The sequence below is a fragment of the Haliotis rubra genome, unplaced genomic scaffold (genome assembly GCF_003918875.1).
Source record: "Haliotis rubra isolate DU_JTF1 unplaced genomic scaffold, ASM391887v1 Scf1279, whole genome shotgun sequence".
Classification (NCBI taxonomy): domain Eukaryota; kingdom Metazoa; phylum Mollusca; class Gastropoda; order Lepetellida; family Haliotidae; genus Haliotis; species Haliotis rubra.
Genome location: NW_025765202.1, coordinates 5,885 through 150,063, shown reverse-complemented (window position 1 = coordinate 150,063; position 144,179 = coordinate 5,885). Strand labels below are relative to the sequence as shown.

The following is a 144,179-nucleotide window of genomic DNA, read 5'->3' as shown; positions in this document are numbered from 1 at the left end:
GCGGGGACACCAGAAATGGGCTGCACACATTGTAACCATGTGGGGAGATATTCGTTCTTTACATTTATGTATTGAATCGTTGGCTTGGAACCATACACCACTACAATATTGCATTCAGCTTGCTAAATCAAAACATCTCTGAATGAATGTTAGACATATGATTTCAGTTTAATGAAACCAAGTACAGCAAGACAGCAACATCATTAAAATTATCTCTCCTATCATGTTGTGGGTGATGCAGAATTTCTCTAAAAAAAATTCAAAATGATCACTTTCACTTGCACATAGTACCGTATATTACCGTAGATAAGCAGACCCCATAGATAAGCCGACCCCCAAACTTGCCCCTTAAAATCAGTGTCAAAATGGTATGTTTCGTACACATGCCGATTTCCCGCGATAGTGTCCTAAAAGCGGGACACACAGACAACTGGCAGTTACCGATATTACTGTATCAGATTTTGGCATGTTCTTCAGGACCTGTGAGCTCATGGCTCAGAATCAGCTGCAACAACATTAGGATATCGTCATACTTGTGTACAGATTGTTCAGCTTGACCTGATCAGGTGAATACTAATGCATTGCGTGACCGTGTCACAAGTGGTTGGGTCTATTATTGTGAAGGGGTGCACCTTTGTCAGTTGATTGTCAACATGTCGCCATTGGACATCTCAGTGTCGAGAAATCGTCAGCAATGTCCTAACTTTTAATGTTTCCGATTCAGGCTTTTAGGCAGCGAGCAGCAGCAGCAACTGGGTGTAGAGAGTGACAGCAAGGTGGATCAGATTGTGAAAGTAACTGACGTCTGTACGTTGTAAAGTTAGTAAACCAAACTAGATAAAATATGACTAAACAATTCAATTAAAACATGAAATGATTGTTTTTTTCAGAAGTGTGGTTTTCCGCGATAAGTTCTGTAATGAATCCATGTATGCATGTTTCGCACGAACGCAACATTAATTACATTCTCTGCTCCCCTATTTAATGAAGTTAACTCGACCTGCCGTTTGTGCCATTTGACCTCCCGGGTCTTGCATATGTAGAGTAGCTCAGGTCAAGCTGAACAAACTGTAATAACAGACACTATATACTGATATACGTTCTCAGATAAAACATGATTATTGTGATTATACAGATGATGAGTTCTTGCCAAGTATTGTTTTAGTCAGATTGTATGACTTAGAAATTACATATGATATTAGGAAGCTTGTAAAACACAGTACAGTGTACAGTTTGGCATGTTTAATGTGTTGGTCATTATTACCAGCGCAGTGTATCCACTAACCACATGCTTTCTCAACTCCTCTGGAGTGTATCTGAGCAACCAAAGTTTTCGGATAATTTCATCAACAATTATGAATCATATTCGAGCACATGCATGTCCTTAAATTTGATGTTTGGGGGAATATTAATTGTAAGTAGTAGAAGTACAAGACCGATGTGATATGAATTATGTATCCAATATCATAACATATGAGATGTCTCCTTTTAAAAATGCTGCGGCCAGCACAAAATTTCTAACACATTTTACCTCAGAAATTGCATCAATTCAGTACGGAGCCCCATTCTAGAACCCTATGTTAAAGTTTATGTTTGAGCTAAGTATCAGAAGTGTTCAGATCATTGTAAGGTTTCATTTTTTAAGTCAGATGGAATACACTCACGCATCTCTTAAGTTATGGCTAGGGGGGTGATGATTTTTATGGGGAGAAACTTGTACAATGTGAATGACAGCCCCTTCCCAAAATTGATATACAGAGAAAGTGACCTCCCAGAACAAAATGGGCGACACACACCCTTACAATCAATCTTCTTTGGTTATTTCAGTGGTAAGGGATATAGTTCTCACAACAAGCAAATTATTTCATCAAAATGCCGTCCATTTGCTATTGGAATGTGAGAAGATACTTTCAGTTTGTGAATAAATTATGGCATGTTTTATAATCATTGTTGGACTGTGTGAACTTGATCAGAAATAAATTAATACTGATCAGACTACAAATATTTTCATGATTGGGAAATATACTCAGCAGCAAAAAAACCCTGTCAGTACGAATTCAAAATTAGGCACTGTAATCAAATCATTACAGAAATTGACATAATAAACGGATCAAAAACATTTTTGGGTACAATATCTTGACACATCAATGAATAACTCAACAGAATTTCAAGACATTACGTGAACGTTTGCAGTCCATTCAGACCCTTGACTTCAGTATCTAGTGTGACAACCACGAGCGGCAATAACTACAGCATAGCGTCTATGCATGGAATGCACCAATCGATTGATAAAGGCCATTGGCACCTGGAACCACACTCTGAGAAAGGCCTGGCGCAATAAATCGGCTGTGTTTGGCCTTGGTATGATATTATTCAGTCTCCTCTGAATTTCATGCCAAAGATGTTAAATTGGGTTTAAATCAGGACTAAGGGCTGGCCACTGCATAATGTTGACACCGTTGTGCTGTAGGAAGTCTCGTGTAGCTCTGGCAGTATGGGCCCGGGCGTCATGTGGCATGACGTGGGGTCTGAGAGCTTGGTCGATGTAGCGCACCGCTGTGATGTCGCCTCCTCTCCATGGACCAAGGAACACCACATGACCCACTCTCTGGTTCAGGCCTATTCCACCCCATACCATGATGCTTGCACCTCCCCAGGAGTTTCTTTCAATAACACATTGGTCTGAGTAACACTGGCCACGTCATCGCCATATTCTTGTTCTGCCATCTGCAGTTGATATGCAGTACCGTCTCTCATCTGTGAACAGAACAGTTCTCCATTGCCTGTATCGCCAGCTTTGATGTTGTAGGGCAAACTGTAGGCGTTCACCCCGATGACAAGGGGTGAGGATAGGTCCACGGTAAGGTCTACGACAATGGAGGTTCCCGCTGTTAAGACGTCGGCGTACTGTATCAGTACTGATTGGTCTTCTGTGTGTTCCCACTGTCTGGCGTGCTGTGTCGGATGCCTGCATGAAGGGATTCTGTACATGCTGTCGCACAATATGGCGGTCTTGTGGTCACCCTTGGTCTGCCCGTAACGGGGACGATCATTTGTGATGTTGGTGGCCCAGAAAAGTTGCTGCAGCCTGTAGATGGTCCGAACGTTGACCTGGAGTGATTGGCAACGGCTTGTGCAGTGTGGCCAGCTTCAAGTCTTCCTAGTGCCTGGTTCCTCTGAGCTGTCGTGAGTCGCGGCATCCTGCTGAAGTTGTAATGTGAATGGGGAACATTTTATAGGGCTGGTCGTTGTGAACAGCACATGCAGCATGAGTTGCATGAAAAACATGGAGAACACCGTACCATCTCCGAGATCAGGTTGCGTTTCTAAGACCATTTCCTGGGTTCCATTCTGAGTTTGGGAAGGAATGTCTTTGCTTTTGTAAAGTTGGAGATGTTGTCAAAAATATACAATCAAAACATTAAATGAGTTTACAGTTATCTGTTTCTGCACAGGAAAATTCAGAACTGACGTTTCTTTTGCTGCTTAGTATACATCAGCAGAGTACATAAACACATATCAGGGTGCATGATGTCGCCCATTTGGTTGCCCCCTTGCGACTAGACTAGGTTGATGGGGGGACAATCCAAATCTGGAATCCTTTCAGGCAGACATTGACCATGAGATGTCAATAATCAAGTTTTCGAAGGCGATGACAATGCACAGTCCAGCACATGTAATGAGTGAGTGAGGGAGTTTAGTTTTACACCTCACTCAGCAATATTCCAGCTATATGGCGGCGATCTGTAAATAATCGAGTCTGGACCAGACAATCCAGTGATCAACAGTATGAGCAGCAATGTGAGAAATTGGGAACCGATGACATGTGTCAACCAAGTCAGCGAGCCTGACCACCCGATCCCGTTAGTCGCCTCTTACGACAAGCATAGTCGCCTTTTGTGGCAAGCATGGGTTGCTGAAGACCTATTCTACCCCGGATCTCCAGCACATGTAAAAAAATGATGGATGTTGACCCTTGGGGTACATAACTCATGTTGGGGGCCACACAGACATGGGGACAAACAAGACACTGAAGATTTTAACAAAAGACATGTATATGTAAGTAAAATAGGTGAATAAAGTCTGAAGTGGTGCACATCTCAGGCATTTGCCACATTGGTAAAACCCACGAGATGGTGCCGACAAACCCAAAACATATTCATTGACAAACCAGGATTCGAACTTATAATCACAGGTTTCTGTTGTTCCCAAGGGACACAACTCAGTACCACCAAGGGACACAACTCAGTAACACCTTTGACACCTGGGCCATTCATACCTCTATATGAATCAGAACCAGAACACGAGTCTCGTACAGAACCAGAACACGAGTCTCGTACAGAACCAGAACACAAGTCTCGTACAGAACCAGAACACAAGTCTCGTACAGAACAAGAACACAAGTCTCGTACAGAACCAGAACACAAGTCTCGTACAGAACCAGAACACAAGTCTCGTACAGAACCAGAACACAAGTCTCGTACAGAACAAGAACACAAGTCTCGTTGACAGAACCAGAACACACAAAGTCTCAGACAGAACCAGAACACAAGTCTCGTACAGAACCAGAACACAAGTCTCGTACAGAACCAGAACACAAGTCTCGTACAGAACCAGAACACAAGTCTCGTACAGAACAAGAACACAAGTCTCGTACAGAACCAGAACACAAGTCTCGTACAGAACAAGAACACAAGTCTCGTACAGAACCAGAACACAAGTCTCGTACGAGTGTATTTATTGTCACACTGAGCAATATTCAAGCTGAATGATGTCAGCATGTAACTAAACGAGGCTGGGCCAGACAAACCAGTGATTCATATCGTGAGAAAAACGCATCAGGTTCAACGAAAAGCCGTCAACCAATCACTGAGCCTGATGACTTTTCCATTCAATAGACTAATAAATACTTACCAAAATCCCATTTCTATCTCCGTTAAACCACTATGAATTGGGTGGCGTTGACCCATTCTAACTCAGGTCTCATAGCAGGTAGGTGCCTACTAATGTAATATTCACAGCTTCAAATCTGGTTTGGAAGATCAGTCATACTCCCTTTTTTCATGAACACCTGGCAATGATTAAAATCCCACAAAACAAATGAAATTTGTGAAAAGTTTATTTTCCATTCTATTTACACATTCTCACAAGAGTTTTCTGTCAAATGAATCTTCCACAACATTAACATAAATACACACTAATTCCATGTGTGCCATGTTGCCAAGGCAACACTACCACTCAACCACAATTGGTTACCATAACAATACAACTACCAAATTAAGGTAAACACTGCCTGGCATCCAAATTTAGTTTCAATGACAGCATCGCTTAGCAACTAGCTCTTATCACCATGACAACATGTGCAGGCATGAAGGCACTGCACAGCAGCTGTGGGTAACGAAATGCTCTAAAGTCAATATTTCTCTAATAATCAAAGTATGGTGTATTGTCTTCTTCCTGCGCATCAGCTACAACTGATTCTTTAACAACCTGCTGCGCTTCCTTAACTTCTCCCAAGCCAAGAACATCCAAATCAGGATCTGCAACAGAAAATAACTTGTATGAACAGCACATCCGTACATAGTGAGTAATTTCAGTATTACGTCGCTTTTTGTGTTATGTTTGTTAAATGAAGACAAACAATTGATGTGGTTTTAGCTCACTAAAACTGCAATGTAAACATACTCGTCTTAACAGACAGTTATATTAATTGATGTTAAGAGGTACCTGTTTCTGTTCACAATGTTATGATTGTGTCTCAATATTGCTAGAGTTTTGAGGTGAGGTTTACAATTACAGTCGATTATTGATCGATTACTGAGCTTCAATTATCGATCTACATATTGTGAGTAATAACCAGCACTAGTTCCTAGTAACATGACAAGTAAGTGGTTATTGTCCCTGCTGTAACACTAACTCTCAAGGAGTATTGAAGTGCCTTGATTTGCATGTTATAAAGCCTTAAATATTCCAAATTTTAAGACTAATCCCAAGGACAAGAGAACCTTACTTCATTCATCCTCAGAGTTTGTTGCCAGTACTGTTTGAAGGAGACAAATGTTATTTATTTTCTTTCTATCCGATTTTTTCAGTTTCATTTCTAGCAGAACTGAAGAAATGAGAACTAATCAACAATTTCAGCCCAAATGCTACAAGTCAGCAGTGAATTTTGACTTGTTCACATACAAGTTGGTAGCCATGGTATCCACAGTTGTGTTAGTTCCAATATGTAGCCAAACAAAGTATTGACAAATGGTTCAGAATTTGAGCCCAAATGCCACAAGTCTGTGAGGAACTGCATCACTACATAATTTGCTGTCATCACAAGTTAGAAGCCATGCTATCTTCTCCTACACTATGTGCACCAGCTCTTACAAACCTGCGAAGCTGAAGGTTGGGAACTGGGTCATATCTTTGCCAGTTGCTCCAAATATTCTGTCAATCTTCTCCAGCTCCTCCTTGAGACTCTGTTCCACATTGGGTGTGGCATCTACCAGCTTGCCTCCAGCAGACCTGCAGAACAGAAGTGTCAACAAGTGGTCAAGCCGTCAACATTGAGCATTGCTTGTTTTTGACTGGCATTTTAGAGGTTTGGAAATACAGTATTGACAAACTTTATGGATAACAACTTCTATTATTCCATGAGTGCGACATTTCGATACAGATTCTTGTACCATGTTTAATATAGCTTTGCTGCTGCCCACAGCAATATTCTTACACATGAAGCTGGTCTGTAAATAATCATAAATTATCTCTACATCTTAAAGAGTGTACGGCCCTAAATCTTAACTAATGTACACTGTTCCTTCAACATCCAAGGCCAAACTTAAGCAGTTTCTCGTCTTACTAAAGCAGGACATCAAGGAAACAAATAATTTCATGAACAAGAACATGTTTGAAAAACATACACAGATGTTTTACAGCATTTGTGTAATCATACACAAAGCAAATAGACAATCATCTTGTCAAACAACACATTTAATTTTAGCACCCAGGTTCCATCCCATCATATTTCTTGTATTGGTCCGTATTTCTAAGGGTTCTGCCTTAAAATTATAACGGGAGGCCAATCTGACAAAGTTGAAAAAAGAACTACCCAGAGTGAATAGATGTACCAACTGTGACACATATGTCAAGATACAGGCATATGTATTGTGTTTGTCTAAAGTATTTGACAGAGAGTAGGGGGTGAAACGGTATACCGTGGTATTAGTAGAACTGCGGCGTTTTGCCTTCGGTTCGGTATACCATAATGCAATCCAAAAATCGTTTTTTCAGTTTTCGTACCATTTTATTAAGCTTTTAACACCTTTTCCAAAATGTCTAGATATTGTCAAAATTTATGTTTTTCTTTTCTTATGATCACATCTCATATACCGAACCGAAACGGACCAACCGAAGGTCTTGTACCGCAATACGTACCGTACCATAGTAAGAGCGTACCGTTTCACCCCTAACAGTGAGTGACACTGATTTTACATGCAGACCCAGCTTCGTCGTTTATACAAGGTGAGGTGAGGTGAAATTGGGTTAACGTTGTGCTTGAGAATATTTCGCTCATATGACGACGTGCATGCGTGTGTGTGTATGTGCGACGGCTTGTACTAGCCCAGACTTAAGCTGGTTTTATAGTGCTAGCCCACTGAGATACCATGCCGCAGTGAAGCATGAATACCCCACTCAGACACATTATACTGACTCCGAGCCGACCAGTCCTTGTTGTACCCATTAATGCCGAGCGCCAGGCAGGGACCAACAAGTACCATATTTTAACGTCTTTTGGTATGACGCGGTCGGGGGATCGAACCCCGCTCTAACCACTACACAACGGAGGCGGTTTCGTTTATACTAACCCCACAAAGAGATATTATGGTTCTGATCACAGTAATCTCAAAAATAGGTTGTATAGTTATGGATTCTTCTTTCTTTTTAATACAACCTATAGTATGTAAAGTATATAGTTATGTTAACTAAGGACAAAGGCTAACATCTGTATTGAATCAAAGTCTGTGCAGATTTAAACTTATACTATTTAGAGAATCACAAAACTTGTTATATTTTTTACCCAATATACCAAGTTCTCAGAACAAATATTGCAATATGTATCATTTGAAAAGTGTATTGATGTATACTGGTAACACCGTGTAGTCCTAGGCATTGTCACATTAGCCATTTGTCCAGTGCTCAAGTCTATTGAAATTTATTTCAGTCTAGTGAAAATGAGACAGCTATGATCTAGCGAAAAATGATGGCAAGTGACAAGTTCAGGGTGGACAGAAAGTTTCTGTACAGACTGGTTCTATAATGCCTAGTCAGCAATCTTCGAGCTATATCAATTGTCTGCAGGCAATATCATGATCAGGCAAGTTGGCCTGAAAACTGACACAATAGGTGAATGAGTGAGTTTAGTTTTACACCAAAGTCAGCAGTATTTCAGCTATTTGGCATTCTCTTCCCACAGAGGTTACTTGTCATATCTTCCTACGAACCTCTGTTCTAATACGGCCATATTTCCCAGTTCTCGTAAAATTCCCTATCGGCCAAAAACTGCAAAACGAATTATCTCCCTTCTTTCTGTCCAATCAGAACACGTGTTACATCGACTTAGATCCAACCTGACTAATACAAGCAAATGTGGGGCCACAAATATGATCCCAACTCTGCCGGGGACTTGTGTTGATGTGACACACAAGACATTTAATGGCTAGCTTGTCCGTTGTCAACGAGGGCGATAAGACGCCATTGATCCGCCATTACATGACTGAGTTCTGTCTAGAAGAAATGTTTGCGCATCGCGCAGGTATGAAGAGGTTCTAGTTTTCCCAAAGCATACGAAAATTACCGAGGCCTTGCAAATGATCACTTTTGAAACAACATCGCTGATTGCACAACTAAATCTGATTGCAACCAATCACGAATCCTGAACACTCGCACCATGAATGGGCCGTATTAAAACAGAGGTTCGTAGGAAGATATGACAAGTAACCTCTGCGGGAAGAGAATGGCTTATGACAGCGGTCTGTAAATAATCGAGTCTGGACCAGACAATCAAGTGATCAGCAGCATGAGCATCGATCTGCGAAAGTTGGAACCAATGACATGCGTCAACCAAGCCAGCGAGCCTGACCACCCGATCCCGTTCGTCGCCTCTTACGACAAGCATGGGTTACTGAAGGTTCATTCTAACCCGGACCTTCACAGGTCTGCAACAATAGGGAAGCGATGACACACAGCCAAATCTCAGATCAACATCCAGTTAGATAGAAACCTCACACAAAACATCAACAGATCAACAGGTTGAGTGAGTGAGTGAGTGAGTTTAGTTTTACGCCGCAATCAGCAATATCCCAGCTATATGGCGGCGGTCTGTAAATAATCGAGTCTGGACCAGACAATCCAGTGATCAACAACATGAGCATCGATCTGCGCAATTGGGAACCGATGACATGTGTCAACCAACTCAGCGAAACTGACCACCCGATCCCGTTAGTCGCCTTTTACGACAAGCATAGTCGCCTTTTATGGCAAGCACATGGGTTGCTGAAGACCTATTCTACCCCGGATCTTCACGGGTTCAACAGGTTGAGGAATCACAACATATAGATATCCTTGAGCTACAAAGTGTTCTGTAAATTGACTTACTTGCTCTTTTGTGAATATTCCCTGATTTTATCTACGAAAAGCTGCTGGATGGGGTCAGTCTTCTTCGCCGCTACAGCTGTCACTCCGATGTTTCTCTGAGCCTGATGGATGATCGTCTGACGAACGGCACCAAGCCGGGAAACTATCCGTGTCAACATCCTGGCAACAAACAAATTAATTATATCCCGTTCCAACAGTCAAAGACGTATATTGTACGTAAAAAGGCCACTACATTATACTTAATGATACTCGTTCAAAAAACAGGTTTCTCGATCACACATTGCACAGTTTTGTCCATTATTTCATTCACACGCTCTGCAGTTTCCATCAATATCTGCAAACAGTAGACTTCACAGAATTCAGAATTGTGTTTGGCTTTTTGAAGATTGATTTAATATGTACACACAAAATATTGACAATAATAATCCATATACATACTTCAGTTTATTTCTGTGACGGGAAGTGAAACATGATTTAATGTCATAAATACTAATATGTTTACCCTTATGTATGCATGCAAAGGCCCAGATAAGCTGCGTATCCAGGTAAAATACGCACAGAAAATTTCAAATTGTGCATTGAAAAATAATTGTTGCGTACCAATTACGCATTTAAAATGTTAGATACGCAAAAAGTTTAAAACAAATGCGTACGGAATATATTTATAAAAATCGCTTGCGTAATGAAAAAGACATCGATTGCTATCAAGTTGTACTGTTAGTATAGGACAAGTGTTGTACTGTCAGTATAAGATGAGTGATTTTTTATGAAATCATTTCCATTATGTTTAAGTTGGTTTTGATTAGGTATGACATAAGGCAGAACATACCTGCTTACTCAATGACATAATACTTAGGTGAGTAAAATGACTGAAATATGCACATCTTTGAAGGCAGTGGGTAACGGAAAATGAAATACCCACTCAACATTCATACTACCCACCCCAAAGAAATACAGTGGGTACAGTACCCACATGAGCTAAATCTTATCTGGAGCTCTGTGCATGTTTGCTTGTACTGGTGCACATTAGTGTCATTTTTACAGCGCTATCCCATTGAATATAGCATGAATACCCCATTTAGGCACAAGATTACACAGATGGTAATCAAACCTAGAAACCTCTGTTCTGCAAGCAGTGTTCTATCCACTGGACCATGGAGGCATCCACAGTATATTTCTGCCAATGTCAATTGAGAAAGTAAAAGCTTATCACAGCAGTCATCAATCTTCCAGACATATCACCAAATAGTGTCTATAACCATTATGGGCTCGACAAGCCAGGGGTTCATATCATGTGCAATTGTCAACACAACCAGAGTATGATGACAATCCATCAACACTGTGTTGCCCCCATATGCTGCATGGGACCATTTCTTGTCTAGAATCCACACAGGGGTTGAATGTCTTAATCATGTATAGACAGTGAGCAAGGTCAGATAATCCTGTACATGTGTGAGAATTTTGTTTATAGACACTTCAAGCAAATGGACACAGAGAATTCTGGCATGCCCAAGGGATGCAACTCTGCACAGCAAATCACAGCACCATCAGCAACTGGGTCACCTGTATGCCAAGCCTACACATGAGAATAATAGCAAGTGTCAGTTTTCGCCACTTTTAGCAATATTCCAGCAATATCACTGCGGGGGACACCAGAAATGGGCTTCACACATTGTACCCATGTGGGGAATCGAACCTGAGTCTTCGGGCAGACGGGCAAACACTTTAACCACTAGGCTACCCCACTGCCCATATGGCCATAATTAAGAAGGCCCAGTGAGTTTTGCTCGTTGACTGACTGACTGAGTTTGGTTTTACGCCGCTTTTAGCAATATTCAGCAACATCACGGCAGGGTTTGCTCGTTGAACTTCATCACAAAATGTCATGGGTCTCAATAAACATTTAGAAACTAGACAGTTCATAATAATGATTTACTGCAGCGTCGATTTTCGATTGAGATAGAAATTAAACGAACGTTATTATGTCAGTGGGCTTGACACTGTGCCATATTCACGAGATATGATTTTCTAACATCACCATAGACAAACACTGCTTTGGAACATTGAGTCGATGCTTGCTATGATCGTTGAGAAACTGTCAAACGCAACCCATTCAAACAAGATTACGACAAAATTGTGTTATAACCTCTAATGCGACATATCTAGAATATAAATGAGAACACCACATACTCTTCGAGCCGGTAACCTGCAATTTGGTTTAGAGGGCAACTCAACGAGGACGATATTACAACGCGAAAGAACGAGACCGGTGCCCGTGAGTGCGAGTGAAGAACTATTTTCCTAACAACCTATCACATATTGAGGTATACATTCTGTACATATGCTGTTTTATGTTCATGGAAACTAATGTTTGTTGGGTTTTGGGGGTTTTTTTTGTTTGTTTGTTTTGTTTTGGATTTTGTTTTTGTTGTTTAATTCTAGACATATGACAGGGGATCAGACATACCAGTGACTGTTATCATGAGCACTGATCTATGCAACTGCAAGACGATGACTTGCGTCATGTAAGTCCTCGATCCAGACAATCAACGTCCTATGTGTATATGGGGCAAAGACCCCCGTTTGGCTTTTCTGATGAGAATGTATGCGCTGATATGCTTAGACCAAGTGCAAGATCACATTGAAGATTATTTTTGCCTTGGCGGAGCCAATTGGAGGAGATCCGCCCATGCATATGAAGGGATGAGGAAAGAAACGCGATACCGAACATGTGTACCAGGACGTCCGGGATAACTTACAGCTAGAATACATCCTCATGGGTTAGTTTCTGTCACCTGATATATATCTGCCATCAGTTATTTTTTGTCATCAGTAATTGTCTCCTGTGATGCTTCTGACAAATGTAGACCGCCTCCATGGTGTAGTGGTTAGAGCGTCCGCCCGGAGAGCGGAAGGTCGCGGGTTCGATCCCCGACCGCGTCATACCAAAAGACGTTGAAATGTGGTACTTGTTGGTCCCTGCCTGGCGCTCGGCATTAATGGGTACAAGGACTGGTCGTCTCGGAGTCAGTATAATGTGTCTGAGTGGGGTATTCATGCTTCACTGCGGCATGGTATCTCAGTGGGCTAGCACTATAAAACCAGCTTCAGTCTGGGCTAGTACAAGCCGCCGCACATACACATACACACGCATGCACGTCGTCATATGAGCGAAATATTCTCAAGCACGACGTTAAACCCAATTTCACCTCACCTCTGACAATAGTAACATATCTGTCATTCTATGATATTTCTGTAACCTGTGCTATTTCTGTCAACTGTAATGTTTCTGTAACCTGTGATATTTCATCATCTTTGATATTTGTGTCACCTGTGACATTTTGTCACCTGTGCTATTTCTGTCACCTGTGATGTTTCTGTCACCTGCGATATTTCATCATCTTTGATATTTGTGTCACCTGTGACATTTTGTCACCGGTGCAGTTTCTGTCACCTGTGATGTTTCTGTCACCTGTGATGTTTCTGTCACCTGTGATATTTCTGTTACCTGTGATGTTGCTGTCACCTGTGATATTTTATCATCTGTGATATTTCTGTCACCAGTGATATTTTGTCACCTGTGATATTTCTGTCACCTGTGATATTTGTCATTGTATTGTGATTGTCTGTGAAATATTTGCTATCTATAATATATATGTCACCTGTGATATTTCTGTTACCTGTGATGTTTCTGTCACCTGTGATATTTTATCATCTGTGATATTTCTGTCACCAGTGATATTTCTGTCACCTGTGATATTTCTGTCACCTGTGATATTTGTCATTGTATTGTGATTGTCTGTGAAATGTTTGCTATCTATAATATATATGTCACCTGTGATATTTCTGTCACCTGTGATGTTTCTGTCACCTGTGATGTTTCTGTCACCTGTGATATTTGTCATTGTATTGTGATTGTCTGTGAAATATTTGCTATCTATAATATATATGTCACCTGTGATATTTCTGTCACCTGTCATATGTAAAATACAATGAGTTTTGTTTTTTGTTTATTCTTAACACACACGCACACCATTTTCAGACAGTGAACCTGTTAATTGCTCCCACGGCAAATCTCTTATTGGATGTTGCGCTGCCCCAATGTTATATTTATATTGTAAAGAAAATACAAACTTGTTCCGTGACAAAAAGAACCCCCAAAAAACAAAAACAATTTTTAATGAATTTGTATACCCTGCAGAGTAATTAGGGTATATATAGTGTCGGCCAATAAATACACTTGAGAAATCACGCCAAAAGGAGAAAGTTTACGTGAGAATATTATTTGCCATTACGCAGCTTTATAAATTACTCATATACTTATTATGAATTACCATAATAAAGAGGTGAATGTCCAAGGCACATAAAAATAACGACTGGTTACGTAGACTAATTTCTTCCCTAACAACCATTGAAGCTAGTCGTGTGGGATGTGCATTTGTGCGGATGTCACGTGATCTTAGGTGGTGAATTTTGCGCTTTTGTGTTCAATTTCCGTTTATCGCAAGTTTCCGGTTCGATATACTACAAAAACAACGAATATTTAAGTTGCCAGCCCGATTTTAGTAAACGTAAGTATCTTATATATTAGAATAAGTTAATATCAGTTCATACTGACATTATTCTAATCTGTAAATTGAGTTTTCTGGGCATGCCACAGGCCGATGCACAGCCTATCGCAAACAGGATGTTGAGCGTGTTTGGCTTGGCCGGAAGTTTTCGATATAAACAGTAAGCAGACATCTATTTCCTCTCTTGCTTTGGATATTTAATGAAGCAATGTGGTGGTGATAATTATTACTTCGGAACAAATTGTATTTACTGCTCAGAATTTTAGCAAAGATGTCGTTTATCTGTCCGCCATTTTTTCCGGTTCGACGAAAGTGGGGCAAACTACAACAGTGTCGCTGTATCAGGTTGTGTTGTTTTCAACCCGGACACAGATTGGCATTTTCACTTCTTTCGGGAAGTTTAACAGGGTGTAAATTGTCGCCAGTTAGTGTCAGGTTTGTAAATATCATCGCGAAATTGTGAAAGGTTGATTGTCCTGTACATAACTGGTATCAATCATTCAATGATTATAGGTTTTGACGTCATGTGTGGACATTTTTTTATGAAAGGGCAAAGTAGAAGGGCCTATGATTTTGGGTTCCTCTGAAATTGTCAAATTTTCCGGGTCCAAATTCAGAATGTTTGTAGAGTTTTCCTTTTCAGTTTGAAATGTTGATACTGTGTTTCTTTGACCATTTTTTTTGGATATACAATATAAAACTACCATTAATACTACTACTAATATAAAACAGTTTTCGCCATAATTTAGCAGTATTTACGAAATTACTCCGCCGTTCGTTAAAATAATGAAACAGAATTAATTAAGATACTTAATTAGCTATTCACCGATGCGTCCAGCCCTTTTACTGCCGCCGATCTTGTTTTTATATAACTCAGCAGAAGTGAATCATGGAAGTATAAATAGATGTTTTTTCACAGCTAACTGTAATAGTTATCGCCATTCTGAATTTCTCATGCCATTCGTGAAATAATATATAATTATATCATACAGTAACCTCGAATAATTGATTGTCTGACTGTTTGAGCATTTCTTTTACAGTAGATTGATACGGAATGAAACAATTAATGACTTGTGAACTTGAATTTGCTATTACATAAGTCGTGGGACATCCCCCGGCTAAGTTAAAAATTTGTTATAGGGTTCATAACTTTATCTTTAATTTTTCTCTTATGTTACTTGCTGTGAAGTATTTTCTTTTGCTGTCCTGTATTGTTGTCAAATAACGTAGGAAAAAATACCGGAATTGTAATTGACTGGAACTGCGCACACATGATACTGATGTATTGGTGATAACTGTTACGCGGCGATAACTGTTCGCTAGCCAGTAACCTTATAGAAGTGGTATTCTGGTAAACAACTGATCATTTTATGGAAGTTGTATCACTTCAGCTATCAGGGTTCACACATGTGTCATTGAGTGTTGTATGTATGTGTTAATATATATGCAGGGATAGAAATACAGTTTTTTTCTGAGTGTGCCATTGACAGATAATTTAGGTGTGACTTTGTGAATATTGTGAGTAAGTGTGTCAATACTTTTGGTGATCCAATTAAAACTGAAATCAGTAAACATGATGTCAGCCATAAACTGGATTTAGCCTAGTGCATAGGCGGATCCAGAAATTTTCAAAGGGGGTGGAGGGGGGATGGTGTTCAGGGGTTTTGAACCCCACCTTGGCGCCACCATTGCAAAACATTAACTTCATTGTGGTCTGTAGTCATTTTCGGGGGGTGGGGGGGGGTTTTTCAAATTTCCCACATGGGTACAATGTTTGGATCCCATTTCTGGTGTCCCCGCCATGATGTTGTTGGAATATTGCTAAAAGCGGTGTAAAACGTACTCACTCACTTACTCACTCATATTCCGTCACAATTGTGCCATGCAAATTATGCACTATTTTGTACCCTGATATGCAGTAATTATCCCTATGTTGCATATGTTTCAGGAGCATTTGTTTCACGAAGCTTATAAACAGTTTCCGTCATTTGCACTCTTTGATGTGACTTCATATAAAGTTCAAAAAGTTTATTAGCTATTTGTAAATTTTTAAAAGTGCACAACAAAAAGCCATGTTTATTTCATTACTTTCAAAAATGTGGGACCCAAGTGAATACAAAATATGGAATACAAAAGAAAATTTAGTTATTTGCAATTATAATGACTGTGTGAGCATTGCTCACAATATTAGGACTGAACTGTTCTTGCTGCAGGTAGACGATGAAGCGGGCTGCATCCCCCCCAGTGGTCGTCAGTGAAGATGGCACTGTGGAGATTCAAGTGCTGGAGGAGAAGCGGGCTCGTACAGAGGAAGAAGTCTGTATTGACGAGGGGTGAGTTTCATGTGCTGATTGTACTAGTGCCCTGGTGCTCTGTGTTTGACACTGAAAAATGCCCAGTGCCCAGAACTTCTAAATAGATTTGCCCATGAAGATCTTCTTCAGCTACCTATGCTTGTCACAAGCTTTGACTGATGGGAGTGGGTGATCAGACTTACTTTTTGCATATCATGTTAACCAAGTTGCAGGGGCAGTGGGGTAGCCCAGTGGTTAAAGCGTTCACTCATCACGCTGAAGACCCGGGTTCAATTCCCTACATGGGTACAATGTATGAAGCCCATTTCTGGTGTCCCTCACCATGATTTTGCTGGAATATTGCTAAAAGCTGTGTGAAACCAAATTCACTCACTTACTGTCCCAGTTGCATACATTGACACTCATGCTTTCAATTTCTGGATTGTCCAATCCAGACTCGATTATTAACAGACTGCCATCATATAGCTGGAGTGTGGCTTAGCACAGCATAAGACAAGCAAACAAAACCAATTAGATTGCCTTGTTGTATCTGTTGATGCCTAATCCTGGTTGTGTTTCAGCGTTATATATGAAGAGGAGATCATACAGCCCCAGCAGCCTCCGCCTCAGTATCAGAATCTCATCATCCAACACATGGACATTGCAGAACCTCTGCTTACCCTCAAACGTCTCCTGGAAGTGCGACTACAGTGCTCTCTGTCAGAGCACCAGTTCTATTTGCAAGACAGTATACAGGTAAGCTCAGGGTGTTACCTGTCGTCAGTACTTCACAGTTTTGTGTAAACTACAGGGTTCAAAATTCCTTATGTGTATGTGGCAACCGCACAGATTAAATATGTTTCTGGTGACAAGAGAAAGGTACTATGTGACTGTTTGTATTATTTTGAGATATGGGAAAAGTAGAGCAGAGCCTGAGTTGGATGAAAAATGTGTTTGTCTCATAAGCTCAAGTAATGGTCCATATAATAGCACAAAAAACTACCAGTGATGCTGAGATTCTGATATTTGACCAAAATCTGCAGCATATGACTGTTAACTTTGTCAAGGGCACTTAGTTTGTAATCCTTTATTATTCCCTGAATATTGTGCTTTCAATCTGACTTATTGAAAAGAGTCATAGCTTTCATATACCTAGAATACTGCTAGTGCAAAATCAAATTACAATCAAGCAAATATTAGATGATATTCAGCCCCAAGTCTGCAGTCAATGCAAATGATAATTTCTACCCATGAAGATCCTGGTTAGAATTGGTCTTCAGCAATCCTTGCCTGTCCTAAGAGATGACAAACTGGATCATGTGGTCAAACTCACTGACTTGGTTCATACATGTCATCATAATTCAATCGCAGATTGGACCGCCTCCATGGTGTAGTGGTTAGAGCGTCCGCCCGGAGATCGGAAGGTTGCGGGTTCGATCCCCGACCGCGTCATACCAAAATACTTTAAAATATGGTACTTGTTGGTCCCTGCCTGGCTCTCGGCATTAATGGGTACAACAGGGACTGGTCGGCTCGGAGTCAGCATAATGTGTCTGAGTGGGGTATTCATGCTTCACTGCGGCATGGTATATCAGTGGGCTGGCACTATAAAACCAGCTTCAGTCTGGGCTAGTACAAGCAGCCGCACATACACACGCATGCACATCGTCATATGAGCGAAATATTCTCAAGTACGACATTAAACCCAATTTCACCTCACCTCACCTCAATCGCAGATTGATGCTCATGATCACTGGATTGTCTGTTCAAGACTCGATTATTTTCTGACCCCCGTTATCTAGCTGGAACATTGCTGTGTGTGACGTTAAACAACAAATAAGACAACAACAAAAAAGTAAATATTCCTTGTATTCAACGTTGTGGTGTTTTGTTGCCAGCTGGATGCCAACAAGAGCCTGGTAGATCAGTGTGTGCAGGGAGACGGCATGGTGCAGATCAACCTTGAAGTCAAGTCACAGCCAGGTGCGCTCACGGTCACTGTTAGCTCATACAACCAAACACTTCTCCATTCATTCATGTATATCCGTTTTGTGGGTGTTCCTGGTTTGAACACGTGACCAGCCACCCTTGTTGTACAAATCAGCCAAATGAAACGGATGGCCATGCAAAGTGAAAAGGTTCATCTTGTGTCAGTTTCTAAGGGCCAAGTTTCTCATAGATTCGATTCCCCACATGGGTACAATATGTGCAGCTCATTTCTGGTGTCCCCTGCTGTGATATTGCTGGAATATTGCTAAAAGCGGTGTTAAACACTCACTCACTCACTCACTCACTCACTCACTCACTCACTCACTCACTCACTCACTCACGGGGTAACTATTGAGGGGGGAAACAACTACTGCAATAGCGAGTCTATTGCAACATACTATTGCAATACTATTTTTCTCCTTGAATTGTCTCATTTGAAGTCATTTCCCAAATGAATGTATAGTTTATATGAAATAAAAACAAGTTGAAGTACATAGGCGGATGACTGTTAATCAAAGGGAGCTAATCTGGTGCGTCCTGTATTTTCAGCTGCACATTTATCAACGAAAATCATTACTAAACTGTCGATAGTCGCACAAACTATTGATGCATTGATAGTTTTTCGTTTCTACCATCGATTAATTGCTATCAGAGACACAACAATTGCAACCCATCGGTAGTTTGATGCATCGTTACAGCACTAACTCACTCACTCATAATATTGATCACTGGACTTGATTATTTAGAGGCTGCCGTGATAATGCTAGAATATTTCTGAGTGAAGCAGTAAGCGAAAAACATTCACTCTGTACATTTCAGCACAGCTAAGCAGATAAAATTTACCAAACAAATTCATTGCTCTTGACATATTTTTAAGTTTATCTCAAATTATGTAAGAGAGGTCATAGTGTAAAAATCCTGTTGGTTGGGACAGGCATTTCAACAGGAAGGCAGGAAAACTGATGTGATAGAAGTATGTAAACCCTTCATCTGATGGAGTGTCGAGACTACGTCATGTAGCCAGACCGTGTTAATGTTGTGTGTAACTATCTCCCTCAGCAGGTGTCAAGCCTAAAATTAACATCCTGGACATACTGAAGACAGCTGATGAAGTGGAGACTCAGCCAGTGGAGCCAGGTAGGTGCTTGTCCATCTGTGTCAGAGAGTTGCAGGGTGTTGTAACAGTTTGTAGTCTGTCCCGTTTGCACCCTTATAATAGTAAATACATATCAGATATATACTGTCAATAGGATGACTCACAGTTTTGCTTTCAGATTCCTTATGTTAAGTTGTCTTGTTTCAGTCCCAGCGGTTACTCAGCAGATTCAGCAGGCCAACACAAAGGTAGTTATCCCACTACCAGAAGAGTCGGAGAACGTCACACGGTGGATCGTGGACCAGAACTTCCGCAGGGAACAGGAGAGACTGAAAATACCCTTTGGTGAGTAGACCAAGGAAAGAAATCTTTCAAAATGTCCCACTAGACCACAGAACCAGTGAGTGGACAATAACTAGTGGTTCTGTCTGTACTTCACTGGTCCAAAATAACATTCGTAGATATACTTTAAAAAGTCACTGGCCACCAAGACCACTGCAAACTTATCATTTATCATTTATCATGGGTACAATGTGTGAAGCCTGTTGCCGGTGTCCCTGTCGCGATATTGCTGGAACATTGCTAAAAGCAGTATAAAACCATACTTATTCACTCACTCACTCACTCAATAAAGGTGTTAGGATCTACCCCAAAATTCTCACATATTGGAATAAGGAAGTCGTATATCATAGAACAGTCCCCTTATGAATAAGCATTTCTTTGCACATTTGTTGGAGATGTAACATTTCACTTTTCACTTGACTCATTTACAAAACCATGTGACATGGGAGTAAAAAAATATATGGTAGAATCATTCTGATGATAACTGGATTGCTGAAAGTGAACCCTGCTCCTAAAGGTCAGTCGCATCTCTTGCAGTGACAGAGTTCAGTTTGCAGAGTTACCTCCCTTAAGTCACACTTCAAAATGAAAAGTTGGTTTACCAACCTGGAAACACCCCAAAATTTAATGAAAACGTTTGGTGCCTATTTCTGTTTGTTATGCCAGTGGCTAGAAATTATTAAAATGGAAATTAAATTCTTAAAGTCTTGTCTACTGCTATCAATTTAAACATGTGACATAAATTATCTAAAATCCAGTGACTAAGCCCTGTTGAAATATATCCTAAAATTTTCAAAATACATCAATTCATGATAAATGGTGAAAGGAGGTTAGGAAATATGGTGACATTTGAAAATTTATCGATCTACTGACTGACCCTTAGTGTAGAAATATTGTAAGCACAAAAAATTAAGATTTCTCCGAGCATGTTTACGGTTACCATGCCCAGACTCTTAAGGCCTAAACAAAATCTTGAATTCTGGTGCCGACCCTAGTTTTTTAACGAGGTATGAATAAAATAACTTTCAGATACCATTGTTTTTCCCCGACACCAACGGACATTGGTCATACTGATAGAGAAAGTCGACATGATTGCTGCAAGCTTGATTGGATAAACAATTACACATTGATAAATGTTTTATTATAGTTCGTTCTTTACTTCTAAAAAAATGTAAATAAAAAATTCCTTCGTACCTAGCTACCCTAAATATTAGAGGTGTAATCGGAACCACAACATTTTTTTATTTGGCCTAATTGTTGCATCATGCCCCTAGTCATGAGGTCCAGTAAAGTGGTATGATCCTATTGTTTCTTGCTTTCTCATGCTGTTAGAATACTGGTGCTTCATTCAGTAATAATCACACCCTCACTTCAGTCATGTGATAAAACTGATATACTCTGCAGTATGTCTAAGTTCAGAAGACTGTTTTTGTTAGTAAGCCATACATAACACTAATTAACAGGGGAGGAAATAACTTTAAAATTGCTAGTGTACTCCGGTACAGTTGCACATGTAAAATCACTTGCCCTGATAATTTTTCCACTATACCGGCCACTTTTCTTGTTGGGTTTTTAAATAAACTACATAATTAACATTGGAAAGTCAACTGGACCCCAGTATAGCGTGATATACAAATTTACTTGCCCGACAGAAAAAACACTGGACTGGGGCGTCGGGCAATGGGTTATTTCCACCCCTGCATAAATGTGTCACCAGTGAAAGGAAATCTGTCGATTCTTTTGAGCTTTTCTACTAAAATTTACACCTAAAATTTGTATCAATGATTGATTGATATATAGTTAACGATTATCGACCTCCATAATCCATATCAATGGTCAAGCCTACTTTTTGGCGCAATTTAAATCTCAACTCACTCTTGTACAGACCCAGTTCAATGGAGTGAGGTGCATGTCCGGCACTGGATCCAGTGGGCAGTGAAGGAGTTTGCCCTTCAGGGCGTGGACATCGACAGCTTCCGCTTGGACGGCAAACAGCTGACTGAACTCACACACCCAGAGTTCATCAACTTTATCCCACACGATCCGGGCGACATATTCTGGACCCATCTTGAGCTGCTTCGCAAGTGTAAATTTGTTGGTAAGTAAGACCAACTTGGCTCTTGTCTACTTGATTTAGCAGAACAATTGATTATTACCACCACCACACAGACGCTGATATTTGGCTAATGTTATTTAAAATTTGATTGTCAGAGGCACTTGTTTGTAATCCAAGATAAATCTCTGTGTCATGAATGTATTGGTGGTGTGTTTCAGCCGTGATGCAGCAGCCGACACCTCATGCCATCACAACCATCACAGTTTCCACATCAGACACAGAAAGTGAGTTGTGGCACATGCTTGCAACATATATCTAACATGTTGACCGCAGTTTTAGGACTTACATGAAGATACCATTTAGACTTGGGTTTCAGCAACCAGTGTTACCAAGCGAACATGCAGCTACTGGGATCAGATGGTCAGGCTCACTGATATGGTTGACACATGTCATCGTATCCCAATTGCGTAGAAAGATGCTCATGATGTTCATCACTGGATTGTCTGATCCAGACTGGATTGACAGACCACTGCTATATAGCTGGAATATTGATGAGTGCGGCTTTAAACAACAAATGAACCAACTAATTGACGAGTGTGGTGTTAACGAAAACAAACCTAATGCTATTGGACAAGTCAACTGTGGATGATTCTCACTGATATGCTGTTGGTAATTTGGTGGATGTTAGTTTATGGATCCTTTGATTGCTATTCCAGCTATATTACACTTGGTTATTTATGATATCAGTGGCATTAACCCTCATGGCAGAGGTACAGGGATCCATTCTAAGCCAGGTCAACAGGTCCTGCTTGTAGTTGACTCTCACACCTGTGAGGTAGAAAATGTCTTCTGCAACCTTAATGCTAGTCATATAAAGCTACTTGGTGGATTGGACCACCTCCGTGGTGTAGTGGTTAAAGCGTCCGCCCGGAGTGCAGAAGGTCGCGGATTCGATCCCAAACCGCGTCATACCAAAAGACGTTAAAATATGGTACTTGTTGGTCCCTGCCTGGCGCTCGGCATGAATGGGTACAACAAGGACTGGTCGGCTCGGAGTCAGTATAATGTGTCTGAGTGGGCTATTCATGCTTCACTGCGGCGTGGTATCTCAGTGGGCTAGCACTATAAAACCAGCTTAAGTCTGGGCTAGTACAAGCAGTCGCACATACACATACACACGCATGCACGTCATCATATGAGCGAAATATTCTTAAGCACGACGTTAAACCCACTTTCACCTCACCTCACCTCACTTGGTGGATTGGTTGGTGAGGCGTGGTTGATTGTGTCTTTGTACCCAGTCTTGCTTAAATAGGCAGTGGGGTAGGTTGGTGGTGAAAGCATACGCTTGTTTTAGGTCTGGGTTCAAATCTCCACATTGACACAATGTGTGTTTCCCATCAGTGGTGTCCCCCACCATGATGTTGCTGGAATATTGCTTAAAGCTGTTTAAAACTCATTCAGTATTGCTTCAATATAGCGGAGTGTCGTGTGACATACAAACAAACAAAACAATGCTTTGTTCTTTCAACATTTGATCTTGATCTGAATCCCTGTGCAGACTCTATTCATTGAGACTGAGGTGTGATTCTTTTCTTTTGATGCTGCTGAGTTCAGGTTGACATGAATGTTGTATTTCCAGATCGTGTGAGATCATTATCCAAATCATCCCGTCCAAGGTCTCCCAGAATCACAGGAGAAGAACGTTTATCTCCAGGAAACAGAACAGGTGGGTACCTTGGTGTCAGGGCTGCCCATTGCCACATATAGGGGCGATGGGGTAGCCTCGTGGGTAAAGCGTTCGCTCATCACGCGGATGACCCGGGGTTCGATTCCCCACATGGGTACAATGTGTGAAGCCCATTTCTGTGTCCCCGGCTGTGATAGTGCCGGAATATTGCTAAAAGCGGCGTAAAACTAAAACTCACTCACTTACTCACTCATTGCCACATATATTTTCAATACTGATGCAAGAATAATGGAATTGTTACGGAAAAATCCTCATGCACATACGTCAACACGAGGAGAATAAATATGTCATAGACTGACATGATGTCTGTTGCAGGTAACAACGGTCAGATCCAGCTGTGGCAGTTCCTCCTGGAGCTACTGACAGACAAGGACTGCCGGGAGATCATCCAGTGGGTCGGGGACGAGGGAGAGTTCAAGCTCAACAACCCCGAGATGGTGGCCCAGTTGTGGGGGCAGAGGAAGAACAAACCTACCATGAACTACGAGAAGCTCAGCCGTGCCTTACGTTACTACTATGATGGGGATATGATCGCAAAGGTTAGTGTTAAGCACAGGGGCAACAAAGGATACAATCTATGATATTGCTTGAATATTGATAATAGCAGTGTTAAGCCATACTCACTCACTCACTCACTCAGTTTTATACTTGGTGACACCTGCGAACTTCCTGGGCCTTGTTACAGAATAAGCGGTATGAATGCTACGAGAAAAGTTACGAGATCTTAGGCTTATGAGAGCTTTGTGAAACAGGGTCCTGGTTAGAATTGATCTTAGGTAACCCATGCTTGTCGTAGGAGGCGACTAACGGGATCGGAGGGTCAGGCTCACAGTCTCGGTTGAATCACGTCATTGTATCCCATTTGCATAGATTGGTGCCCATTATGTCAATCACTTGATTGTCTGTTCCAGACTTGATTATTTACAAACCTCCATCATCTAACCAAAATATTGCTGAGTGTGCTGTTAAACAGCAAGCCAACAACAAACAGGACATGGTGACTGCAAAGGAGAAGAGAGCAGTGACATGTGTTTTTGTATATTTGTAGGTTCATGGGAAGAGGTTTGTCTACAAGTTTGTGTGTGACCTGAAGATGTTGCTAGGATACAACGCAGGAGAGCTGAACAGACTGGTTGGGGAGTCAGCAGAGAAAAAGCTACAACGAGTACGGGAGAACCTACGTCCCCTGGGTGTGAAACGGGTGGATCAGAAGACCCAGACCATGTGCTAGACTGTTCCAAGCCTTATAACTAGCTGTATTAAGCAGTAGGACTGGGTGCTGTCTTGTAGCACTAGAACTACTCTCGTTCACAGATGACGTGTGGAAACCAGAACAATGACCAACCGGTGCCATGACTGGACGCCCTGATTTATTCGATGACCAGTGGGCAGCTACAGTGCTTTGTACAGATAAACTGAATTCCATTGTGAGATCTCAGCTGGGAGGTCAGCCATGTGCTGCCCATCTGTCCTGGGCTCTGTGTGTGTTTGTGTGAGAGTGTGAGTGAAGAATTCGTCTACTCCTGGGTGAAAAGCTACTGACATTCACTTAACTAATTTCTCCTGATGTAGGGACGCTGTTATGGGAGTATGGTGCAAGATATTATAAACCCAGGGTTTGAATAGTAAGATGATGATTTCCTTCTCTAAACTGACTGAAATAGTTCCTTAGCAAACTATGTTTTCTTTTTAATTGACTAACAGGATCGGGTGGGGATTTGGTTTACACATGTCATTGTATCCCAATTGCATAGATCGATGCTCATGCTGTTGATCACTGGATTGTCTGGTCCAGACTCGATTATTTACAGACCGCCCCCATATAGCTGGAATATTGCTGAGTGGCGGCGTAAAACTAAACTCACTCTTTTTAATTGACTCCATAATGCACTCAACCCACAATGTATAGAATCAGTGGAAGGCCAATGCAGCGTTAAGGTCCAACAAGAGATTTAAGATGGCTAATACAGCTTGTGCATGATTGCATTCCTTAAAACGGAATGATAACAAGTAGATAGACTGCTGTCATCACACTTTGTGTGTGTGGATCCTATTGTGTATGTATTTTTATATATTTCCTTGACACTATGTGGGAACATATAGTTTAAGCAGTCAATTAAAATGCATGTTTGAAATTGGTTGACTTATGCCAATAAAATCTGCCCCAGTCCAATATTACTTAACAAGGCCAGTATGATAGGCAGGTATCAATAAAATATAATAGAGTATTTATGGAGTTTTAGGGTTCAATCTGTGAACTAAGTTTAAATCATTGCAGATTAAAACACTACATTAAAAATTAGTTATTTAATTCCTTTTGTCAGCTGATCGCCAAGACTTGCTTCAGAACTCCCAGACAAAGTGTCGGTATATCCATGACAAGGTTGATGTGATGAAATGAAGCCCTGAGTGATGCTTGCCTGGCATGACGAATGTTGACTGTTTATATGTGAATGTACGGTACAATGCATCCTACATTACATGCCCTGTTGGAAAAGTGGCTGAAGGCTTCATCTGTTGCTGCTGTTTGTGGTCTTAAGAAGTGTTTTTAATTTTTAATGAATAGGTGTGTAAAATCAATTGACAAAAGAGAATAGCTTCAGTTGCTCAAACAACATTAACATTTAACAGATTTAGTCAGTTTTGAAATGAAGGTGCAAACAGGTACAAAAACGTTTTAGCATCACTGGTATGACCAATATCCAATGGACAATGTTGTTACTTCTGTCATGGGTTTAATCATGCTTTAGGAAATGGTTTCTGATTGGTCGATCAGATTACCGGGGGCCAATTGCAAAAGGTATTTTAGGAAGTCATGGCAAGTGACGTAGACTGTTGAAGCATATGGTTTCCATTGGATTGCTCAGAGTATTTCACAAGTTCATTATTCAGGATAAGTTCCCTTTGTCTCCGAATGAGTGAATAATTAGTGTTTGCCTGTCCTGGGATGAGTTCATTATTTATATATGTCCACAAGCCTGAAGGGCCCCTTTAACTGTCATCCAGCTGCAAGGCAACATTATTCTTCAGTATGTCACCGACGTAGCTGAGATCCCAGCCACAAGATATGCATTTTCTTCATCATATATATTCTGTTTCTGCTTCCATTATCATTACCCCCATGTTATGAATATTTGTAAATATTATTTAACAATTTCCCCGACTCAGTTCCTTATCAGTGCTAAGACACCTGTTTACATTAGAAACGCCTACTTAATTCTGATAAGGAACATTGTTTCTACACTGTTTGCATGTGATGAATGTTCTTATGTTGGGTGCAGTGTACCATTGTATGGCATGCATTTAGAGGGGGCAGGGGCTCTTACTATATTAGATTAACATATTGCGCTGAAGGGAAACCAAGTTCTACGGATAGTCAACTTCATTATTGCAGTGAATGCGACGTTTTGGTGTAGATAACCTTCTTGCGCCAAACAGATAGCTTGGGTTATCCGGAGTAATAATGTGCTATGCTTTGATTGTTAGCGCTATCAGCATACCTAGTATGGAGTTTGGCGCGCTATATACATGGACACATTATTATTTATTATTCGATACTAACACCGTTATCAAGCAAGTGACTTGTTTGATAACGGTGTTATATTTGCACCAAAACATACTCGACACACTGAAACGTTCTCTAAACAAGTCACAAAGCTGAAGTTTAGTGTTAAAACATGGACTTGGTTTTCAATACCATCATCACTGTCATGTCATCAAAGCCCATTTCAGCATTCCAATGTTTTGTTCTATGACAACAAATTTGGACACAAGGATGCATTAGTGTTACTCTACATACATGACACATGTAAGGTTACTGCAGAACCAGCTTTCCTCATGTCATTGTTTGAGTACAAATATTGTATATATCGTACACTGTCATAAAGATATGTACTGGATTGAACTTTACAGGCATCCTGTATGTGCTTTGTCAATGGTTCCTAAAAAGTAATCTTGTGTTAAAATATTGAAAAAGCAAGATTTTGATAGAAACTGTAGCATTCTTTTCACGAGACTAGTTTGTGAATTTCACCTAAATGATAACCTCACCCTCACCCCTGCATTAAGCCAACCTATTATTGAAATTATGTTCAAAGTAGTGTTTTGACATAGGCACACTTGCATTCATTCATCTACTGATAGTGAACTTACTTTTTCACTTTGTTGTACTGATGTGTACTTGCAAATACTCATTTCTTGAGAAAATAACACTAATCTCATTTGAGGTGTAAATTTGAGCCTTGACATTTCTGTGATTGCAAAAAAATATTCCATAGTTCTGTGAACATTGACTAGACCTTTCCATGAACTAGCAAAATCCACTGATTTAGTTATGTAGAGTTTCAATTTTTGTTAGACATGTCATTACAATTATTTTCACCCTTGTATATACAATGCCTTTTAAAAAGTCGTCAGGCGTTATATTTTGGATTACACTTTCTCAGTAAAGTCCCTATTTCAGTACTCTTTTTAGTTCAGTCCAGTCCAGAGTCTAATTCCTGGGATTCTCTTTGGAAAGAGGATAAGATAATCTTAAGATAATCTACTATGACAAGCATATAGCATTGATGTATTCTCTGGCAATGTCTGGCAAGGTTTAAGATGGGTCTTTAAGTTAACAGGAATAACTAATTTTTATTTAACTGCATGCTGTATTTTTATTTTTTTGTTTATTTTTCCTTCAAAATTGTGTTTATCAAAGCACGAAAGAGCAACTGTTCAGAATTATATTGATTGTCATCTAAGCATGTGTATCAATGTTGGGTAAAAACTGCATTATAGTGAAGGGAACGTTTTACCTTGCTTACATTACGATCTTGTTTGTACATATTAACCATATCAAGTATGACTTGTAACAAGTTCCAGCATGAAGACCATAGTCACTGTTATCTCTATGCACATTATTGGGTTTTTTGTATATAGTGACCGTAGATGTCCCTGTACATAGCGATCATGTATGGTGTAATTTCTTCATATGCGTCAGTTGTGAAGTAGAGCACAACTGGTTCTCAAACTGTGAACTGAAGTGTTTAAACACCATTGTTATTTCGACTGTAACACCAAAATCTTACATCAGAACTGCTTTTGAAACTGTGGTATTTTGTCATTTCCATTGATATTTCCAGTGTTGATTGGAGAACTGATTGTGTTTTATTTCTCAAGCATTACCTTATCGTCATATATGAAAGCATTTGTATATTAGGCACCATCAAATATTCCTAATAAATCATCATTCATTCAAATAAATGTGACCATTTTGTTTTTTGTATTAGTAAGTTACCTGGAGTTTCTCCTGACAACTTGAGATTATACCACGCAGTAGCCTCTGTGGTGAAGTGGATGGAGAGTCTGCCTGGAAGATCCTAAAATCTGTGGTTCGATTTCCAGCAGGTTCAGAGTCCAAAGACTTCAATAGATGAAGTTTTTGTTACCTTAAATGGCACACCAATGGAATGAAAAGGACTGGGCCTAGATTTTCGAAGTTTTCTTAGCGCTAAGGTAGTCGTAAGTGCCATACATTAACATTAACTTACGACTATCTTAGCGCTAAGAGAGCTTCGAAAATCTTGGCCCAGGTTCTTAGGCGTATACTGTGTGCGAGTGGGTATCGTTGTTAAACAGCATATAAAAGCGGCATTTGATGCTATGTTCACATTATCACGATTTGCGCCACGCTTGAAATTGTGGTCTTAATTGTGGACTAATGGTGGTGATCCTGTCAGATCTTATTAGGTCTTGAGGTCAGTCGTGGCAATCGTAGAAAAATTTTGGACGGTTCAAAAAATGTCTACGATCAACACGATTAATTGTGATCATCGCATCAGATCGTATTGCATCGTGACAAAGTGCAACATATCGCATCTAATCGTGGTTCCCAATCGTGATCGGAATCAATCGTGGACAAGACAAACACCACGCTCTGTTGAGGTGTGTTGCAATCTCTCACGATCTGTGACGCTCTGTCGGTCACATTGACCACGACCTGACACGAATGACTCACGAGCAGATACGAATAAATGCGAGTAGATACGAGTAAATGCGAGTATTGATGCTTTTTCACGGACGCTCATGATCTATTACGAGTTACTGCAGCCTCCATTATATCCTTCACTGTGTTGGGCTTCTGCTCTTGAGTCCTGGGGAGACGCCTGAATCTATTGGTCAGGATCCCAAAACCATTTTCCACCACTCTCCTCCTCTAGAGAGTCTGCAGTTGAAAATCCTCTCCTTTTGGACATCCTTCTTCTGCTGTATGGCTTCATGAGGTAGTTCCTGAGTGCGAAGGAGTCATCCCTCAGGATGGAGAAGGGCATGTCTTGGTGGTGATCAGTGTTTGCAGTCAGCGGGCAGGGTGGGGTGGAGTCCTTGGTCTTCCTCTTCCAGGCTGTTGAACTGCTCCGAGTTTGACATGTGTCCTTTTCCACCAAGCTCGATCCACACAATCTTGTTATCTGTACCCACCAGAGCTAGGAGTGGTATCGAAAAGAAGCCATTGTAACTCAAGTACAGGCTGCCAGTTTGGGGTCATTTCTTGATGGTAATGTGTTTGCCATCGAAGAGCTGTGGTGTTAACCTTGTGTAGATTTGGAACGCTACTGGATCATCCAGCCTCAAATGGGTGTGTAGGAGGCTGGAAAACTGACCAAACTGTTGTCTCCTCCCCTCTGTGAGCCATGGTCGCACCCAGAAGTGCCAGACTGCAACTCTCCTGGCTCTTTGTGATTGGAGTTGTAGCTGGTCTGGCTCCTTCTCGTCTTCTTCCTCTCTGGCGATAACGTAAGCAGACAGCAATACTGCAAATGTCACGTTGTCATCTTCCTCAACTCCTGCCATCATCAGTGGTTGTGGGTTGTAGTGTTCACTCTGTAGAAGTTCAAGAAACAATGATGTCCATGGTCAGTCGGGATGTATATGCCAATCGGGGTCCAATCGTAGCTCAAATCGTGATCATCCTCGATCATAATGGTGAAAGACATCGCGACCACAATCGTATCCTATCACAACAGAGTGCATCGCTTCGTGATGAACGTATTGGTACGTACCTGCGCGTACCAGATCGTCCCTAATCAGTGACACCGATCGTGATAATCGTGTCAGATCGCAACCCAATCGTGGACTCGATCGGGACAGAACGTATCCTATCAGAACGTATGTGATCGTATCTGAACGGGAGACCAGATCGTCATCTTAAATTAACCAATCGTGACAATATTGCATCCAAGCGCAACAAATCGTCTAAGAACGTATCGACTCGCATCACCTCGTATCCAAACCTGAAATTTCAGAGAAATTCCACGATCAGCTACGAATGGCCAATCGTGGCGTTGGTAACGGATCGCACGACAGTGTGAACCTAGCATTAGTGTGTGACAGTACAAACGGCCACTGAATGTACGTCCCTATTTAAGAGACCGCCTCCGTGGTGTAGTGGTTAGAGCGTCCGCCCGGAGAGCGGAAGGTCGCGCGTTCGATCCCCGGCCGCGTCATACCAAGGTCGGCTCTGAGTCAGTATAATGTGTCTCAGTGGGGTATTCATGCTAAACTGCGGCATGGTATTTCAGTGAGCTAGCACTATAAAACCCGCTTAAGTCTGGGCTAGAACAAGCAGCCACACATACACACGCATGTACGTCGTCATATGAGAGAAATATTCTTAAGTACGACGTTATTAACCCCTATTTCACCTCACCTCACCTATTTAAGTGCGACGCTAAACCAAGTTTAAACTGAATCCCAGTAACTTGGAGCTGGAATACGGTTATATACTGAACACACAAAAAAACTTCACATTTTTAGAAATGAATTATGTTGAAAATGGGTAGTAAAAGGTAGTTAATATGTGCGATTATTACCTATACGGTGAAACATAACCAGTGTCATATATATATATCATGTGCACTTTTGCCAAGCAACCATTGTTTCTGTATTTCGTCGTCTGTGACGTCATTAAACAATTGAACGTGATGTAAATGAAGAGAGCCGTCACACTTGTTAAGGTGTTTTACTGCTCGGCCAATACTAACTTTCACACTCGTTTCGTATAAGTCGCATGACACACTTGCTCTTTATACCTCAATGACCAGGTGTAACCTGACGCATCCGACATTTGCAACTGGTGAACCAAGCAGGGTGCACGCATCATGCTCTTTTGTGAAAATGCGACGCTGCAAGTGAGCCTTACCAACAACACGCGTGCAGAGTTTTTTAGCGATTTGGGACCGTTCATAATTTATGGCTAGGGGGGTGATAATGATTTTAAGGGGGTTACCCATTTTGTTCCGAGGAGCTTTTGGGGGGCAGCAATTTTGTACATACGTAGGGGCTGGTTTCAGCAATTTTGTACATAAAAACATGTTTAAAACTATGCTTAAAATTTATGGATGGGGGGGTCATTGATTTTGTACATGACATGCAGGGGTCATATTTTGTAGATAAATTTTTTTGGGGGTGTCATTCACATTGTACATGCTTCTCCATAAAATCATCATCATCCCTCCCCCAGCCATAAATTATGAACGGTCCCTTAGAGAGATAAGCAATTCTTATGCCACGCCTTCCAAATGTTGAACGTGAAGGTGCAGTGGACATGCTCTAGTCTGGTCAGTCCACTGTGGCTGTTTACGTGCCATGAGATGCAGTAGACGGACAATTCACATCCCGAGGACACATCGCCACAGGTCACATGCCGAAGACTACGTCATTTGCGTACTCGTTTTACGACTGCAACGTTAACCAGTACTTAGGGGCCGCGTAACTGCCAAGACCATACAAAACCGCTTTCTGTGCCCATCTTCGTGCCCGACGTCCGTAATGAACGTCTTCCCTGGGCACAATTGTACTGGCACTTTAACAAGAGACAACGGGATAGGGTGTGTTTAGCGACGAATCACGGATGCGGTTTGCCGGAAGAGTTCGAGCGTTGTATAAGAGCGGTGAACGTCACGCCCAGTGCTGCGTACAGGATGGGAAGTTGATCGATTTCGTTGGGTTAGCGTAATGATTTGGGGGTCTTTCTGCAGAAACGTCCACTCACGTCTTCTCGTAATTCGATGGAATCTCTCGGAACTGGTGTCGTCCATCGCTGCTCATGGTCCCAGGCCTCCATTTCCAATATGACAATGCGACACCACACACATATCATATGACACGAAATTTCCTGCAAAATGCTGGTATTGACGTCATCCAATGACCATCGAGATTACATGACCTCAATCCTATGAACCTATGTCTAACTCTGTACGCTAATTACGTCGATAGACCAGACATATCAACAAGCAACAAACTTGTTCCATATGGGTATGTTTGGAACATACAGTAAAACATGTCAAGTTTCCTTTTCTTCAGTAGATTGCCAGAGTCTGATATTTTCAGTTTTGATATTCACCATTTTCACATCTCCCACCAGCCTTTGATTTTCATTCCGACTTCAGATAACAGAATCATTTACTTGTCTCAGTTTCCTAGTTTTCTATTATTTCACGCAAGAATGAAAATAGGACGGTGTGGTAGCCTAGTGGTTAAAGCGTTGGCTCGTCATGCTGAAAACCCAGGTTCGATTCCCCACATGGGTACAATGTGTGATGCCCATATCTGGTTCCCCCCACTGCGATATTGCTGGAATATTGCGTAAAATTGAACTCACTCTCTCACTCAGAATGAAAATTCAGTCAGGCGGGAGATGGGAGATACAGTTTTCCCAGAAATTATTGAGAAAATCTTTGTTTCCTAATTCTGATAATAGAATTATAAAATAGGTGTTACATTATGTAGTATGCTACTCAATATGGGAGGCAACTCTTGTAGGCTTAAAGTGAACCGTACTACATCAAGAGTTATCTCCCCTGATGTAGCAGACGGCTTCCTTTGTTGACATGGTAGATTAGACAGCAGAAGAGAAAGGAAGCTGGTTGTAGATGATTTTGATACAGGTGTGACTAACGCGTTAGCGGGTTGACGTGACAGTCGTCTGTCTAAAGTATACAGAACTTTGAAGAATATTCAGTCATGAGTTGGGACTGAGCAGAAGACAGGGGCAGGAAGGCCAAGGAAGTTCAGTAGGGCCTAGTACGGATCGTCGGCGACTTGGTCAGAATGTGAGTACGGGGAAATTGAAAAGCGTTGGGAATATCAGAAATCAGATGATTGAAAGAGGAAGTCTGCAGGTATGTAATGAAGCCCTTAAGAAGAATTAGAAAGACTTAACTGGGTGAAAAAGCGCGGAATTCCCTCACCAATGATGAGATATGGACAAAAAGAAAGACACTTGCAATGATGTAAGGCCCATGGAAATCAAGATTGGGATAATGCTTTCTTTTCTGATGAAAGTTCTGTCTGGCTCTACCAACGCCCAAAATATAGCCCGAAACGTCACATGTGGGGTGGGATCACAGGGGCTTGTAACGCTAAAAACTGCCATCAAGGTATGTACTGTCACTTAGCACTATATCAAAGCTAAGACCCCGTTAGTGACCGTACATACCTTGATGGCAGTTTTTAGTGTTACAAGCCCCTGTGATGATAACGAGTGAGTGAGTTTAGTTTTACGCCACACTCAGCAATATTCCAGCTATATAATCGAGTCTGGACCAGACAATCCAGTGATCAACAGCAGGAGCATCGATCTGCGCAATTGGGAACCGATGACATGTGTCAATCAAGTCAGTGAGCCTGACCACCCGATCCCGTTAGTCGCCTCTTACGACAAATATGGGTTGCTGAAGACCTATTCTAACCCGGATCTTCACGGGTCTCTTCTGATTAGGAGAAGTATAGGCTGCTTAGAACCAGTCCTAACCTGATTCACTAGAGGTATACCAATGTCAGGGGCGGATCCAGGAGTTTGGAGAACGGGGGGTGCACATAAATCATGAAGTCCAAAGGTTCATGAAGTTATTGAAGGTTCATTCTAACCCGGACCTTCACGGGTAGTGATGATAACGACCACAACCTCAATGCGGCTACACAAAACACTGGTTGTCGGACGAAAATGTCCAAGTTTTAGACTTGCCAGCTACGGCCCAGATCTTAACCCTATTGAGAATGTGTGGGGACTAATGAAGGACAGAACAAACCAAAAAGGACTTAGAAATACTGAGGATATGAAGAAAGAACTGGTCGAATATTGTGATACGCTGTCACACGATTTCCAACAAACTTTGATCTGTCGTGTACCTAGGCGCATTCGGTCGTGTAGTGCAGGGCAAGGATGTCTCACAAAGCACTGAAAAGACACTTAGACTGTAAGAGAATCATATCTCAACGTATTCATTTAAGTAAAACTTCTATAGTTTATATACACGTACTAGATATTTTCCGGACCAAGTCTCTCAATAATTTCTGGGAATACTACTGTAGAAAAACTACTTGCATCCTAATGTGGAACAGCGTATACCTTGAGTTGATGTACTAAGTGTTGTAGGACATTAGCCTGTATGACATGCTCCAGTGCCTTTCTGTGGATCAATACCTATTTCTGTCAACCCGGTGAAAAGAGGAACTGTTGTCGTCAATAACTACAAGCCATGAACCGGAATATACAAGGTCATAGACACTCCTAGTCTGCCATCTAGACCCTGAACACAAATGCAGCCCCTGCAAGTCTAGAATGTATGGCAAGTGTATAGATTACCTGAATTTCTGGAAATGAAGAAAGTCTCCGAGCTCCTTTCTATTTTAGATAACTACATAAATTAGAAACCGTTTTTTTCTGTAAATTATTTCCATTTCACAGACTAGGTGTTAGTCTAAGCTGCTCCCAACGTTCCAACAAAACAGAATCGATTTCCCGTAAAAGGCAAACTAAGTGTAAAACCTGTATGATTGGACCTCCAGCAATCAATGAGGATACAAGGCGTGTCCTGGTTTTCAGATGGCACTCGCATTTACACGATTTGCTGACAAAGAGCCAGAACTTAATGCTTGACGCCCCACATCCTGGCTTAGTTTCGGCTCGATGGTTGTAGTGGCTTCATCTCCCAATGACGTCCTAATTCTTGGTCACCGCCGAAATGAACGGCATCGTTGTTGTAGCTGTTGCACTAGACATAGCCTTAACACTGTGTGAAACCACTTGTGTTGATTACAACACCATTGTCACACAGAATGTATCAATGGATCACCACGCTAATCAAAGAATAAGAGGCAGCTCTGTGTATGATTGTGTTGCGCACTGCCTCACTGCTTCAGGGTGTCTGTCCTTTACGCTGGACACCAAAACACGCACCTGTTACCTCTGTCCTTACAGCAGTCACCAGTCCGACGTCATCCCGCGACCAGGATTTATCTTCAGTGACATCAATCTCTGGCCTAAGGTAAGAAATTTCCAAACTGAATCCTTGACCCCAAAACGACACTATTAAATCTGAACCGCACGTTTGCTTACGTAATCGGCACTCTCAAATTTGAATCAAACCCTTGCTTACATAGACGGCACTATCAAATCTGAACCAAACCTTTAAGTCTTTAAGCCTTTATTCAGTATTGGAGGCCTCGTGGCCTAGATTACAAACTGTGCTGAAATACATATTTCTGTGTGGAATACTTACTATGGTAGGTTTTTTCTGATAAGTACAATGATAACACATGTAGAAATAGTTACATTGTACAAGAAATGATAATTCAGTATTTATAACACATGAAATAATGTTAATGCAAAACCCTTGCTTACATAAACGACACTAACTATCAAATCTGAACAGTGCCCTTGCTTAGTCCAACGACACTATCAAATCTGAACCAAACCCCTGCTTACATAAACGACACTATCAAATCTGAACCAAACCATTGCTTATATAAACGACACTATCAAATCTGAACCAAACCTTGCCAACGTAATCGTCACTAATTATCAAATCTTAACCACATCTTGCCTAACGTAAACGGCACTAACTATTAAGTCTGAACCAAGCCCGTACTTACATTAACGGTACTATCAAATCTGAACCAAACCCTGCCTTAGGTACACGGCACTAACTATTAAATCTAAATCACATCCTGAATATCTTAAATGGCACTAGCAAATCTAAATCACATCCTGAATATCTTAAATGGCACTAGCAAATCTAAATCACATCCTGAATATCTTAAATGGCACTAGCAAATCTAAACAACACCCTACCTATCGTAAACGGCACTAGCAAATCTGAACCACATCCTTAATATCTAAACAAAACCTGCCTAACAAAACCAGCATATGCATCAAATCCGAACCGCGTCCCGCCTAACATAACCGGTACTCACTAGCACATTTGTAGCTGTAGTGAAATAGGCGTGGTAACGGGTGTTTGCGGAATGAGCACTTTCTGCCCTGCCATTGGTACCCGTTACAAAGACGGCAAGTTATCAGAAAAAAACGTAACTTATGGTACAAGTAAAAATACAATGTAGGTAACTTTCTTGCAACCTCGGCGGTGATGACAAAACAATCGATTTAAAGCTTAAATAGCCTTGATCTTCAATTCGCCCACCCATACAAATGCAACAAGAATAAACACACGCCCGCACGCACGCACACACACACAAAAGAAAAAAACCTATTTCTCAGCTTTCATTATTCAACTCTCGTGTGTGACATTACAGGCCAGGGTTTGGTGTCAGCGGAGTTTCTGAATCCCACAGTTCTGCTGTGTATCTACATAACCGTGCAGCGTTTCAGAAAACGTAGCTGTGCCTGACGTCGAACAAAACAATTTAGTTTCTAATCAACATTGGAACACAAGGTGCGTGCCGTTTATATCACGTCTGTGGAGATGACAAACCTTTCTGGATGATCAACTTCTTCAGTCTCACAATAACGACGTTTCAGTGTAACTTCTTATACTGTTTTCATGAATATGCAAGCTATACCGAAACGTCGCCATTGTGAATATAAAGAAATTGGTCATCCATAAAGGTTTGTCATCTCTATACCACATTCTTCTAGAATGCCACTCAAATAAAAGACTGACCGAAAGGGAATATATGTAATTCCCACAACAAGAAATACGTATAGGAAACTACCGCACAGACATAAACAACACGATGAATCCAGGAGAATGACATTAATAGCTGATGCATGTTGTCTTTGTAAATATAACACACAGGATTTACGCTTAGATTGGTGCAGTCCTGAATCTTTGAGTTCCCACAAGACCCCTTTCTTCATTCCTTCAATTGTCATGAATACCCAGATCGTGAATATGTTATCAGTATCATGGGACCGTTACTTGTCACGGCTGTTAAAAACTGTTCTGGATGAACAGACGTTGTCCAATCTTCTATATTCAATCAATATAGATATTGTAAAACGATTTCTCAGATGAATTGTCCGAATGTGGCGATCCTCACCGGGCGTTGTCACACGTGGTCGACCACTCCAACGCCTGTCTGACGTATTGCCTGTTCGTCTTAGTCGTTGCATCAGTTGCTCCGGACAGTTGCTCCGGTGCAGCCGAAGGTTGTGGCAATGACGGTGTGGTTAGCTCCTTGTTGGGTCTTCCGACAGCTCTCACTCTTTCGATTTGCACCAAACGTGGCATATTTTTTGTGTTCTTTTTATTACTATGTCGTTCACATGTCACGTTGGCTGTTTTATATCGTCGGTATGCACGTGCATTCCTTGTTACACCAGAAAAAGCCTTTTTGTGAATTTTTTGTGACGTTCAGGCGATTCGTTAACTTGTCACGACGTTTGTTCCCGGAAAGGATAGGCCTGTAGGTGTGTGACATGGTTCAGTATGGCTTTATCACTTCAGTTTTAGTTTTATGAATGTTTATGCAATATTTTGCTATGTATAGTTTCTTTTGAGCACTAGTTTAGATGCAACAGTAGTTGTACTTGAGGCCAACACGACTGAATAAAATCTATACAACCACCGACATTTACACTACACTGTTAATAGGAATCATTCATATATATTAAGTTGGATATTGCCCTGATTCTCATATTGCGCTATATAATTTAAGAGATATTGCAATAAAGATTGTGATATATTGATTGGAAGGTTTCTGCCCAAGTTCATACATAATAAATTCATAATAGCTCTCTGTGTGCGACATCATCTTCTTAGTTGCTCGTAGTTACTTTCAGGCTCCCCCGTCCTCATTGTGTATGGCTGTATGCCAGTGGTTTAAAGATGCATAAAATGATATAGAGCCTTAATGTGGAATGTTTAATTGAAGTATTGCAATGTTTTGCGAACATAATGATGAAGGTAATAGTATAACATGATTTTCATGGTCAGTGTTGTTTGCTTCAACAGAATGCACTTCAATGCAGTATGTAATTATTGTTACTGTATGTCAGTGATTCATTCAGATTCAACTCCAAAATAAACGCGTTAACATGAACTATTACAAAATGAAACAAAATCATGATTTATTTGAGCTTAAAATCGCACGTGACCTCCAGTAATTAAGATCCTTGACTATAATGCCGTTATACAGTCCTACAAATATGTAGGACTTAGGCCTTTATGATAAATTGATAACAGATGTCCTATTATGAAATAAACGAAAATAACAAAATAAAAAAAATTGGTCCATTTGAGGCCAGTCCCAGTCAATTCCTCCAAAATGTCACATATTAAACCATTCAAATCCACAAAACTTAAAGCATTTAGTGAAATATTTGGTACTTTTGGAGCCACTTATAAAAATACTTGTAAAATGTTACATGAAACCAACAGAAATAAAAGTATATTTGGCACTTTGACACTCTGTTACAAGGAATTATTTCGTTGAAAATTTTTCGGATCCTAGGTCTCAACAATAAATTATCTCTAATTATCACAGGCTGGTCGAGATAATATGTGTGAAGCAGCTGATTTATGTCCCGAATTACAAGTGAATTACTTTCCCAGGCGTATCAAGTGACCGATTGCAAATATACTCAACACACAAAGAAACTTCACATTTGGAGTGATGAATTATATTGAAAATGGGTGGTATCAGGTAGTTGTTATGGCCCAATAGTATAGGCTTAACCTTACGCATCTGCCTACTCCATTTGTGATATATATACTAAGCTAAAAAGAAACTTCACATGTGTCACGTCATGTCTCAAACATACCATGTAGATTGTGGAGGTTGCACCAAGGGCACCTTAGTGCATAATTCATTTCTTGAGTACGCTAATTACGACCATAAACCCGATTTATCCACTAGTAACACACTTTGTTCTGTATGGGTATGTTTGGAACATATGACACATGTGAAGTTTCTTTTTGTTCAGTATATATGCAGATGGGCCTGTTTCTTTGTTGGGATCGCAATTGAACCCTTCAGAAAGAGGCCTATCAGCATTGTGAACTATCATTCAAGTTTAATGGGTACGTAATTGCATGCTCTGCAAATCAATATGTCCCTTAGTTGTTTGTCATCCCAGGTAGAATGTTTTATGCTGAATGGGAAATCGTTTGAAAGGTTTTAAATATTGAATATGACTGATTTTCTTTCAAGTGGGTTTGAAGTCTTTTTTCAGTTGCAACCGAATAAAAATCACACTGACAGGAATACTGTCTAATGGATGGAACCACGATGGACGATAATGGATGGACGGAAATGAATGGACGACGGTGATGGATGACGATGGTGATGACGACGGATGGATGGATGGATGGACGACAAGGATGGATGGAACATGGATGGATGGATGGTGGATGGATGGATGGATGGATGGATGGATGGATGGATGGATGGACGGATGGTGGATGGATGGATGGATGGATGGATGGACAAGATGATGGACAGGATGGAATGGACGGTGGATGGATGGATGGATGGATGGATGGATTGGATGGACGGATGGATGGATGGAAGGATGGATGGATGATGGATGGATGGATGGACAGATGATGGATGGGATGGATGGATGATGGATGGAATGGACAGTGGATGGATGGATGGATGGATGGAATGGATGGATGGATGGATGGATGGATGGATGGATGGATGATGGAATGGATGGATGGATGGATGGATGGATGGATGGGATGGATGGATGGATGGGATGGATGGACAGGATGGATGGATGGATGGATGGATGGATGGACATGGACAGGATGGATGGATGGATGGATGGATGGATGGATGGATGGATGGATGGATGGAGATGGATGGATGGATGGATGGATGGATGGACATGGATGGATGGATGGATGGATGGATGGATGGATGGATGGACCCAGGACATGGATGGATATGGATGGATGGACATGGATGGAGGATGGATGGATGGATGGATGGATGGATGGATGGATGGATGGATGGATGGAGTGGATGGATGGATGGATGGATGGATGGACAGGATGGATGGATGGATGGAATGGATGGATGGATGGATGGATGGATGGAATGGATGGATGGATGGATGGATGGAGGAAATGGATGGATGGATGGATGGATGGATGGGATGGATGGATGGATGGATGAGGAAGGATGGATGGGATGGATGGATGGATGGATGGATGGATGGATGGATGGATGGGATGGATGGATGGATGGATGGATGGATGGATGGATGGATGGATGGATGGATGGATGGATGGAATGGATGGAATGGATGGATGGATGGATGGATGGGGATGGATGGATGGAAGGATGGATGGATGACAGTCATGTTGAATTAGACCAACCAATCCACATTATGGTTATGATTTCAGTTTCACTTTCTAAAAGAAAGATAATCTCCCAGTGTTACACATTATGCAGTAAGACCTGTCATGATAAAACTAAAATAGTTATTCTCCACTCACAAAATCGGAGTGTTGCATAAACCTGACAAATTCGGTTGTACACATGTTCAAATTCTGGTGTGGTATTTTAAAAATGCTGCATTCTGATTCTTGGTTAGTCAGTGGAATGGAATAATTATGTAAGACCAGTTTACAACACATAGAAAGAAAATTCTTTCAAAAATGCATGTTTTCCCGAAATATATATCGAACGACAAAAAGCACACAGAACGTCTGAAGTCAGAACCTCTCAAATCCTACTCTATCATATGCACGTGTTCATCAAACAAAGATAATACCAGGTGTCCGCGAAAAGGTATGCGTAAAGAACCGACGGCACCATCACAAGCACATGCAGAGACACGTCAATTTAACACCTGAAGAAAACAAAAACACCAGAACGCCTGCGTAACCAACCGACGGCACCATCACAAGCACATGCAGAGACACGTCAATTTAACACCTGAAGAAAACAAAAACACCAGAACGCCTAGGGAACCGCATCCGACTTCATCTTTTGTTACTGATACAATAATATCTGAATGTCTCAACAAACCATAAAATACCATTATTGTTGAAACCTTAATCAAATATGCTTGTCGTAAGAAGCGACTAACGGGATCGGGTGGTCAGGCTCCCTGGTTTGGTTGACACATGTCATCGGTTGACAATTGCGCAGATCGATGCTCGTGCTGTTGATCACTGGGTTATCTGGTCCAGACTCGATTATTTACAGACCGCCGCCGCCGTGAACAAACAATAAGTATTTAAATTGATCCTAACTTATCTTGATCTCTGATGTCAAACTGTAATAATTGCCTTTGGAACTTCCTCAAATTTGTTTATAACCAGCTTACAGACTTGACAGATAACACGAGGAATTCCTTAACTTTGTTTCATCATGAAAACTGACCATATATGTCTGACTGACTGACTGAGTTTGGCTTTACGCCGCTTTTAGCAATTTTCCAGCAACATCACGGCGGGGGACACCAGAAATGGGCTTCACACATTGTACCCATGTGGGGATTCGAACCCGGGTCCTCGATGTGACGGGCCAACGCTTTACCCACTAGGCTACCCCACCGCCCCCTGACCATATGTGTGACTGATGATAGTGCATAATGTTTACATTCAAGTTCCCAGTTTATCTAAAAAATGAGTGTTAGCGTTTTAGACGAGGTTCAAGTGAGTTCTATTTTACGCCCCTTTATCAACCTCCCGCAACATGCTCGTCACACGTCGTCAGATGTAGGTAATTGACCACGGTCTATTGGCGAGACGAGCGAACGGTTTAACCACTGAATAACAACATGTGTTCAATGGGTATTATTATTGTTATTATCAATATTTAGGTTTCATAAAGGCAGAGCACAGAACCTGAGATGAACGTGACAGTATAAGTATTGTGTTATTCTGTTTTCAGTCTCCAGCCGGCCCCTGTGCTAGTGTCGCTTGTCCAAGCGGGGCTTCGTGCAAGGTGGACAGACTCGGAAGGACATCATGCCAGAAAGGTTGTTTGTTTGTTTTTGTTTAACGCCAGCTATATTGAGGCGGTATGTAAATAATCGAGTCTGGACCAAACAATACAGTGATCAACAGCATGAGCATCGATCTACACAACAAACCGAAACATGAGTCTCATTAACCTATTCAGACAATGGCCTACTTTTCAACCGATCCGAATTTTCTCGTGTGAAAGTAAAAAGAGACACCACAAACAAGTATGGTTACACTGAATTCCAATGCCTTGTTTCATAAGTTACAAGTTAATTTTAATTTTAAACTTTAATAACATCGTATTTCTATATTTTATTGCGAGGTGTAGGCAGCATGACCTTAACTAAGACGTCACAGACTGCCCCTGTTTGACGAGTTCGTAAAATTATTCACAATTCATTTGGCTCACTGGTTACACCTGTTAAGTGTTCTATGCGCTTATTCCGTGTAGTCTTGTAACACACAATGTGATTGATATAATATCAAGTCCGTACCAGACCGCCAAACTTTTCTAGCGGCAGAGCCTCGTTTTGAGATTTCCACGATTTCCAGATTTCCGTTTGTCAGAACACGCTGCACGATAGAGGACGCTGCACGACGTGTTTGCAAGGATTAGAAGGAGCGTAGTGTTTCAATGTACAAGTGGTTAGATGTATCAAATAATCCTGATTAATATTTATGTATCCAGTTGAATGAATTGGTCTAAAAATTCTGGACTGGTTGCTGTACTAAGTTGCACAATAGGACGGAACCCTGTGAGCAGGAAACGAGACTGTTGTGTAATCAATATTTTTTGACTTGTGGGATACGATGACATGTCAACCAAGTCAGTGAACCTGACCACCCGATCCCGTAAGTCGCCTTCTTCATGACCAATTCCAACTCGGGGATACCAGGAAGTTGATGTAGGGTTAATATGGTTTGTGGGATAACTGCACGAGCGAGGGATAACTGGACGAGCGTGCGTGCGTGCGTGCGTTATTTCTTGTACTAGAACGCACGTGTGCCATTTTTGGAAATGCTAGTCCGCGGGATACCGGTATTTCCCCTTCTCCAAGTACGTGTTCAATTCATGGAGGGCGGAGGCAGGGCAACAGCACGTGACCCCTCTGAATGTCTTTTGGTGTGAGTGAGTGAGTTTAGGAAATTCTATTTAGGAAAACAAATTTGATTGGAGACAAGGCATTTTCCGATTACTTAGGCTCACGATGTGGATAACTGGGTCTTTAGCCAAAAAAAGCCTACTTTATACAGAGGCTCTGTGATGGTTGCATATATATTACGAAATGCGCTAACCGATGCCTTGATAACCGACAAACAGTTACTGCTGGGCCGCTTCAGAGAGTAACTCACACGGAGTTACGGGTGCTACTAGCAGAGCAGGACGCGTTTACTTTTATCGTTAACTGACTGACTGAGTTTGGTTTTACGCCGCTTTTAGCAATATTCTAGCAACATCCCGGCGGGGGACACCAGAAATGGGCTTCACACATTCTGCCCATGTGGGGATTCAAACCCGGGTCTTCGGCGTGGCGAGCCAACGCTTTAACCATTAGGCTACCCATCGCCCCTTTTATCGTTAACACCGGGTGTCATCACGGATATTTAGTGATCTATTTCTGTAATGTTCTCCCACGTGTATCCATTTGTGCCTACACGTGTTGCCTCAGATAGTCCAGACGGATGTTTCTCTTGCGTTGAAGGTTTATACATGCCTGTACACGTGAATTCGACTAACAGTCCTTAGGGTATTTCTTTCTTTTTTTGATTCAAATCGGTCTCTTTTAAATCACTGGTGATTAATAAAAGAAGTGACGTCAATATCATCAGCATGTTGTCGTGTTGTTGTTGTTGTTGTTGTTGTTGTTGTTGTTATATGGAGGTATCAATGGACAATCCGCGTGTTAGGTAACGGGGCGGTGGGGCAGCCTGGTGGTTAAAGACCTGGGTTCGATTCCCCACATGGGTACAATGAGTGAAGCCCATTTCTGGTGTTCCCCGCCATGATGCTGTTGGGAATTTCCAAACGTGGTGTGAAACTTAAACTCACTCACTCCTTGTTTTAAATGACAACTTGCCCCAGTTTTACTACTTAGGACCTTCAGTTGGAAACCCTGAAGATTCTATTCTGACGTTTACTTGGCAGATTGTGACGCGCCCTTGTCGGTCAGTGGAGCTGGAGTGTCCAGTAACGGTAACTTCCCCACCGCTGTTGCTACCTACACCTGCAACGACGGCTACCAACAGTGTCACGCCAACAACACCAGCGTCTGTCGGCCAACGGGGGAGTGGACGGCTGTGACTGGACTTTGCCAACAGTCACGATGGACTGATCCAGTGAGTAAAATATTTCCGGAGATGTTCGCATGGTTCACTTGTTTGTTTGTTGGTTGGTTGGTTGGCAGGTGGGTTGGTTTGTTGGTTGGATGGTTGACTGGTTGCTTGATGGATCGGTTGATTGGGTTGGTTGGTGGTTGATGGGTTTGTGGGTGGGTTGGCTGGATGGTTGGCTGGTTGGCTGATGGATTGGTTGGTTTGTGGGTGGGTTGTTGGTTGATTGGTTTGTGGGTGGGTTGGCTGGATGGTTGGTTGTTGGTTGGTTGGATGATTGGCTGGCTGCTTGGCGGGTTGGTGGTTGGTTGGGTGGGTAGGTAGGTTCATTGGTTGGTTGGTTTGGTTGTGGTAGTTGGGTCCAGCTATATGACGTAAGTCTGTCTAATCGCTCCAAGACCAGACAAACGAGTGATTGATATCATGAGCGTCTCTCACAGCGTCTGAGCACGGGTACACACAAAGACTGATCATCTTAGTAATGACTGACCATGTATTCCACCTCGGGGCCCAGTCTTATATAAAGTCAGTGACATTGTTATTTCAGACGGTGCCCTTTGATAAGCCCGTTCCATGTGGCCAACCTGAAACAAGATGACGCTGTTGGTGAAAGGACACCCCACGGGTACACAAGAGGGTATGATAAATTGTGACACCTTATAGAGGTGAGGGGACACCTTACAGAGGTGTCAGTGACAGTGTTATTTTAGACGGTGCCCAAAGCCCATTCCATGTGCTTGCAATATTCTTGGACAAATGGATCCGAACAGTAAAAATATTTCACCGAACAACATTTCTTCATCCTGCATGTTTGACGAACAAATTGTGTCCTGGAGTAAACTTAATAGACAGGAGCCTAATATTTCTCAGCAATATTCCAGCTATATGGCGACGGTATGTAAATAATCGAGTCTGGACCAGACAGTCCAGTGATCAACAGAATGAGCATCGATCTACGTAATTGGCATACGATGATTTGACTGTGTACCTTCTGTAGGATTTCAACGAAACGAAATAGGTTGGGGTGATAATGTGGGAGCTGCAGATTCAGTCGGTTGTGGAAACCTTCCACATGGTTATTTGTCCGCGGTCCGTGTGTGTGGTGATGGTTCCATGGGGGAATGGGGAACCTGGCAACCTGGCAACCTGGCAACAGGGACTCTTTATTATCGCGGCACGCGAAAACATCAGGAAAGCAGACACACCACACCCCGCATCGGCTGTTTACATATGCAAATTACATAAAATATATTCATCGCTCTTGAAAAAGTCATTTATTTTATTGGAATGTCATGTCTAGTCGTAGAAATATTAAAGCATTCATCTTTTCAGTAAGTTCTGGAACATTTTGAAACTAGTATGACCCCTACTGCCATTACATCTAGCATGAATCAAAACTTACTTCGTCAAGAGTAATCCTGCGACAACTATAAGGTCATTTGCATATTTTCCGTGCTAAAAATATAACAGGAAGTGACGTATTATGCAACTTCACTCTACACCCGGCAGCAACTTGTATGGCATGTCATGTATATTGGGAATGTGTTGTAACCCAAACCTTCTGGAAGGAACTTGAAAACTGGATAATCCAAAATATACAGAAATTTGAAATAACAAAGACCTTGGTTTGGTTTGGAATTTTGGGTAATAGGCCATTACTAAATCATATAATCTTATCTGCTAAAAATATATATATACTTGCACTTTGAAGAAAATAATTCCAAAAGTTAATAAAAAAAATAACATTTTGAAAGACATTTATACGGTTGAAAATTTCATATCCAGAAGGAACAATAAATCTGATAAATTTTCAGACAAATGGTTTCCTTTATTCTCAATATTTAATTTCTGACGTAATCTTTAATCAAAGGGGAAAAATTTTACTGGAGTATAGTCTCTCTATTCTATCAGTTGATCTAACATTTTTGTTGAACCCAATGAACTTTGATCATGTATTTATGCATTTATTGCTTTACTTTATATGCTTGTACTCAATTATGGGAACAAATAAAAAGATTAAAAAAACAAAAAACAAAAAACAAACTTGTATGGTACGTTTTAAGGCGGAAAAACAATAGTGTGTTACGTTATTGTTACCTTGTATCCAGATAAATGGAAGTTTCAGATGTTTGGGTTAAAAACATGATGATATTACTAATGTGAATGAAATTCCTAAATATTTTTTAATGATCAAACTATTTAGATTCGTTACTTGTCTTAGTAAATGTTTCACAGTGTCATCTGCTTGTACCGCGTGCCACAGTAAGAAAATAGCAATACCGCGATAATAGAGAGTTGCTTCAATTTCCGGGTCAAACGAAACAATCGGAATTGCCGCAATGGTATTTAACGAGTTGCGACTATGTGTCACATTATTTGTGAAAAAAAACGAAGATTATACATCAATCAACTGAATATATATAAAAAATGCTAAATGTCAGTAGCCGTTCATAATCCCGATGGCGACAACATTAACTACCCCGATAATAGAGGGTCCCATGATATATAGCCATTAAACTCCCCTGCTCGTGGAACATCTGGGGTAGCATCCATTATCTCTAGCCAAGTATCTTGGACAGCATCAGGATGAAGCAAGGCCAAACCACAAGCTCTTCTCACCCAGACTCCAGGGACACCAACTGTTCTTCTGTAGAAAATGCAATAATCCTATCCTGGTCCCCATCACTGAACAGCAAAAAGGGGTTTACCATCTAAAGTCTGTGAAAACTTTCCTTCAAAATGTGATTCACTTCTGGTCTGTGGAAGAACTGGCAGAGTCCTTCTCCTGTCTCTACTACTCTTCTGTTCCCTGTATAGGGCATCAAAAGAAAGTGCACTTCCTCCAAAGTTCCTGGACTCTTCAATTACACCTATAAAGTACATTACAAGAAAAACAGTCACGTGATCAGGATCATTATCTGTTGTTTCAGTTCAGTGCGCATCCTGGAATATCCTATTACCTAAAAAGGGGTGATGAGGAGTTGTTTTTTAACAATGTGTGGTAGTATTTGGATGTGGAAGTTTTGGGATGTGGAAGTTTTGGCATAGAACCGTGTCAACCAAGTCAGTGAGTCTGACCACCCGATCCCGTTAGTCACCCCTTACAACAAGCATGGGTTGATGAAGGTCAATTCTAACCAGCATCTTCACGGGTATATATTTGTTTGGAATAGCCCACATCGTTAATATCAAATTGTCAGCTACCATTAACATAACATCATCATGTGAGTTCAATATTGTATTTTTGAACTGCCGTTATGATTTTAATCCTTCTTTGTTCCAGGTTCGTTATCAATCTGAAAAGTGGAACAGATATTCTGCTTCATACTGCGGCATACCCTCCCACGACGAAATTTGTGGTGAATACAAAAATCGGAACATGGGGAGACCAAGTGGACTACTTGGTGTTTCCGCTGACTGTAGGTGGAACTTCTGAGATGCGGATGTTTTTGCAAGACGGTGTCTACACGGTGCGTACATACATACATTTGTGGGGCGGTGGGGTAGCCTAGTGGTTAAAGCGTTGGCTCGTCACGCCGAAGACCCGGGTTCGATTCCCCACATGGGCACAATGTGTTAAGCCCATTTCTGGTGTCCCCCGCCGTGATATTGCTGGAATATTGCTAAAAGCGGCGTAAAACTAAACTCAGTCAGTCAGTCAGACATACATTTGTCAACGCTATAAGCGTCGACTGAGGAACTAGCTCAGAATTATATATACCTTCACGAAGACGAAGGAATACGTTGAGTTCAAACTTCTTTAGGTGACTATACAGTACATCATAAACACGTGTACATGAATGAGGTGAGCGGAGTTCCAGCTCAACCCCAAGGTCCTTATTCTAGAAGGTGAGATGAAATTGGGTTTAACGTCGTGCTTGAGAATATTTTGCTCATAGACGACGTGCATGCATGTGTATGTGTATGTGCGGCTGCTTGTACTAGCCCATTCTCTTCCCACAGAGGTTACTTGTCATATCTTCCTACGAACCTCTGTTCTAATACGGCCATATTTCCCGGTTCTCGTAAAATCCCCTTGCGGCAAAAGATCGCAACACGAATTATCTCCCTTCTTTCTATCCAATCAGAACACGTGTTACATCGACTTAGATTCAACTTTACTAACACAAGCAAATGTGGGGCCAAAAATATGCCGGGGACTTGTGTTGATGTTACACACAAGACGTTTAATGGCTAGCTTGTCCGTTGTCAACGAGGGCGATGGAGACGCCACTGATCCGCCATAACATGACTGAGTTCTGTCTAGAAGAAACGTTTGCGCATCGCGCAGGGGAAGAAGTTTAGTTTTCTCGAAGCATACGGAAATTACCGAGGCCTTGCGAATGATCACTTTTGAAACAACGTCGCTGATTGCACAACTAAATCTGATTGCTTCCAATCACGAGTCTTGAACGCTCACACCATGAAAGAGCCGTATTAGAACAGAGGTTACGTAGGAAGCTATGACAGGAGTAAACTCTGTGGGAAGAGAATGGTACTAGTCCAGACTTTGGCTGGTTTTATAGTGCTAGCCCACTGAGATACCCTGCCGCAGTTAAGCATGAAGAATCCAGGACAAAATCCACCCCAAAATTGCAACCTAGGACAATAGCAATTTGAGAAGGGTGGATTTTGTCCATTTTTTTATTAAGAAGAGGTGGGTTTTGTCCGGGGTGGCAATTTTGGGGTGGATTTTGTCCGGTCACCAGCATGAATACCCCACTCAGACACATTATACTGACTCCGAGCCGACCATTCCTTGTTGTACCCATTAATGCCGAGCGTCAGGCAGGGACCAACAAGTACCATATTTTAACGTCTTTTGGTATAACGCTGTCGGGGATCGAACCCGCGACCATCCGCTCTCCGGGCGGACCCTCTAACCACTACACCACGGAGGCGGTCCTTATGCTCGAAACGTTCGTAGCCCTAAGAATTCTTAACTTTGATCGTAGCCAATGTCTTAAGAATGGGCTTAAGAAGTATTAAGAAATACATATTCCAAAGTAAGTATTAACAGTTATTTGCCATTTCTTTTCAAATGGATTTTTCTATCTAAGAATCGCATATTGAATTTCTTTCTTGAATAGGCATTTAATCATTTCTTCTTTAACGTCCTATAAAGTCCTGTCACGGTACCGCCTCCGTGGTGTAGTGGTTAGAGCGTCCGCCCGTAAAGTAAAATATGGTACTTGTTGGTCCTTGCCTGGCGCTCGGCATTAATGGGTACAACAAGGACTGGTCGGCTCGGAGTCAGTATAATGTGTCTAAGTGGTGTATTCATGCTTCACTGCGGCATGGTATCTCAGTGGGCTAGCACTATACAACCAGCTTCAGTCTGGTCTAGTACAAGCAGCCACACATACACATACACACGCATGCACGTCGTCATATGAGCGAAATATTCTCAAGCACGACGTTAAACCCAATTTCACCTCACATCACCTCCTACGAGCGGCATTATCGTAGTCGTCCTTACGCAGACAGTCGGAATACCGGACTGGTTGACAGTATAGATGTGAGCATATATACAGTTTTTAAGAAGGAGGAATTCTTTTAAGGATATACTACTCCTTTATTCTGCATAGGCGATGTTTCGACATAGTTTATAAAGTCGTTGTGAAGGAAGTGGCTTTTGATTGTGTCCCCAGTTTTTGACAATGGACAGGCGAAGACTCAACAATTTACAGATAGAGAAACAATGGCTACAGACCGGGAGAGCCATTTTCCGAAACAGATAGCCTGAATTAATTGGTGTGGCTCTCCCGGCAATAGTTATGGTTGCGTGAACATGGAATGTGGCTCTCCCGGCTAGGCTGTCAAAACATGCTTAGTGATTCAAACGCATTACCGTATTTAACAAAACAAGACATGTTTCCTCATAGTTTCCAGATCACAACAGGTTTTGTTTCTATAATTAGCACAATGTTTAGTTTGTTGCCATGTGTACAAACAGATAAATGGCGTAAGATCACAAAAACATTATTTTTTACACAAAGTCTCAGGACAGCAACCTCTGAGAGAGACTACTCACGCTGAAATATTTTACTATCTCGTAAATGTTAGAGTGACACTTCTGGACAAGTCTCTTTGCCTTATTGTGCCATTCGTTTAGGTTATTGTTGCAAAGATTATTAGTTTCTTGTGAAAACAATACTATACAATGAGGTTTAGAATCATATATATGTTGCTAAACACCACGCTTGTGAGTAAGAAAGGCGATTAGTTTCTTGTGAAAACAATATTATATATGGGGACACTCTTTTACTGGTTACGGTAATCCATTAATTAATCCATCTATTGGAAATGTGGCTTTACCGGCTACAGCCATGTAGTTGAAATGTGGCCTTCCCGGCAATAGTCATTTTTGAAATGTGGTATTCCCGGCCTGTCACCGAAACAATAGCACTTCCTTGGACCAGTTGATGTGATGGCAGACACGGCCAAGGGGAAGACCAATTAAGGCTAAATGTCAACGTCACATACAGTAATTAATGAAAGTGACAGCGTGGTGCAGGGTGGCTTACAAGACAATGTACACTGCGGTAGTGATAAGGATTAAGTATGCAGATTAGTGTCATATATATAATTACAATTAAGTCTCACATTGCTTGGCTACATAGTTTGTGGTCTATAGAAATATTTGGACGATGGCTGTCCAGAATAGACGCCATGACACATTGAAGTGAGGCACCTTGAAGATCCGGGACAGAACTGATCTTCAGCAACCCATGCTTGTCGTAAGAGGCGACTAACGGGATCGGATGCGTGTGTATGTGTATGTGTGGTCCTTCTCGCTGACTTGGTTGACACATGTCATCATATCCAACCTCCGTAGATTGATGCTCATGTTGTTGATCACTGGATTGCCTGGGCCAGACTCGATTATTTACAAACTGACGTGATATAGCTGGAATATTGCTGAGTGTGGCGTTTAACAACAAACAAACACAAATAAGCTATACTTCTTTATGTCGTGTTGGAAGTAATCAGGTGACAAGTGACAAGTTTATATACATTTAAGGCCACATGGCCCATAGTGCGGCATACACAATATGTGCACAAAGTGCGCTGTCTCTACAGATGTATAAAATTCATGAAAGTGTATCTTGAAAGATTTCTTTTCATATACAAAAATACCTTGACATAGTAGTATGAAAGAATATTTTAACAAGCCTTTCCAATACTTCTCTCCAAAAGTTTAAACTCACTTAAAGCACTCACTATATGTTATGTACATGTATATATATATATGGTTACATCGAGGATTGATTTCTCCACTTACTTGGGGGAACCAACTGCAAACTTTATGCAGATGAATTGCACGAGGATCATGCATCAAATTGCTGAACAGCATGTGCATGTGAACAGCTGCGTTTTGGTGTAATTTTTTTTTGAGAATTCGCCAATTTTTACCTATTTTCATCTTTTACTGAACTCATGACAATAATCTTTTCAACGTTTCGAATTTGTTTTGCAATACATCTGTTCATGTGTAAACAGTACCTTTTAACAGTATGGCATATTTTGCAAAATTTAGTTTACAACAGTTGACTGAAGTAAATGAGTCTAAACGTTTGATGAGAATATAGGTTAACTAATATCGCCATCTGCTTTCGCCAGTTCGTTGTAGACAACATCACCATCTTCAACTTTCCCGAGAGACGAGATGGAGCGGAGGTGGACCAGGTCAGCATTGAACAGGCTGTTCAGTTGCAGTTGGTTGAGGTTCAATGATAACACAACTCGTCGCCCATAGATCAGACTACAAAGAAAGCGACTCTTGAAAATCTCCCGAAAGAAGCCACCGAGTTTTGATAGATTTGAAGAATGACAGACCACCAGGTTCGTCTCGCTTCCCTGCAGAAGATATTGGTATATTTGAACTCAGAAGTGTTACACATAGCTTGAAAACTATTGAATGATCTTTTACAGAAGGACAGGATGTACTTGTAAACGTATTTGCGAAATAAAATTCAGGTGATATTTAATGCAATCTTGGAGGTTACGGAAAGGGGCGAGTGGTGACGAGTGTTCTGTGAGGTTTAATGAGAGAGAGAGAGAGGGGGGGGTGTATATATAGAGAGAGAGGGGGAGAGAGAGACGTTTTACCCAGAATATGCGTCTGTGAAGGTGTTCGGATAAGGACATTATGTTTATGAGAGAACATGTTTATTTAAGTCTCACTTTCTGTCCTTCTGTACATGGTCATACAATACAAATATGTTCGTGAAGTTTAAATACAGAAAGCACCTGCTGACATCAAGGTAAACTGCACGTTCAAACAGCTAAACACTAAACCCTGGATAGGACACTCCACGAATTCTTAACATATATTTTTGTGTGTCCGTTTTAGGTGAGGTAAGGTGAAATTGGGTTTAACCCCCTGGATGCCACAGGGACATATATGTCCTTCCCCTTCAACCCTCAATTTCAAGTCTAATAAAATTCAAAATATCCCACGCACACAAATACACTTCACAGTTTCGAATTCTGCGGGAAATTTCCTGTTTCTTGATACCATCCACTATTATTTTAGACAAAGCTCAAGTGCTGAAAATGACCTTTCAAAATAGGCTTCATCGAAAATGTCGCCATTTTTGACACAGTACGAAATCGCGATTCACAGCGTTATTTGCTGTATGTTTTGAAATGTGAAAATCGGATAAAAATTACTAGGAGTATTGAATTTCAAAAATAACATATTCATGATCACTGATATCAGTTTCACATGGAATCGCTCATTATAATTCTGAAACGTTGCCGATGAATCTAGAATCGGTTGGGATGTTTTCGAAAATGCACTTACACGAACGCCGTAGAGCGCTTTCCGCCATATTGGATAGTGTTTACAAAATCACGTTTCGCGAAGGCCGGTATTGAGACGCCTATTTCATATTCAGCTTCGAAAAAGGCATCACTGAATTCCCCATACATTTTAGAATCAAATTGCAACTGGTCTGTGTCACCATTACCAACTGTCTAGATAAAATGAGACGAAACATATTGGGTGTGAAAACGAACGCTGTGCTCGAAAGACTGCGCTTGATTGAAATGTAAACAAAGGCCAATTTCGATTTTGCACTGCGTAGCATTTTCTGTAATTTTCCAACATTCACCCGTCTATTCATTGTTTGCAATGGCTCAATACCTTTAAAATATGCATGGAAAGAGTGTTGTAGCAAGAAATAGGAAATTATGAATAGATACAATGCAACGATTTGATAATTCATAAGAAATTGTCAAAGTTTCCGTGCAGCGTGACGCCATGACTGACGCAAAGTCACGCAGAACGACAACTGTAATTATCAGCATTTTTGGCTTCTTCTCTTACTTACAGTGAAAACGATAAAAACATATTACAATACACAGATAGTCAGAATCATTCTGATTACTTACATGTAATATTTATGTACAAACGATCCCTGAATCAATGGAAGGGTCCTCGCAAAATCCTGTGTATACTTGTCAGCAAAGCCGCCATTTTGTAAGAAATAGGTCATCGGTAGTGATGTCATACGTCAACATTGTTGTACATATTAGGCAATTTCATTGAGGTAAAGGTCGGTTGACCAAGAGTAAACACAATCGCCCAATCCTTCCGATTTCACTGTCAGTATTATGGTGTATATTTTGCGTATAGTTCAGATACTTTTTTATGAAACTGACTTCAGTATCTAAACTGATGTGCAAAAGAAAGTACACAGGTTGTGTTTCATCCAATAAGATAAAAATAACAAAACCTTTTCATGAAATGGAAAATGTATGTTGAAGCACACTGCAATACACGTGTTTTATCAGCAAAATGACACTGTAACAATAAACAGCGATGTAGTGATGACCACTGCAGACGGTTCCTACGATGCTGGAAGGTCAAGGCCATTCCACGCAGCGGTCGGTAGGCCCATACATGCCAGCAGGACGAAGTCGACTTGTCACTGTGAATCGGCTTACGCGATGACCCAATGATGTGGTTGCTGATGACGTCACCGTCAACATCCAGTTGCGTAGGTGAATAACCCGCAGATAGCGATCCTCTTGGGGTGTTGTGACTCTGGAACGTCCACTTCTTGGTCGATCACATGTCTGGCCTGTCGTACTGAAACAGTTAAACAGCCGAATTATGGTTTGTCTTGTGCAACCCAATGTCCTTGCAATATCGCTGTTGAAAGCACCCATTTGTGTCATTCCTTTGGCCCGTTCTCGTTGCGCCGACGTCAATCTTGGCATTTCCTCGTGAGATTTCTGTCAAGTGATTGTTCAGTCTTCACGACAAACAGGTTTTATACTCTCTGTCAGAAAAGTGCTGGTGCATGGGACAATAATCACAATTTTGAAAAAATTCGTGCAAAACACGTACAAATGTTTTTGGTTGCATTTTGGCAAATGAAACATGATGGTTGCGTTCTATACAATCAATGTTTTTCAATAATTTTATTAGTTAGAACGCATATTTGGGATTGCAACAACAATTACACCTGTATACTTTCTTTTGGACGTCAGTGTACATGTAGCCTTTGTTCAATATCATATCATACGTGCATATAAGGTTTACGGTGTTCTATTCTTTGAAAGTGTTTGATTGTTTGAATCATATTTACATAAGAAATTGACATATTTAGTGCAATACACCACATTCTAAACCTTTACACAAGTGTTAGAAGATCAAACGTAGCCATAACTGCAATTATTTTAGTTCCTATGATGTACAATATTCAATGCATTTGGACTAATATTTCAGTTTCATATGAACAGGTTAATAAACGGCGTTTTAATTCAACCTTATAAGTAAAACTGATAATTATAATGAAACTTATTTATATAAGTTATGAAATGTATATGCACACATATTTCAAGGAATTGTCTTGTTTATTGCATATGTTTGTGTCGTTTTATAGACAAAACAATGATGTATATTAATTGGCCAGGTGCGCGTTTGTCCGTAACGTTTTATGATTCACTATCACTGTTTTCGATAATATAATTAAAAGATATTGTGATGAGAGGATATCAAACTTTAACTATATTTATATGAAAATTGTTTAAAAACTTATAAACCATGTCATGTCTTAATTTGGACAAATCTTACATCCATATTCTAATCTATAGTTCCTTAAATAAAAGCTATCTTTTTGCATCTTTCATTACATACTTATGAAGAGAAATAGCTACATAATCATAAACAAAGAAAATACTTATCCTAAACAAAATATTCGGGTGTTGTGAAATATTATTTTTCATTTAGGTTAAATTGATGCCAAACAGGTGCGCGTGTTGCTCACAATAAGATACACAGTCAACCCGTCTAATTGTTGATATATTCAGGACACTATTTAAATGGCAAAATCAGTGATTTTATGTTTTGTCTAAAGAGTGTTAAATAGAAGCCGAGACCTTTTATACAATTAATGGAATTAGGTGAGATATATACTAATCAGCATACTAATGTCGTGTTTTTCCGACGTCGCAAAATGCATAAAACAAGCAATGACGTCAACTAAAATGTTGTATTATTTTCAGCAATTCCATTACATTTGAAAATATGGCTAGTACTCTGGTAATAACAATGCAAAATTAGTCAAAATACATCTACACAAACAGGACAATATGGGAATCTAAGAACTAAGTTAATATACCGGATAGGGCCATCCGAATCGCTGTTTCGTGCTTTCACATGTAGTACGTTGTCATCTTTTCTTATAAATTGTGAAACTACCAAAGCGTATCCGCTCACATTGGGGAACTTTGAATTGGAATAGTTTGGTTCACCGTAAACTATAACGAAAATATAGCGTCCGTATCCATAACAAAGTTTCTCCATGTGGTCTGAGTTACATTGACCTAGTGTTTAGCATAACGGAGTTATGCCCCCTTATCATTATAGGTGTATGACCTCTCTGTCGTTTGACGTCATAGAAGAAAATCCATTTTTGACATTTATTGCGAGTCATTTTTAATGTTAAGCGTATAACGATATGCATAAGCACATAAACCCAATTCATAAACACTTATGTCGTTCAGATATTAAGCTGTATTTTCTTCGCTCACACTTTCCGTAAAGACGCCAAATTAAAAATGTCGTAGCACAGTGCTTTAATCGGCGCGCGATAAAAAGCGGTAAAAATTGCTGTTTTTTGACGCATAACAAAAATTTGGACAACATATAGCAAGGTCTATTTCTCAAACCGCCGAGGTAGTTGCACTTATATTTATACCAACGGATAGAAAATTGAATATTCTACATTTCTGTGTAAATTTATAGCCGTACGTAGATCCAGGACCACGCGAGCGCAATTCTCGCACAACGTTCACTCTATCAAACCGTATGAAAATGTGCGCCTGAAAAAAAACTCGGCATCCAGGGGGATAACGTCGTACTTGAGAATATTTCGCTCATATGACGACGTGCATGCGTGTGGCTGCTTGTACTAGCCCCGACTGAAGCTGGTTTTATAGCGCTAGCTCATTGAGATACCATGCCGCAGTGAAGCATGAATACCCCACTCAGATACATTATACTGACTCCAAGCCGACCAGTCCTTGTAGTACCCATTAATGCCGAGCGACAGGCAGGGACCAACAAGTACCATATTTTAACATCTTTTGGTATGACGCGGTCGGGGATCGAACCCGCGACCTTCCGCTCTCCGGGCAGACACTCTAACCACTACTGCACGGAGGCGGTCCTTATTCTCGAAACGTTCGTAGCCCTAAGAAAACTTTGATCGTAGCCAATGTCTTAAGAATGGGCTTAAGAAGTTCGTAGGGCTACGAACATTTCGAGAAGAGCTAGCTGGACGTTTCTTACGAGCGTTTCCCCCGACCGCGTCAAACCAAAAGACGTTAAAATATGGTACTTGTTGGCCTGGCGCTCGGCATTAATGGATAGAGCAAGGAGTGGTCGGCTCGGAGTCAGTATAATGTGTCTAAGTGGGGTATTCATGCTTCACTGCGGCATGGTATCTCAGTGGGCTAGCACTATAAAACCAGCTTCAGTCTGGTCTAGTACAAGCAGCCGCACATACACATACACACGCATGCACGTCGTCATATGAGCGAAATATTCTCAAGCACGACGTTAAACCCAATTGTAAACCAAAAGTCACTGTGTTCTTTAATCTGATTGGTTGAAAAACATGATCGGAGGCGGTCCCGTTACAGGACTTTATAGGACGTTATAGAAGAAATGATTAAATGCCTATTCAAGAAAGAAATTCCATATGCGATCCTTAGATAGAAAAATCCATTTGGAAATAAATGGCAAATAACTGTTAATACTTACTTTGGAATATGTTTTTAACAAATCATCATCATTATCATCATCATTATTATTGGGTTAAAATATTTTAAAAGCAGCAATATACGAGTGGTTTGGTAAGGATTATTGCTGTGCGAATTAGAAATAGACCGCCTCTGTGGTGTAGCGGTTAGAGCGTCCGCCCGGAGAGTGGAAGGTCGCGGGTTCGATCCCCGACCGCGTCATACCCAAAGACGTTAAACTTTGGTACTTGTTGGTCCCTGTCTGGCGCTCGGCATTAATGGGTACAATAAGGACTAGTCGGCTCGGAGTCATTTAATGTGTCTGAGTGGGGTATTCATGCTTCACTGCGGCATGGTATCTCAGTGGGCTAGCACTATAAAACCAGCTTCAGTCTGGGCTAGTACAAGCAGCCGCACATACGCATGCACGTCGTCATATGAGCGAAATATTCTCAAGCACGACGTTAAACCCAATTTCACCTCACCTCACCTCACCTCACCTCGAATTAGAAATAGAGTTATTGTTCTTGATTGAAGTATCTTTGATGTTCATTCGCAGGGGGCGGTGGGGTAGCCTAGTGGTTAAAGCGTCCGCTCGTCACGCCGAAGACCCGAGTTCGATTCCCCACATGGGTACAATGTGTGAAGCCCATTTCTGGTGTCCCCCGCCGTGATATTGCTGGAATATTGCTAAAAACGGCGTAAAACCAAACTCACTCGCTCATTCGCAGATGTGAATTGAGGGGTACGCGTCGTTATTCGGCTTAGTTCAATACCCGATTTTACGAAACCGAAAAAGCACGAGGTCGATATCGATTTTATTCGCATCCATGAATGCAATGACGAGTCAATAAGTGTTATTATCCGGTGATACTTGCTAAACAAACGAAACGTTCGGGTATTGATTCGAGAAGAATCATCGATCCATCTTACTCAGTCCATGTGACCGTCACAGCTTACAGAAGTGATTGAAACGGTCATAAAATAGTCACACAATTATCTGTTTAACACAATCATGGAAGAGAAGCTGGGATTTCACTTCTATTATATTGACTAAACTAACGGTAGAGTGTCATGTTGAAGCAATATGTTAAGCCAGAGGAAGTTATACGCCAGTTGAATTCACCGTTTTGCCACAAATAACAAAGAAATGTTATACAATCAACAAGTGTTTTGTAAAATTGTAGGGTAACACATCAGGACAGGGCCGGTGGGGTAGCCTAGTGGTTAAAGCGTTCGCTCGTCACATCAAAGACCCGGGTTCGATTCCCCACATGGGTACAATGTGTGAAGCCCATTTCTGGTGTTCCCCGTCGTGATATTGCTGGAATATTGCTTAAAGCGGCGTAAAACCATACCGACAACAGATTCCATCAGGGTAGCCGATAACAAACAACTGTCCACTCACTCTCATTCGTAACTACTCGCCTCTTCCCGTGACCTATATTGTTAATATAGTGTGAGGGTGTTCTATGTGTGAGATGAATGTATGTTTTAGTATTAATTATTATAAGTATATTTAATGCAAAAGGTCTCTCATAACCCACGTGGGTGGCCGATATAATAAATGAAACCAATGTATTTTATGTATTTTTACTATGTATTGTATCGGGTGAGACAGCACATCCTGTATGTATGTTCCATGACTCATACTGATAAATGTTCTTCTCCCCTTGCTTTCGTAAACGTATTTAGTTTACAGTCATGTAAATGTTATGTGTGTGTGTGTGTGTGCGCGCGCGCGCGCATGTGCGTATGCGTGTGCGTGCATGCTTAAAGCGGATACGTTGTGGAATTATCGCAAATAATTTACCACCATGTTTTGCTAGCTTTAATTTTTGGCTGACGCAATATTCCAGCCCTATAACTGCGGTTTGTAAATAATTGGTTCTGGACCAGACAATCCAGTGATAAACAGCATAAGCATCGATCTACGCAACTGGGATACGATGTCATGTGTCAGCCAAGCCAGCGAGCCTGACCACCCGATCCCGTTAGCCTCCGCTTACGATAAGCATGGGTTACTGAAGACCAATTCTAACCCGGATCTTCAAGGACAATTACAACGATGTTAATAGTACCAACGTTATTGTACAGCTGGACACTGCTTATATATAACATTGCCACTGTATTTGTACTGTCATTGTATTTCCTTTGTTATGAGTTGTATTCTGTATGTATTTTATAATACAACTGTTAATCACTTCACATTTCTTTGTTGTGTATTGTTTTCCCAGCAAATTGTGTTAGTATGAAATCCGGGTTATTGTTTGGTTCAACTTGTGAATGAACACGTAAATATGCTATTATATGAAGCAGCGAGAATGACCACTCGATGCCGTTAGTCGCCTCTTACCTCAAGCATGGGTTGCTGAAGATCATCTTGTCTATAGAGGCTCATAAAATCGGGTTTTAACAACATGTTGTCAGGAATGTATTATATAATGTCATAATGGTTTTGAAGTTACTATTTTGTGATGCTTCTGGAGCCATAAAGTGAACAAAAATATTTCTTTATAATTGTGTCTGTTAAACGCTTGCACGAAATTTAAATGATTATTTTCCAAATTCATGCAATCACCAAACTTGGGGTAAAAAGATATCACCCGAAAATGGAATATCCCACGTATTTTTAATAGTATACCTTCCTGAAAGTAGCATACCATGCTCGACTAGTCTAATGCTATTTGTGAAGATTCCCGATTACACTTGGCTCCAGAAGCATCACAAAATAGTAACTTCCACACCATTATGACATTATATAATACATTCCTGACAACATATTGTTAAAACCCGATTTTATGAGTCTCCATAGACTCTTAACAGTCACAATTATAAAGAAATATTTTTGTTCACTTTATTACACTGATATTGTTCACTTTATTACACTGCTATATAAAAACAGTAAAAAATTCTGAACCAAATGTCCGTGTCTGTGGCTAAGTGTCTAACGAGGTATATTTTTTTTAGAAAGTATAATTACATGCACTATTTCTTGTGTAGCATGAACCTTTCAAAGCGAGATATCCTGAGTGAAACAAGACATTGATCTTTAGCTGCTGACACATGTGACAAATGAAAAACCTAGGAAGAACCTTTTATGTTTCATACATAATTAAACATTGTTTTCCATCGAGACCCAACTAAAGCATCGACTGTGACGGGAGTGAACTCCGTGATACGCTGGAACGTGATCCGACAACCTACAGTAATGTATCCAATAGTTCTGGTAGCTTACCCGAATGGCGTAAATCGACCTCAGGTGTACAAATAGTCCTTACAGCTTAAGGTAAAACTACACTTTAATAAGTATAGAGTTACGATAGATCGTAGCGTTACGAACGCTTGTGGAGCCGGACCCTTGTCTCCGTGTGAGACATCGCTTGAGTGAGATTTCATTAGCGATATTTCCATTTATTACCCACGTGGTCAACGTATGGGTAGTTGCACACTGATCTCGTACGTCACACGAGTGTCGTAACGACTTTACCTGAGATTCTAACGATTTGATTGGATAACCGATGACCTCTCAATTAGGTCACATTCTGACGTAACTATTTTTTCATTCATAACAAACACGCGAATTCATTCATTCTACAACTTAAATGCATTGTGGGAATGTAAACATTGCGATCGTTGCCGTGTCGCTGTTTAATTGTGAGTCGAACTGAGACATTATATCCGTCGAAAAACATAAACGTAAAGTTTCCACCAGTGATGTTAGCCGAATGAAACAACTGCAAACCAAGAAACGCGGTGCTACGGAGTAGTTTACTACAGGAGGCTGTGATGACAACTGACATGCATCGTGACGTCGGTTACCAAGGCACTGACGTCATTACAGTGTGACGTCATGCAAATATTGTACTACAGTACAAAACTCTTCCGCAACCTCTTTATGAAACCGGTTTCGGTTTGAAACCAAAATATGAACAAAAATACGCTATTTTGTCAATTTAATGCATGTAAAACGTGGGTAATAAATAAATACCACACTCGGTCTCATTACATACGAATTATACGAAACGAGTGTCCTTCCTATGGTCACTCTCCTACCCAGAGTTCCATATGTTAAGTCATCGCCGTGCCGGAGTGTGTCCTATGGTATCTGACCGAGCGAAAGCGAGGTCAGATAACATAGGAAGGTCACGTGTTTCGTATAATTCGTATGTAATGCGACCTCGTGTTGTATTCTCTATAGAGATAACACAATGCTTTACGGACCACTCTGTCGTCATCGACACTATGACGTAACATTCAAACGTTATCTGCCACGAAAGCTGGGTCAAGGTCTAAGCTGGGCCCCGTCTCGCATAGCGCTAGCTTTGGCGCAAGGTGGCGCGCGCAAAGGGAGCCGGGAACCAGCTTAAGTCTCGATCCATACGACATTCGTAAACCTATGATAATAATAATAGTGTGTCCATTTATATAGCGCCAAACTCCACACAAGGTATGCTCATAGCGCTAACAATCAAGGCACAGCACATTATTACCCCGGATAACCCAAGCTGCCTGTTAGGCGCTAGAAGGTTATAGTCATATGACTTTTTCCACCGGGTACCCATTTTCCTGCTGGGTGAGCAGAGACAATTTTGAACAAACGCACTTGCCTAAGGTGAGACCACATGTGTCACAAGTGCTTCGTTGTGGGGCAGGACTCAAGTCCTAAAAACTCTCAGGAGTCAAGCTGCCAAACACGGTCACCCATCCAAGGACTCTCCGAGCTCGACGCTGCTTAACTTCACCGATTTGTGACCTGAGCTTTGAGCACAGGACCACGCGCCGCCACTATAGTCACGACAGGTCGTAACCTTACGAGTGCTTTGTGGACTGGGACCCTAGTTAGAAGTATCACATTTAGCTATTGCCGTCATTCCTTGATGAAATAGGAGCTATGCTAGCGCCATCTGGTGGGAGACTGGCACAATAGCTGTCTGTTTTCTACATTCAACACAGAGGTTGTTATTATTTACAAGCTGAACAAGTTCAAAGAACGACGCTGTACGATTAATAAACTGAGGATATTCCATGCGTCTAGTGAAATAATATATGATGCATCTGTCATCGAGTGACGTAACATCATATTTCACAGATACATGAAATATTTTAATTATTATAATTTAATTTAAACATTATTAATCCGAGAATATTTGAAATACGAAATCCAATTTCTCCGAGCTGTAAAGACAGGTCTCTTGTTTGTTCAGGCTCATAGACTAGATATAGCTCGGTATTCGAAAATGTTTTATAAATCGTGACAAATCAGCAATTAAAACAACATCCATCAAACGATCCTTTTGGTCTAAGCGTGTGTTGTGACCTTAAATGTACAATGGGCTTAAGTGTAGAATAGTCATAAATATACATGACTATTCTACACTTAAGCCCATTCTACATTTAAGGTCACAACAAGCGTGAACGTCATAACTCCATCGGTGCTGGCGGACGAATACATTAGAACCACAAACATGGGGCAAACAAAATAGAAAGAGCATGATTGAGAAAAACATCTGCTATTTACAATGTCAATAAGCTGTAACAGGCGCCCTCTGAGTGTATCTACAGAAGTCATTCTGCCTGTCAAAGTGTCTATCTGCAAATGGACCAAAATGTACAGAACGTCTATCCTGTCTATCACTTCTACCATAAGCAGACCCTTGCTGAAAATCCAGCATTGCTTCATTCACAGATGATGTAATACCCCTTATCTCACTATTACCGGCTTGTGTACTAACACTTGGGAGTGGATGAAATGAACCAATGTTTTCAACTGAACGACAAACATTAGGTGTAGAGGTTGCAAACCCGCTTGACCTAAATCTGACAAGTCAATAAGAGCATGGTTCAGATTATCTGGAAGGGACTCAACCTGATCATGTGCCATGGAATATAAATCATGTGTCTCCTCTGATGCCATTATGTCTGACAAGAGATGCTGCAAAACCAAGAACTTTTCAATTCTACCTTCTAAATATACACAACACATAACACTATAACACTATTCTATTCCACCCAACAACCCATTTCTAACATATAAATTATCCAAACTCCTACAAAGCATAAAGACACGAAATGTCCGCTATCGATCGAGTGAAATAAGGGCGCTTGTATATGCATTGTCAGTTTTGAATGCTGGCAACACGTTACTCAAGTGTTTCAACAGAGGTAAACTTCCACGAGCGGGGCGTGGACTCGACATCACACAGCGAGCGACAGTCACTCACAGTCTCACTCGCTCAGTGCTGATGGCAATCAACTGGTTGCTGCAGGTTTTCCGCACTGAAGGATGGGTTGGTATTCCGATTCCCAAGGTTGCTGACCAAATCACATTTTTACCTGACTTTAATTCTAACATATTTATTTATTATCAGGTATCCTTTCATAATTCAAATTAATTTAGTCAATCTTAGACCGTCCTCAACTCTCAGCTTTGCTGTTTAAAGACAAATGTAATTTATCCACCAGTTCAAAGCCCAAAATTGCTCATTCTAGCCGACTCTAATATTAGCTGACATTGTGACACTGAACATAACTAGAAACACTGCTTTTACGATAGGTCTGAGTGAGTGAGTGAGTAATTATTTAACGTCACATTGGCAATATTTCAGCCATATCGTGACGAGAACATATTTGATTTTGAAGTGGAATATATGTATAATATAAAAACCTGTCGACGAAGGACAGTAAAACAACTAGAATATCACAATTAGAATTAAAACTAGCGTGGAAAGTTTAAAACTAATAACACTATAGGGACAATACAATATAAAAACAGGCACGATAGGTCTGAAAAGCTTTAAGCACTAACTGTGCCGTATCTATAAAACCTCTGACACATCATATCTTTAATTACAGTAAAAGAAACAACCATATTATTATTTCTTGCAGATTCTTAAATGTCTTCTAGAACTGCTGCCTTTCCAATGTTGCATAACTTATCGGCTGCACCGCAAGAAGCCAAATTTCTACATTTAAAGTACAAAAATAGTTTCATATGTTTGCTGTGGATCAGCCGGGAAACTGGGACGGATTTTGTTTCACTGAGATGTGTTTACAGCCTCATGTCAATCCAATTTACAAAAAGGAAATTTACACACAAGAACCCAATATTTTCAATATGACAGCATTTGCAGACCAGTTAAAAGTGAAAATGACTCTAGGCTAAGAGAACACTGTCTCACATTCACTCACAATCATGGAACTATTCCTTGCAATCATGAATCTATAATGAAGGAGCTGTTTCGTGGGTGTTGGTCTGACATCACTTGGAACCGTTCTAGTTACAGTTCTAGCAAGTCAGCTCACCATGGAGGACCACTTGGAACCGTTCTAGTTACAGTTCTAGCAAGTCAGCTCACCATGGAGGAACACTTGGAACCGTTCTAGTTACAGTTCTAGCAAGTCAGCTCACCATGGAGGACCACTTGGAACCGTTCTACTTACAGTTCTAGCAAGTCAGCTCACCATGGAGGACCACGTGGAACCGTTCTAGTTACAGTTCTAGCAAGTCAGCTCACCATGGAGGAACACTTGGAACCGTTCTAGTTACAGTTCTAGCAAGTCAGCTCACCATGGAGGACCACTTGGAACCGTTCTAGTTACAGTTCTAGCAAGTCAGCTCACCATGGAGGAACACTTGGAACCGTTCTAGTTACAGTTCTAGCAAGTCAGCTCACCATGGAGGACCACTTGGAACCGTTCTAGTTACAGTTCTAGCAAGTCAGCTCACCATGGAGGAACACTTGGATGAGATGTAGGTCCGAGCCATTCACTACTTCGGTAACACCCCCTGGAATGGTGCTGACACACATAGAACCATAATCAGGGTCAACTAGATCTGTACCCATTGTAGGTTCCTGGCATATGCAAGGGAGACAACTGTGCACTGCAAATTGTGCTGCCTTTCAGCAACTGTCCATCCATGTTGATGTCCCCCATACTTCTGTGTGTATTGGAAGAGTTGTCTGCCCTTTGACCTATATATTCCACCACTTATTATTCACACGTTTTAACATGGTGTTTATCCAATGGACAGAGTTGGATCAATTTGTCTCAACCCTGCATCCAAAACCCAGGATGATTTCTTAATATATTATTTTGTTGGTGACTAATTAATTCCATTCAAAGAACCAATTTTTGTAAATAATTTGTGACTGATATGTGATTTCCTCAAATCATAACAAAATGTTACAATTAACATTTCCACATGGTCGCTTCAATGTGAAAAGCCTCGTTCTTGACTTACGCAGAGCAAATTCCCAAATATCTATTTTTTTTCTATTGAAAAACTTAACATCCCTGCATACTCTCCATTTTACTGTTTTCAGAATATCATCTGCTCTGTGTAAGTCATGGAATAGACGCTAATGTTGTTTATTTATGACGTTGTTGCTGCTGTCGCCACTTCCTATACGGCTGATCCATAACCCTGTGGTCTCCTGGTGTCGGTGTTGTCGTCGTCGTAGCTGCGTTGGCTGGCTCTGCTGTCGTCCAGGTTGTCGTCCATAGCAGGGTTAGCCTGGCCGCGGTTGTTGTAGTAGTTATGTGGGTTACGCTCCTGAGGCTCGTCCATGGCGTTGTTTTCACGTCCCTTCGTCCGGTTCGGCTGGAATGAATGAATTCAAATGCATTATAGAAACAATATCATAAGACCCTTTACTTTTCATCAGTTGGTTTCAAAATCCAAATCATAACAATCAACGTTTTGGATCAGTTTTGTTTTTGAATTTAAAATTCTAGTCTAGTGCTTCTTCTTAAGATTCAAAAACAAAGTTGTAACTCGTACACCACAGTGTGAGTGAGTGAGTATTGTTTAGCAATATTCCAGTAATATCTTCACACACTGCGACCACATGAACAATCAGTTTTAGGACTGACAAGCTAATGCTCTAAGCACGAGGCCACTCCCAAAACATTTACATAATCTGATTCAGACTAGGATGTGAACCAAACTGTGATTTCTGACAATGCTCTAAGCACGAGGCCACTCCCAAAACATTAACATAATCTGATTCAGACTAGGATGTGAACCAAACTGTGATTTCTGACAATGCTCTAACCACGAGGCCACTCCCAAAACATTTACATAATCTGATTCAGACTAGGATGTGAACCAAACTGTGATTTCTGACAATGCTCTAACCACGAGGCCACTCCCAAAACATTTACATAATCTGATTCAGACTAGATTGTAAACCAAATTGTGATTTCTGACAATGCTCTAACCACGAGGCCACTCCCAAAACATTTACATAATCTGATTCAGACTAGGATGTGAACGAAACTGTGATTTCTGACAATGCTCTAACCACGAGGCCACTCCCAAAACATTTACATAATCTGATTCAGACTAGGTTGTGAACCAAATTGTGATTTCTGACAATGCTCTAAGCACGAGGCCGCTCCCAAAACATTTACATAATCTGATTCAGACTAGGTTGTGAACCAAATTGTGATTTCTGACAATGCTCTAAGCACGAGGCCACTCCCAAAACATTAACATAATCTGATTCAGACTAGGATGTGAACCAAACTGTGATTTCTGACAATGCTCTAACCACGAGGCCACTCCCAAAACATTTACATAATCTGATTCAGACTAGGATGTGAACCAAACTGTGATTTCTGACAATGCTCTAACCACGAGGCCACTCCCAAAACATTTACATAATCTGATTCAGACTAGGTTGTAAACCAAATTGTGATTTCTGACAATGCTCTAACCACGAGGCCACTCCCAAAACATTTACATAATCTGATTCAGACTAGGATGTGAACGAAACTGTGATTTCTGACAATGCTCTAACCACGAGGCCACTCCCAAAACATTTACATAATCTGATTCAGACTAGGTTGTGAACCAAATTGTGATTTCTGACAATGCTCTAAGCACGAGGCCGCTCCCAAAACATTTACATAATCTGATTCAGACTAGGTTGTGAACCAAATTGTGATTTCTGACAATGCTCTAACCACGAGGCCACTCCCAAAACATTTACATAATCTGATTCAGACTAGGTTGTGAACCAAATTGTGATTTCTGACAATGCTCTAAGCACGAGGCCGCTCCCAAAACATTTACATAATCTGATTCAGACTAGGATGTGAACCAAATTGTGATTTCTGACAATGCTCTAACCACGAGGCCACTCCCAAAACATTTACATAATCTGATTCAGACTAGGTTGTGAACCAAATTGTGATTTCTGACAATGCTCTAACCACGAGGCCACTCCCAAAACATTTACATAATCTGATTCAGACTAGGATGTGAACCAAATTGTGATTTCTGACAATGCTCTAACCACGAGGCCACTCCCAAAACATTTACATAATCTGATTCAGACTAAGTTGCGAACCAAATTGTGATTTCTGACAAAAAACAAAAGGTTGTACATGCTGTGAATATTGCAGTAACCATTGTAACTACAACTCTGTCATGTGTAAGCTACAATATCATAATGTTTCTGACAGCAGTTTGTACTTCCCTGAGTATTACTTCCATCGTCATACTTCCTTCATCTCGGCTGTTTAAAAGACTGACTACAGTCCGTTTATCATTTACTAATACCCAACAGCATTCTTACATTTGAAAATTTTCCGGACTCCACCAAAAAAGTTGTTTAAGAAACTGTCATCATTGAATACGCAAAAGTTCTTATCTGTCGCGGCGGGGTGAAACCACAGAAACGGACTGTAATCAATAACAATTAAGTATTTTGTTCATTCCTGGTATAAGTTAATCTGTCAATCTCAATCTAGGTTACCAAATGTTGGTACCAACATTATCCTGGTGGCAGGTTGACTTACAAAGGTGAATCAAGAATTGTAAGATTGTAGGTGTTACATTCAATTTAATTAGTTAAGTTAGTTTAACAGTCTGAAATGCCTATCATGACAGCTTGTACATACTAGTTCCAGGCCAGACACACTAGAGATAGAAAACCAGGGCTCCAGATAATTTTTCAACATCAGGAGTATGTACTCCTTATTTGTTCAAAATTGAGTACTGGAAAACCTTAAGTGTACATTTAGAGTACTGAATGGAAGCTAATGGACTATCAGTAATCTTGTGTTTCGTTTCATATATGCACCACAACATTGCTACTCTTGTGTAAACAGGTCAATAAACAATAAAACAATACTTTTATTCAGATAAATACGTCTGTAAATGATTCTTAGACCGTACACCATTGCTGTGGTGCGTATCTGCTACGTTTTCTAAATTATTTCCTACCGTATCGTGCATATTTTTTATCCGTACATACGCCGATACGGCCCTTATCTGGAGCCCTAGACTTACATACGCCGATACGGCCCTTATCTGGAGCCCTGGACTTACATACGCCGATACGGCCCTTATCTGGAGCCCTGGACTTACATCCGCCGATACGGCCCTTATCTGGAGCCCTAGACTTACATACGCCGATACGGCCCTTATCTGGAGCCCTGGACTTACATACGCCGATACGGCCCTTATCTGGAGCCCTGGACTTACATACGCCGATACGGCCCTTATCTGGAGCCCTGGACTTACATACGCCGATACGGCCCTTATCTGGAGCCCTAGACTTACATACGCCGATACGGCCCTTATCTGGAGCCCTGGACTTACATACGCCGATACGGCCCTTATCTGGAGCCCTGGACTTACATACGCCGATACGGCCCTTATCTGGAGCCCTAGACTTACATACGCCGATACGGCCCTTATCTGGAGCCCTAGACTTACATACGCCGATACGGCCCTTATCTGGAGCCCTGGACTTACATACGCCGATACGGCCCTTATCTGGAGCCCTGGACTTACATACGCCGATACGGCCCTTATCTGGAGCCCTAGACACATACGCCGATACGGCCTTTATCTGGAGCCCTGGACTTACATACGCCGATACGGCCCTTATCTGGAGCCCTAGACTTACATACGCCGATACGGCCCTTATCTGGAGCCCTAGACTTACATACGCCGATACGGCCCTTATCTGGAGCCCTGGACTTACATACGCCGATACGGCCCTTATCTGGAGCCCTGGACTTACATACGCCGATACGGCCCTTATCTGGAGCCCTAGACTTACATACGCCGATACGGCCCTTATCTGGAGCCCTGGACTTACATACGCCGATACGGCCCTTATCTGGAGCCCTGGACTTACATACGCCGATACGGCCCTTATCTGGAGCCCTGGACTTACATACGCCGATACGGCCCTTATCTTAAGCCCTGGACTTACATACGCCGATACGGCCCTTATCTGGAGCCCTAGACTTACATACGCCGATACGGCCCTTATCTGGAGCCCTGGACTTACATACGCCGATACGGCCCTTATCTGTAGCCCTGGACTTACATACGCCGATACGGCCCTTATCTGGAGCCCTGGACTTACATACGCCGATACGGCCCTTATCTGCAGCCCTAGACTTACATACGCCGATACGGCCCTTATCTGGAGCCCTAGAAAACAATTGCAGAAGTCAACACATCAGTATTCCAACCAGGGTGCAAAGTACAGCGGCCTCACTGATAACATAGACAGTTGTAGTGAGTGAGTGAGTGAGTGAGTGAGTTTAGCTTTATGCTGCTATTAGCAATATTCCAGCAAAATCTTGGCGGGGACACCATGTCCTTCACACATTGCACCCATGTTGGGAATCATTTTACTGTCTAAATGGATAACTCTGGTGGACTCTTCTGGGCCAAAGGTAAGGGAAGTAACTCTGAGGGATGGATATGACTAAAACTAACAGTGTTTACATTACACTAGAGACTTGGGAAGAGGACCTACATTTCTAGGTTTCTGGCATCCTGAAGGTAAGCAATTCTGCACAATTAGTTGTGCCTCAGACCCGAGCCCCTCATTTGTGTACAATCCCCGACCTCTGTCCCATGGGGTACGACCCTGTACATCCCTCAGTGACTCAGGTAACTTACAATATTTATAATACTTAGGGATCATTAAAAAATTAAGGCCTTGATTTTTCAGAAGAATGTATAATGTGAATGCCCCCAAAATATGAACAAAGTAAGAGATCCCCTGCATCTCATGTACAAAATTGATGACCCCCATGTGTGTACAAAATTTATGACAAACCCTCTCCCAAGGACAAAATGCTCTTCTCCATACCACCCCCTCCTTATAATTTATCATCACCACCCCTAGCCATTTTCAGTGGTGTTAATCAGCATGTTTATAGCCTTTGTTAAACACAGCACAAGATGCAACTCTTGCCACACAAAGCCATGTTAATGGAGTTTGATCAGAAAGCCTGGCTATGTATGGCTCAATGGAAGATATAGGTGGGATGTTTGATATTTTGGCTGATAACTTCATACTATTATTGCTGCAGTACGTCAAATGAAGCCCATGCTATTTCAAAAGCTTCTTTTCTGCATGTTTTGTACACTTACCAAGGGAGATAACTCATATATTTACCCACAGGAAAGATTTTGATACCAGTAAACATCATGAGAATGGAATCTACATGGCCATTGTTAATAAGCACAATCCACAGGTAAGGAAAATGTGGGTGATTGTGTATGAATCTCATTTATACCAGTGTACATGTCATGATGTGTGTGAAATCTCATTTATACCAGTGTACATGTCATGATGTGTGTGAAATCTCATTTATACCAGTGTACATGTCATGATGTGTATGAATCTCATTTATACCAGTGTACATGTCATGATGTGTGTGAAATCTCATTTATACCAGTGTACATGTCATGATGTGTGTGAAATCTCATTTATACCACTGTACATGTCATGATGTGTGTGAAATCTCATTTATACCAGTGTACATGTCATGATGTGTGTGAAATCTCATTTATACCAGTGTACATGTCATGATGTGTATGAATCTCATTTATACCAGTGTACATGTCATGATGTGTGTGAAATCTCATTTATACCAGTGTACATGTCATGATGTGTGTGAAATCTCATTTATACCACTGTACATGTCATGATGTGTGTGAAATCTCATTTATACCACTGTACATGTCATGATGTGTGTGAAATCTCATTTATACCAGTGTACATGTCATGATGTGTGTGAAATCTCATTTATACCACTGTACATGTCATGATGTGTGTGAAATCTCATTTATATCACTGTACATGTCATGATGTGTGTGAAATCTCATTTATACCAGTGTACATGTCATGATGTGTGTGAAATCTCATTTATACCAGTGTACATGTCATGATGTGTATGAATCTCATTTATACCAGTGTACATGTCATGATGTGTGTGAAATCTCATTTATACCAGTGTACATGTCATGATGTGTGTGAAATCTCATTTATACCACTGTACATGTCATGATGTGTGTGAAATCTCATTTATACCACTGTACATGTCATGATGTGTGTGAAATCTCATTTATATCACTGTACATGTCATGATGTGTATGAATCTCATTTATACCACTGTACATGTCATGATGTGTGTGAATCTCATTTATACCACTGTACAAAGCACCTGATACAATTTATATAGGTGAAAATGGTTTTACGCCTCATTTACCAGTATCCAGCTACATCACCATCAGGGACTTCCCAGAAATGGGTTTTCACACATTGTAGCAGTGTGGGAACTGACCTTCAACTATAAAGGGCCAGATTTCACACCCAACATGTGCCTTTCTCTTACGAACCATAAACTACTGACTGACTGACTTAGTTTGGTTTTACGCCGCTTTTAGCAATATTCCAGCAACATCACGGCCGGGGACACCAGAAATGGGCTTCACACATTGTACCCATGTGGGGATTCGAACCCGGGTCTTCGGCGCTTTAACCTTTAGGCTACCCCACCGCCCCGAACCATGAACTAAGTGACTGCTAGAAGTTTCCCAACAAAAATACGCTTCCCGCCTCAAGTTATCTCCACTTACAAGGTAACAATGGTATTTCAAGAAGAAACACTGTTTATACAGGAAATATATGTCAAATTTATTTACAAAACAGATGTTGTATACAAGGGTAAACCAGTATGTACAATACTTGTCAGAAACAACTAAATATACGGAATGTGTATAGTCCATTCCATTGTACAGCGTTCATGCTGTGGAAACATGCATCCAATACAAAATATTTGCTCAATATCTTGTGACCTTCGTAAGCAGTTTAAGGCACCAACCAGAAAAGATAGTCAAATCAAAATTCAAATTAGCCTCCAAAGTCAAACTGTTTTAAATGACACGGACAATCATCTTCCACACATTAATTAAAACTTTCAACGGTCTTATTATTATATTTATACATATATACTGAGGGACAAAAAATAAGGGATCACATGAAAGCACCAGTGTTTCTTTATTTCATCCAATCTTTCTTCACAAGCGTTGTATCGCACAGCTTGTGGAGAAACCTGGAAACGAATATTGGAACACTTGTGCTTTCATGTGGTCCTTTATTTTTTTTCTCTCAGTATATTATTATTAGAAAACTGAATTAAGGGCCGTGCAACAAATTGATCTTAGTATCACGCTATGCTAAGATAACTGATCTATATAAGCTTCACAAGCAAGGAAGTTGTCAATGACTCAAATTGTTTCCTGTTTGATTGAAACTGAGGTGTTTGTCTCAGCCAATCAGTGATCATGTGAGTTCAAATATGGGATTTGAACCCTTAGGTTACAGTAGAACAGCTATAACAAGATGGTGTATTGAGACAAAAAGATGGCAAGCAAATGCAAACATGAACTAACAAACACTGCTCTGTATATTTGGCACATTCTTGTAGGTAACTAGATTGGGTTTATACACGCCAGATCAATCTGATCTCTTGTAAACAGTGAACACAATATAATATGCATTAATCATGATGTCCTGTACTACCTATGGAATCATTCTCGTAATTATAACCTATCTTTTATGTTGTAATTAAATAAACAAATTATGTCATAAGTGTCCATTAGTTAACTCATTTTCTGTAGCGCCTTCAGGATGTACCAGTAGGTGGATAATGGCGCGCTAAACATATCCATTATTATTATTATGATCATGTAACTCATCCTCAGTCATCTTGGTTATCATAAAGAGTGAGTGAGTGAGTAAGTTTAGTTTTATGCCCTTTCAGCAATATTTCCAGTAATATCACGGCAGGGGACACCAGAAATGGGCTTCACACATTGTGTCCATGTGCTTTAACCACTAGTCTACCCCACCATCCCTATTATAATGACACAAGATGATAGAAGTGTAAATAGACACACTGAGATTACAACCAATCTGAACACAAATTTGACACAGATCTACGGTCCACATAGTGGCTTTTTCAAGGGTGTACCCAGTGTATTTAATCATCAGACTGACTGAGTTTGTGTTTTACGCCGCTTTTAGCAATATTCCAGCAACATCACGGCGGGGGATACCAGAAATAGGCGTCACACATTGTGCCCATGTGGGGAATCGAACCCGGGTCTTCGGCGTGATGAGCCAACGCCTTAACCACTAGACTACCCCACCGCCCAATTTAATCATCAGAAAAATGTTGTAAAGTTTACTTGGAAAAAAACATTTTTTGAGTATTGAGGAAGAGGACTGAGCTCTGTGCAATAAGCCGATCTGGTTGTATTTGAGAAAACATGCAAATCAAATCAAGTTCTGGTGGTTTCGCTGCATGCTTCAATCATTACTACTAAGTGTAAATTATTTGAATATCTTCCGACCATACTCCAAACGAAACTATGGTAGTGAATGAGTGCCTAGTATGGAGATACCAACCACCCAATAATTAACAAGTTTTTAGCCGGTCAGAGAAATATTTAAACAAAAAATGTTGTTGGTCTGGCCTGATAAACAAAATCAAACAATCATAATAAACCAGATCGATCAGTTACTATGGTTACTATCTGGGATAAATTAATCAGAGACTTGTTATTGAAACTGCTTAGTTTCTGCGGATCGTAACATGGGAGTTATATACAAGGGAGGTAATAGGCGTGTAAAGCTACCACTCAGATACTATGTACCTGTAATTCGGGAATATATTATTTAATAATATATAACGGCTTGTCACAAGCCATCTACACAAACAGGTTCTATAACACTGAGTTTTGCAGTCTGAATGATATACTAGATTAGAGATTATGAAAGTGTGTGAGTGAGTGTGTGTATGTGTGTGCACGCGTGTATTAGTATGAAGGTGTGAGGGCACCTGTGAATGTGTGAGAGAGAGAGAGTGAGGGTGTGAAAGAGTGTGTAGGAGAGAGAGAGTGTGGGGGGAGAGGGAGGGAGTGTGTGTATGTGTAGGCGGGGGAGAGAGAGAGGGGGGGAGTGTGTGTGTGTGTGTGTGTGTGTGTGTGTGTGTGTGTGTGTGTGTGTGTGTGTGAGACAGAGAGAGTATGTGTAAACGTGTGTGTGAAGATTCCATTTCTAGCACTCTTTTAATCAGTTGGAACCCACAAATTGGGATTCATTACAAGAAACAAAGAATTATACAGACCAAAGCCTCCTTCCACAAAGTGATCCTAGCTGTCTCAACCATAATGCTAACAAATGTACTACAAGCACAGTACAAAACATGACTTGCATCGGTTACTTGCTCTCGCTATCCTTTAAGGATCGGGTTTTTTTTGTACTATCATGTCGTTTATGGCAAAATATATCATACCTAACATTTATTACCATGTGGAAATATCAGGCCATAAAGAGTTTTGCAAAGGTAAAGTCAAGGTGAAATCAAGGTGAAAACTTCAAACTCACCCAAACTGGACAACACATCTGTTGAGCCCCTCTGATTACTAAATTTCACTTCATTTTGAACTGAAATGGATCAGATATGTCCAGAAACATTTTAAGCCTGCCATACTGAAAAGCAGATCTGAACCTCTTAAAGTATTGATGTCATAATTAATATTAACAATTGAGTTTCATTGGGTGGTGTTTTCGTGGAGATGATGTTTATGCTAGACTCACACAGGGCCTTATTCTACAATGCAATCTTAGCTCTACGACTATCGTAACCGGTGTTAAAGCATGGGAGTTACGTTTACTTTAGCCCTACGACTATCGTAAACCGGTGTTAAAGCATGGGAGTTACAATCACCTTAGCCCTACGACTATCGTAAACCGGTGTTAAAACATGGGAGCTACAATCACCTTAGCCCTACGACTATCGTAAACCGATGTTAAAGCATGGGAGTTTCAATCACCTTAGCCCTACGACTATCGTAAACCGATGTTAAAGCATGGGAGTTACAATCACCTTAGCGCTAAACCCGCTTTGTGGAACAGGGCCTAGGACATAGCTATAGGCTCACTTAGCTTTCAGCCACGTGAGCTAAATACAGTAATTCGGAAGCTTTATTGCAAGAAGTAGCACAAGTTTCTACATCTAGTTTCTAGATTTGTTCCTAGCTTGAAGCACAACTCACTACAGCACACGTTTGATGTATTATGGTAGAAACTATGCTATTCAACTTCTGATAAGGATTTTCCCATTATGAGAATAAATAATCCCCCTCTCACAGTTCAACCACGTCAATTTAGTCCTTTTCTCATTTTGAGTGAGTGAGTGAATGAGTTTAGTTTTACACCGCAATCAGCAATATTCCAGCTATATGGCGACGGTTTTCATCTTGAGATCCTGATGAGAACATCTTTAGTGTTTAACAGTTTCTGACTCATTTTTGCATTATTTGGGTAACGTCACATTTACACAGTATACCCACGTGGGGAATTCAAACTCAGGGCTCCTGTGTGACAAGTGAACACCTTAACCAGTATAGTACCCGACCTCTTATTGTCGGAAGAAATGATTCCACAGCTGTTTAACTGATTACGTATAGTGATTCACGGACTATGGTTGAGCAAGTTTAGCGCGGCTATTAACAGTATTCTGGTTGTATTACGGCATGTGATGGAAGTCTCAAATGTTTTTAAACATTGGCGCAACTTGAAAGCACAGGTATTGTTCTGACAAATCAAGAAAAGGGATGAATCGGGGCCAGGGTCATAGGTTTCTGGCATGCTGAAGGGAAGTAACGCTTTACAGAATGTTGCAGCACCTTAGAGTGAGTGAGTGATTTTAGTTTTACGCCACTTTTAGCAATTTTCCAGCAATATCGTGGCAGGGGATACCAGAAACGGGTTTCACACATTTTACCCATGTGGGGAATTAACCCAGGTCTTCGGTGTGATGAGCAAACGCTTTACCCACTAGGCTACCCCACTGCCCACAGCTCCTCAGACAATTGGGCCACATGTGCCGCTCACTTGTTCAGAACAAACAGATCCCCACCATCTTTCAGTATCCCTATCAAAAGTTGAACGGAGTATTATGTATGAACATATTTCTGATTCCTGATTTAACTCCTGAGACAAGCACAAGTTACGACGTCCTAGTTTGATTGCAACACATTGTTCGATGTAGGCAGCCTCCATGTCAAATGCCATAGACTTGAAATGAAAATAAAATGGGTTCATATAAAAAATATCAACCCTAATTCAGGTAACAGGTTACCTGTCTTGGGTTGCAACTACAAATTCGGTAATATTCATACATCAAACATCATACATGAAAACAATTGTCAGGTAATTCAAACCCAATCCCACAACTGACGATGTTTTATGTGACAAAAAGACTCAGAAATCTTTCGAGTGATCTTGCAAAATTTCATGCAAATCTGGTGTACCAGAGAAAGGCGAGTACCTATCATAGAGTGTGCGATCAAATTACGGGAAACCTGTCCCAAACATGTCCTGAACAAGACGAGAAGATGGCAAATGTGACTTACGTGAACACGCTGAAGTAAAGGTCTCATAAACCATTTGACAAAAGATACATTTACATTTTTGATGCACTCATAATCTGATCACAAAGTATACAAATATCAACATTTCAAGGCAGTTGCTTTCAGCAAATTGTTTTGTTCACATCTATAGCAGACGAAGGGCAGAAATACTTACAGATTAACGATTGTGAAATCTGGGTTGCTGTTTAGAGAGAAATTGCAATCTGTTTATTCGGTGGTATGGGTCATATCTTGGAGGTCGTACCTTATGATGAGTTCATTCACAGCAGGAAGTGATATTTAACACCATTATTTGGTCGGCAATATGATTTCAACTTACCAAAATTGGCGTTGTTTGGTTTTGAAATTATATTTATGCAGAAATTGTAAGTATGTACATACAGTTAATTCTTTCTCCTGCTTTGGTTTTGATGGTATTCATTTTTTAAGCAAACACCTTGCACCAGCCAATGTGAAACGCCTCATAGGATGAACAGATTTTCTGCGTGGTCTTTTTCAGCGTTTTAAAGAAAGTAGTAAGATTCCAGTTTTAGTTATCACTCTCTTGACGGTATAGGACTCGAAATAACAGTTTATAGTGGAAGTACACAAGTCAGCCTCATTAACACTATATTTACACATCGTTAATGACAAAGAAATCTGGCTCTCTTGTTAAATAATATGTTTAGGCTTCTAAGAACTTTGATTTGTCAAATATTTTCAGGGAACTCTATTTCCATAATTTTGGGATTTCCCAATACTAAGCTATTGATGGAAGCACGCAATCATGTAAATCAGTGAATCTGGGTAGTCATTAACATAATGAGACACGGAGGCATGTTAGAAACCTGAATATTTTATACAAAATATAAGAAACTCATGTAGCATATCTTAACAAAGATACCATAAAAATAACATACAAAACATGAAATACAAAAATCTCATCAAAAGTCATCATATCAAATTTTATCGAATCAAATATTTTCAAATTTTATCACGTCATAAAAATTGTAAATACTCCTGGTAGGCATGATAGAACATGACAACCAAACTAACATCTGAAATACCACCAATCAAGTGATTGACGTCATGAGCAACGTTCAATACCGTCAGTGTACATGACACCATTCAACGCAGCATTTCTTGAACTCTCATTAGGAGTGAGTGAGTGGGTTTAGTTTTATGCCATTCAATTTATACAAAAATATGTCAGTGTCCACTCTACAAAATAGTTTACTAAGCAAGGCGATTGTTTTGTATTGTGATAAATATTCATTTCATTCAAAAATATTTAAAACTAAATCCATCACTTTATACCAAAAATAATATAAATTCCTGACAATTAGCCTATATGCCAATATGTAGGAGCAACACTTGTGCAACTATTAATATACAGGCGCCATAACTGTCTTAAATCTAGGTATAAGGATCATCTTAAAACTCTTGCATTCAAAATGTCCATGTGAAAGTATAAGAGAATTCAAAGTCTTGGTGCTAGGAACATTCTGTGCAAACAGGTCCTGGAATGTTTCGTATTCCAAAAGGGGAATAGCTCTTCCAAATAGACAACATGGAGAAACGACTTTTGGGTGGACGTCAATGTACAATGGTTTTTTATCACAGAACGTGTTCAAAACAGACGAATCGATGCATATTCGGTTGGAGCATCTTTTTGTCTGGCACGTGGTTCTCCTTTCTCGGGTAGTCTAGCAAGGTCAAGGTCGGCATAATGTAGGCCGTCTACGTTAGCATTTCGATCTTTTTTGTCATCGTCTTCCTGCCCAGACGAGGTGAGGTGGCAGAATTTAAAAGATTGTCATAATTTCCATGCCATGTCAATGTGGGCTTATTATTCGAAAGTTTTTGTTTAGAGGTCAAGGTCAAAAGGTGAGAGTGAAAATGACATTGAATTCTGCCACCTGTTACCTGTGTCCAGGAATATGTCAATGTGACATGACCTTTGTCAATGAAATAAAGGTCAGCATGACATTTGTCACTATCACAAAGGTCACTGGCCATGACCTTCAGGCTGCTGTGACCATGACCTTTGGGTCATTTGACCTGTAATGACCTGTAATGACCTGTAAGTCTTGATATTCATACAAGCAACCAGAACCATTTAGAAAAGGTCTAAAAATAAACAGTTATTCAAAAGAAACCCATTTTTTTCCTGAATTAGAATTGACAATTTAGTTTCAATATTATGTTATGTCTTTAAATGGCCAATTCATCCTTATCTATCCGTAATGTGCAAAGGTAGCAAAATTCATCATAAAAAACATTTCGCTATTTTTAGTATGATGCAAAAAATATATTAGTTCCACATAAAATGTTCACTTTACATTTTCGCTAATGAGAATAAAGAAATGACCTCAGTGATGATATTCTGAATGCATAAACATAACAGGGCCTACCTATTATGATAATAATAATAAAAACATTCCTGAACCTTATGAATTTTAATTATAATTTATTATTAAAAATGTTTGCAGTTTAGGAAAAAGAATCTATGTAATTGTGATAGGCTAGCAGGCACAGATGGACTAAGGTTTTACTCTTTTAGTCATTTTCTACAAGCATACTATTTTGTTGAATTATCACACTATCTCATTCCTGATCAGATCTCAGACAATAATACGTTCGGTCTCTCAGTATGATAATAATTATTTAATGAAGTTACCAAAACTGAGATTTAGGAAATATGTATATCATGGAATGGATGGTGTCATCAATGTGATAAACGGATCTGTAAGCTTGCTATCTCTATGTGTTAAATATGCAAATTGAGTCAGCAAGCCGGAACTACTTTTAGGCTCCATACATGGAGGCAATGTCAGTGTTAACCATGAAAGATTGCATGACGTAAGTTTTGATGTGAGGGTGTTTCCAGGCAATCATGTCTCCAGATCATTAGGCACCTTATGTTCAATGGGACTGTTCACTCAAATGGAATGGGGTTTCCAAAATTACTTCGTTGAGTGAAATATTTTCTTTTACATTGATAACTTAAAGTTTTACATTATATGAGAAACAAAATTATACCCTAGTACAAATTCGTAGGTTATATTTGTAATTATGTTCTCAAAGGTACTCACCCGTTGCTAATAGCTGGCCGGAGTGATGTACACAACATTGGGAGTCATTTCCGGCCTTTCACTGTGAACAAGAAAATGTTGAATGAATTCAGTTACTGCAACAATATTTTCAAGAGACACAGACCTATCTATGCCTGGATTGTCTGTGTCCCAAAACACAAAACATAAATATAGCAGCATACACTCAGGATTCAGGTGTCATATCTATTCAACTGATAATTGGACAGAACAAGTGTGTCAGTTTGATGTCAAGGTGAGAGAGTTTGGTTTTACGCCGCTTTTAGCAATATTCCAGCAACATCACGGCGGGGGACACCAGAAATGGGCTTCACACATTGTACCCTTGAGGGGAATCGAACCCGGGTCTTCGGTGTGACGTGCCAACGCTTTACCCACTTGGCTACCCCACCGCCCCTTGATGTCAAGGTATGACATCTAGCATACTGTTGACAAAACAAAGATTTCAGTTTGATGTGTGGTTTCAATACTGTTGACAAAACAAAGATTTTAGTTTGATGTGTGGTTTCAATACTATTGACAAAACAAAGATTTCAGTTTGATGTGTGGTTTCAATACTGTTGACAAAATAAAGGTGTCAGTTTGATGTGTGGTTTCAATACTGTTGACAAAATAAAGGTGTCAGCTTGATGTGTGGTTTCAATATTGTTGACAAAATATAGGTGTCAGTTTGATGTGTGGTTTCGATACTGTTGACAAAATAAAGGTGTCAGTTTTATGTGTGGTTTCGATATTGTTGATGTGTTGACAAAACAGATGCGTTCAATGCAGTCAGCATTGTACAACTGTGTACCATGATACAAGTATCCAATGAGCAATTCTGTATCAACACAGTATCATTTGATTGCACACAGGATTAGTCAATTAGCAAGCATGCACACAATTATTTCAGGTTCGAAGAAGCGAGTAGAAAGTCAGCATTGATACGACATTATTAAATCTCTGTACAGTGTATATTCATGACTCAGCAATCTAAATTATTCATACAGATGGGATGTCTTTTTGTACCACAAAGCTCTATTTCAGCAACTTGTAGTATCAGTTTCAAGAGACATACTGACATATACTTACGACAGTCTTAGAGCTAAGGTGATCGTAAGTTCCATACCTTAACACAGACTTACGACAGTCTTAGAGCTAAGGTGATCGTAAGTCCCATACCTTAACACAGACTTACGACAGTCTTAGAGCTAAGGTGATCGTAAGTCCCATACCTTAACACAGACTTACGACAGTCTTAGAAGTAAGGTGATCGTAAGTCCCATACCTTAACACAGACTTACAACAGTCTTAGAGCTTACGCGACAGTCTTAGAGCTAAGGTGATCGTAAGTCCCATACCTTAACACAGACTTACGACAGTCTTAGAGGTAAGGTGATCGTAAGCCCCATACCTTAACACAGATTTACGACAGTCTTAGAGCTAAGGTGATCGTAAGTCCCATACCTTAACACAGATTTACGAAAGTCTTAGAGCTAAGGTGATCGTAAGTCCCATACCTTAACACAGACTTACGACAGTCTTAGAGCTAAGGTGATCGTAAGTCCCATATCTTAACACAGACTTACGACAGTCTTAGAGCTAAGATGATCGTAAGTCCCATACCTTAACACAGACTTACGACAGTCTTAGAGGTAAGGTGATCGTAAGTCCCATACCTTAACACAGACTTACGACAGTCTTAGAGCTAAGGTGATCGTAAGTCCCATACCTTAACACAGACTTACGACAGTCTTAGAACTAAGGTGATCGTAAGTCCCATACCTTAACACAGACTTACGACAGTCTTAGAGCTTGTTTGTAGTTTGTACCATGGCACCACTACTACTCTAGTAGCCTGTTACAACTAAAGTACTGTCGGAAATAGAAAAAACCTGTGTTTAGGCTGTTACTCTGTATCCCTAAAATTTACACAACTGCAAATGGCATATGTCGAAATAACCCACTTCGGCCTAACTTGGCATTCAGTGGGATGCGCAATAGGATATCAAGAAAAGCCTTTTTACTCGTAAAATCGGGCAAAACTGCTGAAAACAATAGATCAGACTATAGATGGCAATTAGGTCGCTTAGCCAGTTATGACGGACCATCGACTCACCTGGCATGAAATGCATGTGCTGCCTACAGGCACAAGGGGTCATCTCAAAGATATTTTGTGTTTTTTTCATGTGTGTTGACTATGCCTCATCTATTGATTAACATCTTACGTGTCTTTCTTTCATGAAGTTTATGTTGAGATGTAAAAGAGTATGATACCTGATAACCATAGAAACGCATCGTATTAAATGTCTCAAAATATATAGGTGGCATGACCACCCGATCGCGAAGATCAACAAGACTGGATATTACTTGTAAATTATTATGACATGCCGTGTACTACCCAAGTATAATTGCCCTAAAGGATTATCTTATCTTAGCTGATATCTTTACCCCCCAGCCCGACCCCAACGATCGTCTGTGACACCCGTCCAGGTTTTGCTTTTGAGACAAACCCTCCTATCTGTTTCTCTTTATAGTAACAGTGAGACTCCATGGTAGCTACATCCTTAATAGTTTCAGTATTAAAGTTATTATTATTTACGCCAGCTATCGTTTCTAATGAAGCTACGTCTAATTTCAAATTGGGCATTTAAAAAGTGTCTTTGTAATACAATATCGTCGCACACTAACTTGCATAAAGCCATGGTCTGTTCCAAAGAAAGCGTTTTGGAAACCGCATTGCTCATTTCTGCACTAATCTCTCCTCAGTAAAGTCCTTTTTCTACGTTTCCTATCTCCCTACCACTGAGACTGTAGTTAGGCCGAACTTAGTTTAACAGATATTTCACACTTGCACATATCAACTACATAAATTGTAGAGATAAATGAGAAAATACAGTTTTTTTCTATTTCCAACAGTACTTTAGTATAGGTTCCTGAATACCTTTTATTATCCAGATGCCCCACATGATCACATAGATGACACCATCCCTTCCATGATATACATATTTCCTAAATGGTTACAGAGGGGATCTGCTTGTCCAGTCCTTGTATCATCCAGTGTATTTCTGTTATTTCTGTAATTTCAGACAGAGCTTCAGCCCTTCAAGTGTAGCATAACTGGATAGCATCATGCTCGTCAACTAAGAGATAATATGTACCACAAAAGAACAGCTATAATACCCTTGATAATAAGGGATGCCTCAGAATTTGCCCTCTACAATATTCCAGCTGTGTAACACTGGTCTGAACCAGACAATCCAGTGATGTGAAACTGTGAGCAGTAGTTCTGTTATGATTAAATCACCTAATCAGTGAATTAAACCGTCTCCCTTCATGAATGCAACTAGTTATCCGTGGTCAATAAAATCTAACATTTACGAATATTTTTAAGAGAGTGTTTTAACTTGGAACAAGTTTGTTGTTTATCTAAATGAGATACACAGTAGCGTAACTTGTGTTAATTTTCCAAGGCCCGTTACAGCATTGTTCACAATGTATTTATTTTTTGCTTTACAGAAAATGTTTCAACAAAAGCAATTACATGACGTTTTAGTTTAATTTCTTTATATCAACCATGAGGTACTGATGAATAATGTAATTTTTAAAGTAAAATTGATATTTTATACTTATCCTGACTCATGATCTTTTGCTTAGCTCCCTTTCCCTTGCGAATGGTAGTGGAACACTTGAATCCCTTGTAGTTCCCGAAGCGGACGTAAAAATACACTCACCCACGAGCTACCTCCCTTCTTTCCCGCACAAACAGTCATGTGACCAGCCTTACTTGTCACTTTCTCCTGATTTTGCCCATGCACCCGGATATACTGTGAAATCCGAAGTGTTTCCAGCGGGGAGGTTGGGAGGGCTTCTCCTCATGAGTCAGGATAAGTATAACATATCAATTTTACTTAAAAAATTACATATTTTTCCTTATCCTGACTTATGATCTTTTGCTTATAGAATCCTACGGATTGGTGGTGGGTCAAGCCACTTCCTGGATTCAACAGCTGTCCATAGATATGTCCTGTATCCCTGTAATCACTCATGCTAGCCTAGTCTAGACTGTGCGCATGGACTTTCAAACTAGAACTTTCTCCATAGTAAAAGTTATCAACAAGTCAACGTGATAAAGGGTGAGATTTCAACTCAGCGCCTTTGAGGAACCGTTAGTTGTTGTGCTACAACAAGAGGCCCAAACTGGTGAATGCCGGAGACGTCTTCGGTGGCTATGGTTGGCAAACACCGTATCTGACTTCCAGAAGCAGCCCTCCATGATCGATGATATAGAGCAATTTCCATGCAGAGCCAGTGTTGATGCGAGTGCTCTGACTTCATGTGGGTTGGAGGCTCTTGGAGGCTCTAATCCTGCTGCTTTGTAGGCTCTTAGTATAACGGCTCTCATCCAAAACGATATTGTCGTTCTTGAGACTTCCACTGCTGTCTCCGTCGACAAGGGGATGAATAGGCGCTTGAATTTTCTTCTCCTTGTTTTAGTCTTTTGAAGATATATCTTCAAGGCTCTGACAGGACACAAGGATAAGCCCTGGGTGTCCCGTGGTCCGAGGATTGCAGATGGCACTGGCACATGGAACTGTCTATCTGGTTGACCAGGTAGTTGATTCTTTGCAATAAAGTCCCATCTAAGTCCTAGATGTACTGCAGGACAGTGCCCCGTGTCAAATCTAGTTCGTCCAAAGTCCAGCGCATGTATCTCAGACATACGAGCTGCCATGGCTAGGGCAAGCAGGAACAGGGTTTCTGCGTGAGTAGCTCGAAGGTATTCTGCTCTAGAGGTTTGTACGCATCGCTCATGAGATGACGTAGAACAACATTCAGATCCCAGGCTGGTGCTCTGAATTTCTTTTGCTGGTCCTCCAGTTTAAAAGATCGCAGCAGAGCTAGTAATTCTGGTATTTTCGTCAATTTGATACCTGACTTCATAGTGATGACTGTACTAATGGCTGCCAGATATGTAGATAATGTCGAACCTTTCAGATGTCTTGTATATCTAAGGTGACATAGATATTCCGCCACTTGAGGATGAGACGCTTTCATAGCTGTGAAGCCTTTCTGCCTTGCATATTGCTCAAATTTCTGCCATTTGTCGTCATACAAATTGCGAGTAGATCTGCGTAACGCTAGGGTTACTGCTTTCGCTGCTCTGGCGGAGTATCCTCTTTTCTTCAGACAGGTTTTGATACGGTCCACACATGTAGCTGGAACAGTGTTGGGTTCCTGTGGACTTGCTTGGTGTGCGGATGTCTGAGTAGGTTCGGCCATTCTGGTTGTTTGAGGATTGGACTTCCGAGATCTTCTATTAGGTCTAGGAACCATACTCTCGCTGGCCAATAGGGCGCGACCAAGGTCAGTTGTAGCGCTTGTGTCTGTTTGATCTTCAACAGTACTTTCGGTAGTAAGATCGGAGATGGAAACGCGTAAGCGTTTAGTGTATGAGAGCTGTGGGATGTAGATCTGGAACGGCTGGCTCTTGGGGATGGATTCCTAGACGTTCTCGAACGTTGAGGGTTCGCAGACAAAGTTGTCGTAGAGTTCGTAGCCTTCGCGGACCTTCCATCCTGTTGTATGATGACAGAATTGTCCGATTGTGATGACCAACGTCGTCTGCATATGTAGATCTGTGAGGCGTACTGGGTTCGCGTAGGTCAGAGGGTTTGCGAACGTTGTCAGTTGATGAACGTTGCTGTCGTGCCTTCGCTTCCTCATCAAAACGTCGTTCCATCATGGCCATCATTTGAGTAGTAAATTGCCTCATAAAGTCGCCTGGATCGAAGTTCTGCATAGACTGGAACTGATTCGGCGTTGATGAAGCGTTGGCGAACGCTGATGTGTTATGTGCTTCAACTTCACTGTGTTGAGAAGTTGGTGATTGGTCGTCAAACAGCTGGGCCACTGTGGTAGTAGCAGGAGACGATCTAGTAGTCGTGGAGGTCGAATGTGTCGCCGATCAAATAGGTACTTCAGACAGAAGTAACGGTGGTTCATCAAACGCGTCTGCCTCAAGCGGTAGAATAATGTCCTCATAAAAAGGACCTCTGATGAGTTGACTTGCTAGGTCGTGTAGATTTCGATGTAGACCTAGTTATGGATGCCCTTTTCTGCGTTGTGGATGAAGCAGTTGTCTTTTTCTTGCTCTGAGAGGGCGTCAACTCTGTCGTAGCAGACCTCTTTTTCGACCCCGTACCAGACGACTGCCCCTGCAACGTACTCAACATAGCATCAGAATTATGTATTTCTGCAGTAGCAAACAACCTACGGGTACCGGCTTCATCTCCAGGTTTAACAACCGTGACTTGTGATGACTTCCTCACCCGGTCCATGGCACATCTATAGATACAGTGAGACCTCGGATATCCGGACATATTCGCTTTTACGTAAATCGTCCGGATAATTGAATATCCGGATATCTGGATTTTTGGTTTTCATACACCTCAAGGAAAATCCAAAATGTTTATGATCATCAAGCGTTTATTGTACATGTATAGACATTCAAAAACAGCATCACAACATAACAATCATACCTTTACAATTATTCAGTTTTGAAAAGTCTTTCATTGAGGACTGCTTACACTGGCTGCCGCTCCTTTGCAACACGACGGACAACATTTTGTCCAGGTTTTCACGGTCGCCATTGTTCTCAAAGTAGCTGAGTAGGCCTTCGTAATATTATTAAAGCTTACTTTGGGATTTTGTTCTTTGTAAAGACATATCTCTTTCTTTTCCTTGGCTGTCACTGCGTAGAACTCAATGGTTAACTCGGTGTCAGCTAGTCCTTCTAATCACCACCAATACCTTCATGATCATTAATCCGGATTAGCCGACCATGTCTCGTGTCAAAACACGTGGCACTCTCGCACTTCCCTTCACACGGTTAGCGGTAGATCAAAGCTTCGTGAGGATAGGTGAGTCAATTTTGTGTTGATTTAGCCGGATTGTTTGTAAAATGTACCGTCCGGAAACCGAATATCCGTTATAGACAGTCACTTTTATAACGTAAGAGATTGGTTTTTACTAAAAATTGACCGGAAGGCGAGGTTTCGGGATATCTGGGGTCCGAGACAAATATTGATTACATTGCTAATTTGATAAATCACTGCAATATGTACAACGTGAGATGGAACAAGGTGTAATGCACGATGGACATTGGGGGTGAGGATCAGCCACAGATAGCCGGTGCCTGCAAACAATGCAAGATTTCATGAAATGTAAACACGTTACATTATGATGAAAAAGTGTAACAAATTACGAAAATTTCTTCAAATTTTATACAACTAATGCATTATAGTTATAGCCAAATACCATACACAGCGTAATTTTGATAAGTAGGATCTAAATATAAAGGATATCTGCCGTAAACGGGACTCCAGTGCTCGCCCAACCATCCGCATGGGCGAAAAGGGAGAGAGTGACAAGTAAGGCTGGTCACATGACTGTTTGCGCGGGAAAGAAGGGAGGTAACTTGTGGGTGAGTGTATTTTTACGTCCACTTCCGGAACTACAAGGGATTCAAGTGTTCCACTACCATTCGCAGGGGAAAGGGAGCTAAGCAAAAGATCATGAGTCAGGATAAGGAAAAATAATATTTGTATTTGTTAATCTACATTTGTAAAACATATCGTATTCGCCTCATAGTGCATTCGCTGCAGCCCTGGTAAGAACATCTCACCCCATAAAGGTACTCTGACACAGAGCTAACAAAGTCACCAAGGCTTGACGACCTGTTCCAAAAGTCACCACTTAAGATGAGCAAGGCAAACAGAAGTTTGAAACGCGGAGAGAAGACTGGGATGACAATGAGTATGAGTGAGGAAAATGAGCCGGGGGTCTTGGGGGACGTAGATCCATGAAAGACCCCAGCACGATCAAATCCGCAGAAAATTCTCATCCCTGAGTAAAGATGTTTGGGATGTCCAGCATTTTGTGAGCTGAACTGTTGGCCAACAGACACATTATCCATGATCAAACTTTCAAAATGGACTCCAGTGATGGACAGCATGAGAAACGACTCCCAGAAATATGAACCTATCCTCGTTTGTACGCAATCAGCGCTTGTGAAGGGAGAGAAGCAGCATGAGACACGACTCCTAGAAATATGAACCTATCCTTGTTTGTACGCAATCAGCGTTTGTGAAGGGAGAGCAGCAGCAAGAGGAATTGAAGAAAAGTTTGCGCGGCCAAAGAGAGAAAAAGGTAGGTCTATCTGAAGCCACATCTTATTGCAGGTAAACATGCTCGAAGGAATTTGCAAATTGACGCTGGCAAAGTTTATGGATTAATACTTAAGCTCACTTATTACATGCTGATTCGACTGATGACGTAAATTACTGAAAACACAAAAAAACACATCTATAAATCTTGAAAAAGACACTGCCGACAGAACATCTTTTCATTACCTTTCAAGAACTTTGACGTTAGCTTTATAATTCCCATATGATCCTTACGAGCATGATCAACCTGACCTTTGCCACCCAGACTCTTCACTAATAATTAGGTCTTGACAGGGGGAATTGTTCATTTGTACAGTGTCTGATGATCTTTTTCCTTGGCACAAAGTTTTTTTGGTTTAGTAGGGCCAGAACATGCTTAATTGGCTTAAAGGGCAGAGCGTAAACAATTCTTTGGGGTGAAGTACGACATTTACAGCACATTTTGTCCTCTCTATTTGGTGTTTGCAGAAATCTCAGTGTACTAATTACAATCTACAACTGCTTTTGGGTTATTGGTCATTTTTGCTCACCCTCCCAATAATTAATTTAATGTAATACTTGTTCATGGTCCATCCCACTCCCATTAATAAGAATTCCCTAAATAATGTTTGAATTTCGAACTTTTATATTTGAAAATAGAGAACAATAATTTCTTCATGGCCCCCTACCTCTCAAAACTTGTGACAAATTAGGAACATTTTCCCCTCCATCTCACCTAAAACACCAGTCCCTATTTTAGTATCCATACTTACTCTCGTCCATCCTCTTCCTTTGTTTCATCTGAAAATGGAAATTACAGATATATTTTAGGCAACTGATATTTAGGGTAAAACGAGTAAAGATTTAAGAAACGCTGCACAATTTATCTTCGTTTACAAAAACATTTACACATAAGATGAAGCAGCACAATTTCTAGATTACAGTGAGTGAGTTTAGTTTTACGCCACTTTTAGCAATATTCCAGCAATATCACAGCGGGTGACACGGGAAATGGGCTTCACACAATGTACCCATGTGGGGTATCCAACCCGGGTCTTCAGCGTGACGAGCGAACGCTTTAACCACTAAGCTACCCCACCGCCCCTCTGTATTACAGACTTTGCATAGAATATGTAGACAGAGGCCCAGATAAGCTGCGTATCCGGGTAAAATACACATAGAAAATTTCCAATTAGGCATTGAAAAATAATTGTTGCGTACCAATTACGCATTTAAAATGTTAGATACGCAAAGAGTTTAAAACAAATGCGTACGGAATATATTTATAAAAATCACTTGCGTAATGAAAAAGACATCGATTGGTATCAAGTTGTACTGTTAGTATAGGACAAGTGTTGTACTGTCAGTATAGGATGAGTGATTTATTTATGAAATCATTTCCATTATATTTAAGTTGGTTTTGATTAGGTATGACATGAGGCAGAACATACCTGCTTAGTAAACTTACTCAATGACATAATACTTAGGTGAGTAAAATGGCGGAAATACGCACTTTTTTGAAAGCAGTGGGTAACGGAAAAAGAAAAACCCATTCAACATTCATAATACCCACTCCAAAAAAATACAGTGGGTACAGTACCCACATGAGCTAAATCTTATCTGGAGCTCTGTGTAGACATAAAAAAAATACAATGCTCCCCTATCATTGCTTATTTAATCACATTATACTGTAGTATTGTTACAGATTCCAAACAATATATAAATACAGCGTATTTAACCGAAATGCAAAAATCTGTGTATAATTTACATACAATGATGTGAAGCCATCTGTGAGTAATAGCAAGTTGTGAGGAAAATCCAATGGTATACTCACAATGTTCACCACCACTTTTCTTCTTGCGCATGACGACGATGACAACGACGATGACAACGATGACAACCAGGATAGCTACCACGATACCAGCGATCATGCCACCATCCACTCCAGCATCTGAAACAAGGGGACCCACGTTCACCCAACTGATATATACAACCTATCATCAGCTGTTGAATGTTCCTTAACAGTGTATACTGACTGACTGAGTATGGTTTTAAGCCGTTTCAGCAATATTCCAGCAATATCACAGCGGGAGACGCAAAGTATCCATTATACCCATGAGGGGGAATCGACCCGGGCCTTCAAAGAAATGAGTGGACACTTTAACCACTAGGCTACCCCACCGCCCCTTAACAGAGTATAGACCCTGGTCCCATCCTGCATGTCTACATGAGAAAAATTAATTGGCAAAGAATCGGTTACAAGTCTGTTTGTTTCATGACGCACTCAGTAATATTCCAGCTTTATGATGGCGTTCTGTTAATAATCGAGTTTGGACCAGACAATCTAGTGATTGACATTATAAGAATCGATTATTCCAACTGAGAAACGATGACATGGCAACAAAGTCAGGGAGCCTGGAAACCGATCCCTTTAGTCTTACAACCAGCATGGGTTCCTGAAGGCAAATTCCTAACCAGGTTTATACCACTTTTAAGAAAAGTCCATTAACAGCATGTCACAAATACAAGAAATGGCTTTACACATTTTAATTTTAGCTAGTTACTTTACTTCATTATATGCATTGTACAAATGGATGGGATAAAAAATAAATAAATTGTATCATCCGTCAGTTCTTTTTTTTGAAACTTCATTCATTTTATGTGCACTGATATTAAAACTTTCTTGCAAAACTCACCGCCTGTATTTGTTTGACCTGGAAATATAAGAACATGGTTGTAGCAGTTTGTAAATACTGACACATCACCAGAATTATCATTTAAAAAAATTATAGAATAAAAAATGGGTTCCAACAATTTACATTTTGGCGAAACATTTTCCTAAGAAAAAATTAAACGTATGTTAATGCTAAAGAAACTGCATAAACATAATATAGCTGGAACAACTTCTGTTGGAAATTATAACTGAGGATAATACGTCCCTTGGAAAGAATTTCTATGAGAGTACGTAGTAGTTACTTCATTCTAATACGAGAGCTTGATCCAAATACAATACATGCTCTGGTCGCTGGTGACCAATCGACCAATCAACAGTGACCAGGCTGTGTTATATTTGTACCAAGCTCGAGTGACTGGATGAAGTAACTACAATGTACCATGCAAACAATCTGAATTCAAATTTCAAAATCTGCCAGGGATGTATGATTTTAAAATCATTCTGTTTGAGACTGCCTCCATGTTCATTCGCAAGTGGGATAATATTATAGATGACATTACACTGTCACAAATGGTAGATGAAATTGTAGGTGCTAAACTCTGGGATGACACAATCGATGACATCACCCTCTCACAAGTAATGGAAACTGAAGCTACCGACACAGTTATCTGTGTTGAAGACGGGTGAATGTGCAACACTTCCTGAACTGTCAAACAACACTCATGTAGGTTCTAAGCAGATACGACCTGGATATGTACAGTCCAACTCATGGGAACTTCAAGTTCAATGCTGACATGTTTGACGACAAAGTCGTCATTATTTTCATTAAAAGAGTCAAACAAATGTTGGTTGTCTTTTTAGAAAGTTTACATCCATTTGAGACAGATAGTTATGGTTGTTAAACATAGGTGTGGCTAAAATTGCAATGAGCTACATTTTGTATTCAGAGAGTTGCTGTGGGAGGCAGCTAAAAACTGTGGTGTACCTATATAATACACCACGGCTGAGATCAAAGTGGCCGCAGTCGGGGCATGGTACGTAATATCCCAACACCATACGAGCTGTGAATATGATACACTGCACTCAGAATCAAGCTGTATTCCTCTCTCATGTAAATGGCATTATCCACCTATATAATAATAATAATAAATAAATAAATGTGCATTTATAATGCGCGCAATCCAGACAGATATGCCTGCTCATGGCGCTACAATGGGATTGTATAAAGATAAAAGTCAGGGAGTGTTGACTGGATTTAAATGTCACTGTGATACTTGGAGAACATACGGGTCTTTAGTCTTGATTTGAATTTCTCAAAGGTTGGACACAGTTTCAACTCTGATGGAAGTGAGTTCCAGAGGATAGGGGCAGTGCTGGAGAAGGATCTGGAGCCAAATGTCTTGAGTCGATATTTAGGAACTTGGAGGAGATTTTGGTCACTTGATCGGAGTTTACGTGCTGGAGTGTGTGGAGTCAAGAGTTCAGATAGATAGTCAGGGCTGGTGTTGTGGAGGCATCGATATGTGATACCGAGAAGCTTGAACTCTATTCTAGCTTTTACTGGCAACCAGTGGAGGTCTCTGAGCACTGGTGTCATGTGCACATGTCTTGGTGTTCTTGTGATGACCCGTGCTACAGAATTTTGCAGCACCTGTAGCTTAGATAGCAGTTTACCACTGATGCCCTGAAGCAAACTGTTGCAGTAATCTAGTCTTGATGTTATTAGACCATGGGCGAGTACCTTTGCAGCTTCTGCGGTTATTAAGTGTCGAATGTTGCTGATGGATCGGAGATGATAATAACAGGTTCTACTGATGTGGGTAACCTGTTTCTCCATGGAGAGGTGTGAGTCCAGAAATACTCCCAGATCTTTAAGGTGGTCACTGAGAACTATTTCCGTGTCCGCTATCAGAATGGATTGTTCTTCTACTCTGGCCAACTGTTGCTTAGTGCCAATCAGCATCACCTCTGTTTTTTCTTCGTTCAGTTTCAGCTTATTTGCTGTCATCCATGACTTTGTTGTTGTCGTACAATCAGATATGCGTTGGAAGGAAACCTGAAGGTTATTGAGTTTGAATTTGTCCATCATTTGTGTATCGTCAGCATATCCATGGTGAAGAAGCTTGAAGTGTTGGATGATGTTAGCCAGATTTGCCGTGTACAGCGTAAAGAGTATCGGACCTAAAACAGATCCTTGTGGAACACCACAGTGTAGTTTGACGAAATCGGATTTTTCATTGCCGATGATGACTGCTTGTCTACGATCTTCCAAGTAGGATGAAAACCACTTTGTATATGTATATATATACTACAGTCCGTTTGGCTCAAAAGCGGACCGATGAATTGCAATCTAACTCGAAAACTAATAAACATAACATACTCAATGAAACGCTGATCATAATCAAAACATCATACCCACTCTGTGAAGTTTGTGCAGATTTTTTGTCCTAAAAATAATAAAGTTGTTTAACAAACTATCATTAAAATATTGACACAGTTCACTGTTTGTTACGAGGGAGGAGTGCAGAGAAAGGGACAGCCAGGTGTTCGAGAAGCACGTTCACAGACAAAGTTATTTATTCATTAACCTGTGCTGTGCCGTCTCCATCCGTTCTCGAACTCCTGGCTGTCCCTGAGTTAGATTGCAATTCATCGGTCCGCTTTCGAGCCAAACAGACTATAAAGGATGTCCACATTCAGGGAAGTGAGTGAGTGAGTACGGTTTTCCGCCACTTCAGATATTTCCAGCAATATCACGTCAGGGGACACCAGAAATGGGCTTCTCACACTGTACCCATGTGGGGAATCAAACTTGACTAGAGAATACTTTAACCACTGGGCTCCCCCTACTGCCTGAAGTAACATAAAAAAAACAACCATTGAGACAATGATATTTTGTAATGAGCATAAGGAATCTGAAAATGTTCTGAATGGGTTCTCACAAGCCTGTTCAAACAAGATGGCTTCAGTTTGATAAAAAAACTAATGCCAAAGTTGAGGATTACTGTACACATAAATGAATTGCTCACGACCAGAGTTTAAAAACTCTTAAAATAACAAAAACCTACTTGGAATACTATAGTTTTTTCAGACAGTAGATATTTTTAAGGAAAAATAGTAAATCACACCATACAAGCACATGATCTTATTAAAGCAAATATGGCAATGGCATCTATCAGTTTCAATGCTTTCATAGTGTCTTTAAACACGTAAATACTAACTGTGGTGTGGCATCACATCAGCTACCATTATCTACTAACCCTTGATACGACTTGATAACATCGTAACTACTTACAGAATTCATCAGGGATCAAACACCCAACCTCCAGCCCTCTAGGCAGACACATTATCTGCTGGACCACGGAGGATATGAAACATATACAATCAGGGGTGTACTGGTGCCAACTACTTACAGAACTCATCAGGGATCAAACACCCAACCTCCAGCCCTCTAGGCAGACACATTATCTGCTGGACCACGGAGGATATGAAACATATACAATCAGGGGTGTACTGGTGCCAACTACTTACAGAACTCATCAGGGATCAAACCCCCACCCTCCAGCCCTCTAGGTAGACACATTATCTGCTGGACCATGTAGGATATGAAACATATACAATCAGGGTTGTACTGGTGCCAACTACTTACAGAATTCATAAGGGATCAAACCCCCAACCTCCAGCCCTCTAGGCAGACACATTATCTGCTGGACCACGGAGGATATGAAACATATACAATCAGGAGTGGACTGGTGCCAACTACTTACAGAACTCATCAGGGATCAAACACCCAACCTCCAGCCCTCTAGGCAGACACATTATCTGCTGGACCATGGAGGATATGAAACATATACAATCAGGAGCTGACTGGTGCCAACTACTTACAAAATTCATCAGGGATCAAACACCCAACCTCCAGCCCTCTAGGCAGACACATTATCTGCTGGACCATGGAGGATATGAAACATATACAATCAGGGGTGTACTGGTGCCAACTACTTACAGAACTCATCAGGGATCAAACCCCCAACCTCCAGCCCTCTAGGAAGACACATTATCTGCTGGACCACGGAGGATATGAAACATATACAATCAGGGGTGTAATGGTGCCAACTACTTACATAATTCATAAGGGATCAAACCCCCAACCTCCAGCCCTCTAGGCAGACACATTATCTGCTGGACCATGGAGGATATGAAACATATACAATCAGGAGTGGACTGGTGCCAACTACTTACAGAACTCATAAGGGATCAAACACCCAACCTCCAGCCCTCTAGGCAGACACATTATCTGCTGGACCATGGAGGATATGAAACATATACAATCAGGGGTGTACTGGTGCCAACTACTTACAGAACTCATCAGGGATCAAACACCCAACCTCCAGCCCTCTAGGCAGACACATTATCTGCTGGACCACAGAGGATATGAAACATATACAATCAGGGGTGTAATGGTGCCAACTACTTACATAATTCATAAGGGATCAAACCCCCAACCTCCAGCCCTCTAGGCAGACACATTATCTGCTGGACCATGGAGGATATGAAACATATACAATCAGGAGTGGACTGGTGCCAACTACTTACAGAACTCATCAGGGATCAAACCCCCAACCTCCAGCCCACTAGGCAGACACATTATCTGCTGGACCACGGAGGATATGAAACATATACAATCAGGAGTGTACTGGTGCCAACTACTTACAGAACTCATCAGGGATCAAACCCCCAACCTCCAGCCCACTAGGCAGACACATTATCTGCTGGACCACAGAGGATATGAAACATATACAATCAGGAGTGGACTGGTGCCAACTACTTACAGAATTCATCAGCAGAAAACGTGATCTTGTCGTCGGGTTCTCCATTCGTCATGTGCATGGCGTACTCCAGCTTCAGACCCGCCACCTTCAACCCAACATGCATCTGTCACTGAGGGCAGTCATTGGGTATACAGTTCAGTACAAATTAATCGTAAACAATTAATGTAAATTAGTGTCCATATTCAATACTTAAAAAATGAGTGAGTGAGTTTAGTTTTCCCTGCTTTTAGCAATATTTTAACAATATCACGGCAGGGGACACCAGAAATGGGCTTCACACATTTTACCCATATGGGGAATCGAACCCCGGTCTTCAGCGTGATGAGTGAACGCTTTACCCACTAGGCTACCCCACCGGCCCCAAAGACATATAAACAAACAAACTCAGTACTTTACCATAATCATGCTAAAATATCATTAACTAGTATCTACCTAAATGTAATGAGGCAACATAACCATATTTGCAAAGCACAAATTTCAGTAATAAAGAAAACAGAAGACAGACTGATGATCCACATTCGCATATAGATGAATTCACATTTTAGATTCGACGAGACAGTTTGTTTGTTATTCATGTGTTATACTGGCTACACCCTTAAAAATCTCCAGGGAATATGTTCCGATATATCCCACTCCACTCAGAACGTACTACCTGGAGAGCTACACCCTTAAAAATCTCCAGGGAATATGTTCCGATATATCCCACTCCACTCAGAACGTACTACCTGGAGAGCTACACCATTAATAATCTCCAGGGAATATGTTCCGATATATCCCACTCCACTCAGAACGTACTACCTGGAGATTATCAAGGCTGTACTGGCTACTGGTTCAAGAAAGAATGGATGCCTATCCAAGTCATCTTGTTCCAGTTATTTACATGGTAAAGTTTCTGAACATTGTATAACAGAAAAACATGGACAGGCGGACAATAAGCGGACGGACAAAAAGACATCTTAAACTCACATGACAGGGGGATATAGTCAAATTACTATGGGCACTTGAAAATATGAGGTGAGGTGAGGTGAAATTGGGTTTAACGTTGTGCTTGAGAATATTTCGTCCATATGACGACGTGCATGCGTGTGTGTGTATGTGTATGTGTATGTGCGGCTGCTTGTACTAGCCCAGACTTTGGCTGGTTATATAGTGCTAGCCCACTGAGATACCATGCCGCAGTGAAGCATGAATACCCCACCCAGACACATTATACTGACTCCGAGCCGACCAGTCCTTGTTGTACCCATTAATGCCGAGCGTCAGGCAGGGACCAACAAGTACCACATTTTAACGTCTTTTGGTATGAGGCGGTCGGGGATTGAACCCGTGATTTTCCGCTCTCCAGGCGGACGCTCTAACCACTACACCACGGAGGCGGTTATGAAACAGGTCTACCTATTGCAAATAGAAAACATACAAATTGAACATTTTAGGGACTGATCATTCATTGATGGAAGGATGATTGTGAGTGAGTTTAGTTTTACGCCGCACTCAGCAATATACCAACTATATGGCGACAGTCTGTAAATAATCGAGTCTGGACCAGACAATCCAGTGATTAACAGCATGAACATCAATCTACGCAATTGGGATACGGTGACATGTGTCAACCAAGTCAGCTAGCCTGACCACCCGATCCCGTTAATCGCCTCTTTCGACAAGCATGGGTTACGAAGGTTCATTCTAACCCGGACCTTCACAGGTTGGATGAGTGCGAGAAAAAGGAACTGAAATGAGTGGACATTTGATTCTCAAATAACCTGTCAGTTATGCCCGGATTGCAAAATCTGCGTAATCAGAACTAGCCGCTGAAATCTATTCATACTGTATGCATCTTCAGCCAATCGATATCTCCTGTCAATAAGTTTGAACATATCAGCACAATCAGTCACATCAGAGTAAACACTACATGCACTCTCATGACACACAACTAGTCCGGGAGCACGATCCACAAAGTGTTCATAGCACTATGACATTCTTAAGCTCATGATAAACTGTATAGTTATGAGGGGAGGCTATCGAGGGGGGAAAAACTATTGCGATAGTGATAGTCTATTGCAACATACTATTGCGATGAACTATTGCAATACTATTTATTTTAGGAGCGATGATAATTTCCATGTCAAACAACAGTGGACATAGGTTGTTCAGGTTTCATTCCAGACGGTACATATCTGCGGATGGAGTTCATTTCAAACAGGACATGCAGAGTTTGCAGAGGTTTCATATGAGGTTGAACATATGTTTACAGAGATTTCATTCGAGATAAGGTATAAGTTTGCAGAGCTTTCATTTGAGATTGGACATAAGTTTGCAGACGTTTTTTAGACAGCAAGTTGCACAGGTTTCATTTCAATCAGCACATGTGTTCCCAGGGGTACTTTTTAGATAGGACAGGCATTCATGCAAGTTTCATTTCAGTTATGACATATGGTCGCAGGGGGTTCCCTTGAGACAGGACATGGATTTGCATAGGTTTCATTTGAATTAGGACAAATTTTGGCACAGGTTTCATATGGAACAGGAAAAATGACCGTGGGATCGATTTTGAGAAAGGACATATGTTCGCTGTTGTTTAATTTGAGATTTGAACACACCCTGAATATTATTCGTGAATGTGAACATTAAATATATCCCTGTCATACATAGAAGCAATAACTGACAATAATCCACAAACGATCACCTCATCGTTCAATACTCCACACACTTGTCTTCACTATGTTGTGGCGGAGTGTACACACGCCCTTCAGGTATTGGCAATAACAGGGTATACGTGTAGAGTGTTGTTATCTACCCAGGTATCTGGGACAGATATGTATCTTACTGTCTATGTAGGTATATAGAAGCACCTGCAGCCCTGAGGGGGTCGTAAATGTCCCGCATCAAAGCAACAGTTGAGTTGTATCTTATATGTTTACCAGGAAATGATGTGTGTAGAGACTTGATATACTACCCGGTTCCTCACGAGGGATTTGTCTGTCTGTCTGTCGGTCTGTCTGTCTGACTTATTGGAGCACTATTCATTTATACTATTTAATCAAGCATGGCTGTATTGGACAAGTAAACCTTTGGCAGTTTTGGTGGGGTTGGGTTGGGGGTTGTCGTAAATAATGGAAGTCTGCAACTTCATCCACTAGGCTTTAGTGAGTGAGTGAGTGAGTTTAGCTTTATGCCGCACTCAGCGATATATTCCAGCTATATGGCGGCGGTCTGTAAAATAATCGAGTCTGGACCAGACAATCCAGTGATCAACAGCATGAGCATCGATCTGCGCAATTGGGAACCGATGACATGTGTCAACCAAGACCGCGAGCCTGACCACACGATCCCGTTAGTCGCCCCTTACGACAAGCATAGTCGCCTTTTGTGGCAAGCGTGGGTTGCTGAAGACCTATTCTACCCCGGATCTTCACGGGTCCCACTAGGCTTGAGCCCTTGTTTAGTAGTCAAGTAAATGTCTTGATGTCCTAGATCAGCTTGTACAGAGCCATACAGTAAGTCAAATATTGACTAGAGCGGTGGGGTAGCCTAATGGCTAAAAGGCCTGCTTGTCATGCTGAAGACCCGGGTTCGATTCCCCACATGGGTACAGTGTGAAGTCTGTGTCCCCCGCTGTGATATTGCTGGAATATTGCTGAATGCAATATCATGGCAAGGGAGAAGAGAAATGGGCTTCCCATATAGGGTATACCAAGAAGGGAAATGAACCTGGCACTTTGACGTAACAAATTAACACTTTACCAACCAGGCTACCCCAAACAACTAAAAACTGCCTAATATAGTAGTATCAAGTCGCAAGAAGGGATAAAACAATTCATGACATGTTTACTGCACATCATCAGACCGAGACATGAGGATCATACTGATATCAGATGTTTTATATGTCAGTGTTAGTGTTAACGGAAAACCTGCGTGTTTCACGCAAATAAATCTACATTTTCTACCAGCATCTTCAGCACGCAAAACCTTTTGTGTTCTGGGAACAAGTAACTGCAAAACATATTTTGCCCAAGGACACAACAAAATAAATAAAGTTTCTCCCAGCTAATTTGACTTGCGAATGATGACAACATGCTCTAAAATGCGAGGAAATGACGTCTAAATTTCAAACTTTTACAGGGGGAACTGCGGTGCATGCACACAGAAGATTCTTGAGGATCTGCGTTTTAGGAACACAGAGCTTTTTTTCCTACCGCGAACGCTGTATGTGTGAGTATATCGCGTCATCACCGACTTGCGATACTGTGACATCAGTGAGTGAGTGAGTGAGTGAATAATGTTTTACGCCGCATATATTATATTTCAGCAACATCATGGTGGAGACACCAAAAATGGACTTTACCCATGTGGGGAATCGAACCCATGTTTTCGGTGTGATTAGCGAACACATTAACCACTGGGCTTCACCACTGCCCCTACCATTAGGTTACCCCAACGCTATTGTGTACTGTACAAACATTGATTCTATCTTTTCATCTGTAGGACAAATCAACGTGATCCATATTTCTCAGACCGAACTACAAACAAAAACAATGTTGTAATTCTGTGAAAGTTACGAAATGTGACAAAAACTGGAATCTTGTGTATTAAAAAAATCATTATTTTTGGCTTGTTTAATTCATTTAGCTTGAAAATTTTAAATGGGGCGTGAGCAAAATATGACTTATTCCAAAGGATAGTCTCAACAGCCCCCTCCGTTCCAGAATAAATTACCAATCTCGTAATAGTATGAATAGTGATACCAGAATAAGGCACCCTCTTAACAGGCCAGGTCAGGTAGCCTAGAGGTTAAAGCACTTGCTCGTCCCGCCGAAGACCCGGGTTCGATTCCCAACATGGTACAATGTGTGAAACCCATTTCTGATACCCCCTGTTGTGGTATTGCTGGAATATTGCTAAAAGGTGTAAAACCCAACCAACTCACTCTTGAAAAAAAGGCCTGAAAACGTGACAAACTGACTCGGCTTATATACAATTTGGGGCAGTGTTCACTCAATTTTTATTCTCAGCTTCCTGGTATGCACACATTTCTATTAGGCAATTTCATGATAAATTGTGGTCACCAAATATAGAACAGTCGAAAATACACCAAATCTGTCATATATATGGCTAGGTGCAATGTGAGACACGTAACTATGTGCTTGTCAAACAGTCGTCACTGCTAACGTACACACCTGGGGAGGTGAGAGTGTTGACACAGGTAATGTTGACAGTGTCTACGACATGTCTCAGGTATCAGGCATCGTGTCATTATGGCCATATGGCATGCCAGACTGACTGATTTCTTGGATGTTTTTGGCTTAGTCATCTGACTAAAAAACAGGGTTTAACTGTGCCAAGTCTTTTTTTGTGAAAGAAATTCTGAATGTCAGTTTTCTCTCTATTGCCCTACATAAAAGTTTGTCTGAATAAATATGATATCACTTCTGTCCTAAAAGATGAATGTATTTATCAACAGGAACATAGTGCACCAGGAGCAAGTCCGTAACAAAATTGGCCCAAACATTAGTTTGAAAAGCAATTTTGATTTTTCACTTGAGCTTTCAGGAAGTTTTTTAACCAAAAAAAATACCATATTCAAATATTTTTGCTTTTTGTTTCATGCTACATTAATCAATATTCCAACAACATAATGGCAGTCTCTAAATAATCAAGTCTGGGCCAGACAATCCAGTGATTCACATCATGAGCATCGACCTACACAGTTGGGATACGATGACATGTCAACCAAGTCAGCGAGCCTGACCACCCGATCTCGTTAGTTGTCTTACAAGAAGCATGGGCTGCCAGAGACCATTTCTAAACCATATCATCCAAAGAGAATGAGGGTTGGAGTTTGAGGGTAATTGTTGGGTGAAGGAGGCAAAAAGGCGTTATACAACAAGGAATAACAACTGGGTAGTGTGTGATTGCAATGGTGATTTATAAACACAGGTCCACTTACGTTTCCGTTGGACTTTCCACATCGTGCCACGGCGATGTACCACGATCGTTCTCGCATTGACCTGAAGGTTCGACTCCCGGTGCAGTTGTACCAGTTCTGGCCATCTCGCTGGGTGAAGTGGCAGCCGGAGTACCGAGACGTCAGGGTGTTACTGGTGTTTAGGGCGATAATCTGGTGATTCTGCGGATTCAATACTGACACTTTCGCGGTGCAGTTCTGAAAGGAAGAGACGTAACAGTAAGCAATCAGGGCTACCAGTCTGTATCCAAAATGTTTGATATTGCTGGCCTAAATATTTCATAATTGTTAATAGATTAATATTATCATATGGACACATATTCATCGTTGCTTATTAGACCAAACAGAAGTTTACAAAATTTGGGTTTCAGAGGCCGAAGTGAAAGACTTAACCCCATACTGAAACTATCATGGTAAAAACATGAAGTTAATTGGCATAAAATAATCATGTCATGCTATGGGTTGGCGTATTTTATTTATTGCCGAATCATTTCACTGAGGTATAGGTCAAGGCCAAGGTCATCAGTGACTAAAAAACACGACAGAGACCCAAATGAGATAACTGTGATGTTAGATTTTTGTGTCTCTGGACAGAGTGCCGATATTTTGGCATTTGTGCACTCGACACAATAAACAAGAAATTTGGTAAGCTATAAGTACAAATTCTGAGTCGGAGTTCTGACTAGGAATCGGAAAGTCACAATAAAATAAATTCAGGGCTCGATTTAGTACTTTGATACTTGCACTGGTGCAACCCAATATTACAAAGTGCAATATAGCTATTAACTGAACTTGCACCTGGTGCAACTCAATTTTTGAGTGGGTAAACTCTCAATGAAACATCTAAATAATTCAATACCATATTTCTTACATTACATATTGCAATAAAAGCAGTGCAACTGGAATATGGCTGGTGCAACTAGGTTTTTACCTTAGGTTGCACCTGGTGCAAGTAGGTTAACATCTCTTAAATCGAGTCCTGAATTAAAGCTGCTATAGTTGCTACCAATGTCAGGATTGAAGTTTGTCACCGAAGGCTCATGTCGTAGCTAATTCTGTTGTCTTGAAACTAGGAAGGGATTGTTTTTATGGATGTCAACTATTTATCATGAGGAACACAACATTATGGGGTATATCCTTCTAAATGTCATTCAAAGACTTAGGTCTTGAAATTAGTCTGTCTCACAGTCCCTGAACCACATTATTTTCCCTACAGCCTTGCCGACCCTGCAATGCTAAAGCCCTAAAAGAAGCAAGTCTAGATTTCTCCGGTTCTGAATCTCCCATCTCACTGGGGCTCCTTTTCAATTTATATGGGATTATTTGTTACTGTCAAAATTATATATATATTCAGAGACTAAGCATAAGTCTATCTTGAAATAAGTGTATCGTTTTAAAGAGATATCTAAAGTGATCATTGTTAAATTCATCTTGAAACAACTTGGTGTGTTGATCCTGTTGCATCCTTTCATCTGTATAGTGCTGGGGCGGTGGGGTGGCCCAGTGGTTTAAGTGTTTGCTCGTCACACCGAAGACCCGGGTTCGATTCCCGACATGGGTACAATGTGTGAAGCCCATTTCTGGTGATCCGGCTGTGATATTGCTGGAATATTGCTAAATGCGGCGTTAAACCAAACTCACTCACTCACTCTGTATAGTGCTAAATGCTAAGACCCTGTCAGTTACATTATACACCTTGACGCCAGTGTTTAGCTGTTTCAAGACACGGCCCTTAACTAGTGAACACTTGAACAAGGACTACAGTACTTGTCCTAGCTTCGATAGCCTGGGCGACTAGTTGCACCCACCATTCAAATAACTTGCTTCAAAAGATCAATGTTTATTGCCCGACATTGCCATTGAAAGGTTCGAACGGCATGCATTATAAAGACATGCAGATCAAACACTGAATACAACCACTCAAACCTGTGAAAGGAAGCTCCATATTTCCGTTCAGTCAACAGCAAGGAAAATCAACAAAACAATACAACAATACAACTTTTGCACACATCACTATTTTGACCTACCGCACGTTATGGAGTTCTGTGGTGGAAGAACAACTACGAATGGTAAGGTTCATTTCACTAGATTGTCATCACATTCTAAGTTTTCGGCCATATTGTGATGAAAATTCCATACAAGAGTTAAACATACTTGTATAATTATTACCATGATGACTTCATGTACCTTCACCAAAACATAGGGAGGGTGGCGGAGCCAAGTGGTTAAAGTGTTCGAGAAGTGATAGGTTCGATTCCCCACATGGGTTCAATGTGTGAACCCATTTCTGGTGTCCCCCACCGTGATATTGCTAAAACTTACTAAAAGCTGTATAAAACCACACTCACACACTCACTCACTCACTCACCAAAAAATAAACCCAAATATATCAATCTCATTATCTGAAACCATCTGTCTCGGAAGTCTGTAAGCAGCAAAACTCATATGTCCGTTTGTACCCGTGGTGATGGTGGTCTTTCAACAAAGTAGCACATCTGAAGGACCATTATATTAAGGTGTGCCTTAAAGTGATCACCATACAATCCAGGGAACAGTCCGATGGTAAATCATTTCAATTATTCACAGGAATTGAGACCAGTTGCAGTTGCTTTCCATGGTTACCAAGGATATTTCCAATATTATCCCAATATTTCTAACAAGTGTGACAATTGTCACGCATGTTTCGCATATGAGTCATAAAAATCAATAGACTGGTTTCTTGCCCCGTAACTGTTGAAAACTCTGTTTGGTATTTTATGGCAAAATATGTAGGTTGGTTTGTTGTTTAACGCCACACTTAGCAATATTCCAGCTATAACTATAAGGCGTTGGTCTGTAAATAATCTAGACTGGATCAGACAATCAAGTGATCAACATCATGAGCATCGATCTACAGAAATGATGTGTGTCAACCAAGTCAGCAAGTCTGACCATCCGATCACGTTAGTCGCCTCTTAAGACAAGCATGAGTTGCTTTTCGGAAGACCAATTCTAAGGCCTAAAAAAATGTTGTGGTTCAGATTACCCGACCAACCCTTGAATTCTGGTGCCGACCCTATTATTTTTAAGCGGACTGAATAGAATAAGCTTTCAGATACCATTGTTTTTTCCAGGCGCCGACAGATATCGGTCATTCTGATAGAGAAAGTTGATAGATGGCCGCAATCTTGATTGAGTAAACAATTACACATTGATACATGTGTTATTAGTTTGCACTTTCCTTTTTAAAAAAATATATGAAAAAAAAAAATTCCTACCAACCTACCCTAAATTTTAAGAAGTGTAATCGGAACCACCAATTTTTTTTATTTGGCCTAACCCAGATCTTCACGGTCATAATAAGGATTATACACCGTATTGATGTGATATACACACTCTAATTATTATTTTTTTGGTTATTTACAGCAGTGCTCTGCAATATTCCAGCTTATGGCGTGCTAAACATACAGTTTGGACCAGATCATCCAGTGATTGATATGATAGGCATAAAGCAACACAACATGACTTCTGTCAATCCAATTAGTGAGAACTATAGGACTGACTGACTGACTGACTGATTCAGTTTGGTATTACGCCGCTTTTAACAATATTCCAGCAACATCACGGCGAGGGACACCAGAAATGGGCTTCACACATTGCACCCATGTGGGGATTCGAACCCGGGTCTTCGGCGTGACGAGCCAACGCTTTTACCATTAGGCTACCCCACCGCCCCGAGAACTATAGGACAGCATGAATACGTACTGGTATATCACAATACCCCTTTCACATGATGCATATTGCAATGTTGTTTCTCAGATCCGATATATTGGGTGATAAAAATAAAAATATATATGAAGTTTTGTAGTTATCTCTATGGTTTCAGTAAAATATACACAAACTTCATTCACACTGAAGTTTTCCATTGTAATTAATAGACAAAACAGCCTACTTCACATACAATAGATTTTATTAAAAAGAAAGTACTCTCCCTCAAAATATAACTAAATTCTAGATTTCTGTCATTACAACCTAACATTTATTTTTAGGGCTTTAGTATGTACAAAAAGGATATACAATTAATGTCACTCACTGTCAAAGACTGAAGCTCCCAATATATTGTAATATGTATCAGAATACGGGTACAAGAATCACAACATATCGCAAAACAGTATATTTGCCAGTCCACAGCCCTGTCAGAACAACCATTTAATCCCAGCCAGACTACAAAGAGATCCTGACACAGTCAGATCCTTACACAAAGAGATCCTGACACAGTCAGATCTTTACACAGAGGTCCTGACACAGTCAGATCCTTACACAAAGAGAACCTGACAGTCAGATCCTTACACAAAGAGATCCTGACAGTCAGATCCTTACACAAAGAGATCCTGACAGTCAGATCCTTACAGTGTCAGATCCTTACACAGAGAGATCCTGACAGTCAGATCCTCACACAAAGAGATCCTGACACAGACAGATCTTTACACACAGAGATCCTGACAGTCAGATCCTTACACAGAGAGATCCTGACACAGTCAGATCCTTACACAAAGAGATCCTGACAGTCAGATCCTTACACAAAGAGATCCTGACACAGTCAGATCCTTACACAAAGAGAACCTGACAGTCAGATCCTTACACAGAGAGATCCTGACAGTCAGATCCTTACACAAAGAGATCCTGACAGTCAGATCCTTACAGTGTCAGATCCTTACACAAAGAGATCCTGACAGTCAGATCCTCACACAAAGAGATCCTGACACAGACAGATCTTTACACACAGAGATCCTGACAGTCAGATCCTTACACAGAGAGATCCTGACACAGTCAGATCCTTACACAAAGAGATCCTGACAGTCAGATCCTTACACAAAGAGATCCTGACACAAAGAGATCCTGACAGTCAGATCCTTACACAGAGAGATCCTCACAGTCAGATCCTTACACAAAGAGATCCTGACACAGTCAGATCTTTACACAGAGGTCCTGACAGTGTCAGATCCTTACACAGAGAGATCCTGACACATACAGATCCTTACACAAAGAGATCCTTAAAGTCAGATCCTTACACAAACAGATCCTGACACAGAGAGATCCTTACACAAAGAGATCCTGACAGTCACAACCTTACACAAAGAGATCCTTACACAAAGAGATCCTGACACAGTCAGATCTTTACACGAAGATATCCTTACACAGAGAGATCCTTACACAAAGAGATCCTTACACAAAGAGATCCTTACACAGTCAGATCCTTACACAAAGAGATCCTGACACAGTCAGATCCTTACAAATAGAGATCCTTACAGATTCAGATCCTGGCACAAAGAGATCCTTACCTTATTTTTCTTGTAGACAGCATCCCACTGGGAAGGCGCGTCATAATAAAGCAACACTTCCTGTGTCCCGTAGTCCTGCAACAGAGGGAAATATATAATCTCTTTGTCCATGTATATGAGTCAGAAATTTCTATGTCCTACAGACAGACATATTCCAGCAGTGTGTTGATGGCATCTGTAAACAAACACCAAACTTCAGGTTCAAACTATACACCCATTGGCAGCAATAGAATCTCATGACGGGTCGGTCGGGTGGCCTAGTGGTTAAAGCATTTGCTTGTCACGCCGAAGACCTGGGTTTGTTTTCCCACATGAGTACAATGTGTGAAGTCCATTTCTGGTGTCCCCATCCATGATATTGCAGGAATATTGCTTAAAATGGTGCAAAACCTCACTCACTCATGACAAAATATTCTTAATACAGTTCTAACATGAAGTGATTCGTGTCTAAGACATTTATCACCTTGGTGACACCCATGAACAGAAGCATTAGAAACATAGCCGGGATGAACCATGGCTCGAACCAATGGGTTTCTGGTGGCTCCAAGGGACACAACTCCACTCTGTTCAATTAATAAGGGTGGGAGATAATGCCGTTAACCATATATAGCACTACTCCGCTCTGTTCAATTAATAAGGGTGGGAGATGATACCGGTTCACCAGTATATAGCACAACTCCACTCTGTTCAATTAATAAGGATGGGAGATAATGCGGTTCACCAGTATATAGCACAACTTCACTCTGTTCAATTAATAAGGGTGGGAGATAATACCGGTTCACCAGTATATAGCACAACTCCGCTCTGTTCAATTAATAAGGGTGGGAGATGATACCGGTTCACCAGTATATAGCACAACTCCACTCTGTTCAATTAATAAGGGTGGGAGATGATACCGGTTCACCAGTATATAGCACAACTCCACTCTGTTCAATTAATAAGGATGGGAGATAATGCGGTTCAACAGTATATAGCACAACTTCACTCTGTTCAATTAATAAGGGTGGGAGATAATACCGGTTCAACAGTATATAACACAACTCCGCTCTGTTCAATTAATAAGGGTGGGAGATAATACCGGTTCACCAGTATATAACACAACTCCGCTCTGTTCAATTAATAGGGGTGGGAGATAATACCGTTCACCAGTATATAGCACAACACGGCTCTGTTTAATTAATAGGGTTGGGAGATAATACTGGTTCACCAGTATATAGCACAACTCCGCTCTGTTCAATTGATAGGGTTGGGAGATAATACCGTTCACCAGTATATAGCACAACTCCGCTCTGTTTAATTAATAGGGGTGGGAGATAATACCGTTCACCAGTATATAGCACAACTCCGCTCTGTTCAATTAATAGGGTTGGGAGATAATACCGTTAACCAGTATATAGCACAACTCCGCTCTGTTCAATTAATAGGGGTGGGAGATAATACCGTTCACCAGTATATAGCACAACTCCGCTCTGTTCAATTAATAGGGGTGGGAGATAATACCGGTTCAACAGTATATAACACAACTCCGCTCTGTTCAATTAATAAAGGTGGGAGATAATACCGGTTCAAACAGTATGTAGCACAACTCCGCTCTGTTCAATTAATAGGGGTGGGAGATAATACCGGTTCAACAGTATATAGCACAACTCCGCTCTGTTCAATAAATAGGGGTGGGAGATAATACCGGTTCAACAGTATATAGCACAACTCCGCTCTGTTCAATTAATAGGGGTGGGAGATATTACCGTTCACCAGTATATAGCACAACTCCGCTCTGTTCAATTAATAAGGGTGGGAGATAATACCGGTTCACAAGTATATAACACAACTCTGCTCTGTTCAATTAATAGGGGTGGGAGATAATACCGTTCACCAGTATATAGCACAACTCCGCTCTGTTCAATTAATAGGGGTGGGAGCTAATACCGTTCACCAGTATATAGCACAACTCCGCTCTGTTCAATTAATAGGGGTGGGAGATAATACCGGTTCACCAGTATATAACACAACTCCACTCTGTTCAATTAATAGGGGTCGGAGATAATACCGTTCACCAGTATATAGCACAACTCGGCTCTGTTTAATTAATAGGGGTCGGAGATAATACTGGTTCACCAGTATATAACACAACTCGGCTCTGTTCAATTAATAGGGTTGGGAGATAATACCGTTCACCAGTATATAGCACAACTCCGCTCTGTTCAATTCATAGGGTTGGGAGATAATACCGGTTCACCAGTATATAGCACAACTCCGCTCTGTTCAATTAATAAGGGTGGTAGATAATACCGTTCAACAGTATATTGCACAACTCCGCTCTGTTCAATTAATAAGGGTGGGAGATAATACCGGTTCAACAGTATGTAGCACAACTCCGCTCTGTTTAATTAATAAGGGTGGGAGATAATACCGGTTCAACAGTATATAGCACAATTCAGCTCTGTTCAATTAATAGGGGTGGGAGATAATGCCGGTTCAACAGTATATAGCACAACTCCGCTCTGTTCAATTAATAGGGGTGGGAGATAATACCGGTTCAACAGTATATAGCACAACTCTGCTCTGTTCAATTAATAAGGGGGGGAGATCATACCGGTTCAACAGTATATAGCACAACTCCGCTCTGTTCAATTAATAGGGGTGGGAGATAATACCGTTCACCAGTATATAGCACAACTCCGCTCTGTTCAATTAATAAGGGTGGGAGATAATACCGGTTCAACAGTATATAGCACAACTCCGCTCTGTTCAATTAATAGGGGTGGGAGATAATACCGGTTCAACAGTATATAGCACAACTCTGCTCTGTTCAATTAATAGGGGTGGGAGCTAATACCGTTCACCAGTATATAGCACAACTCCGCTCTGTTCAATTAATAGGGGTGGGAGATAATACCGGTTCACCAGTATATAGCACAACTCCGCTCTGTTCAATTAATAAGGGTGGGAGATAATACCGTTCACCAGTATATAGCACAACTCCGCTCTGTTCAATTAATAGGGGTGGGTGCTAATACCGGTTCAACAGTATGTAGCACAACTCCGCTCTGTTCAATTAATAAGGGTGGGAGATAATACCGGTTCAACAGTATATAGCACAACTCCGCTCTGTTCAATTAATAGGGGTGGGTGCTAATACCGGTTCAACAGTATATAGCACAACTCCGCTCTGTTAAATTAATAGGGGTGGGAGATAATACCGGTTCAACAGTATATAGCACAACTCCGCTCTGTTCAATTAATAAGGGTGGGAGATAATACCGGTTCACCAGTATATAGCACAACTCCGCTCTGTTCAATTAATAGGGTTGGGAGATAATACCGGTTCACCAGTATATAGCACAACTCCGCTCTGTTCAATTAATAGGGGTGGGAGATAATACCGGTTCACCAGTATATAGCACAACTCCGCTCTGTTCAATTAATAGGGGTGGGAGATAATACCGGTTCAACAGTTTATTGCAATTCGAACTTCACAACACGATATATTGCGGTACACTTTTCCCTTACCGGTTCACCTGATAGGATCGTAATTTTTGTCTGGTAGTCAAAACTACTAATACCATTTGTATTTCCTGTATATTATCATACATGAATAGTTTCTAGAATGTTTATCGGTCATTTAATTGAATTTGCGTGACTTTTCAACCCTATAAATAAAAAAAAGTATGATTGGTACCGGCACTCATTTTTTTCTCGAGTTCCAAACTTTAAAGCGAAGTCTTCAGTTTGGAAACATTTTCAATTGATCTCTTGTAAATCACATCTGAGTCCTGACAGTGGCCAGTGGCTTTGTTTCGAAAGAAAAGAAACAATAAATATATTACCTTAACCCATGTATTACACTTTCACAATATATTGCAATACAACATCTGGATCAGACAATCCAGTGTCCAGTACATATTGCAATACGCCAACACATATCCCAATATATATCGCAATACGAACATTTTGAGAATACTCAACCCTATCAATTAATATACCAACTTGCCCAACCTGATCGTGAAATTGTGTATTGCCTGGCAAGTTTGAAAATACTGTTCGGTTGTCCTCGAGCAAGTTATAAAATCAGCAGTGGTAACCTCATACTTAGAAGATTCATAACCTGGTGCGAGAAATAATTTGTAATTATCTCCTTTACACGAACTGACACCTGGGTCAGACTGGCTCCCTGCCATAGCTTGTTTTGTTTGTTTGTTTTTTAAAGCCGCAATATTCCAGCTATATGGTGGCGGTCTGCAAATAGTCAAGTCTGGACCTGACAATCCAGTGACCAACAGCATGCACATCGATCTAGATGTTGTGAAGTGACAGTGTATGAAATAAGCCAAAAACCCAACGAGACATCAGGGCTGGCAACTTCAAAATGTTACCAGCCCAAAATGGATTTAACCGGACCAGAAACCAAGATGTGTATGGAACATCTAAAAGTTTTACCAGACCATCGGGCTGGCTAGCTGTAAATCTTGGCCGTCCGTCAGATATCGAGCCCGTCTGGGGCGGTCGGACGGGCCTTTATATAATTTCATACACTGGTAGTGAGCATATACAAACGTGGCAAGGGGCAGTCTACTTGCTGTATAATTCCATCCTTATATTGTTATCCTAACTTGAACTTTATGTCAATGTGCTTGTTTCCAACTTTCTAATGTATTACATGTTAGAATTCAGGCTGGCTAGACTGTTGATCTAATCAAACATGTAAGATAAGGTCAAACTTTATGGGTTAACAACGTCCTTATTCAGGTGATACGACGTTTCGATACCTTCTTGTTTCGTTGTCAAGCAGGTATGCGTCAAAACAACGTATCAGCTGAATGAAGAAATTGTTCATCCATAATGTTTGTTCTTATCGGACTCCAATTTCTAAAAACGCCACTCAAAGAAGTATTCAAACACAGTTTATCTCTAGACATCAAATCTGTTGAAGTTCAATTACTAATTATATATTCATAAATTATCTCCATGTTCAGTCAATTTAGTCTGGAATATAGTCACTCATAAAAGTGGACTTAATATATTCTAGAGACTATACTCCCAACTCACGTCATAATGTTTCATTTCATTCTGTCACACCGAATGTCAACAAATAGCGCAGGTGTTGATAAACGTGACTGACTCATTCAAGCAATGTGCTTTGATGTAAAAGAGCGATTCTTGTCGATTTCCCAGCAATCTTATTGTGTTTAACGTTCAATGGTTCATCCTGTTTTTTGTTCTGTTGGAAGGGAGATGAAAGGCACCTCTTAAGCATTTATAAGAAAACAGACAGTGTCCTCTGTTTTGCACAAACCCATGAAGATCCATGATAGAGGTGGTCTTCATCAACCCATAACTTGTCCTGGCTAATTTTCCACTTGTCCTGATTTTTATGACATAATCATGATGATGTAATTATGAAAGAATTAATCAACATGGTATTTGATGTTAATGTTCACTGGACTATTTATCGAGAAGTGATAAATGGCAAAGAAGGATAACTCTACTTAATTATCATTGCAAAATTTAATAATTACATTTTGAGCAGATATGAAATGAAATCCAAGTTTATTTGTAGTTTGAAAACGTAAGCAGAGATTATCTAGTGGCCCACGGACAAGTAAGATACCATTATTTGATTGACCGAAATGAAAAGTGACTTGTCCCGGGTATCGGGCGATGGGGTTTTTGAACCCCTACCTGGTCCAGATTTGATTATTTATTTAAACAACCAACCAACGTTATCATGTTTTGAGTAGTTTACGTTTATTTGTTAATGTTAAGCATCTTCATGAGTGGCGACTAATATGACCAAGCAAAAACATTCAAGAGCTAATCAGAATTTCTGCAGACATTTTGCTAAATACAGTAAAATATGTTTGGTTTGTTGAGTAACTCTAATTTCAACAGTGAATCTGCAGATAAATGTGGAGTTTTTGTGAAATACATTAAGCTACTTTTAGAGAGCAGCTTAAACAAAATTTCAAAATTATGGTCTAGTATGAGTGATCATTTTTATTTTGTCAAATAAATTGTTTGAAATTATCTTTAGCTGGGAAAAGTGTTTTCTGCACATGAACACAAAGAACGCAAATAAATATCCGAGGTACAGATAAGCTGCGTATCTGCGTAAATTACGCAAATATTTATATGAAAACTCAATTCCTATTAAGTCTATTGCGTACAACTTTGTAAAAAAATTTACAAGTACGCTTGAACATTGGAAAATACTCAATAACACACATAAATGTCACATTTTAGCTTGCGTACCAGTGGTTAGATAAAACAACTGAGGTATTGAGATGTTTTATTTCAACACGTGAACTTGACTACTTGCAGTCTTTCTTATCGTTTCTCATATTACAGATACAATATGAATAGCAAACACGTAAACCAACATTTAAACTTTATTATTTTTATACAAATTTATGGAAAATGGTAAAATACCCATTTGAGTTGGATTTAGGTGGGTACAATATATTTGGTTACTCAAAGGAAAATTAGGATACCCAATTGAGATGAACACACGCGAGTACATAAATCAATGATACAAAAAGTTATCTGTAGCTCTGAATTATGGTAAAAGTTCCCAGTTATATCAGAGACAGGATACGACAAGAAAGGTCAAGTACTGGTGATATTGAAGCTTCTATGGTAAAAGTTCCCAGTTATATCAGAGACAGGATACGACAAGAAAGGTCAAGTACTGGTGATATTGAAGCTTCTATGGTAAAAGTTCCCAGTTATATCAGAGACAGGATACGACAAGAAAGGTCAAGTACTGGTGATATTGAAGCTTCTATGGTAAAAGTTCCCAGTTATATCAGAGACAGGATACGACAAGAAAGGTCAAGTACTGGTGATATTGAAGCTTCTATGGTAAAAGTTCCCAGTTATATCAGAGACAGGATACGACAAGAAAGGTCAAGTGCTGGTGATATTGAAGCTTCTATGGTAAAAGTTCCCAGTTATATCAGAGACAGGATACGACAAGAAAGGTCAAGTACTGGTGATATTGAAGCTTCTATGGTAAAGGTTCCCAGTTATATCAGAGACAGGATACGACAAGAAAGGTCAAGTACTGGTGATATTGAAGCTTCTATGGTAAAAAATCCCAGTTATATCAGAGACAGGATACGACAAGAAAGGTCAAGTACTGGTGATATTGAAGCTTCTATGGTAAAAGTTCCCAGTTATATCAGAGACAGGATACGACAAGAAAGGTCAAGTACTGGTGATATTGAAGCTTCTATGGTAAAAGTTCCCAGTTATATCAGAGACAGGATACGACAAGAAAGGTCAAGTACTGGTGATATTGAAGCTTCTATGGTAAAAGTTCCCAGTTATATCAGAGACAGGATACGACAAGAAAGGTCAAGTACTGGTGATATTGAAGCTTCTATGGTAAAAGTTCCCAGTTATATCAGAGACAGGATACGACAAGAGTGAGTGAGTGAGTTAATATTTAACGTCACATCGGCAATATTTCAGCCATATCGTGACGAGAACATTTTACATTGAAATGGAACATGTGTATATTATAAAACCTGTCATCGAAGGACAGCAAAACAACTAAAATATCACAATTAGATTTAAAACTAGTGTGGAAGGTTAAAACTAATAGCACTATTAGGACAATACAAGATAAAAACAGGCTATAGATCGCCAACAACTGAAGGTCGATCACCATACTAGGGACCATGGGGACTTACAGTACCTTTGCTGCCTGCATGGACCCTAGCTGGATTTACACCATCCCTTCAGCCATTGGCGTTTATACTGAGATTTAGCCATACATTAGAATGACAAAAATACTACGATTAAAAACCTGGTAGACTTAAATTTACTTGAAATGTTTTGGGACTTACGTACCCTCTCAGGAGGACAATAATTTTACAATGCTTCAAACCCCTTTGAGGATACAGCCACTAACAATCGAAGTTGATAATCTAAACAACCAATTATAAAACCTTATCTATTCACAAAACATATCAAAATTCATTTAACAAATCTATCTCTTTTAAAAAAACAATGATTAAATGATAATTAACAGCATTAAAAAGGTCCTTTACTGTTTTGATATTGAAATATTTATCCCTTATGATGGAGAATTCAACACAGTCAAGCAAGTATGCTTGACGGTGACTCTCTCATCACAAGGAATACAAAACGGAGGATCCTCGCCTTTCAATAGATATACATGAGTATACCTTGTGTGGCCAATGCGACATCGTCGCATGATGACCTCTTCAAATCTGGACTGACAACCCAAGTAGGTGTAACCAATATAGGGTTTTATTCCATGTAATTTATTAATACCTACTCGGGTGTCCCACTACTTCTGCATCAGATCACGGATGTAGGTTCTAATGCTAGCTTTGTAATCAGAGTATGGGATCAGAAGTGGTGTCACAGATTTGTTGAGTGCTGCCTTAACAGCAGCAAGATCAGCCATTGTGTTACCAGAAATGCCAACGTGGCTGGGTAACCAACAAAAGACGATGTCGCATTGGCCAGTAGCAAGCTCATTATACAATTCAATAATTTCTAATAAAAGTGGATGTTTACAAGAAATATTTTTAAAAGCCTGAAGACACGAAAGGGAATCGGAAAATATTATGTATTGATTATATTTACGGTGGTTATTAATATATTTAAGAGCTGTTAATATGGCGTTAGCTTCTGCTGTGAAAATAGAGCTGTTATTTGGTAATCGGGAAGATATTGTTCGGGATCCAATGACAGTGGCACATGCCACCGCGCAACCATCCTTGGACCCATCTGTAAATAAGGATTTGTATGTATTATATTTAGTTTTTAATTGATTATATTCTTGTTTATATTGTAATTCATTAGTTACAGATTTCTTATACTTTGTCAGAGTTAGGTCAACTTCAGGCCTCACCAGTTGCCAAGGAGGAGAAGAAAGAAGACGGGAAGGAGATATATTTTCCAGCTCAATGCCGGCAGCAGAAATGAAGTGTTTATTTCTCAAACCAAGAGGCGGAACAAGACATGGCTTTATGTTGTACAGATCCTCATAAAGAGGATTGAAGACACAGTTAAATGCAGGGTTAGACGCGTTAGAATATAGTTTGGTAATATATTGTAAAGATAATTTAATACGGCGTTGGGAAAGAGAAGGCTCATCTGCCTCGATATAGAGACTATCAACTGATCCAACACAAAGTCTGAGACCTTGGTGGTGAACAGAATCAAGTAGTTTAAGGTTGCTTTTGCAGGCTCCGCCATATACGATGGAGCCATAATCAACTTTAGATCGCACCAATGATCTGTAAAAGTGAAGGAGGGTAGTTTGATCCCTTCCCCACTTTGAATTGGAGACACCCTTTAACAAATCGAGTGCCTTCAGGCATTTAGCTTTAAGGGATTTAACATGTGGCAGGAATGTTAAATGGGAATCAAAAATTAGGCCCAAGAATTTGGTCTCCTTTACAACTTTGATGGGAGTGCCATTTAAAGAAAGTTCTGGGTCCTTATGAGGCTTATATTTTCTACAAAAATGTATACAATTAGTTTTTGATTTAGAAAATTTAAAGCCATTTTCAAGACACCATTTATTTATTTTGTTTAAACATAACTGCAGTTGCCGTTCAATAGTATGCATATTTTTACCACGACAAGAATTTATTAAAATCATCCACAAATAATGAGCCATCAATGGAATCATTTAAAACCTTTGATAAACTATTGATCTTGATGCTAAACAGTGTGACAGACAAAATACTGCCTTGTGGGACACCCTGGTCCTGATTGTAATGATCAGACAGGGTTGAACCCACTCGGACTTGAAATTGCCTGTCTTTTAAAAATTGTGATATAAAAAGAGGCAAACGGCCTCTCAAACCAAAGTCATGTAAATCCTTCAAAATGCCATGCTTCCAGGTCGTATCATAGGCTTTCTCAAGATCAAAGAAAATTGATACAGCATGTTGTTTATTTACTAAAGCATTTTTAACAAAGGATTCTAAACGTACCAAATGATCAATGGTACTACGATTTTTCCTGAAACCACATTGAATATTTGTTATAAGGTTATTGGTTTCAAGATACCAAGTTAATCTATTATTCACCATACGTTCCATGGTTTTACAGACACAGCTAGTTAGAGATATCTGTCTGTAATTCGACGGATCTGTATGATCACTGCCAGGTTTTGGTATTGGGACTACGAAGGAGGAAATTCTCCAGACGTCCATATTTGGTCAAATATATCTAAAAGTGTCATCAGACATGGTTCAGGTAAGTGTTTCAGTAGCTGGTAATGTATATTATCATCACCCGCTGCAGTGTCATGAGCTTGCTCAAGAGCTGTATGTAGTTCATGTAATGAAAACACTTCGTTATAATCTTCACCGTTATTTGATCCGAAATTAAGTTTTGTCTTTTCCCGTTGTTTCTGATATCTCTGAAACTCAGGGACATAATTTGCCGATGATGAATGTTTGGCAAGAGTTTTGCCAATTTTATTTGCAATTTTAAACTTGTCAGTAATTAAATTATCACCATCTTTAAGATGGTGAACAGCAGATTTTGAACCTTTGCCTTTAATTCTTTGAACCATGTTCCATACCTTAGACATTGGCGTGCGTGAATTAATTTTGGAGACATAATTTCTCAAAGATTGTCGTTTGTTTTGTTTAAAGGTACGACGCGCCTTTGCATTGAATATTTTAAATTCATTTAAGTTATGGACAGTTGGATGATGGCGGAAATAACGCTCTGCCTTTTTCCTCGCTTTTCTGGCTTGTCTACAATCTGTATTAAACCATGGTTTTCGTACATGTGCAGTCGTAGAGGACTTTGGTATACACTCATCAGCTATTTCATTTAGAACATCAGCAAAGGTTTGAATGGGATCAGTTAAATCACTGAAACATTCAGGTCGCAATTTCGATTGACAAATAGTTTGATATAAAGACCAGTTAGCCTTCAAAAAGTTTGATCTTGCATACGATGGAAAATCAGATGGAGTTATTTCTGAAAGCATAGTTGGGAAGTGGTCACTTCCACAAAGGTCATTATGAACAGACCAATCAAATTCATTAAGGAGGTTAGAATCTGCAAGAGACAAATCCAGAGAAGAATAAGTGCCAGTTGCAGGATGCAGATAGGTGCTCGAATCATCATTAAATATGCACAGGTCATTATTGGAAATGAAATCTTCCAGTATTTTGCCTTTAGAATTAGTGTTAGTACTGCCCCAGAGTGTGTTGTGACCGTTTAGGTCACCCATGATAACACATGGCTTTGGGAGTTGATCATAGAGTGATTGAAGATCAGTCAGCTGAAGGTTCAATGAAGGCGGAATATACAGAGAGCATAACGTAAATGCTACACCCAGAGTAAGTCGCACTGCAACAGCTTGGAGATTAGTGGTAAGTGTAACAGGGATGTGAAAAACATCCAGTCGTATAAGGATAGTAGAACCTCCAGTGGCTCCTGGAGGGGAAAAATAATGATACGGTTCAAACGGACGTGAGTTAAAATTATCTGTCTGTTAAAGATACGTCTCTTGCAGACAGAACGCTGATGGTGTTAAATCCTGGATTAATAGCTGTATTTCATTAAAATTTGTCCGTATTCCTCTACAGATCCACTGCACGATATGTTTAGATAGACCTATCTTTTAGGTTGATTAATGGGGATCTACCCCGCACCGTTTTCGAGGGCGACAAGCTATGTGCCCTAGATTGGACGTTTTCGGACACGTCCATGTCCTCAAGTGATCCGTATTTGTTAAATAATTTGACTTTATCATCTGACCCTTTAGGGGCTCTGCCACTTTGTTTTTTCCACGAATCTGGCTTCGGTTTGTTTATGCTTTTGACGATTTGCTGAACGTTTCTGGTAGATTGGGTCATTTGAGATGCCTGAGAAGATGTAACACGTTCAGAAGATGGTTCTGATTGGGTTTGGGCCGTGCCAGGAAGACTTAGTGGTTCCACAGTTTGTGTAGACACTGCAGGTGATAAGATCTCAGGAGACCCGGTTTTGAGCCATGTCAAGTTCGTCTGACAGCTTGCAGAGGACTTGGTTACTGTAGGAGTTATATCAGACGGTGATTTTGCTATGGAAGCATAAGTTTCCTTGATCTCAGATCTTAAGACAAACTTTTTTGCATCAGAGAAACTAATGTTTTGAGTAAATTTGATCTTATTGATCTCCATATGCTGTTTCCAGATTGGACAATCTTTGGAAAAGGATGAGTGAGTGCCTGCGCAGTTGGTACATTTCTTAAAGGTACTCTCACAATCTTCTGTTGTATGTATTGATTCATCATCCGAGCTCCCCACCCACCACGGAGTTTCATGAAGACAATGCTAAAAACAAGTGGGTCTCCAACTTGCAGCACCAAGGATACTCGGATGATATACTCAAGCAGAAAAACTAAAATAATAATTTTCCCACCAGTTTGGCCCATGAGTCACCGCCTTCTGCGCATAAGACTCTATGCAAATTACAAAATTGGAGTGACTCATTTGGAATTTAAATATATAAGCATCCATCCAAGACATATGATACATTTTAAACAGTTTCCGAACTTTGTGCATCACAATATACATACACAGGGCTTGGCATGACCAGCCGATTGGTTGAACCGGGACCATTCAACCACCCATCTAGGTGAAGTCAGGGCCGAAGTTGTGTGTTGGGCAAAGGAACACTGTTCCTGGAACCAGTGCCCTCAACCACCAGAATCCCTTCCTCCACCGACACAGGGGCGCAACCCACGGCAAACGGGTTGGTGGACCAAATATACCCCCGGGTCCACAACGGGGGGTCGAAGAGCGCTTAGCGTTACCCAGCACCCACCACGAGGAGGTGGCTCTTCACGGGTGCCAGATACGACAAGAAAGGTCAAGTACTGGTGATATTGAAGCTTCTATGGTAAAAGTTCCCAGTTATATCAGAAACAGGATACGACAAGAAAGGTCAAGTACTGGTGATATTGAAGCTTCTATGGTAAAAGTTCCCAGTTATATCAGAGACAGGATACGACAAGAAAGGTCAAGTACTGGTGATATTGAAGCTTCTATGGTAACAGTTCCCAGTTATATCAGGGACAGGACTGACTGACTGACTGCGTTTGGTTTTACGCCGCTTTTAGCAATATTCCAGCAACATTACGGCGGGGGACACCAGAAATGGGCTTCACACATTGTACCCAAGTGGGGATTCGAACCCGGGTCTTCGGCGTGACGAGCCAACGCTTTAACCACTAGGCTACCCCACCGCCCCATCAGGGACAGGACACAACAAGAAAGGTAAAGTACTGGGCCCCGTTCCTCATTGCGATCGTAGCGCTACGACTGTCGTAAGTCGATGTTAAAGTATGGGAGTTACAATCATCTCAGCGCTACGATCGCTTTGAGGAACGGGACCCAGGTGATATTGAAGCTTCTTCCGGTCACAGAAGAACTAAGAACTTTGATGACTCTTCTTAGCATCATTCATTAAAATCAGTCTCAAACCAATTTCTACAAATCTGTCTACCTAAATAGACACAGACACTGGATAATGGCGGCGAATACAAGGAACTTCAACTCAGGGCAATGCAATATTTCACGAATGATTTCTTTTATGTAAGCCTATAACACTCGATCCCGATCTGACGACAAGCATGGGTAGCTGAAGATCGATTCTAACCTGGATCTTCACGGGGCAGACAAGCATGCTTTCCTGAAGATCAGTTCTAACCAGGATCTTCATGTGTGTGGATGCAAGTTGTTTTTCTGAAGATCGATTCTAACCCGGATCTTCACGGGGAGGACAAGCATGCTTTCCTGAAGATCAGTTCTAACCAGGATCTTCATGTGTGTGGATGCAAGTTGTTTTTCTGAAGATCGATTCTAACCCGGATCTTCACGGGGAGGACAAGCATGCTTTCCTGAAGATCAGTTCTAACAAGGATCTTCATGTGTGTGGATGCAAGTTGTTTTCTGAAGATCGATTCTAACCCGGATCTTCACGGGGAGGACAAGCATGCTTTCCTGAAGATCAGTTCTAACAAGGATCTTCATGTGTGTGGATGCAAGTTGTTTTTCTGAAGATCGATTCTAACCCGGATCTTCACGGGGCAGACAAGCATGCTTTCCTGAAGATCAGTTCTAACAAGGATCTTCATGTGTGTGGATGCAAGTTGTTTTTCTGAAGATCGATTCTAACCCGGATCTTCACGGGGAGGACAAGCATGCTTTCCTGAAGATCAGTTCTAACAAGGATCTTCATGTGTGTGGATGCAAGTTGTTTTTCTGAAGATCGATTCTAACCCGGATCTTCACGGGGAGGACAAGCATGCTTTCCTGAAGATCAGTTCTAAAAGGATCTTCATGTGTGGAGACAATTATGTTTTCCTGACGACTAATTCTAACCAGGATCTTCACGGGGAGGATAAGCATGCTTCAATGGTCATGTACTTACCACTGGGTACATAAAGCTATATACAAATGAGCCTTTTGATGACACGAAGCAGAACCTGCCGAGGAACTCCCAGTCCTGAAACAGAAGAAAATAGGAAATAATTCCACTGAAACATGTTTCACAGTGTTCTAAATAACATGTGTATTGCATAAGATATGACCAATGAATCACCATTGAATCCTTTGCAATAAATGGCCAGTCCAAAAACCTAAGTACATAGGTATTCTGTGCATACAAATACACATTTACAATTTACAAAACTATAGTTATAATGACACTGTGTGACACTGTGCATCATTAACCACTCTAATCTTTCACGTCTTACATACTATTATGTAGTGCTCATAAAATGTCTGAGTCCCATGATGAGATTCGAACCACAGACCTTCTGATCTGAAGTCAGACACCTTGTCCACATCACCAAACACTTAACCTTATGAGCAGGCTGACAAAGTAAGAATGTAAGTAGCGGAATGACTCCACGCTCCGCTACACCTAATCACTGATGAATGTATTCATTACGTACACACGACCTCTAGTGTAGTGAATTATGCATGACGTGCTATGTCTGGCATATCATACTGTCCTACTGATCCTGAAACAAACATATCCAATACAGCCACAGCAAGTCTATAATCTGTGGCAAGTCTTGATTATTTCAGTTTCTGAAAATGAAGAACTTTCTGGGCTCCTTCTTGTTATCTTTTATTAAAATAAATAAAACTGTATTTTTCTGTAAAATATATTCATTTTGATTTTACATTGCTTTTAGCAATATTCTAGCAATATCACTGTACCGGATAGTAGAAAAGGGGCTTCACTCATTATACCCTTAGGGGGAATCGAACCCGGGTCTTCGGCGTGACAACGAATGCTTTAACCACTAGGCTACCCCGCCGTCCCCATTCATTTAAGACTGACTGAGATTAGTTTTACGCCGCTTTTAGCAACATTCCAGCAATATCACGGCGGGGGAGACCAGAAATGGGCTTCACACATTGAACCCATGTGGGGAATCGAACCCGGGTCTTCGGCGTGACGAGCCAACGCTTTAACCACTAGGCTACCCCGCCGCCCCATTCATTTCAGAGACAGATGTTAGCCTATGCATATCATAACCTAGACATTAATACTGTGTGCAGCCTTGTGCATTAGTCACATGACATACACGTGACACATATGCACGGTTGACCTTGATTACTAATTTCAAGGATTCTCACAGGATATTTGAGGCTATTGTAATGAAAGTAATGAAATTCGGTATTGTACTGGACAGCAGGATTTACTAATTATTTTGATTACAAGAACTTAATATTTCTCGTCAAGCTTGTGATATAATGAATATTATTGTCCATACCTCGCAATATTATATCTTCTACGTCCATTCTATTGTGCTTACTTGAAGCAAAAAGTTGGAGCAATCAGTTTATATTTATGGGGATTTATACAGGACACATTGGGCCCATGGCAGAGGGATTTATTTGACATTTTAGAAATCTGTGTGCCCGTATATGGACTGCTGTAGATCTATGGCTGCTGGCCTGTCACATGACCACCACTTCCTACGACATGACTAGCTGCAGGCCTGTCACATGACCACCACTTCCTACGACATGACTAGCTGCAGGCCTGTCACATGACCACCACATCCTACGACATGACTAGCTGCAGGCCTGTCACATGACCACCACTTCCTACGACATGACTAGCTGCAGGCCTGTCACATGGACACCACATCCTACGACATGACTAGCTGCAGGCCTGTCACATGACCACCACATCCTACGACATGACTAGCTGCAGGCCTGTCACATGACCACCACTTCCTACGACATGACTAGCTGCAGGCCTGTCACATGAACACCACTTCCTACGACATGACTAGCTGCAGGCCTGTCACATGAACACCACTTCCTACGACATGACTAGCTGCAGGCCTGTCACATGACCACCACTTCCTACGACATGACTAGCTGCAGGCCTGTCACATGGACACCACTTCCTACGACATGACTAGCTGCAAACCTGTCACATGGACACCACTTCCTACGACATGACTAGCTGCAGACCTGTCACATGAACACCACATCCTACGACATGACTAGGGGTGGGTATTGCAGAGAATTTTCATATTGCGATATATTGCGATGCGAAAGCATATATTGCGATATGTATTGCAATATATTGAAGAAGTTATTTTAACAAAAAAACTACTTATAATCGAGTTAATGCTTGATTTATAAAGGAAAAACACAACAAAATCACTATGCTTGATTAGCTTTAATAACAACTTTTAATTTACTTTACCATTGCATATTTAACATACAGCGTTCCCCTTATCAATAGTTCCATCTACCGTGAACTTTTTCAACTCAAAATGCTGCCATACTGAAACCTTTGCCCTTTCATTTGGCACCACAATAAATTGTTAGTTGTTGGGGGTCGCCATTTTACAACAAACGCATGACTTCCGGTGTGAAAAATGGAAATATCCGAAGAAATTACGAAGTTTTCTGTATGCATGTCAAAATACCGGTTTTCGATCAGCGTGTCACAATACATATTGTTTTCATGTCTGAACCAGTAAATACCGGTAAACCGGTTATATTGCGCAGCCCTAGCCATGACACTGTGTTATTTACTACCGGTTATTAACGACAATGGTCACATAGCATGAAGAAATTAATGTTTCATAAAATCAGCCAAAAGTATTATTACTATCTGCAAAAGTTTTACTAAACTAATTAGCAAAGATTTATCAATAACGTGGCTTGTGAGTGCGGAGCATCATCAGATGGCTTCTTAATTAATGGGTAAAGATATACGCCAGTCAGTATCTATTAGATCAGACTACTGGTAAATAGGTTATATATATACTACTCACAGGAAGTTAAGGATCATCCAGTTCTTCAATGTTAAACTAGTTAATCTGTCATGACATGATGTGACTTAACATGACGTGACATGACTGATTAACTATAGCACTATCATAGAAGTCTTTCTCTATTTCTATGGTAATATGAGTGAGTGAGTGAGTGAGTTTAGCTTTATGCCGCTTATACCAATATGCCAGCAATATCACGGCGGCGGAACACCAGAAATGGGCTTCACACATTGTTCCCATGTGGGGAATCGAACCTGGGTCTTCGGCGTGACGAGCAAACACTTTAACCACTGGGCTACCCTACCGATTTCTCGAAACATGTAATGAGCAACAACACTCTTATAATGTATATATATATATATATATATATATAAAAACCTGAAGTGTGCTTCTCACTATATATTAAGCATCTCTTCTTTTCCCGGAATAACCGCATTTGAGCTTTTTGTTTGCTCTCAGGTTTTACTTTTTGTAAGCAAGACCAGGTTTTACTTTTTGTAAGTAAGACCTCTTCCCAGGTTTTACTTTTTCCTATCTCTATATGAACATCAACATTCAAATGATATATGAGTGTTTGAAATCAATTGGAAAATATCGTCCAAGATCAATTTCAAAGTGCAAATGTTTTCCCAAGCTGGATTAGAACCACATCTATCAGGTTAATAAGCAGACGCTCTACCTCACAGCCACCAAGTCGACGAAGTTCGTGTTGATTTATCTATTTATAGTTACTGTCATTGAATTGATTTTACTTGCGCTTCAGTTATTGTTATGTAGCTTCATTAAATGATCATCTATATTATAATTATCCATCATGGACGGTTTATATGTTAGGGAAAACACTTCCCCTCGGTTTTGGTAGAGAATGTAAAACCTTGGGAGGAGGGAAATCCCTCGGTTTTACATTCTCTACCAAAACCTCAGGGGCGTGTTTTTTCCCATACGTAATACATGCTAACTAATCGATCTTTCGTAGAGGGTAATGTCCGAGTAACTCTCCATCCTTAAAAATAATGGAGCCGAGGCCCCTCCGGGGCCGATGCACATTATTGTTTAGGAATGGAGAGTTACGAGGATATTACCCTACTTAAATTACATTCAATGTATTGGTAATATTTCTGTTATCAAAATTAAATGTCAAAATGACAAAATGAAGTCTTAAATTTGAAACTGGTACACATCACACAGGTAATGGAGCGAGCAGACAATGGAATGACGTCACAAGTGTCATTTAATTAGTGTTAATTTGTTTTGTTCTTTCTCGAAATAGCATCTTGAAACGTGTACTGTCTACTACTGAGCAACAACACTGCTGCACCATGATTGTTAATAATGTAGTATGACATGAAAGTGTTAAGTCATCAAGGCAATACTTTTTTAACATTATTACCACTCAAAAAGAAGAAGGAAAATATAAGAAACGTAAACATGAAAAGAGTGAATTGTTTAACACGTTTCAAAAACAAAATAATTTACTGTCATTGTATGATTAAAAGTAATTTGTTGATAATATAATAAAAAATTAACATGCTAATTCAAAAGAGAACAAATTATGATGAATACCGGTAGTAAAAAAATACAATGGATGTACTTTTCCTTTATTTTTTTTATCTTCCAACAAGAATGTTTTGGACAAAACTCTGTAAAACGCCCTCCAACCATTAAAAGTGTTAATGAAAATCAAATGTAAGAATTTATCGAAGTGTATCGTTCAAGGTTTTGGCTGCGCGCCAAGTGATGGCAATCATTTCGCCTATTTGCAAAACTGTTGGTATGAGACTCATTCCTCACCTTTAAACTGTTTAGACTTTGCAATTAAAATAAGTCTCCTAGACACACTTGACAAACATATATATGGAAATATACAGTCATTTAACGCTCTTGGTAGTAGATCTAACGAAACGCTTTTTCTTGACGATGATGACATTCGCTTGCGACAATAACTAGCTAAGATACATAGCGTTCACTAGGCAGCACCTCCATAGGCCGCAATGGTGGAAATCCTTTGTCGCACTTTCGCGCACTCGTTACGATTTTTGCGCACGAAAAACTTATATGAATTACTTTTTTGTACATATACGTACACGTGCGCCCGATTTTCGTTATCAAAATATCAAAAAATATATATTTACAAGCCATCAAACATCTCAGTCCATCGCTCACATATGAGCGGGGCCATTTTGAATCACGTGACCTGTGACGCGAAGGGGATATCCCTCCCCAAAATAGTAACACACGCGTTCCATACCTCGTTGCTTGTTGACAACACATTTTCATACATTTTAGGCAATTAAAACGATTGTATGGAGATTTTCGTTTCCAATCTAGACTGACTGACCACCCCTGTTTTTTCAACAGCTGTTTTTTAAAGGAATTGCTGGTGAGTTTTCAATGCTTCATATAATATACGATTATTGCTGTCACCTTCACAGTTCCATGGGTGTCCCTGTACTACTCATGAATATTTGCCTACAAAACACAGTTTACTAATAAGACTTATTAGAATTTAGGAATTAAATAATTAACGAGTTCACAAATCAATTATCTATAAATTTCATTTGTACCATATAACCTAGATGTTCCTACATCAAGGGACAGTGTTTTTCATCATGAATTATGAACAAATACTAAAACAAGGGGATACATCTAGAAAGCAATTGTTAAAAGGGGAAGGATCATTCAAATTACAGCACAAAGCCAAATGTCAAATTATTAAAATGCGCTCCGTCCGTCCGTCCGTGCACATTTGTCTTTTCCGGAGCAGAACTTCAAAACCGTTCACTATTTCTTCACCAAACTTGGCACATAGATAGATCTGGTGGTGTACTGGTGCCTTTTGGTAGTTTGGGATTTCCGTATAAAATATTTTTGTGTGTGTTTCCATGGCAACAATTTCGACTTTGACTGAAATTGGTGGTAGTGTTCTTTTCAGGAGCAGAACTGTAAAACCGTTCAATGTTTTTCACCACAAATTGGTATATATATCAATCAGAACCTTAAGTGGTGCCTTGGCTATTTGCAGATTTTTGACATTTTTATTTTTCTCGGTTCCATGGAAACGATTTGGACTTAGTCTCAAAAAGTAGGGGTGGGCTTCTTTTCCGGAGCAAAAATCGAAACCTTTCATTATCTTTCAACAAAACGTAGCAGATATATGAGACGGATCTTGAAGTGGCGCCTTTTGTTATTTGCAAAGTTTTTAGTATTTATATTTTTCATGATTTGCATGGAAACAATTTGGACTAAGTAAAAAAAATCAGTAACTGTCGGATGATTTGTTCTTTCAAATTTCTGGAACCTGGGGGGATTTGTCATCTTTTGATGACTCTTGTTTTGATAAGTTATAGCAGTGAGTTTCACAAAAAAATAGACATGTCGTCAAACACAAAGCTGTAACTATGTAACTATATCTCTTCTATCCCTTTGTTTTTCTCTTGAACATGCCCTTGCAATGGGCACAGACAGTGTCATCCATGGTTTCTTCTCTCAACTTTCAACCTTGAATGCCAGTAAATAAAGTGCATATCAATGTTAATTATTAATTATCACTTTAATTTAACATGAGTTTAAACTTATACCTTCAAAAGAATAAACTTCATGCACAATTTCATATCCTCATCATTGTTAATGTTCTCAATAAACATATAATTGCACCTTGAAAAGCAGACTTTCTAACTAACACTTCACTGATAATTTAGAAAGCCTGCTATTTTTGCTGTCAAAAGATAAGAGGTACTGTAAGGTTTGCAAATGAATTTTCTTCAGTTGACCTAACAAATAAAAGCCTTCTGTCCAGTGGTGTATGCACAAGAGTTTAAGTATGATATTTGGCATTGTGCTGTAATTTGAATGATCCCCTCATTCAACAATTGATTTATTGGTGTATCCCCTTATTTTAGTATTTGTTTATAATTCGTGATGACAAATAACACTTTTTGACCACTTGGTTGCTAGTAACAAAAGGAAAAGATGATTTTGGCAAGGTTTGTAGCTGGTGCTTGAGACCTAATACAACATGGAGATATTCAAAATATTATACAAGGAAGGAGAGTTATGAACTGAGAAATATTTAAAGTTTTTGTATGTACATGAAATTTATAGATAATTAATTCGTGAACTCATTACTTATTTAAGTCCTAAATTCAATTAGTAAACTGTGTTTTGTAGGCAAATATTCAGGAGTAGTACAGAGACACACATGGAACTGTGAAGGTAACAGCAATAATCTTATATTATATCAGGGAGACTCTATAAGGGGGAGTGGTCACTCCTCGGAAAGCTCCTAAGCTATGCCTCGGCTCGTCACGTGATCAGTGTAGCCAATATGGCGGCAGCGTAGTTTTTAAGATTGAGCCCGGTTTATTTTCAACAGCTGATTACATACGCTGAGTGTTGTGACAACTGAAAACCTACATGTAGAAGATAAGTTACCTATTCTGTCACTTCATTTCAAGTCAAATAATTGTTATTAGTGTCAGTATAAGTACAGTAGCTTTGTAGTAAAGTTTCAAGTGGGCATGTTGTAGCTCACTGGCTTCAATTCTCAGTACACAGTGAAGAAAGACTAAATTATATCGCTAAAAACTTCTTTCACATATTCGTTTAATTTTTAGAAGGGAAATATACCTTTAGTTGAAAGGTGTTTGCAGGTAATAGTGATAGTTTTATAACTAAAAAATTTTTGGTAGGGTGTATTTGTGGTGTGTGAAAAATATGACATATCGCCGATCTGCCATTGAAATACTACAGGGCGTTGTTTGAGTGTTTCTAGTTAGTGTTCAAAAACATCTTTCATATACACCTTCAATTTTTATGAGGGGAATATACCATCACGTGAAAGGTGTTTGCAAGTAATAGTGATAGTTTTATAATTTAAAAAAAATTGTTAGTGTGTATTTGAGGTGTGTGAAAAATATGACATATCGCCGATCTGCCATTGAAATACTACAGGGCGTTGTTTGAGTGTTTCTAGTTATTGTTCTAAAACATCTTTCACATACACATTTAATTTTTATGAGGGAAATATACCATCAGGTGAAAGGTTTTTGCAAGTAACATTGATACTTTTTTTTTTTTTTTTTTTTAGTGTGTATTTGAGGTGTGTGAAAAATATGACATATCGCCATTGGTGCTTGTGATGCTTGAGTGTTATAGTTCTAAAACTTCTTTCTTTCTTGTTGATCTTAGTATTTGACAAAACTGGAAAGGTGTTTACAGCACTTTGTGATAGTTCTAAACTTTCTGTTCTTGAGGGGTCTGTGACAGTGTCAGTTAACATTCTGTCAATGCCCATGTCATTCCACACATGCAATAAGATATCTGAATTAGTTACTAATGTAAAAACATGTCTCAAAGTAATTTTTTTTTTGAAAATGGACAGCTGATGTTAACATATGTGTTCTACCGATAGTTTTGTGTTCTTTAACATGTTTGGGGAGGGATGGCCTTGGTGTATCATTTATTCTTTCATTCATTCACATATGTTCTTTTTCTTTTGTTCTTTTTCTTAATTTCTTTCATTCATTCACATAAAATTCTTGCTCTTAATTCATTCATTCATTCATTGTAAAATTCCGACTGATACAATACACTGGCTGAAGTACTGTTAAACGCAGCCGAAGTTGCGCTGGGACCGAACCAAGTCACTGTGTGCGTTGGAGCATGACGAGGCACACGTTAATTAGTACAAATGGTAAAGAAAGCAAGCGAGTGACCTATCCCTGTTGTAGAGTATCCCTGATTATATGAAGCATTGAAAACTCACCAGCAATTCCTTTGAACAGCTGTTGAAAAAACAGGGGTGGTCAGTCAGTCTAGATTGGAAACGAAAATCTCCATACAATCGTTTTAATTGCCTAAAATGTATGAAAATGTGTTGTCAACAAGCAACGAGGTATGGAACGCGTGTGTTACTATTTTGGGGAGGGATATCCCCTTCGCGTCACAGGTCAGGTGATTCAAAATGGCCCCGCTCATATCTGCGATGGACTGAGATGTTTGATGGCTTGATGGCTTGTAAATATATATTTGTGGATATTTTGATAACGAAAATAGGGCGCACGTGTAGGTATATGTACAAAGAAGTAATTCATATAAGTTTTTCGTGCGCAAAAATCGTAACGAGTGCGCGAAAGTGCGACAAAGGATTTCCACCATTGCGGCCTATGGAGGTGCTGCATAGCGTTCATGTGAGTGAACGCTATGTATCTTAGCTAGACAATAACAGGCGGGCCTTTCAGTTTCGCTCTGAAAACAGGATCTTGAATAGCTTACGCTATTTGACTGTAAATTCCCTTCAACCCATTTCGCCTCGGAAGATGTAAACTTCACAGAGAGAACACAAACAATTCCTAAAAACACTCTTAAATCCATCTTTCGTCTCTTGTCAAATGTTCGCTCGAAGAGGTCTATCTTCGGCCATGACAGTGTACAACGTCACGTGATCACCTCCATGGCAACAAAATATACAGGTGCTCGTCATTGTTAACAAGCTATATGCGTCGTATATCCCGGATCACTGGCTTAATTCACGTCGGCGACCCTGCTGTACATAGTGTTTTAATATCCTGAGCCGGTCAGAAGCTTACAAACAGAGCGCTCAACAATCACGGGCCGATACGGGATAAGAACGCCAATACGGTTATTATAGTGTGGTTCGGCCCGAACAATCTCGCCATTCCCAGCCATGCGTTGAAAGACAGGGAGCGTTAATGCATTGACAGTGATGTTGTGAAATATACCTTCCTATTAAATTGTGAGTGAGTATATACGCCGCCTTTAGCAATATTCCAGCAATATCACGGCGGAGGACACCAGAAATAGGCTTCCCACAATTAATTGTACCCATATGCATGATATGAGGAATCGAACACAGGTCTTCGGCGTGGTGAATGAACGTTTTAACAGCTAGGCTACCCCACCGACACAATACGACAAGAATATTGTACAACAATAGCCATATATTCTGTCAAGGGTCAGAAAGAGATTTCTATAAATACAGTATAATATATACTCATTTTCAATACATTTAAATATAATTTAATTCAATTCATTACATAAACGCTGATAACCAGTAGGCCTACATGCATCATTTAATTGATTCTAAACTTGAGATAAACTTGCTTTCAAGCAACGACTTAAATATCTATGTCCTATGCAGTATATTAATTAACCCATCAAAAGATTTTTGTAACTGTCATTTTCCATGACGTCCCCTGCATATTCTGATTGGTACCAGGGGCGGTGGGATAGCCTAGTGGTTAAAGTGTTCACTCGTAACGCCGAGGACCCGGGTTCGTTTCGGTTTCACTTTTCAGGTCAGGCGATGACTCAACAGAGTTGCTCTTCTCCTCAACATACTGCTCGTAAACTCGGTGCAGCGGTCGGTCAGAGAGCCTTTCTTGGAAAAACTGAGCCAGTTCAGCAGTGTGCGAAATAGTTTCCAAATTTTGCTAGCCAGCCAGGCTAGCTATGCCTGAAAGTTACTAGCCCACAAAATATTTCACTAGCCCGAAATTTGAATGTAGACACAGGTTTTAACATTACCCTGCTAATATGATGAACATGTTTACAAGGACATAATCTTGCATGATTTAAAAGTGTATAATGACTTAACAGGCCGGACAGAGTGTTATATTTACAAAATGACCCCATGAAAATTCATCAGTCAATCCGGAAAGTGACAGTGGAGATTCACTGGTCCGACTGTATTTTTTACTAGCCACGGGCTAGCGGGTCAGTGGCTATTTCGCACACTGCTGTGCCGATTTGATATGGTACTTCACTTGGCTGACACTCATATTATATATATCATGTACAGACCCGTCAATAAAATCAGCGTTAAGAGATGTTACCTAACATCCTAGGTTCTTGTTAGATAGCTGAGGAATGGGCTGTTTTCGCAATGAGTTTGGACTTGCTTCACAAGAACACCCCCACCTAGGGGAGATCAGGGACCATGGGGACTTGCCGTACCTTTACTACCTCCATGGGCCCTATAGCTGTATTTACATCATCTCTCTAGCAGCTTGCGATTAGCAGCCAAATTTAAAAAAATAGAATTCTCTGATTAAAACCCTGGCAACGATAAACATAACTTGAATGGTGTGGTTCTTACGAACCCTGAGAAGTCGAGATGTGGCAAGCTAACACAGACTGACGTTGATGCTGCTGCTCCCTAGACTAACGCTTAGTTCAGTTCAGTTCATTTATTCACCAAAAGACACTCACAGTGGTACACAGGGCAGTTACATAGTGATTCATGAATAATGTAATATTGATACGAGGCAATATCATTGAAGTTTTGAAAGGTTTACATAAATACATGTAATATATTTGCTTAACTTATCAACAGCTGTGTAATTTTTTTCCATAAAATGACTATGATGTTTAAAGTAATTATGTCTTGTACAACAATACTTTGGTACTAACTTGTTTTTATCTGCTAATAAAGAATTACACTCTGAATATATATAATTTTGATAGAAAAAAAATAACCCCATTTAAATTGAAAAGGAGGTCTCGACTTACTTCACTGAGGTTTCAGCATTGCCCCCCTTCCCAGGAAGGTCTACACAGACTTTGGGAAAACTGGTACCCCTCAAAGAGAGGCAATAATGTACTGGGAAATATAGCCTGTAAATAATATCAAATATGCACTTTCTAAAGGCGAGAATTTATGGATTTACTTATTTATTCAAATAAAATCATACACCGAAACGTCTTGTTCCTCAAATAAATTCTTACTCCGAAAATTTGTGTTCCTCAAACATATTCCTACTCCGAAACGTCGTATTCCTCAAATAAAGACGTTGACATCCATACATTATCACCTTTATTTGCCTTACTTCTAACTGCCGTTCAAAGACTCTCTGAAATTTCTTCGTAATTATTTCAATGTGTTTCACACCACACATATGTTAAGTGCAATTTTTCCATGTAGACTCTTTCTAATGATGTGATAATATTCTATCTTGTGTAAAATGATAACATTTTTGCTGTATTAGTGCTATTTGTGAAATATGTTCCACATAAAACTTGAATAAATATATCCTGTAAATAATTCAAATATGCTATTTCTGGTGAATGCTTCAAACTGGGTGATTTTTGGTATGATTTAATGATTAAATATGCATAATACACCTGTCCTGTAAATTACTTAAAATTGTCTTTTCTGGTGGTTTCACTTCAATGAAAGGTAAACATGTAATTATTGCTTAACTATCCAACCTTGACTAATCCCAGCAATAGCAGTCTGACAATTGGGAGTTTATGTACTCAACAGCAGACCAACGTTTGAGCTCATTAAGATGTAATCTGTGGTCAGAAAAACGTACATAGCCTTTTAATCTCATTAACCAAATTAGTAACAATAGGTAATTACCTGGAGTGAGAATTATATCGTTTGTCAAGGCAGCGAAATAAATACCTCCCTTGACATAATTGGTAAAAAGGCTTAATTAGTTGATGTGCTGAATTAACAATAAAGCAACTTTGAAGTTTGTTGTATGGAGGCAAGACAACTGCTCGATGATCAAGTTTTAAGTCTGAAAAATATATACAATATATATTTTCTTAAGTGTTATGATACATATTTTTTAATAGGTTGGTGAAATACTTTTCTGGAATTAAATTTATAATTCATTTATTAGTGCATATATTTACTGTTTTCATTATCACAAGAAATGAGACAGAAGTAATAAGTTATTGTGTCATATAAGTCAAGACTAGCACTACTACTGCTACTACAACAACAACTACTACTACTACTACTACTACTACTGCTGCTGCTGCTGCTGCTATTGCTACTACTACTACTACTACTACTACTACTACTAATGCTGCTGCTACTATTGCTACTTCTACTACTAGACCGCCTCCGTGGTGTAGTGGTTAGAGCGTCCGCCCGGAGAGCGGAAGGTCGCGGGTTCGATCCCCGACCGCGTCATACCAAAAGACGTTAAAATATGGTACTTGTTGGTCCCTGCCTGGCGCTCGGCATTAATGGGTACAACAAGGACTGGTCGGCTCGAAGTCAGTATAATGTGTCTGAGTGGGGTATTCATGCTTCACTGCGGCATGGTATCTCAGTGGGCTAGCACTATAAAACCAGCTTCAGTCTGGGCTAGTACAAGCAGCCGCACGTACACATACACGCGCATGCACGTCGTCATATGAGCGAAATATTCTCAAGCACGACGTTAAACCCAATTTCACCTCACCTCACCTCACCTCACCTCACCTCACCTCACCTCGAATTAGAAATAGAGTTATTGTTCTTGTTTGAAGTATCTTTGATGTTCATTCGCAGGGGGCGGTGGGGTAGCCTAGTGGTTAAAGCGTCCGCTCGTCACGCCGAAGACCCGAGTTCGAATCCCCACATGGGTACAATGTGTGAAGCCCATTTCTGGTGTCCCCCGCCGTGATATAGCTGGAATATTGCTAAAAACGAAACTAAACTCACCCACCCATTCGCAGATGTGAAATGAGGGGTACGCGTCGTTATTCGGCTTAGTTCAATACCCGATTTTACGAAACCGAAAAAGCACGAGGTCGATATCTTCGTATTCGCATCCATGAATGCAATGACGAGTCAGTAAGTGTTTATTATCCGATGATACTTGCTAAACAAACGAAACGTTCGAGTATTGATTCCAGAAGAATCATCAGCATCATCACAAAATAGTAACTTCCAAACCATTATGACATTATATAATACATTCCTGACAACATGTTGTTAAAACCCGATTTTATGAGTCTCCATAGACTCTTAACAGTCACAGAAATATTTTTGTTCACTTTATTACACAGCTATATAAAAACAGGAAAAAAATTCTGAACCAAATGTCCGTGTCTATGGCTAAGTGTCTAACGAGGTATATTTTTTAGAAAGTGTAATTACATGCACCATTTCGTGTGTAGCATGAACCTGTCAAGGCGAGATATCCTGAGTGAAACAAGACATTGATCTTTAGCTGCTGACACATGTGACAAATGAAAAAACCTAGGAAGAACCTTTTCTGTTTCATACATAGTTAAACATTGCTTTCCATCGAGACCTAACTAAAGCATCCACTGTGACGGGAATGAACTCCGTGATACGCTGGAACGTGATCCGACAACCTACAGTAATGTATCCAATAGTTCTGGTAGCTTTCCCGAATGGCGTAAATCGACCTCAGGTGTACAAATAGTCCTTACAGCTTAAGGTAAAACTACACTTTAATACTGCTTAGTACAAATATGTACCAACCATCTGAGACCCTCTCCACAACACGTTCGTAGCACTATGCCATTCGTTAGTTCTGTGATAAAGTATAGAGTTACGATAGATCGTAACGTTACGAACGCTTGTGGAGCCGGACCCTTGTCTCTGTGTGAGACATCGCTTGAGTGAGATTTCATTAGCGATATTTCCATAGAGATAACACAATGCTTTACGGACCATTCTGTCGTCATCGACACTATGACGTAACAATCAAACGTTATCTGCCACGAAAGCTGGGTCAAGGTCTAAGCTGGGCACCGTCTCGCATATCGCTAGCTTTGGCGCAAGGTGGCGAGCGCAAAGTATCAACTGACTAAAAAAAAGTCCTATACCTGACTACCTACCAACTAAAAGACGTACATCTGACTGTCTACTGACTAAAAGTCCTATATCTGACTGTCTACTGACTAAAAGCCTATATCTGACTGTCTACTGACTAAAAGTTCTATATCTGACTGTCTACAGACTAAAAGCCCTATATCTGACTTGTCTACTGACTAAAAGACCTACACCTGACAATCTATTGTTAAACGTCCTATATCTGACTGCCTACTGACTAAAAGCCCTACATCTGACTTGTCTACTTACTAAAAGACCTACACCTGACAGTCTATTGTTAAACGTCCTATATCTGACTGCCTACTGACTAAAAGCCCTACATCTGACTTGTCTACTTACTAAAAGACCTACACCTGACAGTCTATTGTTAAACGTCCTATATCTGACTGCCTACTAACTAAAAGTCTTATATCTGACTGTCTACTGACTAAAAGTCCTATATCTGACTGTCTACAGACTAAAAGCCCTATATCTGACTTGTTTACTGACTAAAAGACGTACATTTGACTGTCTACTGACTAAAAGTCCTATATCTGACTGCATACTGACTAAAAGTCCTATATCTGACTGTCTACTGACTAAAAGTCCTATATCTGACTGTCTACTGACTAAAGGACGTACATCTGACTTGTCTACTTACTAAAAGACGTACATCTGACTTGTCTACTGACTAAAAGACCTACACCTGACTGTCTATTGTTAAAAGTCCTATATCTGACTGCCTACTGACTAAAAGCCCTACATCTGACTTGTCTACTTACTAAAAGACCTACACCTGACAGTCTATTGTTAAACGTCCTATATCTGACTGCCTACTAACTAAAAGCCCTACATCTGACTTGTCTACTGACTAAAAGACGTACATCTTACTCATTCTGACTTAAAGCCCTATAGATATCTGAATGTCTACTGACAAAACTTTTATATCTGGCTGTCTGCAGACTAAAAGCCCGATATATGTCTGTCAACTGACTAAAAGATCTCTATCTGACCGTCAACTGACTAAAAGATCTCTATCTGACCGTCAACTGACTCAAAGATCTCTATCTGACCGTCTATTGACTAAAAGATCTCTGTCTGACCGTCTATTGACTAAAAGCATAATGAGTGCGTATAACGCCTCACACAGCATTGGTCCGCCTACACGATACCGACCACTCTCCAAGCTGACCTCGATGCACACACGGGGCGAAAGCGACAGATCCTCATGCCGAAGATCCGGGTTCGATTCCCTACATGGGTACAAAGTTTGAAGCCCCTTTTTCTTGTCCCCTGCCATGATATTGCTGGAGTATTGCTAAAAGCGGTGTAAAACCACATTCTCTCACTCACTCGATATACAACGCTTTGAAAGCGGTTACTATCATTTTCTTAGTGTACAGTAAGATCAGTTGTTACAGAATTTCCCTACTCGATGTTTAGTTCCAATTCTCATTCAAGACGTTACTTCCCTCAACAACTTCAGCACGGATTTTACATAGACATGCATGTACAGACTCTGTTAGTTTTTGTCAATATCAGTACGTCTTGTACCACCAGTGTTTATGATGTGTAATAAACATGTCGACTGGCAATAAGTCACAGGGTTAATAAACAACCGCACTGTATATTCCAGCTTATCAGGAAACGTATTTCCGAACGAGGATACGACACACTGTTGTTAGCATCGCTGTGTAGCAGGGATAGTTATACTTGTCCAGGGCGATCGATCACGTGACCAGTTAACGTCAACCCGAGATACGGTTCGGCTTATAATTGAGGGCGGGGCGCTGTCTTATATGGTATGAGCCCTGAATTAGGATACGTACAGTGAAATAAACATCGAGAATTTTGTCTGCTGTATTCTTTGAAGCAGATACGCGTGTTGCGACCAGAACTGGGATACGACCAGAACTGGGATAACTAATATGAAGAAATATACGTCTTACTGTCAACTATGTATTTAATCGACAAACAATTATTATGATCAAAATCAGCTGCACAACTCGTGTCCTTTATTTTAACTACTGATTGCTAAAAATGCCAATGGCAGCGCTCCATAGTCGATGTCCGCCATAATAGCTAAATATAGCAGCGCAAAAAATGTAGAAACGTGAAACTGAAACGAAATAGAATTCATTTTCATACGCTTTACTCTAATTACTCTACTAGCGTAAAATAAGTGATGTTCCTGGTTGTGGATGCTGAATTTAGGTGTCAGGTGTTTTTCATTCATTTTGTATTCATAACGGTTCATTCATTCCCAGAAATGATTACTGCTCAACTTGAAATATGACTTTCTTGCAATATCTAATGATATTTTAAAATATAGCTAATTATTCCTTTTAACAATATATGTGTATGCCCACAAATAGAACCAGAAAATATATGATGAGAATGGTATTGGATTTTGATTTTATAGTTTAATAATTATGCTAATATTTGTGAAAATATAGTAAGTTGTATCTAAATATCGGCCAGCCTAGCCATTTTTGCACAGTGTTTTATGTAATAATACAGTAAATAGTTTCTTTTAAAGTAAGAACGGGGAATAAAAGAAAATTAAATTATGTCATAATTATTTTTTTAATGATGTTACATCCATTTTTGATGGGTATGTAAGTATAACAATTCAAGTTTGTTTTGGTGATTTAAGACTTCTAAGTTATTTGTGTTATGCCATTTGTGAGAGTATATAAGAGATTGGTATGTTGCTTGGTCATACTTTTCAGAGAATATTTCTTTTGAAATACTCCGAAAAATATACAGGTTCATGTACACATTCATGACACTGTAAAAAGAGTGGTGATCTATTATTTATAATGGTAGGGTGTATTCAGTAACATCACCATCACACATAATACTACGCTGATAATGCTGAGGTAAAGGTCCAGTTAAAGTTCTCATCCCCAAAAGTTCACATGGCCCCCTAAGCAGTTAGTGGCTCCCTTTTTTATAACATGTTTAGCCTCCAAGTAATGTTGTGTTAATATTACTGCTATTACCATATAAGATTTGCCAGTAATGATCATTTATAGCTTTCATCATTATTGTGTACATGGAAGCTGTTTGTAACAGACACCAGACATACAAGGCATAATTACTTCAGAATGAAAAAAGTGGGAGAGTTTGTGCCCCATCTCAGAAGGCTATAGTTATAACTTTGAAGAAAAATGATGGTGTAGAAATTATCCAAAAACATTTCTTTAATGTTCCTTTGAAAATCCCTTCCTGGTCAGCTTGATATAAAAGGAAATTCACTGAGCCCTTCATAGCAGCTTGAACTTGTTATTCCATGCATTGTCATCAATAACCTTATATTTGCTGAACTAATTCGCGGTTAGAGTTGTCCCCCCTTCACTATTTGCTTGAAAGGGTCATCTGCTCATTGTGTTAGAAGGCCAAGCAGCTGAAGCTTCTTTGATGACATATTGTTACTGAGATGAAACTGTCAAGGTAAATGATGACTTCATATTTACTGTTTTGTGTGTAATTTTCCCCAGAAACCAATGCTACCTGATGTGGATATGGTTGTTAGGCTCAATGACTTAGTCATTGTCTAGCATCAAGTCTCAATGATTGCATGTGTGGATGCTTATGATCTCAATAACTGGATTGTCTGGTACAAACTCAGTTATTTACAGATATCATGTAGCTAGAATATTGTGTAGCAACAAACAACAAACAAGCAAAAACAATTTATGCCAGCTTTGGATTAGGGAAATTGTGTGATAAATGTAGTCAAGGAAATTAAAACATGCAATATTGCCCCACTACTTTTAGATTTTGCCCATAAGTATGAAGTATAAGAACCCAAAAGAAAATAATAAATTCCATTAAAATATAGATTTTAAACTTGTTCCACTTCAAACACTTTTGGTTGAGGGAATATAAGTAATACTATTAAACAAATCTCTTAAAGTTAGTATTGTAGATCAGCCCAGTGTGCTCATACATATGAAGTGTGATTTGCTATGAGCAGCCAAAATGAAATCAGAAGATTCCATTGATTGTAATTTTACGGTGTTATCCCTCTTCTGGTTGAATCTGTATGTATTATACTAATATTGTACAGATTCTCTGAAAATAAGAGATATTGTCCTGTTCAAGATTCAGCCCACAATTTTTAAATGTCAGATTATTCTGTTAGTATTAGACTTAGGAGACATTATCCCTCTCCTGGTCAAAGGCATACAGGATTAAATCAAGTTAACTCTCTTAAAGTTGTACTAAGTAATGGCCTATTTGCTTTCATAGTCTGCTTTCTACATGTCTGAAATATGATCTACTATCATCAGATTTTAAAGTTGTTTTCCTTTATCTAATTAAGGGCATATGAATAGTAAAAAATAGTTTAAAAATCTCTAAACATTGGCAATATTGACCTGTTGCATGTAGACTCTGTTTCATTAAGTTTCACATATGACTAAATACTATCAACAGCCAAGAGGAATCTTTAGATTCGATAACTGTAATGTTTTAGTCAACTTTACTCAAGCAGATATTGTCACAACAAGGAATAAGAACGCCATAATAACTTTACCATATAGATATAACATGAACCTAACAGTTTACACACTCACACCCATTCAGCTTGAGTCAAATAACTATCACCCTTCAAGGGTATCACACAGCACACAGTTTAGACACAAATCAAACGTTGCACAATCACTGTTTCCCTCAAAATACTAAATATTACTACATGCAAATCACTAATACATTAATAGTGTGCTAACAATCAACCCTTCTCATACAATACATCCAACTGTAGATTTTTAGGCATATTCCCACTCTTGGTTAAGGACATGTGAGTATCATTATTACTATTGCATTATTAATGCTATACTATTATTTCATTCAGAATTTGCTGACAAGTTGGAATTGTTATTTACCACTATAAGCTCAGATGAAATCTTGAAATTCCATAAACTGTAAGTTTTAAAGGCTTTATCCCACTTCGGGCAAAGGGCATGTCATTCATGATAACAGTTAAAAGTCTCTGAAAATAAGAACTATTGACCCAGTTCATTCATAATATGCTCACAGGTTTGAAATGTTATTCAATATCATCAGCCAAGATACCATTTTGAAATTGAATAAACTGTAGGTTTAAAGACATTATCCTACTTCTGCTCAAAGGCACGTGATTGATAATAATAGTTGAATATCTCCAAAAATTTGAACTATTGACCCAGTACAGTAATAATTTACTTGTAGGTTTAAAATGCTAATCTATATCATCAGCCCAGACAGCTTCTTGAAATTCCATAAACTGTAGGTTTTAAAGACATTATCCCACTCCAGGTCAAATGTATGTGATTAATAATAATAGTTAAAAATCTCTGAAAATTTGAATTAGTGACCCAGTACATTAATAATTTACTTGTAAGTTTGAAATGCTATTTACTATCATCAGCCAAGAAAACTTCTTGAAATTCCTTAAACTGCAGGTTTTAAAGGCATTATCCCACTTCTGGTCAAATGCATGTGATTAATAATAATAGTTAAAAATCTCTGTAAAATAGAACAATTGACCCAGTACATTAATAATTTACTTGTAGGTTTGAAATGCTATTTACTATCATCAGCCCTGACAGCTTCTTGAAATTCTATAAACTGTAGGTTTTAAAGACATTATCAGACTTCTGGTCAAAGGCACGTGATTAATAATAATAGTTAAAAATCTCTGTAAAAAAGAATTATAGACCCAGTACATTCATAAGCTGCTCACATGTTGGAAATGCTATTTCCTATCATCAGCCCTGATAATATCTTGAAATTCTATAAACTGTAGATTTTAAACGCATTATCCCATTTGTGGTCAAATGCATGTGATTAATAAATATAGTTAGATATCTCTGAAAATTTGAATTATTGACCCAGTTCATTCATAATTTGCTCACAGGTTTGAAATACTATTTACTATCATCAGCCAAGAAAACTTCTTGAAATTCCATAAACTGTAGGTTTTAAAGGCATTATCCTATTTGTGGTCAAATGCATGTGATTAATAATAATAGTTAACAATCTCTGAACATTTGAATTATTGACCCAGTACATTCATAATTTACTTGTAAGTTTGAAATGCTATTTACTATCATCAGCCAAGAAAACTTCTTGAAAATCCATAAACTGTAGGTTTTAAAGGCATTATCCCACTTCTGGTCAAAGGCACGTGATTAATAATAATAGTTAAAAATCTCTGTTAAATAGAATTATTAACCCAGTACATTCATAATTTACCGTAAGTTTGAAATGGTATTTGCTATCATCAGCCAAGAAAACTTCTTGAAATTCCATAAACTGTAGGTTTTAAAGGCATTATCCCATTTGTGGTCAAATGCACGTGATTAATAATAATAGTTAAAAATCTCTGTAAAATTGAATTATTGACCTAGTACATTCATAATTTACTTGTAGGTTTGAAATGCTATTTACTATCATCAGCCAAGAAAACTTCTTGAAATTTCATAAACTGTAGGTTTTAAAGGCATTATCCCATTTGTGGTCAAATGCATGTGATTAATAATAATAGTTAACAATCTCTGAACATTTGAATTATAGACCCAGTACATTCATAATTTACTTGTAGGTTTGAAATGCTATTTCCTATCATCAGCCAAGGAAACTTCTTGAAATTCCATAAACTGTAAGTTTTAAAGGCATTATCCCATTTCTGGTCAAATGCATGTGATTAATAATAATAGTTAAAAATCTCTGTAAAATAGAACAATTGACCCAGTACATTAATAATTTACTTGTAGGTTTGAAATGCTATTTACTATCATCAGCCCTGACAGCTTCTTGAAATTCTATAAACTGTAGGTTTTAAAGACATTATCAGACTTCTGGTCAAAGGCACGTGATTAATAATAATAGTTAAAAATCTCTGTAAAAAAGAATTATAGAC

The 144,179-nt window shown here is 40.1% G+C and overlaps 4 protein-coding genes and 2 long non-coding RNA genes across 9 annotated transcripts; 4 read left to right on the top strand and 2 right to left on the bottom strand.

The window, feature by feature from the left end:
* Window positions 1-5,103: 5,103 nt before the first annotated feature.
* LOC124266740 (ATP synthase-coupling factor 6, mitochondrial-like) lies at window positions 5,104-11,935 on the bottom strand. Its single transcript, XM_046701529.1, has 4 exons — window positions 11,833-11,935; window positions 9,643-9,801; window positions 6,380-6,513; window positions 5,104-5,540 (listed from the first exon to the last, which is right to left on the bottom strand). The coding sequence occupies exons 2-4, from the start codon at window positions 9,798-9,800 to the stop codon at window positions 5,425-5,427; spliced, it is 408 nt and encodes a 135-aa protein (XP_046557485.1). The 5' UTR covers window position 9,801; window positions 11,833-11,935; the 3' UTR covers window positions 5,104-5,424.
* A 2,135-nt stretch (window positions 11,936-14,070) lies between these two features.
* On the top strand, window positions 14,071-28,987 carry LOC124266739 (GA-binding protein alpha chain-like). 4 transcript variants are annotated; one of them, XM_046701526.1, is made up of 12 exons: window positions 14,087-14,213; window positions 14,303-14,373; window positions 16,427-16,546; window positions 17,089-17,263; window positions 18,406-18,490; window positions 19,556-19,633; window positions 19,800-19,937; window positions 21,820-22,032; window positions 22,209-22,274; window positions 23,633-23,719; window positions 24,056-24,279; window positions 24,789-28,987. In XM_046701526.1, exons 3-12 carry the CDS (start codon window positions 16,434-16,436, stop codon window positions 24,969-24,971), a joined length of 1,362 nt encoding a protein of 453 aa, XP_046557482.1. In that variant the 5' UTR covers window positions 14,087-14,213; window positions 14,303-14,373; window positions 16,427-16,433; the 3' UTR covers window positions 24,972-28,987. The 4 variants fall into 4 exon arrangements, with proteins under 4 accessions (XP_046557484.1, XP_046557481.1, XP_046557482.1 ...); XM_046701528.1 differs by lacking the exon at window positions 14,303-14,373 and having other exon boundaries at window positions 14,071-14,213; window positions 19,559-19,633; XM_046701525.1 differs by lacking the exon at window positions 14,303-14,373 and having other exon boundaries at window positions 14,071-14,213.
* Window positions 28,988-35,610: 6,623 nt separating this feature from the next.
* LOC124266748 lies at window positions 35,611-53,325 on the top strand. Its single transcript, XM_046701536.1, has 6 exons — window positions 35,611-36,051; window positions 42,878-42,965; window positions 45,098-45,288; window positions 45,830-45,918; window positions 48,564-48,752; window positions 52,906-53,325. The coding sequence occupies exons 1-4, from the start codon at window positions 35,749-35,751 to the stop codon at window positions 45,878-45,880; spliced, it is 633 nt and encodes a 210-aa protein (XP_046557492.1). The 5' UTR covers window positions 35,611-35,748; the 3' UTR covers window positions 45,881-45,918; window positions 48,564-48,752; window positions 52,906-53,325.
* Window positions 53,326-64,516: 11,191 nt separating this feature from the next.
* LOC124266747 lies at window positions 64,517-65,688 on the top strand. Its single transcript, XR_006895840.1, has 2 exons — window positions 64,517-65,098; window positions 65,327-65,688. It is a non-coding gene; the product is annotated as an uncharacterized LOC124266747 (long non-coding RNA).
* Window positions 65,689-75,430: 9,742 nt separating this feature from the next.
* On the top strand, window positions 75,431-75,976 carry LOC124266738. The gene is made up of 2 exons (XR_006895838.1): window positions 75,431-75,666; window positions 75,825-75,976. It is a non-coding gene; the product is annotated as an uncharacterized LOC124266738 (long non-coding RNA).
* A 5,417-nt stretch (window positions 75,977-81,393) lies between these two features.
* LOC124266744 (transmembrane protein 145-like) lies at window positions 81,394-132,417 on the bottom strand. Its single transcript, XM_046701532.1, has 9 exons — window positions 131,959-132,417; window positions 122,802-122,876; window positions 108,378-108,452; window positions 103,039-103,254; window positions 97,095-97,179; window positions 92,288-92,305; window positions 91,426-91,542; window positions 90,365-90,392; window positions 81,394-81,448 (listed from the first exon to the last, which is right to left on the bottom strand). Exons 1-9 carry the CDS (start codon window positions 132,055-132,057, stop codon window positions 81,394-81,396), a joined length of 768 nt encoding a protein of 255 aa, XP_046557488.1. The 5' UTR covers window positions 132,058-132,417.
* Window positions 132,418-144,179: the final 11,762 nt, after the last annotated feature.

What these genes read in the sequence shown, in the direction of transcription:
- LOC124266740 (XM_046701529.1), bottom strand. Translation starts at nt 9,800, where the DNA reads ATGTTGACACGGATAGTTTCCCGGCTTGGTGCCGTTCGTCAGACGATC. An exon ending in GAATATTCACAAAAGAGCAA is followed by an intron (nt 6,514 to 9,642) that starts GTAAGTCAATTT and finishes TCTGTTCTGCAG; the next exon opens with GTCTGCTGGAGGCAAGCTGG. An exon ending in CCCAACCTTCAGCTTCGCAG is followed by an intron (nt 5,541 to 6,379) that starts GTTTGTAAGAGC and finishes TTTCTGTTGCAG; the next exon opens with ATCCTGATTTGGATGTTCTT.
- LOC124266739 (XM_046701525.1), top strand. Translation starts at nt 16,434, where the DNA reads ATGAAGCGGGCTGCATCCCCCCCAGTGGTCGTCAGTGAAGATGGCACT. An exon ending in GAGACTGAAAATACCCTTTG is followed by an intron (nt 19,938 to 21,819) that starts GTGAGTAGACCA and finishes ACTCTTGTACAG; the next exon opens with ACCCAGTTCAATGGAGTGAG. An exon ending in ATCTCCAGGAAACAGAACAG is followed by an intron (nt 23,720 to 24,055) that starts GTGGGTACCTTG and finishes TGTCTGTTGCAG; the next exon opens with GTAACAACGGTCAGATCCAG.
- LOC124266748 (XM_046701536.1), top strand. Translation starts at nt 35,749, where the DNA reads ATGAACGGCATCGTTGTTGTAGCTGTTGCACTAGACATAGCCTTAACA. An exon ending in ACATCAATCTCTGGCCTAAG is followed by an intron (nt 36,052 to 42,877) that starts GTAAGAAATTTC and finishes TTCTGTTTTCAG; the next exon opens with TCTCCAGCCGGCCCCTGTGC. An exon ending in AGTCACGATGGACTGATCCA is followed by an intron (nt 45,289 to 45,829) that starts GTGAGTAAAATA and finishes TTGTTATTTCAG; the next exon opens with ACGGTGCCCTTTGATAAGCC.
- LOC124266744 (XM_046701532.1), bottom strand. Translation starts at nt 132,057, where the DNA reads ATGGATTTAAGAGTGTTTTTAGGAATTGTTTGTGTTCTCTCTGTGAAG. An exon ending in GTGGAAAGTCCAACGGAAAC is followed by an intron (nt 97,180 to 103,038) that starts GTAAGTGGACCT and finishes GTTGGGTTGAAG; the next exon opens with GTGGCGGGTCTGAAGCTGGA. An exon ending in AAGGAAGAGGATGGACGAGA is followed by an intron (nt 81,449 to 90,364) that starts GTAAGTATGGAT and finishes TCTTGTTCACAG; the next exon opens with TGAAAGGCCGGAAATGACTC.